General features: G+C 49.8%; 2 protein-coding genes across 2 annotated transcripts; both read right to left on the bottom strand.

Moving 5' to 3' along the window:
* Positions 1 to 14,247: 14,247 nt before the first annotated feature.
* On the bottom strand, positions 14,248 to 27,226 carry LRRC58 (leucine rich repeat containing 58; the record flags this gene model as incomplete). The annotated part of the gene is made up of 4 exons (XM_084263047.1): positions 14,248 to 14,499; positions 15,703 to 15,980; positions 17,276 to 17,404; positions 26,712 to 27,226. The coding sequence occupies 4 exons, from the start codon at positions 27,224 to 27,226 to the stop codon at positions 14,291 to 14,293; spliced, it is 1,131 nt and encodes a 376-aa protein (XP_084119173.1). The 3' UTR covers positions 14,248 to 14,290.
* Positions 27,227 to 36,248: 9,022 nt separating this feature from the next.
* FSTL1 (follistatin like 1) lies at positions 36,249 to 86,451 on the bottom strand (the record flags this gene model as incomplete). The annotated part of the gene is made up of 10 exons (XM_084274248.1): positions 36,249 to 36,650; positions 36,898 to 36,995; positions 37,547 to 37,657; positions 38,843 to 38,955; positions 39,709 to 39,827; positions 42,522 to 42,652; positions 44,284 to 44,316; positions 45,459 to 45,588; positions 46,777 to 46,881; positions 86,287 to 86,451. 10 exons carry the CDS (start codon positions 86,449 to 86,451, stop codon positions 36,606 to 36,608), a joined length of 1,050 nt encoding a protein of 349 aa, XP_084130374.1. The 3' UTR covers positions 36,249 to 36,605.
* Positions 86,452 to 119,145: the final 32,694 nt, after the last annotated feature.

The following is a 119,145-nucleotide window of genomic DNA, read 5'->3' as shown; positions in this document are numbered from 1 at the left end:
TGATCTCCAGAGGTCCCTGCCAAACCCCTTCTGTGATTCTGTGAGGCTGTGACAAGCTTCCTCACAGAGGAGGCACCAAAGTGTCTGTCTGGATCTGGCAAACCAGGATGTTCACACAGATTCAGTCCTGGGACTCAGAGACGAATGATTGCCTCATCTTTGACGAGATCCTCTCTACTCCCATTTTCAGAGCGATATCCTAAGGGAATGAGGCTTATTCAGTGCATGTGTTTGTCCACCATCCCCTCTTCACCGACAATTTCTAAACCACCTGACAAATTGCAACAGAAACTTAACAGCAGGCTAGGAGTCTCAGAGCTATTAAGTTTCTACAAGTCCAGGTGGCTCTTCAGAGGAGAGAAACCTGGTGAATCATTCCCTCTCCTGCTCCCACGCAGGGAAGGAGCCTGTGCCCAGCTTTTATTAGACATCAGCAAATCCCTCTCACAGGAACGGAATGAGGCAGACTTAACACCTTACGGAAAACCAGAAGGCCTGCTGATGGGAAGACAGGGAATCCTCAACTGAGCTCCTCCCCCTAGAAGGAAGTGCTTACCCTAACATAGAAAACGAGGGGGAAACACAAAGAACCCCACAGTTTTCTCCCAGTCACCTTTCTGCTACTCATGTTTTCCAATGGGAAAATGGAAGACACAAGTAGACTGGTTTTGTCGGTCCCTATTTTTGGTGAATGAGTGACTAACATCATCCAAAGTTATTAAAGGGTTATTCTGGGCTTACTAGGAGGAAAAAGAGGAGGCAAGAAGCAGTGGGGGCAGAGGGAAGAAAGGCCACCAGCCCCTTGCATAGTGAAAGACTCATCCTGTCCTTGGGTGTGCTGCACCAAGGCCTCGGCATGGCTACGGAGCCAGGGTTTGCCTGTGCCCAAATGCACACTGACACAGGATACCAGGAGTTCAGAGCCAGGGTTTGCCCGTGCCCAAATGCACGCTGACACAGGATACCAGAGTTCAGAGCCAGGGTTTGCCCGTGCCCAAATGCACACTGACACAGGACACCAGGAGTTCAGCTAATTTTCGGTAAGTGACTGGTCATGCCCAATGCAGCCAATAAGCCTGCCTGCTCTTTCCTTTCATACCAAGCCTCAGTGGAGGGATTTTATTAAAGAATGAGCGTGACCTGGAACCCAGGGGAAGCATTCAGCCTCTTTGATGCTAATCTGAACCACCAAACCTTTTAAGGTTCACTTAGTCCTGCCAGCAACACCCAACCCCAGCAGCGATTAGTGGTCTCCTGGGAGGTATCTCAGCCTCTCAGGATTTGACAGGGAAACAATAAAGTCTCCAGTAGAGCTGAGTTTCAGCTGTGCCTGTCTGCTAAATAACAGGTGGTAAATTATAGTTTCCTTCAATTGTAGCAGTTCATGACTACTTATGAAGTCATATAGTGATCTCACCTCAGTTATTCACCGTGTTCTTTCTTCTACCTGGCACAGTGAAGATGTTTTTCTTTCTAACAATAGAGAATAAAAACAAAAACAAACCCCTTTCTATTAATGCCTATCTAATACACAGCAGAAGCATCCCTTGTTTCTGGCTCTAGCTGCCACAGCCGAAGCATTTTCCTTGCAAGAGTTAGAAAGACAGGCCACCACCTCTTTCTTTTGAGATGGTCTGCTGCCGTGGGTGGGGTCTGAAACGTCTCTCCCTGGCTGCTCTATTGTCAGCCGAGGACTGTGCATCCCTTTTTCCAGATCCTTACAGTCAAGGATGCTCATGGCAGTCCTTAGAGACCCATCTGAACCCAAGGTTGACAACCATGTTGAGCAGGTGTCGGTGGGACATGTTCATCACTCAATGTTTGCTTCTGAGGCTGGTGTATGTCAAGTGAAGAGGCTCCCACATCCATCAAAGCTGGCTTTTGGGTGAACAGGCTGTCCTGGATCAGAGACCAGCTATGGTATGCTGGGGGTCAGCACAGGAAGAAGGTGTTTCTCAGCTTACCAGGAGGAAGAAGAGGAAACGAGAAGTAAGGACAGGGGGAAGAAACACCACCAACCACCTGCACAAGCACTGTGAAAAAGCATGTCCATGTGAGCGGGGATCCCTGGCAGAGAGGATGTTCGTTCATGCCAGTTGCCAAAGAGGGGATGGCAACATGAGGAATGGAAGGGAAAAGGAGTACGATGGGGTCATGAAAGCTGAATCAATCTGCTCCATCAGGTCAGAGCCTCCACTTTCACAAGAACAGAGCTGTTGACTTCAAAGTCACAAGAGACAGGTTCAGGAAATAGAAGTTAACCACCATCCATGTTTTGATATCTGTAATATCAAGAATAATTTAGTAAGATTGAGTTAAATGAAGGAATTGGGGCAGGTGGGAAGGAAAAAAGGAGGACTAGTATGTCTTAAGGAACATTAGTATGTGCCTGGCAGCAAATACCTCTAAGAAATCTGCCCTAAGTCAGGAGGAGACCAGTGTGTCCAAAGAGAAACAAATGTAGAGGTGGTGAGCGGCACAGGGAGGGGAAGGCAGCTGAAGGGAGGGTTGCTGTGGAGCTCCTCCATGCCCAGCCTGAAATTCATTTATGGCAGCCACACACAGTGTTGGATGAGGAATTTACATGGTGGGGAGGACAAGTCCATCCTGCATAAAGAATAGCTTGAGCTTTGTAGCAGTAGGGGAAACAAGATTAAACACTGCTGGCTGTAAGGCGAGTACTTCAGGGTAGGCCACAGCTTTGCTGTAAAGCCTGGTGGTCATCAGCTGAAGGTAACAGAGCAGGAGGAGGGACGGGGGCTGAGACACAGCAAGGCAAGTGCAAGCCTGGCATGTGAGGCACAAGTTGTTTCTCCTTCTCTGTAAAAACTGGCACAAATAAATTTTGAAAGAAGCTGAGCTGTTGTTTCAAGTGTATCTTTGCAGCAGCTCTCCATGGATGCGCATCACCCAGTTTAACAACTACTTAACTACATCTTCGCCTTGATGTGGACGTATTTAGATCAGTCCCCATTTTACTCCCAAAATACAAGTCATATGATAGCCTTTTCCATGGTCTTTAAAGTTATTTTGAGTCAAGGACGTGTACCTCACTAATCGCCGATCTCTAGAACAGAATTTTTAACTAGGCTTTGAGGCGCCTGGGTAAATAAGCTCCCTACTGTAGCCACCAAGAGACTCAACACAGTGGCTGTAGATTGCTTTACCCCAACATTTAGAAACTGAGATGGGAAAATATTTTAGAACCCACAACAGTTTTTGCTTGCTGTCATTTAAAAGCATCATCATCACAGACTTCATAGAGCAACACACACCAGCCCTGCCGTTGTGAACTCCTCGGGCTCTCTGAAGGTTTTGAAAGCCACTCATCCTGGGCTGCTTTAAAAATAAAAGAAGCACGCCTTGCTTTTCTTAAAAAAGAAGAAGAAGAAAAGAAGGTGCCTTTGAAAAACTCTGTGACTAGATGTTTACCAATGAAATTTGCATAGAGAAGAAACTTATTACTGAATCAAAGATTGTGAAGACTTTTTTTTTCCAGTCAGCATTTTTCACCCAGGAGAATCATGAAAAATGTTCATGACAAAAGCAACAGGACTTTCAAGTTTGAAAAGGTTGTTACTGTGTAAGGAAAGGGGAGAGAAGAGAAAAATCATTGTTGAAATGGTTGGGCTGCCGTGTAAAATTCAACAACCGGGTGGAAACCTCTCAGATCTGAGATGTTCAGGCACATTATGCCAAGGAGGAAACATGGGCAATGGAGGATTTTTTCATCAGTCTAAACCAGGAGTGCTGGCATTGATGTCTGCTCATAAAACACCAACTTGGCTTCTGCAACGGTTAGTTAAACCCAAGACTGTAGCAAGTTTCTGGGAAGCAGGCTTGGGAAAATACATTATTCTGGCATCTGGAGCAAAAGAAGACCAGAACAATCTTTTCAAATGCCCTTCCAGCCTTCCTGTCACCAGGATATTACTCTGGACTTCAGGAATTAATGCACTGTGCGAACAAAGTTACCACAGATCCCAGGGTTGCCTGGACCAGGGCTACGAGTGCTACAGTTGTCTGGAGAGCCTTTGGAAGGGTGAAAAGGTTTTTCCATTGGTGAGGAACCAGCTGTCACCTTAAGGATTTGCTTGGTGATGATAACCATGAATATCCTCATTAACCCATGTATTACCAGAGGATTAATCTGTTGGTGCACTGACATGATCAATGTGAAACAACTGTTTGTGAAGCATTGTAGTGGTTTGGCCCTGGTTGGAGGCCAGACACCCACCAAAGCCACTCTATCACTCCCCTTTTCAGCTGGACAGGGGAGAAAATAGATAGAGAGGCTCAGGAGTCGAATAAGGACAAGGAGAGATCATTCTGCAATCAGCATCATGGGCAGAACAGACTCAGCACAGAACAAAGGACAGAAAACTCTCTGAGTGATGACACTGCCCTGCACACCCAGTGACACCAGAGTCAGGTAATGAGAAGTGTGGCCAGAGCTTAAAGCACCTCCCCCCACCCCTCCCTTCTTAGCAGACTGCACTTGAGTCATGATTTCATTCCCCCACATTGTGGCACAGGGAGGGGCAGGGACTGGGGGAATGGGGGTTTCGGTCAGTTCCTCATGAGTTGTTTTCCTTTTTAGCTGGGGCTGCGGGTGGAGGGGGGACATTCCTCACACCCTTCCCCTGCTGCACCGTGGGGTCCCACCCACAGGAGACAGTTCTCCATGAACTTCTCCAATGTGAGTCCTTTCCCACAGGGCTTCAGCTCCTCATCAGCTGCCCCAGCATGGGTCACTGCTATGGGTGCCAACCTTCAGGCCCAAACTGCCCCACCCTGGACCTCTACAGAGTCACAAGTCCCCCAGCAAACCTGCTCCGGCGTGGGTTGGTCTCTCTATGGGATGCTGGTTTTGCTGCCAGGAGTTTACTCCAACACAGGCTTCCCACAGGGTCACAGCGTCCTTCAGGTGTCTCCACCTGCTCCGGTGTGGGGTCTTCCACAGGCTGTAGATGGGATCTGTGTTCCCCATCATCTTCCATGGGCTGCAGGGGGACAGCCCGCTCCACTATGGTCTTCTCCATGGGCTGCAGGGGAATCTTTCTCTGCAGCACCTGGGGCGCCTCCTCCCCCACTTCTTTGCCCTTGGTGCCTGCACAGCTCCTTATATCTTCTCACTTCCATCTCTGGTGGCAAAAAGCAGCTGCCTGTGGTTTTTTCCTCTTAAATGTGATTCCCAGAGGTGCTGGGACTGTCACTGATGGGCTCGGCCTTTGTCAGCAACGACTCCGGCCTTGAGATGGCTGGTGTTTGTGGGGCCTGCAGAGAGCTTCTGGCTGCTGCTTGCAGAAGCCACCCCTGGCAGCCCCCCTTCTCCACCAGAACCCAGCCACACAAAAGCACAGCAAGCATGTTTCCATGTTTCTAATTTGCCACATCCTCATCCATGTTAAAAGCCACATCTTTTTACCTTTGCATGTGATGAAGTATGTTCTGCCTCTATCACACCACTATTGCTATTTAACTAATGTCAACCAGAGCAGATTTACCTCATTTTGTCCTGTCAAGAGTATCCTTAGGCTTCACCTTTGTCCCCAGAAAGCTGGGGGCAACATGATGATGATTCACAGAAAGCATCAGGTGAGACTTACCCTTGCCAGACGCTTGTGATGTATGGGTTGGTACAGAAGGCATACTCCATGCATTTGTCAAAGAGCTACAACTTATCTGAAGAGGGACAAGTTCAGAAAATCCCATTAAGCAGATGTTGGCCCTTCACTCACCTGTTACAGAAGCCGCCTTCAGATGAATGGCACAGATCACCACATCGCGTTGTACTTTTGCCAGGAGACCACCAAGGATGTCGGAAGGTGTTCTCTGTCAGGAGACCTTTGTTCAGAAGCCTCTATTGGGTTTGAGGAACTATCCTGGGGTCTATGTTCCTACAACTATAAGAGGAACCTCCACAAAACTTAGGTAACTGGTAGCATGATGCATCAGTGACGTTTTTGCCACCTGTTTTCAGTATGCTTATCCAAGGCAGTCAGTCACCTTGGAGGGGCAGCTCCATGGCCACCTGACAGCCCAGAGTAGAAGGATGCAGCCACTGGTGAAAAGACCTTTTGGATGCAAAACTGCAACTGCATAATGGCAAAGTCACTGGCCACTTCCTAAGCTTAGGAGGCACCTCACTCAGGAGGCACCTCTCTTGTTTTCACCTACACCTCTCAGCCAGGGCCGTGCTTCCCTCGCCCCACGCAGGGACGTGCGCTTTTAACATCCTCACTAGCTGTCCAGACAGCTCTCAGGAGAGCCTGTTTAGGTGACAGCCACCCACACCACCCGCAGTAATTACAGTAACTCTCCCTCCCCTTGCACTTGCATTTTTCCAGACTGCTGATGGAAGACAAACCCCGCTAATCCCCTGCTGTGCAGACGGCATTGCACAGGGGCATTTACGTGCAACTGGCGCAGGTAAACAAGCACAAGCTCGGGCTCCTCCTTGGTGGGTAAGAAGCTGGCCCTGGGAGACGCCCTGTCTGCCTTTGCCCTCTTTCCTGGGGGGAATTCGCTAGCCACAATCCTCTCCTTGAAGTGGGGACCACAGGAGCAGCAATACACCCCCATCTGGGCTTTGCCAGCCACTATTGACGCAGGTCAAGTTTATAGCAGTAAACCAGAGCAGACACATACTTCTAAACTCCACATGAAGAGGGCAAGATGCCCACAGCCCTTTATCAAGAGATGGAGAAGTGAACAAGGGGTTCCTCAACACGTTTCACCACAGCTTTCTTCCTCATGGCCCCCAGCTGTAGAGACCTCAGAGAGCAGGGATGAAAATCCCTGCTGCTGTGACAAGCCTGGACTACGCCAGCTGGCAGCATTCAATCAAGGAAAGTGGTTTTTTGCCTCCTAAGGCCATGCTTCTCCTCTCCACACACGCACACCAAACAAAATTTGCTTTCCTAAAAGCACTGCAAAGCGTTTTTAGGCAGGATGCTTGGAGGGCTGGGGTTGAGCTGCGGTCAGGTGCCCAAGCTTTTGGGGTGGGCTTTGGCTTTCCCAAGGAACTGTGGCAAAGGGTCACCCCTGAACAGGTTTTCGGAGCGCAGAGCTGCCAGATGGGATTGCAAGTTGTGAAAGACCAGCATGAAGTTTCAGAAATTCTTGGACCATTTCAAAACGTGTTTTGACGAGCCCAGTCACATGGGTTTGGGTTTTTTTTTTTTTGCAAGGCCTTTTATGATTGTATCTCTCAGCAGAAGACTCGCAGCTGCTTTAAAGAAAGAAAAAACAAACAAAAAGATGCAATTTAACTCCAAATATCTGAAGACAGTAACTTGGGAAGGCAGCTTTTGAAAACACGCTGCAGTGTTTGTTTGAAGATAAACCCCACTGCTGCAAGCCACTGGGCTCTGATTTGGAGAATATAAAGGGTGCCTGGCTATACAGATGCAAGGGCATTTCAGAATCTTCCAGCAGGTTCCTTGCAGCAGCGCTGTGCACAACAGAAATAAAGTGCCAGATTCAGCCACCGCTTTCACCAGCCCCCTCTGCCTACTGGGAGGTTTTCATAGCAGGGGGTTGAGTTCCTTGAGTCCCGTGGACGCTCCAATGGAGAGCAGGGAAGTATCTGGGGAAACAAAGTACTGCCCTGAGCGGCTCAGAGGGCTCCTCTGCCAAGGAGGTACCAGAGCTGCAGTGACCTGTTAACGTGATAGAAAGGATGGTCTCTGATGGCCAGGCTTCTCCCACCTCCAAAAAAATACCTGGCGTGTGTGAAGCAGAGGGGTATTTAAGGGAAAGAAAGGGTCCCTTACTTCTTCAGCTCTGCACCCATATTCCTCCCATTCCCATGGCCTGCTGGCTTGGTGAAGATTTGTTCAGTGTCAGCCTGTTCACAAGCAGAACCCGTTAAGTCACCCGCACCAACCACGTGGCGGTTGCTCCTGAAGTGCAACAGGGCTCCCCTCCCCACAGTTGATAAATCCCCACTTCCAAAGCAAGGCTTTGGAGAGCAACCACACAACCTTGTCTGGCACAAAGGGCAACATTCGCTCAATATTACACGTTTCTTATAAAGTCACTTTTAGCATGGATGCCAGGACCCCCAACAATTGAACCCCCCCCATTTTTCCCCAGTGACATTTCCTGTTCCTGTCCATTTCCAAAGCCCTGAAGGCCAAAATGTACCTTTCTGGGACAGGCCCCAAACAAAGCATTCCCACGCCTTTCATACAGGCACTTTCACCAAGAACAGATGCTTGTGTCCTTGCTGATGTAAATGGTGACATGCCAACCTGCTCGGCTTCAGCTTGTGACCCCCCTGCCCCCACCCAAACTATCCTCCAGATGGAGCGTTTGGTTGGCCCTCCCAACATACCAGTTCACCAGCATCCACGTCACAGCACAGCGGGGGCCTGGTACTACTCCTGGTCTGTCACGTTCCCTCACAGAAGCAACAATGCAGCTTGGTGAAATAATTCATTTGCCAGCACAGCAGCAACAATCCCTGGAGATGTGCAAGTGGCAGCTGGCCTCGTGGGCTCTGACACTCTAATTAAAGTGTAGTAATAAGGACAAACATATGCCTTGGTCCCAACTTCAGGCCCTACTTCTTCTACAGAGCCAAGAAGGGTACAGCACTGAAGATATGTTAACCCCCTACCAGTCTGATAGCAAGCTTCAAGCTGCCACCACCAAGTCCCAGGTCAGAACAAAGAGAAGGGTCCTAGATGTTCCCTTGTGACCAGTCCTGGAACTGACATCACACTAAGGGCTGCACCCTCATCTTGTCACAGAAGACCAGTTAGACGCAGGACTCAGGCTCAGCTGTGGGCTCTGTCCTAAAAGGACCTCAGCTGCCATTAAACCTCCTTGTCAAAACGCTCCACTTTACCTGTTCTGGTGCTGCAGCTTGCTGTGCTCTCCCCTCTCAGCAGTCAGCAATCTCAACCTTTCTCCAGTAAGTCACCACAGAGCAGTGGCTATTGGAAAGGCAAGAGATGCTTGGACACAGCCTGCCATCTCCAGACAGCCCTGGTTTTCTGCAGTGCAGCACTAGGACAAACTTTCTTCCAATAAATTTTTCTTTAAATATTTTTTCTTTAAATGGTTGGCAACTGCTACTCCCACAAGCTCAGTGCAGAGGAAAAGGTGTGCACACTCAGCTCTAGCTGCCCTGATTGCCTAAGGCATTCCATCTGAGCAGGAAACATGTAACTCTGTCAAGAGCTCTTCCAAAGCATCAGCCTAACGCTGCCTTTCAGACCTGTGCACCTGTGTGTGACCCTGCAGCACCAACCAGACATTCTGAGCGACCGCTTTGGGCACCTACCTACCTCGTGTTTCATCTACACTCATCGCATCAGTGCTGTCAGCCCAGAAGACAGCTGGAGAGCCAGGAGTTGCTCCTGGAGATTAGAAGATGGACAACTAGTGTCAGGAAGACGCTGGACATTCGGAGACATTTCTGCACTTCCAGAAGCAGAGAGGCCATGGACACTTCATCCTTGGAGGTTTCTAAGACTCAGCGAGAACTAGTGCTGGCAGCAGTCCTGCTTAAAGAGGTTGGACTAGAGACCACCAGAGGCTCCTTTGAACCACGACTTCCCCGGTTCCTACTCTGAATTTAAGAAAGGTATTCAGAAGGCACAGAAAATGTTCTTTAAATTAGTTCACAAAAAGAGGCAAGAATATTCCGAGCTGGTTTATTACAGGCAAGGTCACCGCTTTCCTCGGTATTTTATGTTATTTGAAATGGGGCTGCTGCATAATTTGAGAGGTTTTTCATTATGTATGAAGTTGAACCATCTTTGAAATGGTTCCTGCTGAAGTTAATATCAAGTAATTCTTGTTTCCCACTGTCCCATTTTCCAATACACCACATTTCTGCACTGACAACTGGTAATTGCACGGCAGGATCTGACACATTTTGGCAATAGATCACAAAAACTCTTCAGGATGTAAGAGGAAACATGGGATTACACAAGAAACAGGAACACATTAGCCAGTTAACATGATCAGAAAATTAACATTCAAAAAGTCATTTACAGTCATTTTCAGTGTTAGCATATTAAGAGGGAAACAATTCAAGAAGTTTAGAACTGTTGTTTCATATTGCTGGAGAACTCCACCGTGACGCTGCCTTCTCTGGTTTGTGCATTTACCTCTTTTTTTGCAATACCTGAATGGAGATGCTGGCAAATAATGGACAGACAACTGTAGAAATAACACTTTTGGTTTAGTGTTTGCAGTTTGTTTTACAGCTCATAACAAAATACTGTTAAGAGATATTCTGCATTCATACATTTCTAGCAAAATACACTTTCAAAAACATAAGGCACTTCTTTAAAGGATTTCCTAAAACAATTGCTCATGATAAAAATTCAACGAGAGGCCTGGATGAGAAACCTTTCTAACCTTACTGGTCAGGTCAGTAAAAGATCAATCCTCTAGTCAGGCAGGCAAACGAAATAATCAATGGAAAGGTTTCCAAGACAGAGTTACTGCTGTATTAGCGTGCATTCTGAAGTAGTCTATTTGAAGTATCTTCAGCTGGGGAGGGAGGGCACGGTGTGAATAAGATGCATTAAAATAAGTTCTTTGAACTGAGTAACAAAGACACATTGCAGGGATTAAGTTTCATTACTTTCATTGGATTAAATTCCTTCCATTCATTATTGCCAACAAGAGCAAGGAACAAAAAGAAGCTGGTTCTCCCCTCCCTCCCCCCAACTCCCATTATAATTCAACACAAGATTTCAAAGACTTAAAATGACCAGGACAGAAGCCTGTGAAAAACTGCATCTGGCCACTTCAGAGAATGTTTAAATATTCATTACTGACTTCCTCAAGTCTCACCTCTTATTAAAGAGGGAGAAACATAAAAGAACTGGCAACTGTCTAAGTTGTTTCCAGTCAGATGGGTATTTTGCTGCTTTCAGGCAGGACCCCAGAGCTCACCCGAAATACCTGCGTTCAGGAGCGCTCCAGCAGCTCCCCTTGGCAGCGGTGGCGGGGCAGGGGATGAATGCAGGCAGGGCCTCAGGCCCCGCGGGAAAGCAGGAGGGAGCCACTCGGCTTCACAGGCTTGTGCCTCGCCCTCAGAGCCAGCTTCAAAGGCCGGACGTGCTGCGCTGCTGTAGCAACACGGGGACTGATACCAAAACACTGACTGAGGGCTTCACTCGCAGGAGCATCTGCAGGAACCGAAAGCCACTGTCCAAACCTGACACAGAAGGGCTGTACTGCGGGCAAAACCACCGCCGACTTCTCTGGGCCCCTGAGGAGGGGATGGTCGGGACCCTCCACCCATCAGTGCCTATTCAAGATGCCTCTCACCTATTTCATTTTATTGCCCAGTACATTCCCTGGTCTTTCTTTGTGGGCTAACAATTGTTGATAAACTTGACTCCTGGGGGCTCAGCATGCTAGGCAATACATTACAGACCCTCATCCCATGTCTTCTCAAATCCACCTCCAAAGGGAAACCCAACAACCCACCAACCATTTGTTTTTCATACAAGTCCTTGATCATTTTAAATTCCAACTTACTTGAATTGCACTTTAAAGCCCAGCAGCAAAAAGAAAACTTGTTAGATATATTCAGGAATATATATAAATTTTTAAGAGACATTTTACTAAGTCTCAAAATGCAGAGAGAGAGAGAGATACCAATGCCTAAGATGTCAAGTTTTGACCTGGCTACAATGAAGAAGCTGTGAAAAAACAATTAGCCTATTAGCCCTATTAGACTTGGGACAGAGATAGGATGCCTGTTCAGCTGTTAAATGCAGTTAAGGATGGAGGTAAACTAGAACCAGCCACCACTGGTCTTTGCCTGTCACACACAGAGGTGCTACTCTGCCAACAGGAATCTAACTTTGCAAAGAAATGCATGGCTTCAAGACAGCTGCTGCTAAAGAGAAGAAAAGAAGGTGGTACCTCATGGCCCTGAGCTGAAAAGATCTTGAGATCTCAACTGGCATGGCTCACTTGCACTGGCCTAAGGGCCAAGCTCCGGATCACTCGGTTGCTCGCTGCCGTTATACTAACGGCCGATTTAAAACCGCAGCTCTGCAGGCAGCCAGGTTACTGACCTCCACATGGGTATGATGACACTGACTTGGGACAGGAAGAAGCACCTGAAGGAGGAGCTGAAGAATGAAACACGGACCACTCACTGATCCAAATTTAACTAACAGTATACAGTTGTTTTCCCTCAAAATCTGTAGGTTCTTTCCCAAGCAAACCTCACAGAATTTGCTAAAGTGACAGCCAGTTGCTTTGCACATAGACCTTACTGTGTCTTAAAAATATACTTCAAAATATTATTGGAAAGGCACAGAGCACGTGCAGTTTAGTTCCTTATGGATCTGTGTGTAACCTTCAGACTAAGCTGCAACGATTAATAACAGACAGGGTGCTATTTTACAGCCAGGTTGTTCCTTTCAAACTCCAGTTCTCTCCGAAGGAAACCAGGGAAATGAGCAGTGCTGTCATGGAAATGCAAGGCAAGAAGTTCAACCTGCACACCAAGACAGACTGGAACATAAGAAGTTTCACAGACATTACTCTTCAGGTCACATTAAAGGAAGAACTGTAGTCAACAACAACAACAAAACAAAACAAAAATCACTAAAGCTAGATACAAAGAGTAGAATTATCAAAGTGCTTTAATATATAAAGTGTCAAATATAATTAAACAGGGCCATTAACACAGAACTTCCCTAAGATTTTCAAATAGGTACATGTGTTTTCTGAATGCAGGAGGGCACGGGGCTTTCATTTCCCCTGTAGGACCAAAGCAGACTAAGAAGAGCTTTTCTTGTTCATTTAGCTTCTTGCCACGATGTATTTGCTCTGCTCATGCATTTGAAGGCACAGTTGGATCTGCTCTACCTGAAACTGCATTGAAAGGACTGTGTGCCATTAAATATTAATGAAGGAGCAAGTTATTGCTGAGCAAAACACACAACAGCCCCATAAAGTAGATTTATAGATACCTATCAATTAATAAAATTAATTTTTATAAACTATCTCTTGCTACTTAAAAGTTCTGAGCCATTTTCTGCAGCTTTCCTTTAAACAAAGTTTAAGGTAACCAAATGTGCTATTTGAGCAATCCACCAGACTGCCAAAGCCATTAGAAGAAGAGCAAATGCCAACAAATAAATAAGGAAGAGGTTTCAAAACCAGCTCGTGCAAGATGCTCAGATGATGCACCTTTAGCCTCGCTACCAGCTTCTCCTCGAATGAGAAGAAACCCACATTCTCCACAGCTCTTCTCTTGGTACTTCCAATTCCATAACCTGCTGCCTACTTAGAGCAGATGACGTTAAAGATGGAAGGCAGCTCTGTACGAAGCCCAGCAGAGCTGGCTGCAGCGGGGGGGACACAGTTGTTTAGCAACAAGAAACGTCAATCGAGGCCCTTCCTGCCACTCACAGATACAAAAGCAGATTTGCTCCAGGAAGCTGAGACTCAGAAACACGACACAGAGCATCACTTCTGGTCCCTCTCACAGGCACGTACAGCCACAAGTCTGAAGTGATACCAAGTCTCAACAGAACCACTCGTCTGCTTTCTGAAGGCACCGTAAAGGCAGCAACACTCGAGGTGTAACAGGAAGAGGCAAGAGGGAGGACAAATAACAAATCCAGTTAGGAAGAAATGCTAAGAGCAGCTTGGTGTAACAAGGGAGAAAAAAGGTGGCTCAGTTCAATGATGGCTGCAACATCTGTAACAGCACAGAGACCCTACACCTCTAGGTAAAGGAAGAGTAACGAGTGTGGAAGAATCCACTCCCGAACAAAAGAAACCCAACTCCCGTGTTTAGTGGATGGCTCTAAAATCAGCAACTGAAATCAAAGGAGAGAGCAAAGAATCAGAATGCTATATAAAACATCGGGATCCATACATACTCACATGGCATCATTAGCCTGTTTCTGATTTACCACAGTGTTTAAGGATCTCTGGACAGTCTCCTTTGCTCTGCAGGATGACTGAAATCCAGCAGAGTGTCACCTATTAAAAGCCTTCTTGATCCGCCAGTGAGAACGCATCCCCCTCCTAAGCCCATCTGAGGGAGGAGGGGTATCTCCCAGACACCAGAGGTTTCTAACAACCCCAGGCACCCTACAGGCAGTATGCCACCCAGTTAGTTCTCCTAAGTAGCAGCAGCACTGCAAGAAGCAAGTACAGCCCTGCTGAGATGTTCTGCCCCTTACGTGGCCTTGAGGACAGTTTCTCGTCAGCCCTTTCAGGCCAGAGGCTGATGCTTCGCTGTTCAAACCACGTCTTCCTTCCAGTCCTGGCCTCTTGCTCCCTGTTATCCCAGCAGGACTTTCTGCATCCTGCGCGCAGCGACGCTGGCTTCATCCTCAGAGTCGGACTCGCTCTGGGAAGTGGAGCTCTGGGAGGCAGAGCTGCAGGGAGAGGAGCACTCCGGGGAGCACAGGTAGTGCATCAGCGGGAGGCGGTACTTCCCACAGAAGTCAACGAACTTGATTTGTCTGACGCAGCTGTCAAAGTAGACACCTGTCAGGGCAGAGGGGACAGTTGCAACACGTGAGACCCCCCGTGCAAAGAAGCCTGGAAGCTCTGGAAGGCTGTGGCACCTGGTACAAATGCCTCAAACGTGGATTTAATTGACCCAGTGTTGAACGTGGAAGGACAAGGGATACTGGAGGAAGTGCAGGGACCCCTATGGAAATGTAAAATTTCTTTTCTTAGTAAAACAAAGAAATAATCCTGTAAAACTGCATTTGCTAGGTGATTCAGAACGGCACGCTCTACATGAAAAGAAACTTCCAAAGAATTCAGCCATTTCTTCTCACCATTAACGAGAAATCTCAGGCTGGGAATTTGCAAATTTCTCAAAAGTTAAATTAATTTATTCACTCTATTTTCCAATCTGTAAAACCTCTTGTACCAGCCAGCAAAAAATGCATTTACAAATAGACCTTCATGGCTCTACTTTTCTTCTGCTTGAGTGAAGTCACCATGCTGAGTTTGGATGCTACTTTCCATGGCAACCGTGTTGCTGTAACACACAATTACTTTCCCTTCCTGTCACAGCAAGTGATTTCAGACACTGACATTTTCAGAAGTTTCCAGCAGTGCTTTAAGTCCTAGCTGGTCTGGAGTAAGCTTTTCTCCTGCAGTGCTAGAGCAACGCTGCAGTACTGTGCTAGTTCAGCAGGCAAAGTGGAAAAGCAAAACCAATCCGCTGTTACCCAAGCTGTGCAAAACTCTGAACCAGGAAACATTTCTTTCCCTCCAACACAAGTTCCAGCCCTTCTGTCTTTACTTTTTTTACATGCTTTGATATTGTCCTGTAAGGAGATAAGATAACAGCCTGCATTATGACTGCAGGGTAGATACTAATTAATGATTTCCCACCTCCCTCCCCACCCCCCTCCCCCCATAATCTTCTAAAGGCTAAACACGCAGATCATTTACTCTGGATAAAGATTATGCATTAAGCCAAATTAAGCCCAAGCATTCCAGGCTTTTCTATGAAGTTCTCTCCTTCCAGGAACTACATGCTAGTTGTCCCTTACTTGTTCAGTCCTTGCTTGGGATGACTAGTGTGTAGTTCCTCCTCTTTTCCATCCAGAAATGAAGCTTGCTGTTCAGCAAGTTCTCCTGTCCGTTACGTAGCCTGAGCTATTTTGGGGCAGAGGGATTGAAAGCACAGACAGATACAAGCAAGAAGCAGAGCAGTGAAGGTGAGCTTACCCCCACATTTCGGGTTGGGACAGTTGCTGGCCAAGCTGAGATACCGGACGAGGTTCTCCGGGAGATCACTGGGAGCGTAGGGGACGTTGCGAGCTTTAATTGTGCGCCCAGCCAGCTCCTGAAGGCTTGGGGGGTTGTAGGTCAGGTCACGGACAAACCGAACCACCAGCGGGTTCCCACGCAAGCTCAGCTCTTCCAGGTGCACCAGGTTAAGGATCTCTCGAGGAAGGTAAGTCAGCAGGTTATTGTGCAGGCTAAGGGAACGCAGGGAATGCAGCCTGAGGATGGAGATGGAAACCCAAGTCAAAATGCGTGAGCAAAATCATTCCACGACTGGATCACAGGGTGCTGACCCCTCTTCCCCTCTCCCACCAATTTCTTTCCCTTGGCTTTTCCTCCTTTTAAAGCATAAATCGATATTAAAAGAGCTGCTGCTCCCTCCAGCATGCACAATGCCCTAGAAGACTTGGCTCAGCTCTGGAATGCCTTAGAAGAAAAACATTCCTGAACAGGCCACAATCCCTCTCAGTATTTCCCTTGCACACCCCCCAAAAAAGGTAGCACAGAAGCATATAAACTGAGTGCTTCCAGGGGGGGAGATAAGATTTTCTTGTACCCAGTGTATGCAGCAAGAACAGCTCCATGCAGGACTTTGAAGAAGCCACCTGCTTTCACTCATGCATTACAGATGATTGCTGGTAGGCGGCCAACCCTGGAAACCCCCATGTTTTCACTGCTTGCGGCTGTACCACCTTGTGCTGAGATGCTACCAGACCTCAAAAGCTAAGCAAGGTCAGGCCAGGTGAGCATCGGGACAGGTGACAAGCAGCTCCTCAGCTTTTGGCAGAGGCCTTATCCTCTCTGAGGAAGCACAAAGCAATGCTCCAGCACAGCATCCAGAGCTGCTCTCAAACCAGTACCCGTTACAAGACAAACGGAGTCATTAAATGCTGCATATCAAAAATAATCCCAATGCACCATCAATCTCCAGCTCTGAAAACTCTCTGCTGCCATCCAATTGCTTTTGGGGTCACAGCTGCACACTGAATTCTTCACCTCCCATCTTAGGCTACCCACATGGAGTTTTTGCAGTATCCTCTTCTCCCCCCATCATGAAACAGGTAAAACAGCTCATCGCCCAGAGCTGCGCTGCAGGATTTAACGAATGCTAAAACATGCTGGGGTCTAGAATGAGAAATGCCAAGGGAACAGAGGGGATGGTAAAACACAAACAGGCTCTCAGTGAATGACAGAACAGACCAAGAATGCAGATCATTCTTCCTGAGTTGCTCAGGTGCTTCTCAGGGCTTCCTGTACAAACCTATGAATTTACCTTAAAGCGTACACTTGCTGCCACTTCCCTCCTCCCCCATAACCCTTGGACTGAGATTTCTGTATTATCCCTTCGTGCTCTGCCTGCAGTGCCCCACGCTGAGGATCTTCTTGTTCAAGTTTAGCCACCCAAACAAAGCAAGGGACAAACAGGTCCTCCCAGGGGATGTTATCCACACGTGCAGAAGAAAGAGTTCGAAGAGTTAATTACGGCTGGTGGCTGATGACAGTAAATACTCACTGTGCCAGCTGAGGTGGAATGCTCTGGATCTTGTTGTCACACAGGACTAGATAGCTCAGAGAAGGCAGGTTTGCTAATTCAGGTGGAATTGAAGTAATGAAATTCCCTCCGAGGTACAGAAACTCTAAGCTGAAATAGAGAAAACATTGGTATTACTTCATTAAGGTCATCTCCATTGTCATTTAATAACAGGTTTTCTCATCTCCTGCTTTTATTAAAGAAAACTTACAGATGACAATGTACAAGATAATTTCCTAGAGGAGGAAAAAACCCAAAAGCTAAGCTGCACATCAAATTTACCACAAAGCTGTTGTTTCACCAGAGGTACATTGAGATTTACAGAATCACAAGGTTGGAAAAGACCTTTAATATCATTGAGTCCAACCGTTCCCATCCTGTGCTGAACCAGATCCCCAAGTACCTCATGTACCCTTTTTTTAAACACATCCAGGGAAGATGACTCAACCCCCTCCCTGGGCAGCCTGTTCCAGGCCCTGACAACTCTTTCAGTGAAACATTTTTTCCGAACATCTAACCTGAACCTGAATCTACCTCCGGCAGCCACCATAACCTCTGCAGGTAGGCACCAAACAACTGAGCATCCCTACACCAACCCCACCTGCAAAGCTCCAGCTCGCATTTGTAAGGAAGAGCAGCCTGTGCACACACGGTCTGCAGCGCCAAGGCAGCTCCTGCTGTGTCAGCTCATCCGAGTTCTCAGTGTCAGGGGGGTTGGAGCTCTATGATCCTTGGGGTCCCTTCCAACCCAGACCATTCTATGATTCTATGTCAGCAGCAGCCAAGCAAGAGAACAGTGTCTCTCCTTGAGACTCCCGTGGGGTCTTGGCCCCACAAAAGCGCTGGTTGCACTTTATGGTACCCTGAGTCCTCAGTGACCAACTGCAACCTTCCAGCCAAAGCCAGAGGCTGCTCTGACACAAGCACAGAGCGCATCCAAGTGTGAGACACCTCCAGCTCAGCCCAGCAGCTGAGGAAGGCTATGGATACAGCTGGCAAAGAAACACACAACCAAACCATCAGAGGGACATGGTGCTCAACCCAGAGAAGGTCTAAGCTCTGCAACTGTGCCACAGGGTGCACGGAGCACCAGAAGAACTCCTCCCTGAGGCTTCCTCTGAGACAGAGCAGAACAACAGTAGAAAAGAGAATACTTTCTTCAGTTCTTGCAAGGAACGTGAAACCAAAAGATTCAACAACAGCATCTACTTGGGCTACAGGGGCCACTAACACAGCACACAGGTCCATCTGCCCAATAGGACAGAATGACAGATCTCTGCCACACATGAGGGGATGCTTGTAGAGCTCATGTTCCCCCAGATTTGCTTGCCTCTTTGAAGGATGTCAGAGGCAAGCTAAATACCTGAGATTTGACAAAATGGGCAGAAAATGAAGCCATTCCTAAGCCTTAGATTTAAACTGAGTTTGTCTATGAAAGGAAGTAACTATATTTGCTTCAGCTGAGGGATCAAGTGGGACAGCACATTTGGTTGTTCTCAACATGCAAAACCCCCCTCCACACACACAAAAAAAAGCACAAGACACCCCCCCCCCCCCACTGCTCAAAAGTCACCTCTCTTCAACACAGAGAACCTGTACAATAGACCAGACTATTGCAGTTGTAAGGGACCCACAACGACCATCTAGTCCAACTGCCCAACCACTCCAGGACTGAACAGGACAAACCATGGCTCTAAGGGCACTGTCCAACAGCCTCTTAAACACTGACAGCCCTGGGGCATTGACCACCGCTCCAGGAAGCCTGTTCCAGAGTCTGACTGCCCTCTCTGTAAAGAAATGCTTCCTCATGTCCAGCCTGACCCTCCCCTGGTGCAGCCTTGATCCATTCCCACGTGTCCTGTCACTGGGCCCCAGGGAGAAGAGCTCAGCACCTCCCTCCCCACTGCCCCTCCTCAGGGAGCTGCAGAGAGCCCCGAGGTCACCCCTCAGCCTCCCTCTCTCCAAGCTCAACAAGCCCAAAGTCCTCAGCCGCTCCTCACAGGACAGGCCTGACAGCCCTTCCACTGGCTTTGTTGCCCTCTGGTCACATTCAAGGGCCTTCAAAGTGGTGGGGTCCAGACCTGCACCCAGTAGGTAAGGAGTGGGGGGTAGGAGGAAGGTTGCTGTGCAGGGACCACGTCAAGGGGAGATTAACTTTAATTAAATTTTGATCCCCTAACAAAGCCCAGAGTTTAAACCAAAATTCCTCCTTCAGCCTCCATTGTTTCCCAAGGTGGATTTAGGCTGCTTGGCTCTCATTAGGAACATAATCGCTGACCATACCATTCTTGGGCATATTTTAACTCCATGCCATTGCAGGAGCCCACACTGAAAACTGTTGGGCAAGGGAATTCTAGTAACGTGGATTTCAATGTTTAAACAAGTTTTAGATGTGTACAAGTCTCTGCTTCCTAGGAAAAGTGAATAATTAACTCTTTATCCTCTGCGTTGGAAGACAACAAGGCCTGAAAAGCCACACTGTGCAAAACTACATACTCTACCAGGGAAGGGGAGTGCAAAATGTAAAGGAAATAATGGTTCTGAAATTAATTCCAGGGTGTGAAATGCACAAGTCCCCAGAGCAGCTCACTGCACAAACTAAGCAAGCGAAAACATTGCCTACAAACCTCTTACAGCTTTCAAACCCATTTCTGGGTAAAAACTGTGCAACGAGAGCAGCCATGCTAGCTTGGACCTACAATCCCAACATCAAACCACCTCCAATGAAAAATCCGCTAAATAAGTGAATTCCCTCACTGACAACAAAGGGCTTTTAAAAATGGTTTTATTTTTACCTATCTTCTGAAGCACCTTCTTGAGGTTAGCAAGGTAACCTAGTGACTCACTAGGCCCAGTCCTGTCCAGTCCATTCAGAATTTCCAATGGGAACTTAAGAAATTACTTACATGGAAAACATATCCAAAAAGCCAAACAGGGTGGAAGTTCTGAGAGTACAGAGTATAGTTTAAATGCAGCAAAGACGATCTCAACTTCCAATGAAACATTGCTCAGTGGGCAAAAGACATCTGTAACCCCTGCTCCCCGAAATACAGTTTGCTAGGAAGAAGGATCTAGCCTACCTAGTCTTGGCTGAGTAAGATGGAGGAACTAACATCAGCCATTTCTGCATCAAAGCACTGACAATTGAGCAAAACTACTGATGACACAGGCAAGGATCTCCAAGAGACACAATCCTTCTGTAACAAGTGCTGATCATGCCACTGGGACCACAGATCATTCCTAGCTCATCTGCTCCTGGCCCGATGTTGTCGTTGTACTAAGCCTGCACCTAGAGGCCAAGCCAAGGCTAGCTCTCGAGCTGTCCTACTTGAAGGATGGCTTGCTGCTCAGTGAGATGAGCAAAAGCACTAAGCTCTGCTCTTCTCACAAAACAGCCCCTCTAAAGAGGCAATCCACAGCGTTTACCACAGCTTTTCGCAGGAAGACCGTAACAGAGACAGGACAGAGCTTAGGGAATGCTTCTAACTAACCTTTCACACTAAGGCCCAGTTTGTCTGACAATCATTAATCTGTATAGTCATTTGGACCAGCCAACTAAGGTCTCGTGCATTGCTGTGTACACAGAGGGAGAGCTGGAATTTTTCTATACTTTGAGAAGTCAGCACAGGCACTCAGAAAAACCCGAAAGCAGCCAGCCTCAAGCAGGTGTAAGCTCAGTTCCTATTCTTGAAACTCGAATTCACGACTAGAGGTACTTCCAACCTCCCACGTGGAGCTGGCTGAACGAGTTTCAAGAAGGGCACAAACACTACCCAAACTCACCTCAACGAAAACTGAACATTCCGCGCCCCCCACCCCCAGTTTGATGGAGTAACTAAGAGGGGCTGACACTTTCTCTCCTGTCTTTTAGCAATGTTTACAAATACACTAATAGAAGTCCAGAGTCCCTCCCAGCCTGGTACCCCACGAGCCCCTCGCCCAGCAAATTCAGTACTAACTGCAGGCAAGCAGCAGCTGGCACACCGAGCCCATCATCACGTGTCACTCCTCTCCAGCGCAGGATTTCACGTCACCCAGCGCAGGGTGGCAGTGGAAATCCTTTCACATGTGGGTACAAGGGAGTGGGGAAACGCTCAAGAAACGATGAATCGATTCAGGCAGCTGCTGCAAAGTTTAACAAGCCAAGGGACTGTACGCTCTTGCTTGAGTATGTCATAGAGGCTTCCAGGTCATCATACAGGGAAAATAAAAATAAACAACTAAAAATGCCCCAAAACACTCAGTAAATCAGAGGAGCCCAATCTGAGCACTAGAGGTTATTTTTTTAACACCGTATCAATTACCCCAACCCCTCCATAGTCATGTTTCAGAGGAGAATGTGTTCTGGCATAGAAGATACTCAAATTTTCAACCCGCCCTGTTTCCCTGCAGATGCTTCTTTGGATAAAAGGCAACAGCTGACATCAAAGAGACGCATCTAAATAGGTAATCTAAAAAAGAAACAATAACTCTGAAATAGCTCCAGGTCTTTTTATGATAAAACTTTTCAGCAAGAAATTTCCAGGGCAGATTTGAGGCTCATGCAAGGGAGGAATCCGAAAGCAGCCCACACCGCGCTCCTGTTCACCCTGTTCTACGATTTGCTAATTCCCCAGAGAACTGCATCGCCTTTGCTGACAGGCAAATTTAAGATCAAACGGTCGTCTGGAAACTACTTGCAAAACGTTTGAAGAGGGGGAAGAAAAAGGAGAGGCAAAGCAAGCAGATTTCCTAACGCTGTATCTTTATCAAAGCTTCACCCGCCGTTTTTCCCACACGGCTCGCAGCCGCTCTTAAGCGAATGCTTGTCCAACACGCTCGGTGCTACCCAGGAAGGAAAGCAAACACTCCGGTTTTCGTCGTGCCTGAGCCTTCACACACAACTCGGGTGAATCCAGTTAAGCATTTGGGGCCTTTGATCCCAACCCTTGCACAACTGGGCTTCACCGGAGGAATCCAAGCAAGAAGGAAAGGAGCATGCACGGGGAGATGCCTGGGAAGAGCCTGGCTCTTTTCCAAGCTCTTTCCACCTGCTCCTGGTGGGCTACTGAGCGCTGGAGAACAAACCAGAAGAGCAAGATGAAACCCAAAAGTCACATCAGGAGATCCCAGTTATCCACTGCGTTTCACTAAGATCTTGAGAATTTCTCCCTCTGCGGGACACTTGTGTTTCCCCAGGCGCACACACTGAGGAAGACAATCCATGCATGTGGCTAAAGGCCACAGCTGGGCTGTGAAGATCAGAGCTGCACTTTACCAGACTTGCCAAACACAAATATTGTCCAGAATGGGCACGAGTTCATGACCACTTTTGTAGCTCCCCAGTCATGACACACGATGGTCCTTAGCACATCCCCAGCTGGATCAGCAAGGCAAGGATACCCACAGCCAGTGGGGCGGTGGGATATCTACGCAGATCGCAGCTTGGGAGCTGCTGGGGGCTGTGAATCAAGCCTGGAAGAGAGCGACTAACTGTAACGTGTCACACTGCAAACACAGCAAGGTCGGTGCTGGAAGGAGAGTTACAGAAAAAGATTACACTCATGCCCACCTACGCCAAGCTCATCTTTTACATGGCAACAAAGAGGAAAGCAATGCAAAGAGGGCTGCCCTCATCCATCTGGTGCATCTTCTACTGGGAGATCACAGCAACAGCCACTGCTGCAATTGAGGGCTTGCAGCGGGCTGACACTGCCAGCTAACAGTGACTGGGGGAGATGGGCATACAGATGGAGCCGGCACAGACTCAGCGTGATTAAACGAAGCTCTCAGCAGGGCCCACATTTACCTTTCTCAGAAAGGAACGAGAGAGGCTGTTGCAGGTCACCACAGACACCTGGAGTGGAATTAAATGGAAAGAGCATTGTATTTGCCTAATGGAAAACATGAAACAAAGGCTATTCATCCTTGGTGCCAGCATGCTATGATCAGCATCATCCTGCTGCCATCATCAGAGCAATCATCATCATCCACTTATCAAGCCGTGTGAAGGAAGGTTCAAGCATCAGGACATCTACAGGTGGCCCTTCTACAGCGGCCTGGGAGGTAACTGTTAATCAGGTGAAAGGCACTCACCCTCTGCGCAGGATCTTGTGCTGCACACAAAAGATTTGTGCAGGCAAGGACAGGGCAGATGGCTGAAGCTGGAAGGAGTAAGACAAGACAGCAGCAGGACTAGCTATGGCTCCTACTGCTGTTCATTAGCTTTCCAAATCACTAGGAGCACGTTAGGGCAAAGTTTTTGCACAAAATGCCTGACCCCAGCTTGCTACAAAGCTGTGAATGTTATTATCTCTGTGTGAGTAACAACACACAGCACACATCTCCCATTCCCGGGCCTTTGTGTTTGTAGGTGCCAGCATGTTCCTTCTCCTTCAGCACATTGGACCCCCAACAGCTTTTTAGTCTTTCAACTTCACCACATGGACTCCTCACCTGCTGCATTCACGGCCTTTACTAGAACTGATGTGTGTAGCCCCTTCAAAAGCTACAACAGGAAACTGTATGGGGTGCGGAAGATGAGAGGCTTAGAGTTACCAAGTTTTTTTGGCTTGTTTTGGGTTTGTTTTGGGTTTTTTAAAAGTCTCACCAGAGCCTGGACGTTCCTCAGAAACGTAAAAACTATTTCTAAATCTCTGCAACTCTGCTCAGCTCTATAATCAGTGACTGGAGCAAATGGGAAGCTGCCAGGGTCACGGGAAGAAGAGAACTGCTGGCCTCAGGAACTCGGGGAGGAACGTGTCCGGTCAAAGTGCTGCCTGCATTCCTCCGGCCTCAGTGACCAGGAGGCACGAGAAATAATTATTTTATAGGAAGTTGCATGTGGAAAAAGGCTCCAAGTCCTGCTTGCCAGCAACAGGAAGATGGACACCTGCAGCCTGAGCTGCGAGGTTAACACCTGCCTTACTGCCCTACGACCTGCAGCAGGTCCCACGTCCCATCCCTGAGTTGAGAAACAAACAGATGCCTCCGCGTTGCCCTGCCACAGCAGCTGGCTCTGCTCTATCCTCGCTCAGGCTGGTTCTACCCACTTGAACCCCACGCATGCTCACGTTGCGGACACCTCTCTTGTTGGCAGGTAGGAGGAGGCTCTGGCAGTGGTTTCTCTCCAGCACGTATTTACTATCTTTTTGGCAAGGGTGCCAGGTCATTGGCCAACCGGGTCCCAACATGAAGATTCAGGATTCCCTCCAGAGGGGTATTAGGCCATGAAGTTTTCTCCCAGCTCTGGCAAGCAAGCGTGCTCCCCTGTTTTGTTACCCAAGCACTGCCCGATACCGAAGAGCCAGTGATGGCACAGCGGTGAAGAAGCTGACGATCCCGGCGGAGCGCGGATTCGCTATCTTGAGCTAAAGTTCAATTATACCACGGTGACACATGAGCAGAAGTTCAATGAGTTAGTGGTGATTACGCAGGCAGCAGACACAAGCTGGGCCTAGTTGAGTTCTTCTACCTGACACATCACTTTGTCACGATAAACAGGCGGTTCCACAGCCTTGTCCGCGTTTGCCCTCTTAGAACTGTCATGCTGGGGGGGTTTGAGCATGACCAGCTGAGACAAGACAGAACAAAGGGGAGCCTTGCTTCAGGGCAGACCAGAGGAACAAAGCACAGCAGCTGTGCAGCAACAGTTCAACACCGGTGCAGCACGGAGCACAGCGCACAGCCCACTGGGGCACCACGTGCTGTGCTGCCCAGCCTGGTACCTGCCCAGGGCCTGCAGCGTCACAAAGAGCGGGGCTGAAGTGTCTGTTCTTGGGGTGGGGGAAAAAAACAAGAGGGAAAAAAAAAAAAAAAAAAAAGAGGGAAAGAAACCACAACCACACAAGAGCACATAAGTAGCATCACAGAGACTCTGCCTCAGAGGTAGGTACAACAATCTGGCCCCAGCCACATCCTGGATGGTCCCATGAACAATTTCCCTCCTCCACTGGCCTCCTCTCCCATGAAGCTGGTGCCACTGTCTTCATTTCCTTTGTAATTCCTGAAGCAACTGCCCCTAAGCAGAGAGAAAGCTGAGGTTCCTCCTCTGCACAACAGACCCAACCCAGGGCTCAGCCCAACTCTGCTGGGAAGGGCACAGGCATGCCCTAGCACTCAAAATACCTCATAGCATCTCTCAAACTTAGCTTAACCCAGCATTGCTCCGGATCCTCAACAGGTGCACGCTGCACCATCTGGACAATAGCTGAATACAAAATTCTATTGCACTGCAGTGGACAAAACCCATTTCCCATCAGCACTCATGCAGTTCTGGTACCTCCAGCCTCAGACTGCGGGAGACAGCACTTCACATGTAAAATCCTGTGCTTCCACTTGATGCGGTTCTGCCGAGCCATTGGGGCAAATCCAGCTACTTAGGGACAAGCTTGGAATCTGCTTAAGAGCTGCTTCTGGCAAGTCCCTTGGCAAAGAGCTGGGGTGAAGAACATTAAGACACAAAGTCTTAGCAGAGAGCTACCCAGGTCTGAGGCTTGAGAAACTTACAGAACACATGGAGGTGTCCACATGTAACATGTGAGCCAGAACACGGTCCCCAGCTTGCCCAGGAGGATGCCAGGCTTCAGATATACCTACCCCAGGTCCACGCGGGCAGTCGATAACCACTCCTACCCAAGATCTGTTCACACCCCACCAATATTCCCAGCTACATGATTCAGCCACAGGTTTCTATGTCATCAGCCCATGGCGGTTTTATCCAGCCCCTGAGCCAGACCCTGAGCACAGCCTAAGGGCTCTATGCTTCAGAAGATCCATCAGCTGATCTGTCAGATCTACATGAGCTGGATGGGTGGAGAAATACAACAAAAACCTAACCGTGCCAGCAAGCACCCTGAAGAGATTTGAACTGTGTGAGCAGAAAGGCCCTATTGTTTACATAAGCCACAACCAGATCTTTATTCTCCTGTGCGGTCCGTCCTGCAGCCGTGAGCTGCGTGAGACCAGGGGGGTTTATTTTGCTCTTGCCCCGAGATCTGTATTAGGGCAAAGCCCCGGAGTGCCTTCTGCCTGTCTGTGTGGACACACACACGACGCACTGTCATGAAGGGAGCCTCCCCTACACCAAGCAGCCCCAGGACCAGTAAGTCCTGGAAGAGCCGCCCACGTAGCGAGCGCAGAAGGCCCACAGTCCGCCTGAGGAGTGGGTTTGAGTCCCGGGAACTCAGCCTGAGGAAGGGGAAGAGACACGTTAGCAGCAGCAGTACTTGGAGGCATCTGAGCCCGGACAAAACTCACTCCCTGAGCGGGAGCACACCCCGCTTCGCGGCGAGAAAATCCGGTTGGGTTTGCCTGGCAGCCGCTGGGGCTTTCCCTGTCCCCCCGGGCAAAGGCCCGGCGGCCCTCGGGGACGGAGGGGGGTGGGGGGGTGGGGGTGGGAAGAGGAGGGGGGCCGTCCCGCCCGGCGCCCTGCCCTCACCTGCGGAGCTCCTGGATGTCGGGCGGGATGCTGTGGAGGCGGTTGCCGCCGAGGCTGAGGCTCTGCAGCCCGCGGAGCCCCAGCAGGGCGGGCGGCACCTCGGCGAAGCGGTTCCCGCTGAGGTTGAGGACGCGGAGGGAGCGGCCGAGCGGGGCCTGCCCCAGCCCCTTGGGCAGCGAGCCGGGCCCGCCCAGCCGGTTGTTCTTGGCCAGGAGCGTGTGGAGGCGCGGCAGGGCCAACAGCTCGGCGCCCAGCTCCGCCAGCCCCGTCCCGCTCACGTCCAGCACCTCCAGCGCCGGGAACCACTGCGACAGCCCGGCGGGCAGCGGGCCCGACAGCCGCCGCGGCGACAGCACCAGCCGCCGCGCCTCGGCGCTACGCCGCGCCGCCAGCTCTGCCGCCAGCTCCGCCTCCGCGGCCGCCTCATCCTCGCCCTCCGCCGCCGGCGGCGGCGGGCTGCGCCGGTCGGGCTCCGGCTCCAGCTCCAGCTCCGGGGCCGCGCCGCCCGCCGCCATCCCGCTCCCAGCGACCGACGTCCCCGCGCGGCGCCGCCGCCCTTGCGTCACCCCGGGGGCTCCCACGCATCGCCCCGCCCCGTCCCGCCCCGCCCCGGAATCTGAATAGCCCCGCCGCCCACCCCCCTCCCTCCCTTCAGCCCCACCGCTTCATGCTCGATCCCGGGCTCGCCGCCCGCCGAGACGAGAGCGACCCCCGCGGCCGTAGAGGGGCGAGCGCTCTTATGCAGGTTGCGGGGCGCCCGCGAGCCGGCGGCGGGGAGAGAGGGAGTCTCGCCGAGGCCCCGGAACGAGCATAAGAGGGAGATGGGAGGCTGGGCGGCTGGGGTCAGCCCCCCAGCCGACCGAGGAGGTGACCATTGCTGCCCCCGTGGGGCCGTTACTCACCTCTTGGTTCCCGTTACAGCCCCGCTCCCGGCGGGCCTGGCCAGCCGAGCCGCCGGAGAACCGCCGGGTGCCCGCAGGGGTGGGGGGCTTGAAACGCCACCTGCTCCCTTCATAGTGCTTTACGCCAGGCGTCGGGTGACGCGAATGACCTTCCTCCCACCCTTCTTTCACTCATCCTCACACCCCCAGCCCCGCCGATACCCGAGGCCCCCCGTAGCTGCGGGAGAGCCACGCCTGTGGGGTCCCTGGCCTTGCAGTGGGCTAGCGTTCTTGTTCAGGGCTTCACTGCTTTGGTCCTTGCGGCCCCCGTGTTGGTGGGGCACCAAAAACATAGGTGCCACGACCTATCTCCCTGCCCAGCTGTGGAAAGGCAGCTTTAATCTCCAGCCAGGGCACTGGCAGGAGGTGCCCTGCAGCACCCACGTCTGTCAGGTGAAGACACTGGGATCCAGGTTACGCGTTGATTGTCCTACTTGTACCGTACGTGCACGGGCACCACTGGAGATGTGTGGTTTCAATTCACCGCCCTTTGGACAGCGGTTAAGGGCGGTGTAATCAGTAAGCGCCCGCTGGAAGAAGCAGCAGCATGACAATGAGAAGATTCGCAGCCGGAGGGAACTTCTGCCCTGACAAAGTCCGGGCTTACGGAACAGACTGGTCTCCTTGTGATGCGTAGAGGAACCAACAAGCAGGAGCTTGGCCACTTCCCACATGCTTAAAAACCCTCATTGTCGTAGAGTGTAAGAAACGCAGACAGACTGTGGTTGGGTTGTACCAGCCGCGAGTTTAACAACATTGCACCAAGCAGCAAAGGTGCCGAGTTTGGAGGTGTCCAGAATACTGTGGATGAAACCCATGGTCCGCTTCTTCCTCTGACTCTCCAGTGAACTCTGGATTTTACCACTACAAATATTTAGAAGGGGCAGCTCCTGTTCCTGTTGTCAGCGCTGCGCTCAGCCTTCGAGAAAGGGTGTGCTGTATGTAGCAGGCGGGGATGCACAGATCACCTTCCGTGGGACTTGTTTCATTTGTTCTGTAAGTGTCTCTGGATTCACAGATGCAACCCTTGAGGGGAACCTGGAGATTGCTGCATAAGAGCAGACGCTGTACCAGTGTGGTCATCTCTTTTCAGTAGAGTTTTGCCCACTCCATCCATAAAGGTTGTGATATATCAGCTGGCTCATGATAGTTTGTGGGAGGTTTTATGTAAGCACATGAGTTAGGTCACCTGGGTTTTGTTCTTGTCTCTTGTAGTGCTTTAAGCCTGTTTTCTCCCAAAGTTGTGTCCTGTGAACTGATCCATTGCTGTCAGGAACTGGCTCTTAGGATAGGTTAGGTTGTTCCCATTTTCAGCACTGAAGTTAATAAATACTTTTCAAATGCAGTTCAGAGTCTTGATCAACCACTTCAGTAGAGTATTTCTCAGTCTGAAGCTGGAGAATTTTGATGTAGCTACACAGTGGCGCGACTCAGTGATACTCAGGTCTGCTTAACTCCATAAACAGCCAGGCCAGAGTTTTTGCCAGTCCTCTGCCTGAGGTGAGTGACCGCTTTCCTGCTCCTCCTCTCTCCCACCCCAAAATCATTTCACTTTGGTAAGTATGCATGATGCCCAAGGCACAACATTTATAGTGCCATCTAGCTAAATTGGTAGCCAACACTTCCTTTCATTCCCCCTTAAAATCCTGGGAAATTTTAGCAGTAGAAATTAAAGTAATAAAGCAGAGACACTTCACAGTTGACCAGTGAATGTTGTGGTTTTGCGTGGCTGGGTTCTGGTGGAGGAGGAGAGGCTGCAGGGATGACTTCTGCAAGAAGCAGCCAGAAGCTCTCTGCAGGCCCCACAGAGCAAACACCAGCCAGGCTCAGGGATGGACCCTCTGCTGTTTAGGACCAAGGCTGAGCCCATCAGTGACGATCACAGAGCCTCTGGGAATCACATTTAAGAGGAAAAAACTTTAGCAGCTGCTTTTTGCCACCAGAGATGGGAGTGAGAAGATGTAAGGAGCTGTGTGGGCACCAAGGGCAGAGAAGAAGTGGGGGAGCAGGCACCCCAGGTGCTGGAGAGAAAGATGCCCCAGCAGCCCATGGAGAAAAACATGGTGGAGCGGGCTGTCCCATCTACAGCCTGTGGAGAGGCCCCACCCTGGAGCAGGTGGAAACATACAGAAGACGCTGTGACCCACATTTGAGCAAGCTTCTGGCAGGACCAGCAGCCCATGGAGAGAGTGTCCCACACCAGAGCAGGTTTGCTGGGGTGGGGGGGCTTGTGACCCCGTGGAGGACTAGGCTGAAGCAGTCTGGGCCTGAGAGACATTCTGTGATTTATGACTGCACCCCATAGCACTGACCCACACTGGGGCAGCTGGTGAAGAGCTGAAGGGAAAGGACTCATGTTGGAGAAGTTCATGAAGGAACGGTTTCCCGTGGGTGGGACCCCATGCTGGAGCAGGGGAAGGGTGTGAGGAATGTCCCCCCCAGCTAAGAAGGAAACAACTCATGAGGAACTGACTGAAACCCCCATTCCCCCAGTCCCTGCCTCTCCCCATGCCACAATGTTGGGGAAGAAGGGAGTGAAATCATGACTAAAGTGAAGTCTGCTAAGAAAGGAGGGGTGGGGGGCAGTGTTTTAAGATCATTACCTGACTCTGGTGTCACTGGGTGTGCAGGGCAGTGTCATCAATTAGAGAGTTTTCTGTCCTTTGTTCTGTGCTGAGTCTGTTCTGCCCGTGATGCTGATTGCAAAATGATCTCTCCTTGTTCTTATTCGACTCCTGAGCCTCTCAATATCTATTTTCTCCCCTGTCCAGCTGAAAAGGGGAGTGATAGAGCAGCTGTGGTGGGTGTCTGGCCTCCAGCCAGGGCCAAACCACCACAGTAGGGACTGCCACATTTCAGACTGCTCAAGCAGCAGCTGGTGCATGGGAAAGAGGCCCTTTGGTGTGAAAACTAACATTTAAGAAGCAACTTTTGGTTGGCTTTTTTTAAACAGCTTTGGAAGAAGCATACCAAGTAATAGTAAGTAACCCAAGCTTTCTCTTTTGTGGGAATGTCCTTTGCACAGAAGCACTCACAGTAGAGACTCCATTGCAGTTTTGTGGGAAATGAATGGCAAGGCATTATCCTCCTGTTATATGACACCATTAAAGGCATCATTCAGTTCAGCAAAGGTGACATTAGCTATTCAGCTGTGTCTTCATAAGGTCACATCAGAAGCAAAAGGGACCTCAGGGGGGTCACCAGCCTGTTCTCCCATCTTCGGGTAGGATCAGCTACACTTGGTCTATTCCTGAGAGCTGCTACTTGAGTCTGTTCTTAAAATTATACAGGGGGAACTCTGAGGTATCAAGGAAGTGTCTTCTAGTTCTTCGCTAACCTTGGCATTAAAAAGCATTCCCTCATGTCTCAATGCATTGGGTTTGTGTGGCAAGGCTTTGGTAATGTGGGGGCACAGGGGTGGCTTCTGCAAGAAGCTTCTAGTAGCTTCCCACACGTCTGACAGAGCCAATACCATCTGGCTCCAGGATGGACCCACTGCTGGCCAAGGCTGAGCCCTCCAGTGACGGTGGTAGTGCCTCTGGGACAAGATAGTCAAAAAAGGTGAAAAAAACCCATCAAACAAACTAGTGACAATTTTTGCAGCAGAGAGAGGCATGAGAAGATGTGAGAGGAACAACCCTGCAGCCACCCAGGTCAGGAGGAGTCAGCAGTGTGGCCCGGAAGGCCAACAGCATCCTGGCTTGTATCAGAAACAGTGTGGCCAGTAGGTCTGGGGAGGTGACTGTGCATTGGTGAGGCTGCACCTCGAGTGCTGAGTGCAGTTCTGGGCTCCTCACCATTAGAAGGACATTGAGGTCCTTGAGCCAGTCCAGAGAAGGGCAGCCAGGCTGGTGAAGGGGCTGGAGGGCAAATCATATGAGAAGTGGCTGAGGGAGCTGGGGATCTTTAACCTGGAGAAGAGGGTGCTGAGGGGAGACCTTATTATCACCTACAACTACCTGAAGGGAGGTTGTAGAGGGGTGGGTGATGGTCTCTTCAGCCAAGTGACAGGTGGTAGGACAAGGGGAAATGGCACTAAGCTGTGCCAGGGCAGGTTCAGATTAGATGTTAGGAGAAAGTTCTTCACTGAAAGAGTTGTCAGGGCCTGGAACAGGCTTCCCAGGGAGGGGGCTGAGTCACCTTCCCTGGATGTGTTTAAAATAAGGGTAGATGAGGTACTTAGGGATATGGTTTAGCTTAGGATGGGAATGGTTGGACTCAATGGTCTTAAAGGTCTTTTCCAACCTTGTGATTCTGGGAGGGGGAGGAGGTGCTCTAGGTACCACAGCAGAGACCCCCCTGCAACCCATGGAGAATGATGGTGAAGCAGACACCTACATGCAGCATGTAGAGGACCCCATGCCAGAGACAGCTGAAGGGGGCTGTGACCCCAAGAGAAGCCCCCACTGGAAGAGACCTGCAGCCCATGGAGAGAGGAGCTCAGGCTGGAGCAGGCTTGCTGGCAGGACTTGTGACCCCTTGGGGGACCCACATTGGAACAGCCTGTTCCTGAAGCATTGCACCCCATGGAAGGGACTGGGGCAGTTTGTCAAGATCTCCAGCCTGTGGAAAGGACCCCACTCTGGAGAAGTTGGTGGAGAACTACAGCCTGGGGGAAGGGCCCTACACTGGAACAGAGGAGAGCTAGGACTCCTCTTCCTGAAGAGGGAGCAGAGGAGAAGTGTGATGAACTAACCGTGACACCAGTTCCCCATCCCCTTGCAGTGCTCAGGGGGAGGAGGCAGAGAATTAAGGAATAAAGCTAAGCCAACAAAGGGAGAGGTGGGGGGAGGCGTTTTAAGACTTGGGTTTTATTTCTCGTTACTCTGATTATGACTGACATTTATTTTCTCGAGTCAGTTTTGCTGGTGATGGTGACTGGTGAGTGATCTCTCCCTGTCCTTATCTCAACCCATGAGCCTTTTGTTACATTTCCTCTGCCCGCTGCAGCTGAGGGGGGACAAGACAGCTTTGGTGGGCACCTGGCCTCCTGCCTCGGTCAACCCTCCGCCCTCACCTAGATCCGTCCTGACTGCTGCAAGAGAAGCCTGTCCCATCCACCAGAGAGAGATGGGAACGCTCACCTTGGTAGCAGTCTCCACCTGAAGACAAGTATTTAGGGCTTTCCTTCTTAACTATACCTAAGGCTTCTGATCAGTCCCGGTTTCCAGTACATTTTCAAGGCATTTAGTTATTATTTTTCCCTGTCTCTGTGTCCTTTCCACCTGCTCCACCCATCTCCTGCCCAAACCAGAAGGTGCTGTAGCTGCAGCGCCCCCAGTGCCATGCAAGACAGAGCGATCACCCTGCGTCCCCCTACGTTCCCCCCAGGCTGCAGCTCTTTGCCTTCCTACGTACAGCACAAACCGTGTGTTCATTCCCCATCACACCGCACACAGGCAGCTGCAAAGATTTCTCTTTCCCAAGGGCACAGGTGGGGCGAATGGGGAACACCAAACGGGTTGTGGAGCAACCTCATTGTTGAGAGAGTGTGTGGCTGGGAGGCTGGAGCTGTGGCTGGGAGGCAGGAGCCATGGCTGCAGGCAGCATCTCTGCTGCTGCTGGCTCGCCCCGTGACTGCAGCTTCCCACCTCTCCCTGCCCTACCTCAGCTGCCCCAGCTGCAGGGCAGAGCGCTGCGTCTCACGCCCCCCAAACGCGCAGAGAGCTGCCTATAAACGCCACCGTGGGGGGTGCACAGACAGGTGGTGGTTGGGTTTTTCCTAAAAACGAGGTAAGTGGCTTGTGAGGAATAAAACAAAACACTTGTTAGTTATGTTTTTAAATTTAGTTTCATTTATTTGGCAGTAATATCCAACCCCCCCGGCTTCAAAAAAATTACAAAATCAAGTAAAATAAGTGCACTAAGGAAACCTACAGAATACTGATAAATTTCACACAAGTACAGGAGGGAATATTGAGGGAGGAGTGGGACTTGTTTGTTTGTTGCTTGCTTAAATTTGGCTTTTTAGGGAAAAAAAAAAAAGCTTTCCCTGCCCCTTGCAGCCTGTACAGCAACTGTCCCAGAGGGCCACAGCTGGAATTCGGCACTCCCTTCCCAGCAGCCAAGCCACCCTGCTGCAGGGTACGGTCTGGGCATCGCTCACCTACCAGTTGCCCTTCCCCTCCGCATGGGGAGGCGAGATGTGTGGGTCCCCTCTGGGTACCACAGCCCTGAGAACCGGCATCATGCTCCAGAGTTGCATTTTCCCTTTGCAGGCACAAGGAGGAAAAGGCTCTGCGGGCAGCAGCCCTTTTTTCGGTGGGGGCACAGTCATTGCACTCCCGCTCCGCTGCCCCAGGATACCCTGGGATACCCTGTATGGCTTGTCAGGGAGCTCGGCTTGCCTTGCTCGAGACAGCAGCCCACTCCTCTGCCTCCAGCATGAGCTCCATAAACCTCAACTGCAAGCACCACCTTCCCAGCTGTCCCCAGCAGCCATCCTTGTAGACCCCACATCTGCTGGAGGCAGGAAAGGGACTAGAGAAGAACATGTATGTGTAATGCAGCCTACAGAAGCCCTTCGCCCATGGATTAGCCTCCCCCTCCCTGCTCACACTTTGCTTCTCCCAGTTGAAGGCGTTCCTGACTGGACAGTAAGATGTTATCCCCATCCAGGGAAAGCCTTTAAGGTGAGGGGTTGGGATTTCTCTAAGGCACTTGAATGAGGCAAGCTGGAAGGAAGTGAGCCAGGAGGCACAAACTCGTTTTCAGAGCAAGGCTGGAATAAAGCAAAACATGTACTGACAGCGTTCCTGTGGCTCCAGCTCCAACGCACGCGGCTGCTTCGCTCATACTGTTGGGGAGGAGTGAGGGTACGTCTACCGCGTGCTCCCAATTCCACCAACCCCTTCCTCCAGTGCCACCAGAACACAATGACTCTGGCCTGGTGTAGAAACGTTACCCTTAGCTCCTCTGGACTTACTCTGCTCACCCCCACAGGTGACAGCCTCTCAAACCGAAGCAGCACCTCTCTTCTGTGCGTGTTATGCCGAGACCTCCGAGCGTGGCAGGGCAGAGTACGTTTCTCACTGAAAGTGTGGGGCTGTGTCAGTCCTCTTGGTTCATGTGAGGAAAGTGGCTTGAAGACCACGCAGCCCCTAATAAATCTGGCCCGTGGACCAGACCACAGGAGGGACCAAGCTTTCTTCTTTGCCTACACTTGCCAGGTACCAGCTCATTCCTCCCCTCCAAGGAAAGCACCATGCAAAACCAGGGAGGTCGGGACAGATGTCCCGCTGAGCTTCACTCAAGCAGAACATGCTTTTGCAGATGCAAGTGGGGTTTCGCTTCAGCAAATGCCAGGGACTGCAAGACATCTGGCCACAACCACTGAAGTTGCTCACAAACAGGAAGATGGAAGCCACAAGCAGTTGTATCTGCTCAGGGAATGTGCAACTCCTTGGGATGCACAGCGGGGCACAAAGGGAATGGGCAAGCAGGATGTTCAGGGGTGTATGACACATGCTTGACAATGGCGTGAGGAAAGCAGCTGTGCTCAAGGCTACAGTGGTGACTGTCAACAGAACAGCATTTCATTTATACCTATGACCAGTGCTCTGAGAAACAGGTCAGACAAAAATGACCCACCCATCCCAGGGGATGAGAGGAGACTCAGAGACAGTCTGATCAGAGACACCATGGAACGCGCCAGTAACGGGGCGTCCAGCCCTGACCCAAACTCAGACCTGGAATCAGAGTAATGCTGCTACCTCACCCGAGAGGAGGATGGAGAGCCCAAGATGATGGCCAACAGCCCAGACTTTGTGGCAGTTAAGCCTTTTAAAGTACCCCACTACTGGGACTGCCTGGTCCCTCTGTCAAGGGACAACTTAGCGCTTCCCTCTGGGCAATCTCAGAGAGGTGCTACCATGGACTTGGAGCACACAGGCAATGCTAGCTGAGGGAGTGAGAGCTTGAGAACTGCAGTGTCAACCTGTGCCTGGTGGAACTAACTACATCCAGCCCTGTCTCTTCTTCCCACGGGGAATGTTGCTGTCCCCAGCTGAGAACTACCCTGTAGCGCAGGGCTCACGAGTTGCTTGTGGCGTTTGTGGTGGCTGAGTGCAGTGCGATACAAGCTGTGCATGGGCATTACAGCACTGTCAATACCAAAAACCCAGAGGCTGGGTTTTCTGGAAAGATCTAGAGCTACGAAACATACAAAAGCTGAATTACTACAATAGGAAAGAAAGTAATTAAAAAAAAAAAAAAAAAAGACAACCCAAGAGGGGGAGTCAGCATGTGGATGTGATAAGGAAACAATATGATAGCACCTCTAAGGAGGGGGCAGGGAGGGTAAGAGATGAGGTCAAAGGAACTATGTTGTGTTGGAGCCCACAATGAACTGGAGGAGCTGCTGGGGATGGTCCAGTGGAAAGCAAGGAGGGACGTGCTGGACTCATGCCAGCAGCATGGCACCGTGACTTCCAGGTGTCACACCAGGCTGATCAGCTTTGAGGAGCTCAAACCAAAGGGGAGGGTAAGCAGGGCAAGGTCCTTGGCTAAAGAAGCCCTGCAGCACACATGCTCTGCCACAGAACTGCCAGGCCTGTATTTCTGCAGCCAAGGCTGGTGCTGACAATTGTATCGATTGAAGACCCCCTTTTCTATCCAGCACTGACCTCCGTCCTTTCCCCAGATCCAGGGGAACAAGAAATCCCTGTTAGCTCATGGAGGGAGCAGCTGTCTGCCCTGGGAAAGGGTCCCAGAGACTGCTGTATGTCCCTCCCAGCCTTCCAAGGCCCCAGCAATGAAGCTCCCTGAACAGGTGGGCTCTGCTCCCCTTCCCTGGCCCCATTCCGTGTATTACAAAACAAATAACCCATCGCTATACAATGTAAATATCTGACTGGGCAACTGTAGCAGACACTTGTGCATACTGAGATCAGCACTGGAGGACAGGGCGGCAGGTTTGGCCCATCCTCCTGGGCTCCTCTGGTGTGGAGGCCCCTTACATCTCCTTGGTGCTCATTCTCTTGGTCTTCTCAGCCGTCTCCTAGAGCAAGAGAGCGCAAAAGTGAAGTTTACACTAACACGGGAACTGGCAGCGCCCCAAAGCCTTTGGCCCATCCACACACAGTGCCAACACTGGCTTAGATATTAAAGCCCCATGATTGTACCTCCCTCCCCCAGGCAACAGTGAACCCCCTTCCACCACAAGTCCCCAAGTGCCATCAGCAGAAGGAACTCCTCTAGTGAGGAGAGACTTAGTGCTAGCAGACCCTTCCCAGCCTCATGCTCACCTGATGCTTCTGCAGCTCCTGAACGTATCTAGCCAGCTCCTCTTCAGTCAGGTCTTGGTCAGGTCGCTGTCTCTGAGCAGGCATTCTCTCATTCTTCCCTGCAAGCAGAAAAGGGGTTCAGTGCTGTCCCCAGTGGGGTATGCAAATTCTAGAGGCTGAACCAGAGGACAAAAAGAGGCAGGTTGGCTGCAGCATGGCTCACACTTCAGAAAGCTTCACTGGAGGAAGGCATGGGCTGACTTCTGAGAACCAGAATGGGCATCGTGGCTACCTGGGACTTCAGAACCTGGGTTTCCAGTCTGTCCCTGTCCCTCCCTCACACATGATAAATAATAACCTGAAGGAGGGCACTGCAAGTTATTTTAAAAAGCTCTTATTAGTTCAAACATCTTGGCCTCTTGGAAGGAACAAATGGCAGCTCGGTGCTATCCAAGTACAAGAACTGATCCTTAATGAAGAGGCAGTGGAGATGCCACTTGCTGATGACATCTGATCTGATTCTTTGGCTTCGTTATCCCTCTAACCCCTCTGCTGTTCTGACATGCCACCCACGGAGAAGCTGGAGAGAGAAGAAACCTGGATAGCCAGTGCCAACAGGAAGCCAGCCCCCCCTTCTGCACAGACCCCAGTGCCTGTAGCGCATACGGACCCTCGCAGGTCATGGCGGTGCACACCCAGTTCCCACAGGCGCAGACGCAGCGGTTGCACTCCACCTGGGTCTCTGCTCCATCCTCATAGCTTTCATCTTCTAGGGCACACTCTGGAGAGGCACAAAGCAAGGGCAGTGGTTCTGAGATCACCAGCAGGCTAAAGACAACACACTTTGGAGATGCTTTGAGAGAGGAGAGGCACATGGGTGTTTGGAGGAGGCCTCCCTTCCCCTAACCACCAAAAGTTTCATGACAACTGAAACAATCAGGCTGAATTTGGTGTGTGAACTCAGCCAAAAAACAATTTGGGTGAGTCAAGGGCTTCAGTTGGCTTCCTCAAAGGAATACATTTCAATTTCTCAATTCCAAATGAAATCTCAATACTGGGTTTGTATGGATTTCCTAATTTGTTATATATAGAAGAGAACCCTCCAAGTGAAAGTTTTGGTTATTCTGAAACAATTTTGTTCCAGGTGGGAAGAAGCTGGGGAAATGATTTGTGTATTTCATGTTGCCCTGAGAAAGAAATGGGGAGGGGGCAAGCCTTCTCATTACTTCTCAGAGTTTAAGACCTGTAACATGTTTAAGACCCTTGAAGAACTCAAAGGCCTGCATGGTGTTAAGTGAAAACCAGCTGGTCATGTTTCCCAGGGGAGATGCAGCCTCCCTAGCTTCCCAATGAAAAAGGCAACAGAGAATTCAACTTAGTATTCCCTAAGCAGCCTCTCTCTGCTGCTGGCTGCCCCTGCAGTGGGATGTAAATGCAGCACCTTTGGACCAGAGGCCCTGGAGGAGACCATAAGCTGAACATCTAGGCAGGCCTGGTCAGAAGAACACTAGGCTGCTTCCATGTGAACTGTAGCACTAAGCAGGATTTGGAAGGATAGTGAACTTTGAGATGTTCATAAGGGAGGCTCTCTGTGTGAAAGGCAGAGCACAGCAGGACTTTGGTCTGGTTCCTAAGTTATCCAGACATCAACTCCTCACATGATTTATCTCCACACTGTTGAACACGTCTTGACCTTCCAAGCCTACCATGTCCATTTGACCTATGCCCTTGCTTCTAAAACCCAAACCTTTTTCATCACAAGAGCTGTGGGAGCTCTAGGACAGAAAAAGCAGCACCTTTGACACTGTAGGGACAAGGGGTGCTGCTGGACGGGAGGTAGGTGTGTATCAATGTTATCCCTGGGAGTGGACTTAGCAGCATCTGGTGTTTGGCCCCAAGTTGGTCTCCCTTCTTTCCACCCTTCCCAAGACCGCTCTGGTTCCTGGTCTAAACAGGGAGTTCTTACTTTTCTCTGGTGGGTTGAAGGATGGGCTGAGGCACTTGAGAAATTCATTGAAGCTGAGCTTCCAGTCAGCGTTTTCATCCGACAGCTCGATGAGGGCATCGACACAGAGTCCCCTGGAAGGAAACAGAGGCATGTTCTGCACAGGGCTGCCTGCACCAGACAGGCCCCTGCTCCGCTGGCTTCACAGCACAGATGAGTAAACCCACAAGTAAGTAGGAAGACTGAGATGCTGGCAGAAGCGGCTTCTTTAAGGAAGCCTCACTGCACGCAGGCAAAAGGAAAACACACGGAACACCCCCTTGGCTGGGGAAGGGCTGGGAAGTGAGGAGATATTCAGAACAAGCAGGAACAGGACCCCGGTGGCATCCAGACGCTGTCACACAGGTACAGATGTACGGACAGCCCAACCACAAGCTGCCCACGCAGAGTGATGCACACACACGACTGGAGACTTCGCAAGCGACGTCTTCAAGCGATGCTCGCACCAGGTCTACCAGCAGGCTGCCTGTGAGCTGTGTTTTCCCACCACCTGCCTTGTTCTGGACCTGGCTACCAGGCAAAAGGTGGGTAAAATCTGCTGGAGAGCTAATATATTAGGAAATAAAAGGCATCAAATTTTGTGTCACCCAACGCACCTACTTGATTTAGGGCAGAAGAGGGTTGGAATACATGCCAAATGTGAAGGGGAGGGGTGGACTGCTCCTTTTGGTGGTATTCACAACTCACTAAGTGAGAAACCACTTGGCATACAGTTATCCTTTGTTAGTGCAGGCTCTAACCAGTATCTTCCATGAATGGACATCCATGGTCCCTTCTACCACATCTGGCACCCTGGCCCCCCTCTCGGCATCTTATCTACTGCCCACCTGAGCAGCTTGTTGGTCTCCTGGTCCATGTAAGTGGTGATGTTGACAGCAGTCTCATTCTGCTCCACAAACTTCAGGAATTCACTGGAGTCCAAGCGAGAATCACCATCGTCAAAGCTCTGAGGGGAAAGATGGGGAGACGTGAGAGGGTCTGATTCATCAGCTCAGGGTGCCCCTTTTCTGCTTCCTCTTCCACGTGTACTTAATGTTTTGAAGGTTTAGTGAAACAGGTTACATCATCCCTGTTTTGCTCAAGGAACAGAGGCTCAGAGAAAAGCAGCAACATATCCACAACAGCATCAGACATGATGCTAGTCTTGTCCTCAGCGATAAGCTACACTGCCTCTCATTCACCTCCTGCTGCTTGATTTATGGCTCCAACCCCATTTCTCCTCTTTGTTCCAACCAGCTCTTAGCTGTCTTACACACCTCCTGCCTTAAAGCAGACTAGTTGCATTCAGGGTGGTGTCAGCTTTCCAATATGTGTAACTCCAAAGCTGGGCCTGGACTCTGACAGTGAAAAAAGGGGGGGAAAAAACCCCCACAAGAAGAAGTTTTCTGCTGATCCCAGAGAAGGAACAATTCAATGCAGCAGCACAATGCCTCACCACCAAATTCTTAAGGTTTCTAACAGGACTCCTGGCACTGAAGAGCAGGACTTTTAGCCCCAAAATTCTGGCTGTACACCCAGAGAGGTAATTGCATTTTTGCCTTCCTGTTTGGAGATGTCATGTTACAGTGCTGGGCACTCAGCAGGAACCACTGGCCACCTCAGGGACAGCTGCATTGCAGGGAGGGGAAAACAAATTCTGCACACAGACTGCTGCCAGCTAAAATTGGCTGTGTGACTTGGGGCAGGTCACTGTGTCTCCTTGTGCAGTGCTTCCAGGAATGCTGGAAGAGGCACTGCCTGTTGTTACCTCCATGAGGTTCAGGAGAAGACTGCAGGGCTAGGAAAATTACTCTGCTTGCTGTAGCCTACACAACTTCTCCTCTAACACATCAAATTCTACGAGACTTTCAAATCTCTTACTGAAGCCTCACTAGTTCTTGTGAAAGTGGCTGTGGTTCCCCAAATGACCCAGACTCAGTTAAGGGAGCTCTCCTGCCTTTCAATGCGATGCTCTGCATTTACATGTTCCCCCAGAGACCCTCCAAAACGCAGCAGCCTCCCACGACTGACCTCACTCCTCTTGAAATCACCTCTTCCAAGGCCAGAGCCTGCCTGACAAACAACCCACATCCCTGTGATCTACTTTCAAGAGGGGAACAGCTTAATGCCAGATCTGTTACCCTCCCCATCGAGGAGAAAAGGGAAAAGCTTTGTGATATCTTTGTCTCCAGTGTTTATTACCTGCAGGGCAGTGCTGTGGAGCCCCACGGGCTGGGCATGGCTGGGTTCCTCCATTAAGAGCAGACCCTCACTGGAGACACAACTAGTGTGTGTTCATACCCATTTAGTTTCCTTTGCTTGGATTTATCCCAAGTCTTCCCATGCTCTGAATCTTTCTTTAAGTGTTTCAGAGCTTGAAGAGTTGGTATGGTGGATTGCCACCTGACAGAGAAAGAAATTCCCTCTCTGGTCCAAGAAAAGGTATGGCTTTGTCATGGAAACTTTCACCCACTTGTGCCTGGGATCAGCGCTCCAGAAAAAGGGGGATATTAAGGAGAACGCAAGGCTTCCTGCCTCGGAGCTGAGGCCACAGGATTTCACCAGGGCACAGACAGGAGTGGGGCTGGTGGGCATGACTGGGCTGCATGGAGCATTTCCCCAGAGCCCTGGGGAGACAGCACCTGGGCAGGGGGGAGCCCGAGAAGCTCCCCTCTGCAGGACGCTGCAGCTTCTGGGTGCTGGCAGGCACGGTCAGGGGCACAGGACCACAAGTGGGTTTCCACAGGCGGAGCAGCATTAATGGCTACAAAAGCAGGGATGCTCTCTGAAGCTCGGGGACCAGCCCCTCTGTCTCACCAGGGGGTGCCATTGCCATGGCAAATTTGCTTGCAGCGCTCACTCCTGTCAGGCACCATTAATCTCTTGCTGTCAACAGCTCATGATTTAAACACTCTCCCCCTTTCCCCACCTGCTCCTCCAGCTCCATCCTGAATGCTTTGAAGTCTTCATCAGGAGCCGGGCGTGAGGGGGAGGGACCAAGCGGTGCATGTGGCAGGAGCATGGGAGCAGCGTGTGAGCTGCTGGTCACAAAAGGGCGTGGGGATGGGCTGAGAGGCTGACTGATAGGGAACAGGGAAGAGGACCGGGATTACTGCAGGGCCTGAGACTCGCAGATGGCTCCTCTTTCTCTGCACTAGGGAACTACTAGCTCTCAGCCACAGCTGGGCCATACTCCTTGCAAACTAATAACCCCCTGGAAGACCCCAAGCATCCCCTAACCCCATCTCAAAACAGCCCTGGGACTGTCTGGAACAAAGTATGGGCAGCCCCTGCCCCAGCTTCCTGTATTTCCAGCACTTTCAGCCACCTCTTCTCCTCTGGCTCTCTCTGCTCTCCCGAGATCAGTTCTCTATGCTGCCACAGGCACATCTGGCCTGCCTTCCTCCTCCTCCTCCCCAGGGCAGGTCAGACACCAGGAGCCAGCGATACCCCAGGTCTGGGTTGTCACATAGCTGTGTCAGTGGCTCCATCAGCAGCTGCTGCAGGCAGCCTGTAACACGTAGGACATACCAGACCTCTCTGGCCCCCAGCTCACCAGGTACATCACACTAGAACCTCTCAGGTGGGGAAAGGCAGCTGTTTGGCAATGACAGGGCAAGAAATGTTCTCTGGCCACTGAGGCAGGTGCTGCTCTACTTGCCTTGAAATACTTGTCCAGGACTTCACTGTAGTTGCTGCCCTTGGAAAACCAGCCATCTGGGATAATCTCAGCTTCCAGCCACTGGATGACACGGCGACGAAGCTCATCCCTGTCCGACTGGTAGCAGACAACTGTAATGGGAGAAGGTGTAGCAGAAGAAAAGGCAAGAATGAGACAAATGAAGTTGGCAGGGAGACCAGAGAGACACGAATGGGGGAAAAAAAAAAAACCCTAGCCAGCCCTGACGGCAGTTTGCAGGCCTCTCAGTCCTTGGAAACATGCCACTGCCAGATCAAAGCAAAGGTGCCATGGGCTGAACGGAGGATGGGCTGTGGGTGACACCATGTGGCAAGACCAGAAAATGACACTTCTGCCAAAGCTCTTCTGCCTTCCCATCCCTGAAGCCTGGGAAAAACAGCACAGAGCTGACTCATCTTGGTGTGAAGAGTCCCCAGATCGAGGGATGAAGGCCTCTAAGCGTGTCTTCAGACTTCTGGATGCCGTGCAGAACAGGCCTTTGGCCATCAACCCTCAAGTACCAAAACCTCTATCATCTGCAAGGGCGAAGACTGGGCTGAGCAAGCCCTTCCACCACACTGTCCCCAAGACTTGAGTTTTAGGGCCTGCTGTCTCAGGAGATCTAATTCCTTCAAATCCCTGACTTGTCCACTCTGACTGAAACTGGCATGGGGTCAAGTTGGGCTTGTTCACGGCGTCTCCACAGTCACAGGTTTCTCTAGGCGGGTATGGCTTTGTGTGCTAGCACCAAACCACGTGTTTAGAAGCAAAACCGAACCTCAGATCTTCTGGCTTCTGAGAGCTGTCACACCCGCCCATAGGTCAATGGAGCCAGAAGGGGAATCAGTGTGCATTCGTGTCATTCACACACACTAAGGATCTCCTTCTGAATCCAGTGACTACAGTCGCAACCAGATGGACAGATGAAGAAAACAAAAAAGCAGCCACCCGCAGAGATTCTGCATGTTTAACTCTGAGCTTCCATAAAATTCTTTTAAGGGCGTTGCCAGGCTCTGATCTGGTCCTTTCCCTTAAGCTTGTACAAAGGTTTGCTCTCATCTGTCCCAGGAATTTGAAGATGATACAGCTCCAGCACGTAAGAGGCCACAGGTGGGAAAAGGATCCCCAGTGAAACACAGCATCCAACCCCAAAATCCATAGTCTAAGTATGCACAGCAATGTTTAAGGGGAGAAACCAGGCACAGGGCATCAAAGTGACATCATACAATCATTTAGGTTGGAAAAGACCTTGAACATCATCTTCTTGACTGATGGGAGCGGCAGTTCATCTGTACCTCCTGACTACCCTGACAATGCCCCATTCATTCCGTAGTGCTGGGCCTCTGCGCCCAGCAGTTAATCCCTCCTAAAGCAGAGTGCTCTTGCAGCTGGGGACAACAGCTCCACAGTTATTGTGTCTCAGATCCCCAGTGAACTAGGTAAAAGACTGCTGCTTCCCTCAGTCTGGGTGAATAGCTTGTGTCCTTAGGGGCAAACTGGGTTTCATGGCTCCTTGTTCATGCAGAGTCCCCGAGACATCCCGGCGCGCTGAAGAGCCCAAGAGATGTGTGAGCCCTGGAGGGTTACCTAAGAGTAAAGAGCTGATTTATCAGCTCAGACTCTGCTACAGCCAGTGCAGAGGTAGGACTTTTACAGAGCTGTAGAAGTCCAGCAGATCTCTCCTCCCTGTCTCTTTTCCTAAATGCATAATGAGGCCCCAGGCAGAAAGGAGATGGTTCCTTACCTGGACTTGCAGCTGGATTCTCAGACTTCTTCTCTGTTAATGAAAAGACAGAAGAGGACATTTCTGATGCAACATGAAGCAATATGAACCTCTTCCCACCCTGGGTAGCACTTGAGCAAGAGCAGAGGAACCTGGGAGTCTTTGGAAACCTGAGGGCCACATACATGATTATGGGACTGGAACACCTGTCACCCTGAGAGGAACCTTGAGGACCTTTGAAGGCTCAGGAGCAATTTTATCACTGTTTATGTATCTGATGAAAGGGAATAAAGATGACTGAGCCAGGATCTTCTCTGTGGTGCTCAGTGACAGGGCAAGATGCAGAGGGCACATACTTAAACACACAAAATTCCATCTGAAGGTAAGGAACACTTTCTTACTGTGAGGCTGGCGTGGCAATGAGTTAAACAGCCCCACCACTGTGGCAACACCCTTGCTTCTAAAATTCTTGAGGTCCCTTATGAACATGGATGGTAGTATGGGCTTTGGGGGATTACCCTGAGCCTGAACTTTCCTCACCAGGCAGACTGACACACTTGCCTGGCTGAATCCACGAGCTCAGCAAGAAGTAGGCAGGAACAAGATGTTGCCCTGCTCTCCTCAATGCTCCCCTCCCAGCTACCCAGGGAGACAATAGTTCCAAGATCCCACCACAGCCAAAGCATCAGGGTTCTGAGTGCACTAATAAGGGCCTTAACAGTCCTTACAACCTCAGTCTCCATCTATACTCTTTAACCGCAAGCCCAGGGGCTCCATTTCAGCTGTTGTCTCAGCCCCTAGACTTGCCTGGAAGGCCTGTTTCCAGCTCGGCTGCCATCATTCCCAAACCTCCCACAGACTCCCTGATCAAGGCCCTGACCTGATGACTGTCTTCCTACCTTGATCTCAGACCTGGTAAAGCATCACTATGGACTTGTCTGGCAATTACTGGCCTGTGCCTGATTCTAGTTACCATTGCTAGACTTGGTGACTTGACTTCAGAACTGCTTCATCACCACAACCTTGCCTGGTGACCTGGACTGTTGGAAGAACCTGGCCATCATGACCTGTTTGCCCTGCTCAGCAACTGTGGGACAAGGTCCTGGCTGGTGAGGCTGCTGTCTTGCCTTGTTATCATACTTGGCTTCCATCTCTCCGTCCCTTAGAGGGTAGCCGGCCTTCATTGCCCGTGTTACCTTTACAGTGGCCATCGTAATCCACCTGGATCTTGGAGCCCGTGAGGCAGGCATCACGGTGCAGCTCGCAGTGGTTCAGGTACGTCTTGCCATTGCTACCACACACAGGCCTCTTGTGAGGTTTGCATTGCTGGGAGAGAGACAGAGAAGACAACATTTTACCCCCACCTCTTCAGGACAGACAGAAGGAGGCAAGTGAGTCCCAGCATCACCCCAACTCAGGAGAAGCCCTTGACACAGCTCCCCTTAGCCCAGAAAGTGTTTGGAAAAAGCTGAGCCCACCCATCATCACTGCAGAAAAACATGGACAGAGAAGACTGTGGGTATGGGTTCAAAGGCTTCACTTTATCCCAGCCCCTGTGTCCACCACCATGGGAAGCATTCCTGAAAGCAAGAGGGACCAGCACCTGGCACAAACTCTGAGCACAACCCTGCAACTGCTGCTCTGTCAGCCTGCCTGGAGGACCTCCCATAGATCTGTTCTGTGCTCCCCTGCTCGCTCAGCTCTTGTCACATCTCTTTTAGACTCTGCTCCACCTTTCCACAGCCAAATGCAGCGTAAGCCATCAGCAAACAGCACGGCCTGCAGCAGAGGGAGAGTTCGGTGCCACCCTTCAGGCTGTAGGCTTCTTTCTCCTGTCCTTTTCACTCTGGCCAAGCCTATCCAGAGTGGCAGACTCCCTTCCTGCCAACGGGCGCATTTCACTCTCCATTGCCCAGGCTGGCTGCCTCAGAGCTGCAGGCTCCAAGGGAAGGGGAACAAAGAGCCACATGCCCATTCCCAGGAGCCAGGCAGAGATGGTTTGAAAGCGTGGGGCAGAGTGGCATGGGGAGGCTCTGTGTCTCTACAGCTGGGAAAGACTCTTCTAATCATCTCTGGCTCCCTGCTGCACGAAGCTATTCATCCTCACAGCGCTCCACCACAATTATTTCCATTTTACAAAAGCTGATTTTTAGTAGGGTGCTTGTAGCCTCCTTAAACTAGCTGCCAGTGAGGACAGACTGTCTTGGAGCTCACAGACCACCTCCTAGAGTGCCCTCCAAAGCCAGCTGCGTATCAATACCACACTGGGCTCTCCCAACAAAAGACCTCCAGTCAAGCCAGCTGCAAGCCCCAGACAATATCTACCCTACGGGGCTCTTCTCCCACACCACACTGGGAAAGATCCTGCTGCTTGAAGAGCCACTGTGAATTTCCAGTTGCTCCGAAACAGCTGTAGCCTCATCCCACCACAGGATCCTTCCAGCAACTGAAACCCAGCCAAAGGGTGATGGCAGTGAACCTGTCCCAGACGCAGAGCCTGCTCTGCCCCCGTACCTCAATGCAGAGACAGGTGGGCTCTCCCTTCTCAGTCATAGCGCATTCCCGCCCCGCTCCGCAGAAAACATTGGCACAGATCTTGGATTTGCTCCTTGGCTCTTCCTGCAAGACACAAAGAGGCACAAAATACATCAGCAACACAGCTTAACCACCCTCCCCACACACATTTAACTTATAGATTGTCCAAAGAGCACCAAGGGGGTAAGGCACAGATTACAGAACAAGAGAGACGTGACTGCAACAGATGGACAGCTCAGACAGTAACAGGAGCAGACACAAGCGCTAGGGCTCCATCCCCTGCAACAGAGGGTTCCCTTGAAGTCAGTCCTGGAAAATCACCTAGGAGAACTGGAGCAAACACAGGCAAGAGAAGGCCTAGCACAAATGGTGAGAATAATTCACTCACATCAGGGACTGCTGTCTTCAAATTTTTACTTTTTTCTTTTTCACGGAAGGTAGGAGCAGAAATGCCTTTGCTTGAGCTATTTAAGAAGGTGGTGGACATAACCCCAGAGAAAGGTGATATACCAAATAGATGGAAGAAATTGCCATCAAGTACCAGATGATGCTCCCATCACGACAAAAAAAAAAACCCAACCCACTTCACAGAACTAGATGACACATTATCTTGCCTCCACTGGTCAAGATTAAACACTTCAAAGGAAGAAACGCTGTCATAGATAATTATACAGTAACCTTCTCACAGAGAGAATGTCTTCCTGGTCCCTGACAGCTAAAAGTTGACTTATGCCCTGCAGCACAATTTACATGCTTCACAGTTTTCTCCTAGTCAAAGTCATCACAAGTATTCTTGTTGTTCACGTAACTGTCAAATCTTGTTTTGTTTTTTGTTGGGGTCCTGCTGCATTCCCAAACTACTGACAACTATCAAGGAAGATATCTGTGATTAATTATAGTTTCCATAAAAACACCATTTACTTTTATCAGATTAATGCCTTTTTTTCTTAGACTTTTAAAAGAGATGTCAGTTCCAGGGGTTCAGACTTCGGAGGCCCTGATTTAATTCTCTGCTTTGCCATTAATTTTCCTTTGTGACTTTCATTTAATCTAATATTTTCCACTTGCACGTTAAATATCTGGTTCAGGCAGCCAACTGACTTCCTCAACTCTCCTCTAATACACAAAGGATTTTGTTACCTTCTCATCAGAGTATTATTCTTAACCTCTGCTTACTAGCAGCATCTTTGTACCTCCATCATATACTTTGGAAAGTAGGTGATCAAAAAGGAGCAGAATTTGCCTGAAGCATTATTGATACATATAACAACAAATGCTGAGCACATTTTTTATCCTGTTGCTTCTTTTTACTAAGCTTTTCCTTTTTTGTTGCTTTGTTTTTTGTCATTGTTTTGCCTTTAAACCACATTTTCACAGTGAGCTGCTGCCTTTATTGAACAGCCCACAGTGACAGCCAGAACATCTCCTGAATAACCTTGCCCTGGTCTTCAGAGCATTGCTTGCTGGCCTTCTGTATGGTCATCGAGACCAATGAGGTCTCTCTGCAGATGTTCCCATCTTGCTGCCTATTCTGTAAAATAAAAATAGAGTATACAGACACATCGGTCTTCGCTCAGAAATGAGTAATGTGTCTCTGGTCTGCTCAACCTACGGAGATGGACTGTTACCCTCCCTCTGACCCCCTTGTCCTCCTTTCACATACCGTTTCAGAGCTACAACAGACACTCTGCCCGCTCTGCTGTATCCACCTCTCTAGTTAGTTGCCTTCTGGTGGTGGGCCAGGGTAAATGACCTAGGTGCTTCTGGGTGGGACAGAGCAACATGGGTGCTTCATTGCACAAAGCAACCTCACACAACTTCAGGTAGGACAAGAAAAATAACTCCCTTTGCAAAAAGCACAAAGAAAAAAAGAAATTCTCCCAGGCTGGAGCCTGACTAGGGCGCTCACACACCCAAAGTGCACCACAGACACCCAAGTGCTGATCCATTTACAGGGTTTCTAACAGCGTGCAGGTCCCTTCACCCAGCCAAAGACCAAGAAGAGAAAAGACTGAGACATGGCTCTGAATTGCCACCCACTGAGGTCTGTAATCCAGGTGTCCGGCAATAGATGGCAGTGCTCTGCCTCTCCTCCTCCATGGCCAGCCAGGGCTGCCAGCAAGCTCCCAGCCGTGCTGTGCCCACCCATGCCAGGCCCGGCTCTTGCCTCCTGGCCAGAGACGTACAGCATTGCTACAACTGCAGCTGGCCTCAGTAGGCGTCCATTGGGACTGAGCTTGGGTTGCAAAACTCCTCTCCCTGGACAGCCTGCTGGAAACCAGCCCTGTGATGCATTTGTCCTGACCACAGCTCTGTCCCCATACCACCGGAGCCCAGGAGCTGTCCCATGGGTCTCCCACTGGGACCCTGGGTGGGGATGCTAGCAGAGCCACCCCACCAGAACAGCCTCCTACCAGGTTAGAGCACCACATTATTCTGATCTTTCTTATTCATCACAGCAATTGCCAGTTGCTGCTTCTTCTTGTTTTAAGTTGTCACAGGCTGGCAGTAGGTTGGAGCTGGTTGCCACGTCCTGACATGGCTGTCTATAGGGGTTTGCCAGATAAAGGAAGGAATTGAGCTGCTCTGCCTGCTCACCCTCTCACTCTGGCACAGGATTTCCCAGACTCAGCTTGCTCCTCCTCCCTCCCAGCAACAGCCCTCCGTGTCCCCCATCCTTGCAATGCTCACCCCACAAACCATACTTTCTGCAATTACAGTCAACAAACCATAGTCCCTTCTACACATATACCGCCCCCCCCCCCCCCCCAAATCCCCCAGGACCCTCATCATCTTCCTTCTGCTACCCTACACCTACTCCACACTGCACCTGTGAAGCGACCCACTGCGGCTGCTTTGCAGGTCAAGCTGCATTCCTCTGCAGGTGCTGCCATGGGTCCCGCCTTGGCCTCCCGCAAGAGCAAGAGGCAGAAACACCTTCCTCTGCCAGAGTCCTTCCTCCATCTGCACGCAGATGGAGGTTCGCAGCTGCCACAGCCACCCCTCTGCACGGCCGTGCAGCTCTAAGGTGTTTCATGGCATGCCACAGGGTCAGAGCTCTCTCCAGCTGCCTCCCCGGCAAACGCTTGAGTCTCCTGCACGTAACTGGGAGTCTAAGGGAGACGGCAGAGGGTGAATGGATGAGTACAGCAGGGGTCTCTGAACAAGGCTTTATAATCCTTACTCCTGATTCTCAGGTGACCTCTCAGACGCTACTGGCCAAGCTGGTTTCTCATGACGTATACTGATGCTACTTTGGACCTTGCCAAGTTTGTTCTTTATAACGCTCTATGTGCTGGGCTCGTGTGAGTAAGCGGGGATGGCAGCTGCCACTGCCGTATTAAATAGCTCGTCCTCGCGTCTACCGTGTAGAAGTTTGAAAATGTGAACTGCAGAGGTTTACGTGCAAGGTCACATGCAAAAAAAGACTCCACAGTGTTTAAATGTCATTGCCCTTAACTTCAGGACTTGGGGGCTGGAATTGTTCATCCCTGTGAGCTGCCATTGCCTTTTCCATCACTGCGAGCTGAGGAAGCGTCACTCATCCCTGTGCACAGTGTGCTCAAGCAGGTGGAAGGGAAAGGGCAGGGAGTCGTTACTAACTGCTGTAGGGCGGCATTTATACTACTAACTGTGACAAGGCAGCTCCCGTTTTCTGCCTTGTGTGAGATGCCCAAGGTCTCTCCATTGGGGCAATTACTCCTCCATTGCCTAGGGAACAAGTGGGAAGGCATAAAAGCTTCAGGCATGAAGCTGGGGCAGGAAAGCCTAGACTCTGAGCATCCACCATAGCACAGAGGTACTCCTGACACTTCAACCTGTGGCCTCTGCAGGGGCACAACCTCCTCAAACATCTTCTTGGTCAAAGGGTGTGAAGAAAGCTCTTTGCCATGAGCTCATGGGCCAGGAACCCAGGGTAGCATCATGTTCACATAGCCCTGGCTGTCTGCTGAATGGGAACAGGGACGCGCACTGCTTTCAGACACTTGGGAAGCATGACCTCATAGATGAAAGGCTCTTGCATGTGAATGGGAAAACGCTAAGAAGAGCACCTGAAGTGACAGTGCAGCAAGCCACAAGCCCTGCTTCTGCCTCAGCTATTGCTTCCTGGGGAGAAGGGAGTAAAACAAAGAGACACTTCCAAGGCACCCTCGGGCGAGAAAGCCAGCAGCAGGGCCTGCGGTGAGGAATCGCCATGGCAACCAGCAATGCAGGGCCTCAAGGTAGAGCTAAAATTAGGCAACAGGAAGGGCTGTTTCTCATCCCTATCAGCAACTGGCACAGAGGAGTTGGAACCCCAGTGCAGCACAAGCACCGGTGTCATGAGCATTTCCAAAACCCCGCCTTTGCCTGGATGCCTGGGACTGAGCACAGCTCCATGTGCCGACACACAGTGCCATGGGCACAGTCTGGGCCTGCGCAGGCTCTGCACTGGTGAGACCACCCAAAAACACAGTTCAGCCCATCCGTGCTTACAGCAAGATAAAGGAGTGGCCACAAGCATGAAGGGAAAGAGGCATCGTGGCTCTGTGGCTTGGCAAGGGAGCTGCAACTCTCCTTTGGCCGCTCCCTCCCTTGGCCCACGCTGAGCCACAACTGCCCAGTGTCACTTGTGGGAACAGGGCTTTTCCAACCAGCCTGTGAAAGCCAAAACCACTAATAGTTTAGTGACAAAACACCTCTGTAAGGGAGAATGAGCTTCCACTCTTTGAGAAGAGCTGCCCAAGCCTCCATGGTGCCCTGCTGTTCAAAGGCAACAGCAGGGATTTCTGCTCTGGGGAAGGAGCAAGGAGACCACTCTGCTATGAGGTGCGGCGTTACCTCTTAGGCGGCTTTTTGCTTTCCACACATCTTTCCATAAGAATAAATAAATAAATATCCTCCTGAAGATCTCAAAAGTCTTTTTCTCAGCAGCCCACGCTGCGCTGGAGAAACAATACCTGCCGCCCTGCTCCTACTGACGGGAGTAAAAAGCTCTTCTGCTATCACCAGCGACTGCAGGCAGGTCTTTTTGCTCTTTTGGAATCAGTTTGTGGGAAGCTATAGAATGACCTGACCCCTCCTACGATGCTCTGTGCAGTTCTTTGTACAATCAGGGCTCTGCAGTTCTGCCCTGCCTGACGTGCAAGGAAATCAAAGTGCTCCAAAGCTGCAGCAACAAAAGCTCTGCTGGGAGGCAATCCTGTGTATTACACAGACTGGAGTGCCACACCAGTAAGGCAAAACTAAAGGGCACCAGAACAATGCCTGGGGTGCAGGACTCGCTCAGATTCTCACAGCACAGCAACAAAAGCTGTCAGGAAGTTTTCAGGTATAAGCAGCACAATTTGCAAGAGTGCCTCCACAGAGGTGGGGAGAAATGAGCTTCACAGCTACACATTTTCAGCCAGTCCTCCCTACATCTTCCCATCCATGTTGCTTTTTCCTGTTCCCCACCATGACTGATGCTGGAGTATGGATATAAGGGGTCTCCAAAAGTGCCAAGGTGCTGTCTGTACACTGCACTGCTTGCACAGTTTCTAAACCAACTCAACATCCAGCAATGAAACCTTATAGCTTTGTTCAGCCATTGTCAGTGTTTTATTCTCAAGGCAGAAAGATTTGGAGATACAAAGCGCTAGATCAGTGATGCAGAAAGCAAAGATGAGAAGCTAGGTCTCCTGACTCCCAGCCTCCCCCCTTCTCCCCTGTTGTGGGGCTGGGAGAGAGAAATGCTGTGTAGTGCTGCAATACGGAAAATGAGAGAGCTTGGCTGCAGAGCAGCTCAAGGGGCAAGTCAGGAAAACTTAGCAACTACAGTGCAGTGATAGCACTGAGAAAGCATTCGGCTCAGGCACTTCATCCCATTAAGCAAATGTGCCTCTGGGCACAACAGCTCTTTCGGCAGCCCTGTTGGTGCCCTCCTGCAGAGGTCTGGGGAGAGCAGATCCCTTGTTTGCTGGAGGGCACGCATGAACAGGCAAGCCTGTCACCCCCTCACCCCCCGGCCATTTGTGTCACCCACCCCAGTAGAAGGTAAGCCCATCGTTCTGATCTGTTGTGACCAGCAAGCAAAGCGCTCGTCCCTCCCCACAAACCTGACCTAATTCCTGTGGCAGCTCTCTGGATCCCCTAACATGCTGATGTGTCAGGGTGGAAATTTGGCAGCAGCGTAAACCGAGCAGATTAGCGTGAAACAAGCAGGCCCCCCCAACGCTGGGTTTGCCATAAATAGCTATGTAAGGCGAACACTGCGCTTTCTCTTCCTGAGGGCTATCGCCTCGGGATACCTGCAGGCCCTGGAAGGAACCCCACACAAAGTGCCTTTAAGCCTGACTTGGAGGGTTTGATTTTCAGTTGTCAAAGATAAGATTGTGATAAACCCAGTCAGTGTGTGGGGATTGAACCATGTCTGATTCCCAGTTCAGGCCTCAGATAAAACCTACCTCCCAGGACATCATCACTGTTAGGATGGGTACAGTAGGCCATGGAGGTGATCCAAACTCTCTTCTCTGGAATGAAAGCTGCTACCAGAGGTTGCTGAACACACTGGTGTAGGATTATCAAATGTACCCTTCCTCAGGTCTGGTATTATCTGGTCCCAAAAAGGCACCCTCTGGACCTATTCCCCCACCCTGTGCCTCTGAGAGACACATGGTATGTGTCCTGAGGCTCACACCAGCAAAGATATCAATGGGCAGCTCAGAAGGCTCAAAAATAAGGCTGGCTATCCGCAGTCTAATTAGTTAAAAAGGAAAAGATGTTTGTCTGGAGAAGTCTGGACTAGCGCTGGATTCCCAAGGACTATGATCAGACGCATTTGATAATGTTCCCAATGCTAACAATATCCTATTTGAAGGGTGTCAGCATGAGTTCTGCACTGGATGCAAATAGGTCCAACGTCATTAAAACATAAGGATTCCTCCTCCTATGAATCCTAAAGCCACCCTGCAAGCATAACTAATGAAGCCCAGTTTCCAACAGCTCTCTCTGCACAGCCTGTCTGTCAGCTAGTTACAGAGCAGCATATGGACTCCTTCCTCAGGAGGGGTCTTTGCAGGCCCCTCTCATTAAGCCAGTCACCTCGAGTCACAAAACCAGCTGGATCCCATTATCGCGGAGGCCTCCACTGCTCCATCGGCTGTGGCGGAAACAGGCCGATGGATTCAACTCACTGGAGGCCAGAGACAGGCAGCCTGCTGACACAGCTTCGCCTCCTTAGGGAACCAGGCTGCGATTCCTTTGCAGAGCCCCACAAAATTCCTCTCTGTCTCAGCATCTCATCTCAGCAGACTCAACACCACCGCTGCTTGCGGTCCTGGGGGCAGGGTCCTCATTCCTGCCTCCCTTCACCCTCCCCCATGCTGACCCCTGTGCTCACTCCCCAATGTTTTCCTTGTGTTGGAGGACAGACCACATCTCTCTTCTGCTTTCCCCCATTCCTTTCCACCACTGAAGTATTTCAGCCAGCTGCAACCCAGGGATGTAAACACAGTGCTGGGAGCCACTGCATTCCCAGTGGGACATGTGCCCCAGTCCATCAATCCACACACCCAAACCCCAATCACCACTCCACCACATCCTGTCCCTGCTTCCCAAATCTTTCCTTTTATCTCTTCCTATTCTCAGCTGACACCTCAGACTAGCTCACTAAACACATCACACAACAAAACAAGACCCCTTAAAGGTTTTTGAATGCTTAATATATGAATATTTAATGTCAGCTGTCTTTTGCTAATGGGAAACAAGAAGCCAGAGCATACATACTCTGTCCATGCTGGAAATCAGAGCATGTTACCAGAAAACCTGGTTCTAGAGACAGGCAAGAGAGGATGGGACCTGCAACTCCCAGAGCTCGGAGAAGGTTCCCTCTTTGCAAAACCTGTACCTCACCCATTTGTGTGTGTACCTTCCTGCCTTACTGGCTGCTCATTCTGTGATGCAGGAACCAGCCCTGCCCATAATACTGGAGCACTGAGCAGGAGAGCAGCTGAGGCTCTACCTGCCTCTGTGATAAAGGAAGCCCATCAGGTTGGTGACCTCTGCATTGGGCTGTGGAAAAACAACACTGCTATCAGAAGCCTGCTTGTAGAAATTTGTATGTGGCTTTAACAGGGAGATGGAGATTAAGCTGTCTGATGCTACTACTGTTACAAAACCAGACTGCCTGGGCAGCACTGCCTTGGAGAAATTGGTGGGGTGGAGAGAGTGCTCTACCTTCCCACTGGCCCCAGTGGGTATATAGCCTGGCCTCCTGGCAGGGACTTCAGCCCTAACACAACTGCCACGGCTTTTTCATGTCCCACAGCGAGCAGGCAGGACCTGGTGCCTGGAAGGAAAGGGAAGCAACAATGAGGAGGAAGGAGGCTTTTCTCCCCACAACCTAATCAAGAGGAGAGAGACATCCGCCGAACGCTTGATTTCTCCTACAGCGCGACGCTGCTAACAGTTAGGGAGCCGGGCACACCTCTCCCGGGGACGCCACCGTACGAGGACTCCGTTTTCCCTTTTAACCTAGAAGGAATGTCTGCGCTCTGGCCCACACCACCTCATAGTTTCCATCGCAAGGCAACGACTGGTGAGGCCCCAGAAGGGGAACAATGACATGAGAGTCTGGGGAAGAGGAAATCTCTACCGCAAACAAGTCTGGAAAATGGCTGCTAGGAGGAAGGGCACTTGCATCTGGCAGTGCCCTCCTTGCCACAGCCTTGTTCTTCCACTCACCCCAAAACTCCCCTTGCACCGCACTGTCTCTTAGTGCTCTTCCCTCCACAAATCCCCGCAGCGCTTCTGGAAGAAAGGCCTGGATTCCCTCCTGCTGTATCATGCAGTGAAACTGCCAGCTCCTCCTAAGCCACCAGGAACTTTCCTGCTAGTGCTGGCTCCCGGCAAGGCACAGAGGCAGGAGATCAGAGACCGATTCCTGCATCCCAAGCCAGCTGGAGAGGCTTCCTATGTGAGCAGGGCAGAGTCAGTCCCCCAGGAGGAGAGGAGACGCTGCTGCTGCAACACATCCTCAGGGGGAGGAATCTGGTAAATCACTTAGTATTTGGATAATAAAATAACCCTCGTGCACAGGGAAGGATCTCGGTGCACGTGGAATGTCATAAATGAAATAAGTCCTACAGGACCTGTGGGATGAGATAGCTATCGCACTCCTCATGTGACGGACTGGAGAAGAAAGGCACAAGGGAGGGGACTTGCTCAAGAATGACCAGAAGGCAGCAGCTCAGCTCCCTCAATCCAAGATGTTTTTTGTGCCATATACAACATCAAACGTTCCTTTTCAACCACCAAATCTCTGGTGATCTTTCTGTGTTATGGCAGTCCCTCTTTTTCCCCATCCTTTGTCTCCCTACTTTCTCACACTCAGAAGTCCTGCAGATTTTACTGGTCCTGCCAATAAGCCTTTCTGGCCAGCTGGGATGATTTATTTCTAAATGGGATCCAAATCTGGCACATTTCTCGGCCATTACCTGGCTCCAAAGGAGGGAAAAGTGAGCTGAGCAGTTGGAGGCAAGTGAGGATTTACAGCCCTATGGCATCTCCTCACCTCTTCCAGTAACTGGATACAAAAGAAGAACATGGAGTGCAGGAAATGATGAGGTTTACCAGCAGACTCCAGCTTCTTGTGCAAGAGACCTCAGTAGCTTTGTTCCCATTGCTAATGCAATGGATCTGATGATCCTGCTTCCCAGCTCTTTGCCTTGGTCCTTCTTTACCCATTTTCTACCACAACGCATTGCAAAAAAGCAATGGAAATATTTGTGTGATTGGAGTCAGCCTCAGTGTGGGAGGGAGGGTGAGAACAGAATTGGAGATAAGCCAGTTTTGCACTTCCCATCTTCCAGTCTTGGTCAAGGACTTGCTCAGCTCCTTAATGCAGAGCAGCTTCAGGGTTGCTCCACTCAAAGGGTCTGCAAGAGCAAGTCCTCAGGGGACATTGCTCTCTGCCACAGTCATTTCTCTCCTCTGAAGCTTCTTTACCATATGAGAAGTCATGAGAACCCTTTCATTTGGTGGGAACAGTGAAGAAGGGTCAGAATAAATCCCATTATTAGGCATTACTTTGTCTAGACAATTTTTCTTGGCCAGAAAAACCATACAATCAGGAACAGTTGTCAGACTAATGGGAAAATGTAAAAATACAAGCCGGGTAAAACAAGCCTGCAAGAGGGGAGAAGTTTGGGAAGGCTGAGAACCTGGAGTCTACTTATCAGTGGTAAATCTGCCAAAAAGGCACAGCTCCATCACATTACAACCTTCAAAATGCAAACTAGGGTTTCAGGAGGTGGGCAGATGCAAGGAACACTCTCTCTAGGTTCTGGTAACCTCAGCTTCTACTGCTGCAGACCTGGCCACTAGCAGAAGGGTGTGTGCACCTACTCATTTGTATTGCAAAGGGAAGAGGAAAAATGCTGCTGTGAAAACTAAGTGAGAGTCCTTGTTGTGAGAGGAACTTGGGAAGGGCTGCACAAGCACACAAGCTATCTACAGGTATTGGGACGGATACGTATTTTTCCTTGCGCTCAGAGACGTGACAGCAGCAACAAGCAAATCCCATTACACTGCAAAGGCAGTTGCCTCACAGCCCCACACTGGGACCCCAGAGTAGTGGTGTTGGGCCATCGGGGACCCACTGCGAGGGGAACTGTGACCCCTGAGTTATGAGCCAACTCCTACTGCCCATCTTATCCCCCAGAAATCCCGCCGCGCAGGCACCAGCACCTGAAACCATCCCTCTGCAGAACTAACACCATTTCACACCTGTCTGAAGAGGCTTCCCTCTGTGACAGGGAACAAGCCTGGCCTGGGGTGAATGGCTGACCCTTTTACCCAGCCAGCCATGAGGAAGCTCTGGTAAGGTGAGAAGGCCATGAGAAAACTGCTGGCATCACTGCGAAACGCACTACAAAATCCAGTCGCTATAGTAACTGCCACAGCTGGAAAGAAAGAAGAAAACTTTCAGAGTCAGTGTGTTTCCAGCCTTCCCATGGATGCCCCAAGGATGGGCATCGCACTGTGCTACCGGCACCACAGCTGCCTACAGCCCCTCTGCCCCTGCACTGCTCCCTCAGCTCATGCTGAACCTGCTCTTGCTCAAGAAGCTTTGCCAAACACGGGGGCTGCTCTTCAGCAAGCTGCCTGCCCTTCCACTGGCATGGGGACCTCATGGGTCCCCCGTCTCACTGCTGAACTAACCCACCATAAACAGAAGGGGAGCAGGAGATAAATTATGCTGTGTGGGCTATCAGTGAAGATGGTATTTCCCCAGTCCTCCTCCCTGCCCCCAGCCTTAGTTTACAATCTGTTGCTCTCACAACATACCTGTTGCAGCTACGCTCCCTCTCACAGCAGCAAAGCAGTACAGACAATGAAGGGTAAAATGTAATTGAGCAGCAAGTAACCTCTGCTGTGCCCGCTGGAAGCAGCACACCCCATACCCACACGTGCAGTCCCAGGGGTGCAGCCTCAGTCACCCTTACTTCTCCCAGAGCACAGCTCCCTTCATCACCCCAGAGCCCGTGCACCAAGCTGGCAGCAGAGACTTGCCAGCATTTGCAGCATGAAGCCAATTCTGTGATTAAGAAACAAGATCATCGATTTCCTATAATTCCTAAATAAGGCTGGGTAACATTTTTCAGACAGAGTTAATTCACTGGAAAATGCAATCTGAGGTTGATCAAAACTATTTGGAAATTTGTGCCCAGCTTGGGAAGCAGTTTTGATTCCAAAATGATTTCTAAGATGAAGTGAACTGTTCTCCCTTTTTTATTTTGAAATATAAATAAAATCCTGTATGTAAACTTAAAGGTTAAAGAGAACAAAATAAAAACTGCTTTGATTAGCTTAGCAACTTTTTGTTTGGTCAGGTCTTATTTTTCTGTTGAGAATAAAAAATGAATTTCAGCTGACCTGAAATGAAGTTTCTGGGTTGACTCTGATTCAGCTGGGCAATAAAAAAAAAAGAATTATTCCCATGGCTTTATTTCTAAAACGTTGTTTGGTGTCTAAAGCAACCTATTCTTCTCATTCTTTCATCTCCTTCCATCTGGCTCTTCGTGACTGCGTCTGGAAATAACGAAGAACTGTTGCAGACATCTCTCTCCACCCCTCTTCTCTGCAATCATGGAATTTTTTTCTGTCTAGCTGGGAAGACTGCTGATGCTGACTCCCATGGCTTGACTTTATAAAACAAACAAAACATAACCATTTGGTGGTTATGATAACCCAGATAGATGTTGCTTCAGGGAAAGCATCCTCTCCTCTGGGTCACTCCAGAAAAGCAAACAGTAGTGATTTAATGAGGCAGCTCCCAGCCCAAATTGTACTAGGGCTGCAAACACCCTTCTGCATTCCCTACTCTCCTCCGGTCCCCTCTCAAACACTCAGCCCTTGTCTCATTGCTTCCCATCCCTCAGACAACAAAGAGCCTGTGCCCGTCTCCCTGCTGAGATGCACAGCTCTCGTCTGAGGAGAGTATCATTCCCTGTCCTGGTACCAGCCAAACCCAGATGGGGAGTTAATGGGGAGCAGGGACTTGTGTGCAGAACCTCAAATGGGAGGCGGATACACACACTACAGAGCGGTACAGAGATACTCAGGCCCACCTTGAGAAGCAGAGTGCCCAGGACTCATGCAGAGACAACACAGCACTGCCTGCAACTAGGGAGCAGGGTGCCTGGGTCCTCTTCCTAGCTCTCTCATTCCCTGATGGGACATTTCAAGAGACCTGCTGTCATACAGGCACCCAGGAGTGGCTCAGCTTGCAGAGATGTTAAGGGCCTGAGCATATCACCGCAGCCCCAAACCAGTAAGGTTCAGCAACTACTGCCAGGCAGGTGCAGTAACAATGACCCAGGTGCTTGACTGCCTCTTACCTCACTGCTCTGCAGACAGCACCAAAGCATTACACACTTGCTATGAACTTTGGTGCTGTCCTGGGCTAAAGGAAGAGGGCTCCAAGCCCTCCAAGCTGGTGACCCAAAGGCTTTCCACACCTCCCACAGCCCGAGCTCCTAGAGAAGGGATGACAGCTCGAATCACCTCCAAAAGCACAAACTATTCTCCGGTACTTCTCGAGGTCTCCCCAGGATGTTTTGCTTTCTGCCCTGTGGCCTGGCCAGGCTGCACTTCAGGGACGCATCCTGACGCATTCCTGGCTCGCAGGCTTTCCTCGAAGCGGCTGTGGGCACATTGCCGTGGAGGAGGAGCTGCCTTACAGCCCAGAGAGGGGGGGGGGATACCACTGCTGGCTCGCAAACACGTGCTCACCAGGTATGATACAAGGTCCCAGCACAAACCCCTCTGCTCTGTGGCCAGTAGTGACCCACCTGGGATCCCCAACCACCCCAGCAGAATACAAGGTAGGTCCCCTGCTTCTCCGAAGAGCTATGGCGGCCTTGAGGAGATGCTGTGCAAAATGTAGAGGGCACGATGCCACCAGTGTACAAACCGGGTTGTTAACAAAGTGTTTCTTATCTCTTTTCTTCCCATGGCTCCCAGAGCACGTCACAGACTGAGCCCATGAAGCCTCACTGCCCACCTCTGTGAGCTGTAGGGAGGAAACCCAAAGAGTGCTTGAAGTCTTGGGCAGAAACTTCAGGATTTGTGCAACACCGGAGCAGATGGCAGGAGCTTGGCAGCTGCAGTGCAGACTCCTGCATGCACCCCACCTCCCCTGCCCAGCTCTGCCATAGGCCAAACCAGACTCCCAAACCCTAAGTACTGGAGGGAAGCTCACTCACAGTCTTGGAATACAGCTCGGCCCCACTGTGGTGTTAAAAGGAGAGTCTGCCAGTGGTCTGGCAGGACTTCAGCCCAACATACTCTCCCCACCACTGGTTCCCACTTAAATTCTGGCACCGGTGCAGGAGCTCAGCCTCAGCCCTCATAACCAGCAAGAAAAGGGGCCTCCCTGCGTGCCTCCAAACCCATCCCTTCCTTCTGGCTGGGCAAAGCTAGCATACCTCAGGAGAGCCAAAGGCAGCTCTCGAGGATCACACCAGCCCATGGCACAGGCTACTGGCAGAGATCAGCTCAGAGCCTCGCTGGGGGCTGTAGCCCTCACTCCCTCACACACCAAGACAAGGAATTATAAACGCTCTCCCGTTACAAAACAGAACAAAACACAACCCAACAAAACCACTGGAGAGTGTAAAAAAGAACCACCAAATCAAATGGATCCAAAGGGGAAAAAATAAATCTTGGCCTCATTGAAATGAGAGGTGGAGCTCTCCCTGTCTGGGGGGATCTCGAAGCCCCCACTGCTCTGTGCCAGAAAGCCAGATGCATGCCAACACACTCGGCATGGGGACCACTGAGAAAACCATGGGACACCCCCAGCCAGCCACTATGGCTGTTTCTTTGTGTGAGGGAGCTGCTGCTGCTGCTGGGGCTGGCCTGTTCCTCTTGTGAATGCTCTGAAAAGCAGTATCCTTGTGGCTTGTGTGTATCATACAGTTTGAGGCACGCGCTCCCCTGTCTCCCTCCACTCAGGGTGGGCTGAGTTGGCACACACGCTCTCTCCGTAAGCACGTAAGCCGTACCACGGCCGTATGCACACGAGACAGATTACAGCCAGCAAAGGAAGATGGAGTAAAGCAGCGGCTCTTTTTGGGTATCCTGTCTAGAAGGGTCCTTTCCCCCATGCCTCCCTGAGACAATTCTCATTCTCATTTCACACCACGCAGGACCACCGGCCCCCTTCCACTCCACCTCAGAGAAACCTCGCAGCACAAGAGCAGGTGGCTTTGTGTCACCCACCTGATCGCCAAACACAACTCACAGCTGCTGTAGGAGCTGTGGCAGGCACAGCTCTGTCCCACTGCTGAGCCCGGGGTCCCCTCAGAAGGCATCCCTCCTTCCCACTGCCAGCCATGGCCTGAATGAGGGAGCCCCAAGCAGAAGCAGCAAAGGCAGCAGCTTAGAGAAGAAATTTGTTGCAATTCCCTTCCACCATCGCTGCAGGTGGTGTTTTCAGCAAAGACGCTCCTGGGTAATAAACTCAGCCTGCTGGAGTGTCTCTCTGGTACACTACCTTCCCCACTGCCCCCTGGCATTTACAGATTCAGATTACTTAGTAGAGAGGGGAAAGGACCTCTGGAGATCATCTAAGTCCAACCCCCCTGCCAGAGCAGGAGTACCTAGAGCAGGTTGCACAGGACAACACCCAGGTGGGTCTTAAATAGCTCCAGAGGAGACTCCACAACCTCTCTAGGCAGCCTGTACCAGTGCTCAGTCAACCTCATAGTAAAAAAAGTATTTTGTCATACAGAGATGGAACTTCCCATGTTCTAGCCCACTGCTCCTTGTCCTGTCACTGAGCACCACTGAGAAGAGTCTGTCCCCTTCCTCTAGACACCCACCCTTGGGGTATTTATAAGCACTGATGAGACCCCCTCTCAGTCTTCTCTAGGCTAAACAGACCCAGCTCTCTCAGCCTTTCCTTATATGGAAGATGTTCCAAGTCCTCTAATCATCCTGGTAGCTCTCCACGGACTTTCTCCAGTAGTTCCCAGTCTTTCTTGATCCGGGGAGCTCAGAACTGGACACAGCACTCCAGATGTGGCCTCACCAGGGCAGAGTAGAGGGGGTGGATAACCTCCGTCAACCTGCTGGCCAAGTTTTTCTTGATACACCCCAGCATATCTGAAGGGGCCTACAAGAAAGCTGGGGAGGGACTTTTTAGAAGGGCATGGAGTGATAGGACAAGGAGGAATGGTTTTAAATTGGAAGGGGGTAGATTTAGATTGGAGAGTAGGAAAAAAATTCTTCACTACAAGAGCGGTGAAGCATCGGAACAGGTTGCCAGGGGAGGTGGTGTATGGCCCCTCTCTGGCAGTGTTCAAGGCCAAGCTGGATGGGGCCTTGAGCAGCCTGGTCTAGTGAGAGATGTCCTTGCCTGTGGCAGGGGGGGTTGGAACCTGATGATCTTTAAGGTCCCTTCCAATGCTAACCATTCTATGTTTCTATGGTACAGTTAGCCTTCTCAGCTACAAGGGCACACTGCTGACTCATGGAGATCTTGTCAATCCACCCGAACTCCCAGGTCCTTCTCTGCAGTGCTGCTTTCTAGCAGGTCAACCCCTAACCTGTACTGGTGCTTGGGGTTTTTCTCCCCTAGGTGAAGGGCACTTCTCCTTGTTAAATTTCATACGGTTACCCTTTGCCCAACTCTCCAGCCTGTCCAGGTCTCGCTGAATGGCAACGCAGCATCATCCAGGTCACTGAAGAATGTGTTTCATTTCTCTCTTGAGTGTCAGACTGTCTGTTCACCAGCACACAACTTTGTCCAGCTGCCAGCAGCTCTTTTTGCTCTGTGTTGTCAAACTGGAGACTTCCCCCCGCCACCCTCCTGATTGATTTTCACTCCTATAACTTTGTACTGGTGGAATCTTCAGTTTTCTCAAGGACATTTGGTCAGCCATGGTCTTTGAATCCTTTCTAATGCTTTGGAGTAAGAATTCAGGTTTTGGCTCTTTAGGTCAAAAGGGAATTTAAACCGGATCTCCTCCCCCAACAATCACTTCATCAAAGCCCAAGTGGCAGGACTCACTGGTGAAACACAAGCCACAGAGACAGGTCTCAGTGTCCTGCCTCCCTGCCAAGTTCTAGCTCCCCACTCCCTGACTGTTGGGGTGACTTCTCTTGTCCCTTTTCCCTACTGCTCTCCAGCAGGACTCTCCACCACAAATACCTGCAGTGAGTCTGTCACTCAGTGGCAAAGTTCTCCATGGGGTCAGGCACCTGTAGAAAGCACAGAGGGCCTGAAGGCACCTCTTGAGTCACCAAGTCCTTCCCCACAGCACCAGTGTACCATTTGTACCCCCTCTGGGTACAAATCCATGTTATTTCTGCCTGTCTCACCCATTGAAGGCCAGGTCTCAAACCCTCCTACCCTCACGACTCTTCCCTAATGCCATAAGGCTGACTGTATTCGCAGACAGTTTATACCTATTTGTTCACATTGCCATATGAATTCTACGCTTTAACTTAATTTAAAGCATATGAATTCTATACTTTAACTTAAACAGTACATTTCCCTCCCTGGCATTTCATACCCTCATCCTACCCAGGATAAAGAGAAGAAAATAGATAACAATAACAGATGCCTGTCTTAATAAATGCCCTTTTATAAAATGAATCTTTTATTGTGATGAATTTCATTCTTAAAGAAGCTTCTCTGGGCAGACAGCGCCTCACCACCCTCATGGGAAAGAATTCCTTCCTACTATCTAATCTAGATCTACCCTATGCCGTTCAACACTGGTTTATGACCAGAAGAGGGCAAAGAAAGTTTCAAATCTGAATTTAATATTTTTGCTACAGTGCAAGCTTAGCCAAGGTTATAATCAGGACAATAAGTCATGACGTCCAAATTCCTGTTCCTTCCAGGGAAAACAAATCCTCCATACAACAAGACGTGACGTGCAAGATTAGGGATGGAGACAGAAAGTAGAAGGGATTTACTCTTTATTGCATTAGCCTAGGAACAAACTGAACAACAGCTCCTAACATGAGACAGCTTTAGTTGTGCTTCAGAGAGGGAGCGGCCCCCTCCAGAACTAAGAACTAACTAGAACTACTGTTTTGGAGCTGATATCCATTATAAACCTGCCCTTATCTCCACGGGCAGCTGTAAGACAAAAGGCAGCATTTTCCCCCCATTGTAAACCCTCTCCAAGGAACCAAGCCTACTTATCTGGTAATTAAAAAACCGTGCTACAGGCAACAATTGCTGCAGGGGCTTGGGATCCCTTTAGGTATCTAAGTGCCTGTGTCCCCGTGGATGGAGACTGTGGAGGGCTCAAGAACAATTCCCGAGAGAGGGAGGAGGGGTAGGGATGCAGCTACAGACCAGCTGGCATCTGGCTCTCCCACTTTGTTCCCCTACTTTGAACTCCCATGGAAAGAAACAATTATTTTTGTGAAGCTTTTAACTAAAGTCTCTACAGTGGGACCAAGTGTTCATCTATCTATCTATCTATCCATCCATCTGTCTGTCTGTCCGTCCATCAACCCACCCAGTTCCTTGCACAGACTTGTGTCCCAGCTTCCCAGAAGGCTGGTTAAGCACAGACAAGTTCAGGCACCCACGCCAGCCCTTTGCCTCCTGCAGCTGGGGCAGGCATTTCACGCTCCTCCCCAGCACAGGGACCTGACCTTGAGGAACTGGAGGCCTCTGGCAAATCCTCTGCCTCTGCTGGCACCTCAAACAGAAGGCAGCAGACCACACAGGGACCACACAGGCTTAGCTGTCCTCTCTCGACAAAGAATGACCCCTTCAGGACAAATTTGAGGCTCGTTTTGGGAATGTGGGAATGATGCAGAGGATGGAGTAGAGAGAAAGGGAGGGAGGCAGGCTACATTGTTGTCTCTCCATCTTGGCTGCTCTTTGGGCAAATAATGGACTTCTGTCTCCAGGGCTGCTAACCAGCTGTAAATGCCTTCAGAGAAAGCAAACAACAGCACAATACGAAAGCCCAGAAATAAATCCATTTCATTATAAATTCATTTTGTTTTCATTCCATTTTTCTTGCTAGTAAAAAATTTAGGTTAAGCTAAGCACTTTCTTTTCCCAGCATGCTCTGCTGCTTGTCAGCTAACGCAACAAAGTTAAGCTTTTGACAGTGTAATGGCTTTGTTATGAAAAAAACACAATTATATTATTTCCCAAGACAAATTCTACAGTATTAAATGTCTGAGCAACGCAGCATTGTCCTTGAAGCTGTTGGTGAAGGAATTTTACATGGGTAGATAGGACAGGAGCAGCTTTCACAGGAGATGTGTTTTGGTGCGTAGGTCTCAGGAATACAGAAGAGATTTTGGAGCAGGGACCCAACCCTGGATAGCCGAGTTTCTCAAGCTTCTGCCACTTGTGGTTGCGTCACCCACAACTGGAAATGGCGGCTGCCTGAAGACGCTTCTGCAGCACACATCAAACTCTGCCAGCTCATCAGCACCAGTCCATCTCTTCCAATTAACCCATGAGCTACAGCCAAGAGCACCAACCCAGGAGTACGCAGAAAGACTGAACACTAAAGGAGTGACTTCCTAACGGGTATCGCAGGTATTTCCGCAACCCTCCAGGGCCAGGCTAATCCCAGCAAAGTTGCCCAAAGATCAGCTGCTGACAGGCATACCCCCCAAGCAGCAGCAGAAGCCAGGAACCCTGACCAGGAGCAATTCTCCTGAACACTGTGCAGAAAGGGAAACAGTCAAGGGAACTGGGTAGTTCTGGGATGGGCACCAAGCACTGAGGCTCTGAGCCTGCACTTACCCTCAAAATTCAAGAGGGCCAGGCACCAGCAGGGAAACCCCAGGCATCCAAGCTCCAGTGTCCGTTCATCAAAGCAGATGAACAGTGTCTGCACTGATCCTGCATCAAACAGGGTCACTGGTGTGGTCTGCAAGTTCTCAGACACAGTTTACGAGTTAGCACAGACCACCTGTAACCAAGAAGTAATTTGCATGCAGCCATGCTAATTAGGAGGCAGGAGTTTAACAGCATAAACATGGACCACTCTGCCTCACAATCAGCAAACCAACCTGTGTGTTTGATTAATTAATGCAGACATTGCCAAAGCCACAGCAGAAACTCAGCCACAACCTGTGAGGAGTCAAGCACCATGACAGGAAACCTAGCAGCAGCCAAGACAAAGGCATAGTTTTCCACATGTCTGGTGTTTGCAAAGCATCTCTGGAAAAGACCAAGGCACACCGAGCTGTGTATCTGAAACAGCAGCCCTGATACACCTCCATCTTCACTCTGGTTTGCACTTGACCTCCTTTGAAGGTCCTCAAAGCCATAGAGAGCAGCCAAGCCAAGGGATACACAGAAAACACCTCAAGTGACTTCAGAACACAAAGCATCCCAACACTTAAGAGCAGTCTAACACTGCCTCTTATGAAAGCATCTTTTGTTGCTGAGAACTTTGCCACCACCGAACCACTCAGGTTGAAATTTTCCTCACCAGGTGTTTGCCTCAGGCTGACACTTCCTTTTAAAGTGTCAACAGAAAAAGGTCAGTGGTTTCTGAGAACAAGATTAGGTTGGTCTGTGTGTGTTAGAGGAACTGTTAAAGTTGGTGTGCTCAGAAGATGAAAAAGTCTTCAGCATCTCTACAAGAGCCTGAATTTGGTGAGTCACACTGGTGCTATCCAGATCTCTCAAAGACTACAGCAAGCACGTTTGCAGAAATCAGCAGTTCACACGCAGTCAGTGACCCTTGTAGCATCTGATTACTTCTGCAACTCCTGCCCCTGCTAAGAACAATCCTTCCCCTTATGACTCAAGGGATCCTGATTATGTTGCCCAAGTACTAGCTTAACAAGATGCCTTCTGGGACTGCAGGACTTCACGAGCAGCTGCTGCTTAAGAGTACAGCACAGAGTGATGAAAACAAAAAGCAGGGGACTCCATCGCCTGTCAGGTCAGGTCATCAGTCATTAGAGCCAGCAGGGCTGATGCCAGAAGGAAACAGTAATTTAGGACAAACAGTACAAGGGTGGAGAACTGAATCCACAGATGTTCTGAATGGAAGATGCAGGCTCAGGACATGACAGACTAGAGAGAAAAGGGTAGGGCAGGTAGGACACGACCATCCCCTGGAGCCAGTGCCCTGTGTGGGACCTGAACCCTGTGGCAGCAGGTCCCAGTGTGTGTTCTGTGTTCCTTAAATCCAGCCGTGCAGTGGGATCCAGCTTGGAGTCTGAATGAGAACCAGCACTGGTCTGAACGCACAGACGCTACAACCCCTTTGCCCGTGAAGGAGGCTGAGCTACTGCTGCCCCACTGATGAAACACCTCAATCAGCTGGTAAGCAAGCACTGTTGATCCAAGAGCCAAACACACGGGCAGCTCACACTTCATCTCTGACCTTCAACTGGTTTATTTTTCTTGAAACCAAAGCATTTACTGGTGCTCTTAACAGAACAGTGTGAGTGGTTGCTGCCACATCTCTAGACAGAGCTTGAAGACCACCTAAGGTGATTACTGCATTTGTTTGTTCCTGTCTGCAGTAAGGGAGATGTAGTAACAGCCTAACTTACAGAGGTTTGATGGCAGCTTCAGTAATCAACCCGCAAACGTTCTAATGGGCTGAGATAGATGATGCAGCAGACGGCAAAACATAATTACAGATGCTCTGTACCAGCAGGACAAACGACGTCGAGGAATGACAAACCAACTGCAGCTGGAGCTCAGCACTACAGGCCTCAGGACCTTTCCTTGCCCACAGGAGAACAGCACCTCCCTACGGCACCCACTCCTAGAAGGGCCTGGGTCCTTCTGGGCAGCTGGGTCTTGCCAACGCAAGGCGTTGCCTTCGAGTGCCATTTGCCCTGATCGCCCCAGCAGCAGCCACCCAAGCAGCACCTCTCTCCCAATGGAAATGAGTTTTTCATGGCAGCTGGAGCTGCAGTTCAGCAGAGTTACGCCCTGGAGCTCAGGAAAGGGAATGGGAGATATCCAAGGCAAAACAAAGGTGGCGGAGCAAGGTAAGCGGCAATGCAGCGGCTCACAGAGAAGTAAGCCTGCCCAGCAGCTGTTCCTCCCTGAGCAGTGAAGGTGCCAGACCTTGGGAAACGTCCCAGAGACCTGAAAGTTTATAGCAGCAGCGGAAGCCAAGATCTCTGCAGAGACAACAGATCTCCAATTACCAAAGCCAGCTCAGTTGGCTTAAGGACAGGTTATTTCCATGGGTTTTTTTTTTCTTGCTCATTTAACGATTACATTTTTTGTGTCTATCTGGTTTCCCCTATAACAGCAAGCAGCCAGACTCTAGGAAATTTTCATAGGCCTCCTGAAGCAGAGGGAGTGTCTGTGATGCAACCTGCAAATGACACCCTACCAATGCTTTCAACTACTGCGGTATCCATCTGCCTCGAAGTGGAGGTGATCCCACTGATCACCTGAGCCTGGCTTCCCAGCCTCCTAGGAACCATGCTACAAAAGACATGTTCTCCTATTTACCTTCTGCATCCACCCCTGTGTGGCTCCCTCTAACCTTCTCCTTTGAAGAGAAAATAAGACTATCTGCTTCAGTTCTTCTGGCAGGCCAGAACATTCCCTAAACAGCGTGACATTCACAGATGCTGGAAACACTTAAGTGATGCAGAAGGGAAACAAAAGCCTTCAGCCTCTGCTAGAAACTCAACCCACACCACCAGCTCCAGCTTAACACTGCCTGAATATTATCCTCTCTGATGTGGGGCACTCAGATCTGCAAAGAGAGGGCAGTTGCCATGCTCTCCCTTTGCTAGCAATGACGAAGAAATGGCCGAGTTAATGTTTCTCTACAAACCTCCTTGTTTGTGGAACTGCAGAGACACCCCAGAGACATCTGTGGCAGGCTGAAACTTGGTGGTTTACATGCTTTATATCAAAAATCAAATCAAAGGCAGGGGGAGCACACTGAGCTTGGATCTATTTTAAGTTAAACAAGCCTGAAATATTTGGCAAGTTTCCCTCATTTAATGCAGTATAAACAATATTGGTATTTGACAGAGAAAGTTTTCAGTTTAATGAAGGTGGTAAGTAACTGAAGAGCAGGTCACACTATTTTTGTGGTTTCAATTGTGCCCAGGACAGCCCAAGCTTCTGCTGCACCATTGGCAAAGTGGCTCTTTTGCAGCCAGGGCTGCCCTGGGGTGGTGACAGGAGATGGTCCAGTGGGACAGTAGGTTCTCCTGCAGCCCCCACTGAAGATGAGGGGATTTTTGCCATTACTTTCAGAGGGGAAAGAAAAAAAATAAAGTAAAAATGAACTCCAACAGACATAAACCCAAGGCAGATTTAAGTGTTTCAGAAGGCAGCCTCTGGCAAATCCAACTGCAGCAGTTTAAGACATTAGCTTGCACAGCTGTCTGCCAGCCTTGGCTGTCCACCTCAGAATTTACTGCTCCTCTAATAAAGTCAGCAGAAAGAAATACACGCCCGTGCCTCAGCCACTACAGTTGGCAGCCCAGAGCATCAGACTGAACTGCTGACGATCATCGGTTTTCAGTAAGATTGCAGACTCGTGGCTGTATATCCAAGGAGGGTAAGAACAGACAAGAACAGAACAAAACGTCTACTTCTCTGTGAAAGGCTTAAAGACTTGAAAGAAAACGGGCAAATAAATGGGCTAACGAACAAGAGAACTGTGTTTATTCTACAGAAATTGCTGCAAGTGCTTCTCTTCAGCATCCTCTGCTGTTGGAACGACTGGTCTGGCTGTCTACTGGGTGCCTGCCTCGGGGGAAGGGAGTTGTACGTGCACAAGAAAGGCACGTCTGTATGAGCTACACCACCACTCATGTCCCCCCACCAGCCCAGAGCCCCCTGTGAGAGCAGGAGCATCCTCCATCTCCTCCAGTTAGAACTACACCAACAGCTCTCCTGACCTGAGGCTTGCACTTCTGACACCATCCTCCAGGGCTTGGCTCCAGGAATGACATCATCTGAATGTATAAGCAGTCTATGTTTACAGTTCCTAATGTTTCCAGCCCTTCTTCTCTTGTGCAGAGGAGAGATTTCAGTGATAACATGCCATGTGCCTATAGAAATTCAGATAGGAAACTCAGAGGGGACCGTGTGTTTTCTTTTTCAATGAAGTTTTAAGAAACCCCAGGAAACTCCCACACCCAAACCGTGTTCCCAGAGCTGGCTTGGACTCAAGCACACCAGGAAACCAGTGGCTGCTCTTTGAATACTGAGAACAGATTGATCAAGTACGTATCATTGTGTATGTGTAGACATTAGTCTCCTGTATTGGATGTCACATTTGCCTTGCTGAACAAAGCTATGCTAGATACTCCCTATACATACGTGCAGGCTGCAGGAAATCAATACAGCAGGATGTTTCACCCCTCATGATTTTACAAGCAGCTTGTGTTATTTTAACAATGTACTGAGCCACAATAAGCAGACCTAAGGTGCTGCAGGTCATCCTGAGGTTCTGCAATGATTGAAAGTTAGTACCATACAATGGAAGGTTTGTTAACACCGCACAGAATTTCTGGGTTTGAGTAAAAAAAAAACCTCTTGGTTTGTTTTTCAAAGAAAACCACCCTTACCTTTTCAGCTTCCCAATAATTTGGCTTAGCTGAGTTTGAAAGTTTTTAAAAGCAAACACCTCCCCACCCCCTCAAAAAACCCCTCCAAAATGAAAATAACCCACTATACAGAGAAGCCCCAAAAGCTCCTTGGAGGTCTACTAGCTCTCCTAGGATAAACTCACAAAGCTTGCCCCAGCCCTTCCCCTGTGTGGCTGTTGAGACCTCAGGTTGGATGCACATGTAAGATACCAGCTCTAAAAAGTTATCTCACCAAGCTGAAGGATGGGATGCACGCGCTCCTTTAGCCTGTGGCAAAAGCAAGACACGGTAAGTAATCCTAGCCTGCAAGAAGGGATTTACTGGAATCACGAGATCTAACAACTTTATCACAGCCTACACAAATCCAGCTGCTGGCTGTACGTCCCTCCTTGCATTCCAAGCGCTCTGGCACTTGCAAGACCCGAGCCACTTCGGCATGCTAACTCAAAAGCAAACAGCCCTGACCAAAGAGAGACTGAGCATCTTACAGTGAACATGACTGTCTGTCACATCTGTGCTGATCTACAAGAGCTTGTCACTCACAGGGTCCTGACACCAACCTTCACCTTACCGTGTGAACCACAAAGCCCTTGCCCGTGCAAGTATCATCTGCTCTTGTGCTTGGTACCCCTGACTCTGTGAAACCCGTACACAAACCCAGCCCCAGCAGTGGTCATTTATACAAGAAGCCTTTCATGCTTCAGGTCAGCAGCACCAAGTCCAAGGTGCAGATGAAAAATCAAGTGTCTACAAAGGACGTGGCTAGGAACAAATCCTCCCTCACAGCAAACGTATCCAAACTGGTTGTGAATCAGTTCCTGACGTGTTGCAGCTTACTGCTTCATCCACCACAGTAAAGCTGGCTCAAGTTCAGTTCCCAATGCACGGCACATGTTAGGCAATTCAGGGGACACTCTGTGTGTCCAGTCACCCCAACTGCATGATGGCCGTTTGAGCCAAAGGGTGGAGATGTCCAAGCTTAAAACTCCAAGTCCTCTGTTACAGCAAAACACAATTGATTTTCACAAGCCTCACCCTCCAGAGCACCACAGCAGCACAGCGCTACCATAGGGATCCGACCCTTCTCCTTCAGTCACTTCAATGTCCCATTAAATCTTGTTTCTTCCCCTTCTCATATGTCAACACACACACATGCACTAAGCTACCATCCTTGACACACATGCTTTACTTCTATGTGCTCCATGCATGGATTCCACTGTGCTTCTTCACCTTACCTGAGTTTTCCATCTTTATCTGAGCCAATATATTGTAATTTCCCCCCTCCCCCATTCCCTGTTGGAAACCATGCAACTGCAGAGAGATCAGACTACACTAACGCTGGGACAGCAGCCAGCAGTACGTGGTGTGCCTGGCTTTTAGCAGCTAAATCCCATCAGAAATAATGATGCAAATACAGGCACTCCTCCCCAAGACATCCTTATACATTCAGCACTTCCTAGAAACACATAGTGCTGCTGGATGGGGCAGAGGCCAAAAGGAACAACTTTGGGACACCTGGTACCTGCTGGCTAAAGGAACAGCCCTAGGTCAGAAAGCTGAAATAGCTGTATGCACATTCTCCTCCACTGTAGGAGACAGCTCCTTCCTGAGGGCAGGCATGAACTGCACCACATTACCAACTACACGCATGGAAAGCTCACCTTTAGGAACCTCATGCACTGATGCATAACCAGAAGGATCCTTGGGTTCCACCAAGCACCTAAGTACTTGGGTGCAGACTCCTATCACCATTCTGGAGAGTAACTCCCCTGTTTACCATCAACCTTAGATATATTCTCCATCTTCAGTGCCCTGGGTTTCAGCAGCTTATCTAGTACCACAGAAGAGGTCTGTGGGAAGCAAAACCTGGCCTTCCAAGCCCTGCCAGGTAAGCCCATCCCCACCCCTCTGCCAACAGCTTCAGCAGGTCCATGACGCTACCTTGAGCGGGAGTAAGGACACAAAGACCCCTCATGCAGAATTAATCTGACAGATGCAAAAAGCATCCATCACTGAGTCGTGGTACCGCGTGCCCTTGAGTACATCACCCACTGCCCTCTGGAGTCAGTGTCTGCAGTAAGCAAGCGCTTGACAACTGCCCCGTCCCAGCAGGGGAGGGGGAAACAGCCCCTCCGCAGCTGCAGGCTGCTGGAGGCTGTGAAGGGAGAGGCCTCGCCGGGCCCGCCACAGCCCCAGCTCTGGCAGCCTCTCGCTCTGCTGACTGCGGGAAGCGCAGCAGGGATGGGTGAGCAATCCCTGGACCACGGCCAGCACAAGCTGCGCCACAGCTCCAGGCCACACTCCTTACCTCCCCTTCTGGACTGCAGCACCCATTGGCCAGGCTCTGTCTTTGGAGCTGCCAAAGCTGCTGGAACCTTCCTAAGCCCACCTCTGAGTTTCCCCTAGAAGGGTGGGCACTGGAGGAGAAGTCCACCTGGCCACGGTCTTACATCCCAGCAACACACAGTGACTCCTTTTGCACAAGAGCAATGATGGGGACAGACCACAGCTTCTCTGCGAGAGTGTTAACACTCTCATCTCCGAAAACCACAGCAGCCTGCAAAGGGACCTCCCTCGTGGGGGCTGTGGTCAGTAGCAGCAGGTGGGACAGGGCAGATGCATGGCAACAGAGAGTTTGTAATTAACTTCCCTTCCCCACTCTCTGCTGTCCCACGTTTTCTCTTACACCTCTGCAAAGGCAAAAAGTGAAAAGCCATGTACCCCCTCCTCTCCATCAACTGGAGTTGTTTTAGGTCTGAGTTCAGTTTTCAGCTACACAGGGGCAGGGGAGGGAGAAGATGGAGCAGGCAGGGAAAGTGGCAATGAAGGCATTCGCCTTTCTCTATGGCTACTCACAGGCAGAGCAGCTCGCTTCCACTGCGACACGCTCCTTTAGACACAGGCTGTGAGGAAGTTTGGCTCTGAGTTTGAAAAATAAAATCACAGCCCTGAGGAACACAGGGCTTCGTTGCCTACTGCCAGACCTTTATTAAAAAATGGGGTTTGAGCTCACAGCAGAACACAGGGCAAAAACATCACCTCAGGAGATTGAGCTACCCCCCTCTCACCTCTCAGTGACAAAAAAAGACAAATCAAGGGACTTCCAACTAGCTTGCCCAGAGAAAAAGTGTGCAAGCTGTCTTTGCTTGGATGCCTCTGCTACCTTGTTAAGTCTGCCTTGCAGGAAGAAGATGCCTTAAAGCTGTGAGAGCACAGACCTTCAGGCTAGCCCTCCTGGTCTTCCCAAAGCATGAACTGGAAGGGACCAGAGAACAAGAAACGCAGAGAGCTGCCTTCTTTCTCTGAGAGGAAGGAAAACCCCCAGCCACTCAAAGACAAAGTTGGAAATGGCACAAAAAAGGGGGTATTTTAGAAACCCGTGAATCTTTATTATGCATTTTTAGTATAGAAGTTTCCCATGATCCAAGATCCAGCCTAGCCCATGCCAAGCTCTGTACAAACACATGTCAGAAGAGAGCCTGTGCCCCTGGGACAGCAAACAAGCAAGATTTGCTCTTGGAAGAAATTCCTATATTGTTATTTGGTTAGAAATGGATCATTTTAAAAAGGGTGGAGTGAAGAGCAAGAAATCTGGCTCTGCCTGCACTTCTCTATCTGTATCCAATGTAGATCAGACTCACGCACGGGTGGTGACTTGTCTAGAGGGGTGGAAGCCAATTCGCTCTACGTGGCCCCCCTCAGTCCCAGGAGTGATGCCTGCATGTAAAACAAAGTCATGCCTAGAGACAGCCTCCAACACAAGAGAGAGCTGTCCCTCCCAGCAAAGCCTAGTTTTCATCCACCAGTCTCCACAGTGAGAAAAGGAATACAAATCAGAGCAACAGCAGTAGATGTGTGCTGGTGTTTACATGGGACCTCACAGTGTACAGAGACACACTCACCCGTATCAGGGGTGCAACATCCAACAGCTCTCTGGCCCCAGTCCTGCCAACCGTAAGTTTAGGTGCCCAAGTGCAGGACCTGCAAGAGACCACGTGCTTCCTGGCTACCCTGAGGCATCAGCAGACTGCATTAGCTGCTCTCCCCTGCCCTGGGAGCCCATGCTCTAACACTGTCCCACAAGCCTGGCAGCTGACTGGTCTGGTGAAAAGGGCCCTGTGACAGCAGAGGCACCACACTTAGGTGCTGGGTGGGGAGCGTAGGAGCTCTGTCAGGGCTGAACTGAAGCTGCCTGCCAGAGGACAGGCTCCAGCTGGCTGCAGCGCTACTGCATGCATGCCTGCCTACTACAGGGCATGAACTGCACTGAGCATGCACTCCCTCCAGCCCCCAGCCCTGTCAAGTTGCACTTGTGTGGAGAAGAGAGTGGAGAAGCCTCTAAACATCAGGCTTTAACTTGAGCATGTTATCATAGGAGGCTCAAGACCAAGGCTTTAGTTGTAAGACCCCTATTATGAAAACCTTACCAGCTATGCCTCCGGGTGGCTTAAGGGTTAACATATATAACCCCCTAGTATTAAATGATGGCTCATATTACTTCTGTCTCTCTCCTCCTTACCACCTACACTGCCTAAGGCTGCCCAGATTCCTAGTAACAGCAGATGGAGATGCCCTGTCATCACGTGCCAAGGGAGCGCTAAGAGACCAGGGAAGGGGATGCAGTGGTGGAGAACCAGTACTGAGTAAGTGATGAGGAGCCATACCTTACCAGGGGATGGCTGGAGGATCTTGGGCTGTTTTGTTTGCCAAGACAAGACTGGGAAAGGTCCTTCTCACACGCCAGAATGAGTGAGGAATGGCTGAGCGGTACTAAAGGCCTCCTCTGTTCAATGGATTAAACATGAAATTCAGCATCTGGAGATCAAAACTAGACAAATGCAAGACCAAAGTGAGGTGTTAACAGCATGTGGGTAATTAACCAGTGCAGCAACATACCAAATGCAATGGTTATCTTCCATTTGTGGTAATTACTTAATCAAGACTAGCTGATTTTTAAGGCACACTTTGGAGTCCAGAGCAAATGGAATTAATCAGAGATGGATACATGGGCTGTATGATGCAAGAGGGCAGAAGCAGTAATGCACAATAGCTCCTCCAGCCTCACCAGCTACTAAGCTATGGGGAAAATTGCCCCTTCTAGCCTCAGTGGAGTTGGCAGACATATTTGTACATCAGCATGCTGATGTTTACATGAAATAGTAATAATAATAAAAATAATAATAAGTTGCATTTCACCCACGTCTTTATTCTGAAATTCTCCGAGCTCTTTACCGTCACTATGTCAGTAAGCCTGACAACTCACTGACTGATAAATCAGCACTAACACCCCCCTTTCATCCAGCTTGAACTTTTTCAGAGTAAGTAATCATCTGCTTAACCATTTACATGGGAAACAGGCTACTGATGTTGGGCACCTGCTTTTACGCCTCTTGGATGGAAAACAATCATGTAGGGACCCAGCTGAAGGTCTCAGGGTGGGAAGCAGCTTATCACACAAAACTGCCTGGCAGCTTGCTGCCTGCTCCAGACATTCATGCCCAGTACATACTTTACAGCACTCAAAACCACTTTATAACCTCCCTAGAAAGACATCTGGTAGAAATGTACTTAAGACCAGAAGTCAGCAGTCAAAATAGTTGGGGGGGGGGAGGGGGAGGGAGGGAGAGAGAGAATGTTTCCTAGCTGTTTTAACAAACATCTTCATATATGACAGACAGACCAAAAGAAAGTAATTTCCATTAGTTGCCATGACAACCAATGGAAATCTCTAACCCATCTTCTCTCCCTTGTCAACCTTTGACAGACCTGTCAGTGAAAGCAAGCGACTATGCCCTGTGTAGGATTCTCTACTTAACTACAACATACAGCTCACTGGGAAATCTGCATGGCCACCATGTCAAGTGCTCCCCTTACAGCACATACAGGTTGTCTCCTCAGAGATACAGACAGCTGGAAAGATGCTTGCTGTTCCTCTTTGAAATTAAACACACTCCAGAAATGCAATGTCCCCTGCAAGATGCTCCAGCTCTCCCACCTTATGCCCTTCCTGTCTATCCTTCTGGCTCCATAAAAACATTTGACAATCTCTTCCTTCTCATCAGTGGCCCATCTGAAATGTGGCCCATACAAGCCATTTCTGTACATGTTTACTGCCAGGCAAGAAACTGCCGTATCACACAGCAATTCTGGTCCACATTTTATCTCCATTTTCCTCACTATTGTTGTCATTCCTGATAAGAAGCAGCAGCCTACGCAGTGCTTGCTGCACCTTCTATATGAAAGCTTTTAAACTTTTCCTTACAGGAACGCAGCCAGCTTCATAAACCCTTCTGAGAGGCACAGCACCATCATCAGCCTTATTTTACAGATGCAAACACCACAACTTAGAGGAATGAGGTGCCTTGCCTAAAGGCTAGATATATGTCATAGCCTCATGCTAAGAACGAGAACAAATAGGTCTGGGGAGAAGGGTCTGTTTGCATTTTATTGATGCCTACAGCATCTCAAGTTGTTTGAGCCACAGATGCTCAGAGTGCCCTTTAGTCCCTCCGCCTTGCCAAAACCACACAGCAAATAAATATAGACCTGAGCAAGGGAAAAAAAAAAACCCCAACCAACAACACAAAAACCACACCCCAACCTCAACAGTTGTCTGTGTTTAATTCTGGTTTACCCATGACCTTGCATCTGCAGCCAGGACAGGCTAACTCGCCCCAGTGTCGGGATGCATGCTGCTGTACTGCAGAAGAGCTTGGCAGTGATTTGTGAGGAGGCATTAACACCCAGCTGTTCTCCCCTCTCTCTCAGTTTTCATGTGCACGAAGTTAGGAGCAGCCCAGGCACTGCACTGATACCCCATGGGTTCAGGCTACCCGTACGCCACAGAGAGACTCAGCACCCACCCATCAGGATCCAACATCCCCAAATAATCTGCATCCACTTCAAGTTTTGCTGCATTCTCCTCCACTTTCCCTACCCCTGTTGCTGGAGTTACCAGCAAGTTACTTCCTAATGGCCGAGTCAGGCGGCTCTGCGTACGCGTGTCTGTATGTAAACACGAGGTGTAACAAGCCACCTCTTCTGCTGTGTGATTAACACGATTAACTTGAGCTCAGTCTCCTCCACAACACCCTCCCAGGGGACTGCACGCAGCTCTGAGCGCTAAGGAGGGAAAGGGCAAACCATAAAGTGCGAAGGCGAGCAACGACAAGCTGTTCCACAAGCTGTCTTCCCAGAGATTCCCATCTCGAGGCCGATGCATTCGGTGGCTACGCAGGTACGATCAAAGGGGAACACTTACAAAATGCTTCTCTGCTCTGTAGGAAAAAGCTGGTCTCAGGCTGGAGCTTTTCCTTCAGGAAGGGGAATAAAAAGCGTCTTTCTACTGTGCCACAGTACAGAACCGTGGAACACGGTATCTTGTAGGGAATTACTACACTTCATTAAACGTGGCTGAAACTGACCGGTGTGTTTAAAATTTATTTGAGGATGTTCAAAGGTACCAACAAACACGGAATAACATCACATGAAGCTCTGTTCCTTTAAGCAGCCAAGGAAAAAAGTTCTGCTTTGACAGGAGGAAGGGAGCTAGGAGGAGATTAAAGGAGGTGAGCTAAGCACAGAGCTGAGGGGCCCCATAAACTGTCTACGTGTACGAAGCAGAGATAACTGCACGGGAGAGGCACTGATTATCACTGAGCACAGAGGCCTAATTAGGACTGTTGGGACAGAATAAAAAGATTAATGGCCTACTTGCTCATAGAAGAGGACCATGAAGATAAACTAACTTACTTTGAGATATTCCAGAGCGCGGTATCATTTTTCACAGAACAGGAAAGGGGCATCACTTACCGGGGATGCACAAAAGCGAATTTGACAAGACACTAATGGCTACAGCTTGTACAAGCAGCTACTAATCCCAGGACACGCAGCAATACCTTGTAGAAGAAACACTGTTTTACTAAAGGGGGGATGCTCTGACTGATCTTGAAAAGAGTGCCCCAAAAGCATCATCATGTTTGTCACCAGGCCCTCTGAAAAACTCTGCACATGGGCTGCAGGAAAACATCTTTCTGTATGCACTTCTCAGGTGAACAAAGGCTTGAGAACATGCCTCTCGCCCTCCTAAAGTTCTCCTTTCAGCTAGGCAGGGCTGGTCACACCTGATGTGTGCCACCGGCCATACCATGGCCCCAGTCCCACAGTGGGTCAAATGTGGGAACACTCCATGTCAGGAACATCACAGGCCACCTGCCCAGCTCCAGTCACGGGAAGGGCGATGAGCCAGTTGCTGAGCAAAGCTCAGCACATGTGAAAGCCCAGGCACCAAGGCTGGTTCTTTCACTGTGGACCAGGTATAAACCAGGCTGTTGAAATATAAAGTACTCCCTCCTTACCCTTACACATCTTCTACCAACAGGTCCTGGCCCCAGCTCTGAGATCCATGTGAAATGGAGCCTCTGTTGCAACCTGACTTCTGCCCATATTGCAACTGGCAAAGGGGAGCACTCCCCTGAAGAAGATTAGGCCAATACTAATTGTATGGCATTGGTCATCTAGGGGTTGGAATACCCCAGGGCTTTCATCACATGGAGCAAACACGCTGTGAGGCAGGAATACGGTGGCTTTTCTGCCAAGTTCAAGGCGATGTGAATGCTTGGTCCCCTGCCATCTTAATCTTCCAGAGCCTTGGGTTTGAATGTGTGAGCTGCAGACCAGAGCTGGGTCACAACCTTTTCGGTTATCCCTGAGGAATTTTACTCACCCAGACAACTAAACGATCCAGACATAGCAAAAATTCCCCGAGGAGATCTCTTCCTCCTCCATATAGGAAACGAGACAACAATTCCAATCCCTCATGCTTAGGCTTCCTCGAACATAAACATAAAAAAGTGGCCAAAATGCAGGAGGGGAAAGCAAGCCCCAGAGCAGCAAGGAGTACATACGCCGAGAGTTACATCATGCAGAAGGAAAGCTCTTGGCTTCAGGCTACAATTACTAGCACTTAAAAGGCAGGGGCCACTCTAGCACGGCCAGCACCCCTCCCTGCCTCCCCCAACACCATCCTCCAGATCAATTTATCACTGGGAAAACAGTAAGAGACTCTGCCATCAAAGCCTTCCCTGGACAACATGGCACTGGAGTTCAGCACCTACAGAACTCTTCCGTCTGGCCCAGTGGATGGATGAAAACTCCTCATTCTGCCCCTCAGATGCTCAAGCCCTGGAATGCCTCGCCCTGGCAGCAGCATGACAAGAAAAGAGCAGCCAAGGACAGTTATCTTACAGCAGGAGCCCAGCCCACAGGCTCTTGTGGTAGGACACAGCTCACCAGTAATCTCTCCATCAGAGGCAGGTACCTTTACCAGCCCACCCTGTAACCCCACCCTTGCATTCCTCTTCAAGATTTTAACATCCTCTTCGCCCCTTCCCTGACTTTTGGCTACTGTGGGGTCCATTACATAGCAGTACAGTATTCAGAGAGCTGTTAGAGGTTCATCTCTGGGACAGCAGTTGACAGGGTACAGCCAAGGGAAATGTTGTAGTGAGAGCCATCCTGCAGTGCCCATACAAAGATGAACAAGATGGGTGATGGGTCTTTCGGGCTCCTGGTTTTCCTGGTGCATTGGGTATTTTCCTCGAAGGACACGAGACCTGGCACCCTCTTCCCAGTGAGACAAAAAACAGATTCCAGCCTTAAAGCACTGCTTAGTTTCTTCTGCCAAAATATTTGCTTAGCTCTCAAACAGTGGAAATGTGGGATCCACCTACAGCTGAGCTAATGAGATACAAAATCCCTCCCCACAACCACCCACCCCAAACCCCTTTTTCTTTTCAAATATTTTGGCCCAAGAGGGGCCTCCAAATTGTTTCCAGATTATGGATGCCCTTGATGGGCTCCAAACAAGGTGCAGGTGCCTCACAAATTCCACAAATGCAGACTGGAGCACGAGCCTGCTTGTCTTCATCATCTCTCACAGGCAGCCTACATCTAAACCACTGCCCCAGGCAACCACAGGCCTGATGTCAAAACCCAAAAGGTAGATAGCAGTAAGTGGGAGAGCTAAGGCATAGAGCAGGGACTGAGATTTCACAAGAACTTCTACAAACTTCACTTCTGGCTTGCATGGCAGGGGTGGTACAGTCACTCATGACTGGTGGCTGGTGTCTTCAGCCCAGATCAGAACTGGGACACTCTTTAGTGCAAGTAGTAAGAAAGTGCCATGCAGTCACTGCTCGTGCTACAGCTCCGTGCTTTAATACAGCACCAAAGCCTCCAAACCTGCTCCTCTGCCATGTATTTACTCCTGCAATGTCTGGAAATCGCAGTCGGAGCCCCACAGCAGAGAGAGAACAAGCAGGCCCCTGCTCTAACCATCTTATGTCTAACTTAGTGCACTAGCTGTGGCAACGCATAGGAAAGCTGAGACTTCTACAGCCCCACGCCTGCCACCCAGACATGGCTCTGGGAGGAAGCACACATCACAGCCCCACAGGAGCCCGCTCTTTTCTACTGCTAAACTCAGTGACGAGGCCGTGAGGGATAAGTGCCTTCAAAGAGGGGCTGGTTATTCACAGATTAGCTTAGATGTCACAGCACAGCAGAAGCCGGCCCCCGCGCACAGACAGATGCGGCCTGACTGCGTTCAGGCATTTCTGGGAACTAATCTCAGCCAGCTCACGGGGCATGCAGCAAAAACACGGCCTAGTCAATAGGAGTCTCATGGGCCCGAAAAGACACATCTGGCTGAGATTTGCGACAAACTCTCTTCTGTACTGAAAGAGACATTCCCCAGCTCAAGTAACACCACGCAAGAAAGATCAAAGGTGCCCCATGCCTCCTGATGGGTAAGCAGCTGTACCAATAACAGCAGCTGGAAAATGCAAGAGGAGACTGTCTGTCCCTCCTTTGCTGGGAGCTGAGAGGCCTCCCAGGCAGCCCCCAGCAGCAGCCCCCTGTTAATTACCGGCAAGGAATTTGCACTCTGGCAGATAAAGTCATTCACTCAGCTACAGTGCACTCACACAAAGCAGCTCAGACCTGAGACAGCAGCTCCACCCGAGAAGCAACATCAGGGTGCTACGCACACCCGTGTGCTACACAAGGTCGCCTCTGCTTCAGAGCCTGCACCACGCACACCGCTGCTTGGAGGCTGTGGACCCTTCAAAACAGCCAGGGAGGTCATTTAAACACTCAAACACAGGTCAGCAACTTCAGCAGGAGGTGCCTCAGACAGAACCGCTTGGTTGTCTCCCAGACTCTGATCCCTGTGACCATCTGTGGCCCCGTGGCTGCTCAACAGCACATCCCTCACCTTACAGACCAGACTTTGCACAGATCAGCCTTCGCTGTCTGTCCAGCATCAAATCACTCTTTCCCTGCCTCCCCATTTAAAATATGCTTGTTGCCTTGAGGAGCAACTCCAGCAACGCCTGGTCTGGCACTCAAGGGCAGGATTTAATGGAAGATGCCGCCTATCAGTCCAAACCAGCTCAAGAAAAAAAATGGAAGCAATTTTTCCTTCCGCTGAGGAGTGAAGATGTGCCTGCTAGACCAGACCTGGGAAACTAGTTTTATTGCATTAGTGAGCTCCATTCGTTTGCTGGGTTTTATTGCACAAAGCCAGTGCATATTAAAACAGCTCGAGTTGCCCACATGATTGGCACCACTGTGTCTTTTCTTTCCCCCACCATGGGTAAAACAGCAGTGAGGGAGGACTGAGCCATTCACAAAGCTTCTACGGCCACATTTCAAAGGCAAATGGACCCTACTTAAAATGATGGCTTCAGGCCCAAATACAGATATGCAATTAGATCAGGATCTCACCTCTAACTTATTCAGTTTCATTTATTAAGACAGCAGTTTTTAGTTTTCACCACTGCAATAACACAGGAGAAGTTTAACCAAAGCACACGGCCAATGCTGGCCAGACTGCATGAACAGCCCGACGGGAGGAAGCCTTCCCAAAGCCCCGTGTACCAGCTGAACCCCCAGCTCAATTTCCCACTTCCCCCCACCCCGGGCACACCAGCATACTATGGGCAAAAGGGGTACAAGACTTAGAAGGGGTCAAGTATCACCCCCCTACATGCAAAAGTGGCCAAGTCTGACTGGAAGTGCTCAGGTGAGTTAAGCAAACAACTTGGCTGAAGCCTCTGTGTTTTCTTCCCCCTTGACATCCCTTTTCAGCCTGTCATACAGCAAAAGTACACTAAAAGAAACGGAGGTGGGATGAAAAAAAAATAAAATTAATCCCAGGGTTACAACAGATGCAGACACTGCAAACAGTGTGCTAGTAGAGAAGGTTATAAATCTGCCTCCAGATGCCTGTCAGCACTGTGCTGCTCAGGGGTATAGCCCCTCTGATCTGTCAGTAAGTCTCCTCACAGGAGGACACTCTCTAGCCCTCCTCCTCTAGCCCTTTTTAGCCAAGACAAGTCAGATTAAACTGCTTACATAATTCTTGAAAAGACTAACTTGTCTGGCAAGAAATGGGTTAAGGCAAGTTCAAGAAAACAGCTACAGGTCCCAGGGACTAAGCTGAACAGCCAGAAAACTGGTAAGAAGCAGAGGGCAGGCTAGGGCAGTGACCTATTCCCTCAGCAAGGCTGGATTCAGGAAAGGACTTCCATCTCCAGCCTGCACTCATGTCGTCAAACCGGCATAGACCTCGTTGCCAACATCAAAAATTCATGCTGAAAGTAACTTTCTTCATGATTCCACATCCGCTTTAAGCCAAAAAGGAAAAAGGGAAAAAAAGAAAAAGACAACCCACCCCCCCTCTTACTTTGAAGCAAGCATCCTGGTGGGACATGCAACATTTCTGGTATAGTCACAGTGGTGCCACCAGCAGAAGCACTCCTGCACAGCACCCGTCAGACCTCATGGGCACAGACTTCTCCCCAGCATTAATTAGGTGGCTTACTCCAGCAGGATATGAACAACTGATGAACTTTTAATACATTCATGCAGCCATTTCAGCCTCTCCCTTTTCCTCTGTCGTGATGGATGCTTCCCAAAAAATCCCTCCATCTGCTTCAGAAAACTCCAGTAACCTCACCTCTGTAGCATCCCTGTTAATACTAGTGAACGGTCGCCTCATTGAGACTCTGACCCAGGAAGAAAGAGATAAAAAGGTCTGTCTGAGGCTGGTGGCTGGCTTCCATCCGAGGAGTACAGTTCACCGTCTATTGCTCTTGTTACTATTACTGAACCGGGCCAAGAAAAGCTCCTGAGTTTTGGCACGTCTCAGATTTTCCAGTCTGCACAAAATCATGCCAGGAACATTTACTGAAGCAATTTCTTTCTTTCTTTAAAGTCTCTAATTACCAACCTAACAATGTTGAAGAAATGAGTCTTGCACAAAAACCCCAGTACAGTTCAGATATAGTTTTGCCGACAATAGGATTAGAAGCTTAAGGCTCACTGTTAATATTCCAAACATATTGACAGGCACAAAGTGCAAGCTACAGCAGAAACAGAAGAAAGAGAGGTTATCACTTCCAAAAATCTGGAAGGAGAACCACACAGGACCAGTGATGCAGGAGAGTATTCGTAAGAAACATTCTGGAGGGAGCAACCGTGTCCAAAATGCAAGCTGCTCACCTGCAAGCACAGCCCACTCCCTAGAAAAAGAGCAGGTCTAGCTATCCCAGAGGATGAAATACTACCTGTGAGCAAACTGATGGTCGCCACTCAGCAGCCACAAAGAACAAAACTGAACCCCACAAAAACAAGTTGTCCGAGGTGTCAATTTTCCTTGAGGACTCAAACCTCACTCATCACTCCCACGTTCTGCTGAACTTAGACCGAATTGCACCAAAATGTTCACTGGTTTGACACCTGGACCACCACCCCTGGTAGCAGTCAAATCATTCATTTATTCATTCAAGCATGGACTGACCTTTAAAACCAAGTTTTGAACATGATGGCTGTACGTTTTTCTTACTTTCAATTTGCAGGTAAGGAATGGAGACATGAGGGTACTTACACTTGGGAAGCCATCCATGTACCCCAAATTAGAGTACATTACGCAAAACTTGGGATTTAGCACTTTGACCACATCAACATAACGTCAGCAGGTACCCCTGAAATGAGAAATCAAGGGCCAAACACATCCTGGCTACGTTTCTCCTGGCTCCTGACACCAAGAGGCTTCACTCCGACCACTGCCATTCCTAGTTAGCTGCTACTATCATTCATCTTACAGATGCAGCGCCACGCGCTTCCTTCCTGAAGGGGTTTCACCGTACCACTGACCAGAACTGGTCACAGCTTACTCAGGGTTCCCAAGAAAAACAAGTAAAAGGGATCTGGCTTTTTTCAGGGCAGGGCTGGAGAGGATGCGTGGAAACGCCGGCTACGTAAGCGTGTCGCGCCTTGGGAAGAAAAGTGCATTACAGTGTTATCATGTGCAGGCAGATGCGAAGCGCCAGCTCTCTCCTCCTGCTCCTTTGGTTTACACCAAGGCGCCCCAGCATTCGCATTGTTCGTCCCTTCGGCGAGCGGCTGGCGCAGTTGCGGGGAGTTCACGGAAGAGCTTGGCTTACAGGGACGGAGCAACAGCGACCGGCTTCACCCTGGACCCCCCCCGCCCCCCCTCCCGCCCCCCTTCAGCGGAACCCGGGCTGCACAGAGCACGGGTGAGAGGCAGAGCGAGAGGGAACCATTTGCAGGGAATCGGACGTGGTTTTTTTTTTTTTAAATTCTGTTCCGAATTTCATTTTATTTTCTCCGTGCGGAGCCAAACTGCGATGCTCTAGGGCGGGGCTCGCCATCTGGGAGAAATATGTAGGGAGAAAAAATGCGGGCGGGGAGGACGAGCCGCCCACCCCCCACAGCCCCCCCACCTCCGAGCGGGACCGCTTCCCTCCGAAAGCAGACTCAGCCTCCCTCCCCAGCCCAGCTTGAGTTCATTTTCCTCAAATCACTTCCACATTTCCCCTGCCGTAATTACCGAATATTTTGTTTCTGACCTCACTTTTACGGAGGCCGCCACAACCGGGAATTCAGGCACCGTTTGTTTTCTGTCAGCAGAGCCGGGGAGGGGGGCAGGAGGGGGGCGGCGAGCCGGGGGCTCTCCGTGGGGTTCGATGGCATTGCAGCAAGAGACGGGGAGGGAAAAAAAAAAGAAGGAAAAAAGAAAGAAACCCCACCAAAAAAAAGAAAAAAAAAGGAAAGGAGAAAGAGCGGGAGAGGAAGGGGGGTGCCCAGGGGAGGACAGCCCGGCGGCAGGCTCGGGGGGAGGACGCAGCCCCCCTCAGCCCCACGGAGGGATCTGGCGGCCCCGCAACTTCCCTCCCGCCCCGGCGGCTACTTTCCCCCGTCCCGACAGCTCCCCCTCCTCGGTCCGGGTGCCAGCTGCCACCCGCCGGGGAAGGGGAAGCGGTGGAAAACGCCAGAAAGGGACTCCCGGTCCCCCTCCCATGCCGGCCCTTCCCCGGCCCGCCGCCGGGGCCCCGCACCTACCTCGGCTCGCAGGCGGGCCACGGCCAGCAGGGCGTAGAGCAGCGGGAGAGTTTTCCAGATCTGCAAGAAAGGGAGGAGGGGGAAGCGGTGAGCGCGGGCCGGGACCAGGGGCGCCGGGGCCAGCGCCGCCGCCAAACTTCCCACCGGGGCGGCCCCGCTCACCATGCTGCTGGCGGCACCGGCGGGGCAGGAGGAGTTGCAAAGGCGCCTTCCCCGACTCCGGGCTCGTTCGGAAGGGAAGGGGAGGGCTCCCCCTCACCCCGACCCGCCAGCCCGCGGCTCCACCCCCGGCCCGACCCCCGCCGCCTACCCCCGCCCCGGGGCCGGCTCCTCCCCGACCCGCCGTGAGGGGGCGGCCCCCTCCCGGAGCCCACCGCCCCTCAGCGGTGCCCCCGGCCCTGCAGCCGCCCAGCCCCTCTGCGCCCCACGGGGGAACCTCGGCAGTCTTTGAAGGCCGCTGAGGGGCTCCCAGGGGACTTGGCCCGTCGCGGGGATGGCGGGGAGGAGCGAGTGTCCAAGGAAGGGGTCGACGCCCCACACGGCCCAGCTTCACGTCCCTCCCCGGGCAGACGATGAGGCCTGGGAAGACCCCCGAGCTGGTGAGGGGCAAGGAAGAGCAGCGGGTGCTGCCATGGCTGGGTGCAGCTGCCCAGCAGCCTGCCCGAGAGCAGCCCTCCAAGGGGGTTCGAGCCACCCTATCAGTGTTGCAGAAGGGGGAAACTGAGGCACAAGGTAGCTTCTCTGCAGGCGAGGGACTGTAGAAGGCCACTGTCACCGTGCCCCAGCCCGAAGGCTACACTGAAATCCTGGCCGTGGCTACGGGTGCCACTGGTGTCAGGATGCCAGGAGCCTTATCCTCTGTTGGGATCCCAGTGGAAGTGGCTGAGCAGAGCTGGCAGGCCCAGGGCTGTGCCACAGGGGGCAGAAATCCCACCTGAAATGCTCCAAGGTGCTCATTTACATATAAATACCTGTGATCCTCTTATTTAATCTCCTCATCTCTGACTTTCAGAAGCCTCTGGTAGCTAGAAGGCAGGATCAGACAACTCAAAGAGACTGATTGTCTTGGGTGCACACAGAAATCTCTGTTACAGCAAGCAAGGCAGTGACGCTAGTTGTCAAGGGCTTTTCCTCAAGTTTTGTGGTTGGTTGTAACCAACAATGGCACCTCTGGCTTTGAAATCCTGTCTCGCTCCGTAACCAAGTGTTCCCTGTAAGCCATCATCTATCTTCCTGTCCTGCTTTACTCTGTGCCCTCAATACAAGCAGGCAGTGCAGGAGATGCTGGTGTGTGTCCCCTCGCTGTTCACCAAGATGGAAGGTTATTCCAGCGTCCTGCTGGGAGGAGCAAAATCTGGGAAAGAGTTATCCAGGATCAGCCGACATCTGGTCGGTTCAACGGCAGCTGTGCCATTTTTCTGTGCTTCCTTGGGCTCTGCTTCCTCACTCTGTTTTGGTTTTAAGACTACTGTTACTAATTTTGCACTTACAAAGCATCCTCCCCAGCAACTTGTGCTTCTGTCTGTGAGCAGTACTAGCCTATAAATCTATCCTGAAGAGACGTCTAATTATGTCATTGCTGATGCTGAGCGATGTGGTTTTCATTGTCGGGTTTTGGGGTTGTTTGGGTTTCTTTTTAAAACTCAACCTTTCACAGTGCACTTCTTTGGTTTGGAGTCACTGATTGCCTTGCCTCACGACACAGCGCAGGTAGAGTTATGGCTGTACTCAGCTAGCCTCTAGTTTGCAGAAGCATCATAGGATCAGGCTCACCCTGAGTCACCCCGATGCGAGTGCCATAATGGGAGAAAAACAAGTGGCAAATGATAAATACATTTTAAAAGATTCATGGCTTTCTGGCCTCTTGACGCCTGGCACTGCGCAATTGGTGCTACACGAGGAAGCTTTCTATGTCCAGAGAGGGTAATAGCAACTCATACCACTCCTGGAACAGAGTGCTAGCAGGGGTCTCCCAGGCCCTGCGCTCCCTCCCGGATACCACGGGCCATCACCTCACATAAGCGTGGTAACATAGGTCACTGTGAACACGTGGTTGTTTTGGGGGTTTTTTTCTGTGTAGTCGAAGGACTGAATATGAAACACAAGGTAAAGGATTAATCCTCCATTCCACGCCGGCATTCAGGCATGTGACAGTGTATTTCTTCAAGTTAGTTTTTATCGCATGGGAATGGGCAGAGGTGACGTCATGCTACCACGGAAGGCCAGGGGCCTGTGAGCGGAGAGGGGTGCTTGTACAGCCACCCCTCTAAATCAGATACAATTTCTATGTGCAGAGGAGGCCTCAGTGTCTCTGGGAGGCTGGCGGGAACCATCCTTACCCCTTTGCTGGGAAGACAAGAGCGGTGATAGAGCCGGAGTTGTTTGTGGGAGCGCGAGTGTGTGTTCTGTCAGGTCACGTACCAAGGCAGGGAAAAGGTGTCTTATCTCTTTGGTCTCAGTCAACCATCTCAGCGCAGACAGCAGAGCCTTACCACTCTGTATAAAGGCACGCATTCTACAGCCAAACTCACAGCATCTGACAAACTGCTCACTTTTATTCCAGGCTTTGGCAATTTGAAACTGTAAACTGCAGAGGAGCAGCATGTACTACCTGAGCGCACAGGAAATAAATCTGCCAGGAATCTTCGCTCTTTTGTGATGGGCCCATAACGGGCAGCTTGCATCAGAAGCAGCGGAGTAAGGGGAAAGCAAACGCGTTTACAGTTGTGGTTTCAAGCTGTGGCCATAATGGATATGGTAATTCTTCATTGCTGGCTACACAACCAAAGTAGTATCATAAAAACGCTTTCAGCTAAAAGCTTCATTATAGGAGTGAACGAGGCTTGCCTGAAATTTTGAAGGTTGCAATGCTCTGGTGGGCCAAAGAAATTGGGAATCATTGCTCTGCAGGGAAGATGTTACTCTCTTACGTACATCAATATTTCATTTCTGCTGGCGCTTACTTTACAGTCACTGGTACTTCAAAACCAAACATTTTTTTATACCTATGGGATCGCAAATTTTGAGATCCATGCACATGTATGCCCAGAGGTCCGTGCCATCGAAAAGTTCAGCTGCTGGCTGAGAAGCAGAGCGAATGAAGCCTGGGCTCATGCAAGCATACATCTCATGGGTGGATACATTCTCCTGTGTTTAATAAAGTGCAGGCTCCATCCGAAGCTTTCTCCATTCTTGGGGCACTGTCAGCATCACTCCCCTGAACTCCCTGGTGTCTCACAGGGGTTACTCTGCAGCCGCAGCCTCTCCCTTATTACAGCATCTGCACGCATATACACCCAAAGTGATTGTGTGAGCCTCATTTCCTAGGGAACCGAGGCTAAACACATGCCAATAAATTACTTCTTAAGCCCTCACCCAGCCCCTGTGGCTACACCATGATATCACCCTCTCCACATTACCTCACTCCCGTCCACCACCCCTGTCCTTTGCATCTCCTCCTTTCCCTCCTGCTGTTTGAAACACCAGCCCTGAGGGATGGGGTTGTGCTTGCAGCGCTGAGGTGAAGTCAGTGACTGCCTCAACTGCCCTGCATTTTAGGTGGTCATTCAAGAAGCCCAGATTTTTGGCAAGTGGCCTTTGTGACAGGGCAGTAACCTATCCTGCTGAAGAGAAGAAAATCTGCAGCCGTGTTATCTGGTGGAATTAGGAAGCAGGGTATTATTTTTGAATAGCAGGTCCCTGAGTTTGCAGCCAAGAAGGCTCAGCTTGCGTGGGACCGGAGGCGCCGGTGTCATCTTGAGCTATATGAGCAGTGCTTCTCCACAGACCAGACTGCAGCCCTGCGCTGGCACCTGAGGCGTGGCCGAGGGACAGAAAGGTGCCAGGACTGTGAGGCCTGAGCAGGAGGCCTGGAGCGGAGCTACACGTGCAGGCATCAGAGCCAAACAAATGCTGGGATGACCGTGGGGTTGGTGTGAGCCCCCAGGGCCATCATGCCTGGATTGTGCAGATGCCTCAGGTAAGAACTCAGTCCTGCAGCACCCTTCTCTGGGAGTCCCCTCCTGAGCCCCTAAGGAGCTTAACCAAGACCTTGCTCTTAGTCTGTGAGCGGGGAGTAGAGGGTTGGTAGGAGGGAACCCCCAAATGCACGTTCATCAGTAGATGAATGGAGTGTGAGTGATGAGGCAACTTCTCATCCTCAATTTTGGGAAGATGCTGGATGACTCTCGTTATCCCAGCTTCTAAACTGCCATGCACCACCCAAACTCTTAGGTTGAGGCAGGATGGGCCTCTAGGGAATGTATGCAGCCAGGCCAACTAACTTGGCTCAAAGGCTTCAGGGACAGTAACTGGAGGAGATACTTTTCTAACCAAAATTCAAACTCAGGTAAGTGTGGTTAAGCATGATGTGAGGATGCACACAACACACTGATAAGTTAAATCTCTTTTCTCTTTACAGTGCAGTTATTTCTTGTATCACTTCCCTGTACTTTAGTCACCTTCCTGTTTTTTCTCCTAGTCTTCCAGCTTTGTTTTTTGCTTCATTTCCTTGCTCTTGTAATTTTCTTTCTCACTGTGGTTTCCCCATTCCTTGCCACTGCTCCAGCTGCAGCATTTGTACTACCCATGCTTTCTTAAAGCTCTATTTCAGATCTGATGTAGCAAAGTGCTGTACCTTCCCCCTTCTGCGCTGCTAGCAGATGTCTTTATTTTGCAGGTTTTACTGGGGACATTGCTAACCAAAGGCACACAAGTCTGGCACTAGCAGACTTGTATAAAATGCACGTGGCTTGTATAAAATGCATTCTTTAATGGTTAGTGCATTTGATGGGCTTTGGGTATTCTATTAGCTAAGGCACTAAAATGCCTAAACACCTCTGACAACCTGGCCCTTGAGCTCTTCCCTTGGTATCCTTTAATCAAGGTGAGGTTTTCTAGCCTAAGACAAGCTCCCAAGGCATCATTTACCCACTGACTTCATCTAACACCCAGGTGTGATCACCCAGGTAAGCCATGCCCACCGGGACTGGGCACAGAACTACGCCCATATCCAGCCTGCGTAACCATGTCCACTTTGCAATTGCCACAGCCTGGCCAAGGGGAGCTTGATGTTCACAGTACCTCATAGATTCAAACTCCTCTCAGATCCAAGTCATGGTGCTCCACCTAGAGCAATAGCTGGCATGGAGGTAACCAGGTTCCCAGGCAGTCCGGTAGCACCTGCAAGGCCACCCTCCACCCAGATGTGGGATAAGAGTTATCCCAGCTGCCAGATGTGCGTCTACGCCATTGGGTAGATGCTGCTTGGTCACAGCAACTGGCTTGTAGATGCTGCCCAGCACATCTACTCTGGTGCACAAGAGGTGCAACTCATCTGCTTAGACAAGCAAGCACCTTATTGCATCCTAAATGAGACAGTAGCTAGAAAGATGTCTGTACCCACAGTTATTTTGTGGGGTCCTAGGTGCTGCTGCCACAACTTGTTTGATTTGAGTCTGACCCCAGAAAGTCCCTCAGAGGTCAGTAACGCAATGGGCAACTGCAGAGCCCGGCAAAATAGCCTTGGGACTGGCATCAAGGTAAGGTGAGGCAGCTGAATGGGCCCATACAGTTCATAAGGTGTATTTCCTAGTGTGTAGCACTACACTGCAAACCAGCATGTGGGTACAGACTGCCACAGAAATACGCCCCAAGGCAGAGTCCCGACCTGCCTCCGTGCCTGCTAACCCTGCCACAGGCACTTCTCAGTGCATACTGTTAAACATGACATTGTTCTCCACACGTGAGGAGACATTCACTGCTGCTGCCCACTTCCTTCCCCATTACCTCCCTCCTTTTGCAAACGGATTCACCGAGAAGTTGCGACGGTCACTTCTGGCAGAGTCACACCCAGGACTCTTCTGCAGCAGGATGAAGTATTTCAGCTACTTTGTCCTTCTGCATCACTGAGCTACAGAAGATGTACTTGGCTCTGCAGCAATCCCAGGCACCCCATCCCCAAGATGATATTGCTGCAGAGTGGGCAGTTGTCTGCCACAGGCAAATCCCGATTCCCACAATTAAGAGCACTTCCTCCATTAGCTGAAACAGTAAGGGATTGTGCTCCTGAATGCAGCAGGAAATCAACCCAGGATGTCTTGAGCCCAGGCACAGGCCATTACAATCCATCAATTATATCGCAACAAAAGACAAATGTTCCACCTGCCTCCCACTTGCCTCACCTCCCAGTCGCTGCTGTCACGCAGGGGCAGGCCTAGCCTTGCAACCAAACATCCAACAAAATTTCTCAGAGGCCTGCAAGCTCCTGCCACCCTGCTGTAAAGAAGCAGGCGCTCGCTCTTCGCCAGCCAAAGGTCATCACTTGTGGCTTGGCTGTTGGGACCCCACAGCTCTCAACTACCAAGTCAGGGCACCAAGTGCCAGAAGCGCCAGAGGGCATTTCAAGGGGCTGTGTTGATTAGTGCCCTTCCCATGCTCTCTCAGCCATGCCCTTCTCCCCTGCCTGCCACTTTTGAACCCCCCTCAAGCACTGCTTGCAGACAAAGCTGAAGAGTTGTTCCAGCATGGGGCAGAGGAGGTGCTGTGGAAGAACCTCTGGAGGAAGATGTTTCAGAGCAAGTTGAAAAAGTGTCTATTGGTGGGAGCAGATTGGTGGGGGAAGTCAACTTCTTGAAGCTAAGGGAGCTGATGAGAAAGGTCCACAAGACTCCCACAGCTGAGGCTGTGTTGCAATCAGGACGAATATGAACATTGCAGGAGTTGCTGGGGTATGTGGAGCCAGCCTTTTTTTGGGAAGGACATGGACATAGAGTCAATGAGCCTGATAAGATGGGGGGGGGGGGGGTTTGTGGGGGGGCTTTTGTGTGCCTTAGCACCATGCAATACACCTGTGACAGGTGGAAGCTCAGAGACCTCTGCAGTGACCCTCTGCAGGGCAGCTCTGTCTGGGGATGTCTCCTAACCTGCCTAATCTCTCTGCAGCTGTGTGATGATGGAAACGGGGCTCACCTCAGGATGCCACCAATCCATTCAAACAACTGCCACAGCAGATCCTGACTCTCAACACCGTTACAGGACTGTCAGAGTGCATCTCGAACTCATGTCCCCAGCTCCCTGCTCCTTACCCTCCCAGTACACATATGCAGAAACCTCTCATGGGCTGTGCTGGTCAGGCACACAGTTCAGAGGACAGAAATTCCCAGCTTTTCCTGCCCATGCTCTGAATAATTTTGCTGGCTATTTCCCATCCTCCAAGGACTGGCAACCCGCTAGCACAGAACATGCTCACACACACTTAGCTATTTGTCCCAGCCCTTGGCAGAGCCTGGGATGCTTGCTAGAAGGCGTTCGGGAATTTTGCTGCCCAAAATGTGTTTGAGTTGTGTGAGTCGTGCCTGGGTCAGTGGGGGCTGGGTGTGGAACAGCAGCTTTGTGAGTCACTGGGTGTCTGTGAGACCAGGAGGAGGGGTCCACACAGCCTCATTTAACCGACTGTTGCAGTGTTCAGTACACAAATTCAGGATGGCTGTCCTGGTGGTCTACAAGAAGGCTTGGAAGTTGGCAGTGTTAAGTTTGGGCAGCTGATCTAGGACACAAACATCAGCTCAGGGACTCTTATAAAATGAGAGACCCTGCTGTTAAGCAAGAAAACGAGCCAATGTGCTAGTAAACACAGCTCACCCTAGAGACTGGCTCTTGTCATTGCTTAGCAATGCTATGAAATCACAAGTTCCCCTCCCAGCCCCAGACTAAGTGGTGGAAACCAAGGGTTTTTAGTTTTCCTCTGTATGGAGGTTCAATGCCTGTCTTCAGCCACAGCTCTCATGCCCCAGGAGATACTAAGTACCCTCAGGTCCACCACAGGGACTGGCAGGTGCAGTTGCTGAGCACCTGGAAATCAGGCTGCTGCATTAGGTTCCAAGTATGGAGAAAGCACTTTACCTTACACATCCCTGCTTGAATGTGTTGGCCTTTAATTGCTGGAGCCAAGCTGCCCCAGTGGGCCAGGATTCATGCCAGACCTTTTACATGTGAGAAGAGGATAAACAGCTGTAAACAACACCAATCCAAAGGAAAAGGTCACTGCTTTCAACCTGTGTGAGAGAAAGAAAGCTTTTGGATTGGAAATCTTAGTGACAGGAGGCAAAGTGGGTAAGATGTGGTTGCAGGGTGGGTAAGATGAGTTGCTCCAAGAGAATGGAAACTGGAAGAGCAGGGCAGGAGAGCTCAGATATCATATTTACTCCCCTGGGCCAGTGCAGTGTGGCAGAGACCAATGAACTACCTTAGACAGCAAGGGGAGGGGAGGAGAGAGACACCTTTCTGGCAGCACGACAGACTGGAAGAGATGAGCAAAGCATGCTGTGAGCAAAAGGAAAGGATGAAAGCACTGTCAGAGGGCTTGGAAAGGGCGACAGGCAGGTCCCAGCTGAATGGCAGAGATTTGAAGGGGTCTGCCTGGCACTGGGAGGCTGAGGGAGGGGACAGATTCGCGGTGGAAATCTGGCATCTCCTTCTCAAATCGCAGAGCAGTCCCACCTTTAGAAACTTCAGTTTGTTCAATGAATCAGAATCTCTGACTCCATTTAAATGTCAATGCCCAAGAGTTCCCACAGCAAGAGCTGCAGCCGTTTAGCAATAGCTCTGTTAGAGCCCAAAATGATGAGAAAAACCTCTTCGCTGAACCCAGACATCCAGTATCTTTCACAAGCGTCTGTCTCCATGTAGCCAGGTACAATGTCATCTGCTCCAGACAAAGCACTTGTCTTGGCAGTTTTGGCTCCTGTTGGTACCTGTTGTGGTTCTGAGTCCCCTTTTGGTGGGAGATGCTTAGAGGCAGGTGACACAGGAGGTCTGGATGGAGGCACGATTTGAAACTCTGCCTCCATGCAAAGCTGTACATGGTGTACACAAGTTTTGGCCAGAAGCTCTGGGACAACCGTGTTAGAGGCCTCTCCCACCATCCCACTCCCCAGGAAATGCAAACCTGACAATGAACTGGCTCTGAGTTAGTGTCAAGCCTAGAAAGGACAAATTAACATAAACTGTCAATTTACATACTTTTCAGCCATTTATGGCCTTTGTCTGAGCCTAAGAAAAAGCCATGGTCCCTGGAAAATTTGGGCCTGATGGTCAGCAGGGTGTTCCAGAGAAAACATCACGTGTTCATTTCATGAAGTGAAATAAGATCTTTGTTCTGCATGCTTCCCCCCCCCTCCTTTTTCTGAATGAGGCAGTTTTGTCCAGGGATTACAAGCCAATGTTCCAATCCCTCACAGACGTTTCCCATTATCAGAGCTGCCTCTTGTCCTCCAAATCATTTTCCACAGGACTCCTGTAACTTAGGCTGGGAAACGAAGCCAAGAGCTCAGAAGAAAGGACCCTATTGCGGGCTGCTGACAAGACTGAAAAATGCTGCAGGGTGTTGCTGGGACCACCCAGCCCGAAGCATCCTCAGCAGGGGAGCAGCTGAAAAAGATGGTTGTGGTGGGATGACTCTACTGTACAGCCATTCAAACGACTTGGTAAATTAACTTTGATGAGGTATAATCACACTGTGTGGAACTGGCTGCAGAGACTGGTGGGAGACAACTGCGACCGAGGATTAACTCTGCAGAGTACAGCACAAAAGGCCTCCGTGTTGTACCCATGAGATCTGCTCATATTTTGTGAGATCCCCCTGTCTGGGGATGAAATAGCCCCTGCTGTAGTAAACTGCCAAAGGGGGTTGGAGGAAGGGGAGAAAAACTCAAGTGAGGCTTTCTGTTTGGATTCTTCTTTGCTCCCCTCAAAGCAACATTCTCTGCTCCAGGAGGAACCACATCGATGGGGCTTGGAAATAGACCACCTAGTTACTGCACAGACCAAAGCAACTCCCTTCCTGCAAACAGAAGCCAGTTACTAGAACGGCATCAGGCTCTGATCTATAGACTCCCCATCTTGTTAAGCTCAGATGAAGAGATCACCAAGCTGGGAGGGCCCATCTGAAGAACCCATGAAACCCCTTCGTGTATCCTCACATCCTTTGCCACTCTGGTCCTTGGAATCTTCTGCTGAAGTTTTTCCAAGCATCACGATCTCATCTGCCTCGAGAAGGGAAGTCTGCAATGCCGTGTTTGCAAGAAAGTTAGGGAGCCACTAGATGAGAACCACGCTTAAATGAAACTAGCTTCCCAACAACACATAATCAGGACCCCATCCAGCTGACTCAGCTCAAGGAACTGAAATAAAGCTACAGCAGAGATGTAAAACAGATACTCACAAACACATCTTATATTGCTGCAGGAAGATTTGTTAGGACTCCTCTGTCAGCATCCTACTCAGGAAGGAGTGTGGCTCTGTCGTTCTATGGGCAAGGGATGGTTCCCTGGGACGAGTGAGGTCTGGGAAGAGGTATAATGTTCCCAGTGCTGTACTTTGCATTTTATCAGGTTATTCTGGGAAGCAAAAGGTGCAGGCAGGCCTGGTTTCCAGCATGAGAGCTCATGGCCCCTACCTTCTGGACCAGGCCTCATTTCAACTGGCTCAATGAGTTTGACTTATTCTCACTTGCAAGCTCCATGATGTCAACAGAAGTGCTGGACAATTCCTCTTCTCTCCCTTTTTGCCACCCTAAGCCCAAACAGCATGTCTCACTAACTCTGAGTAAGCGCTCCCAGCACCTGGTCAGATATAGCAAAAGATGGAGAGCAACTACTTCCTTGAAAGCTGTTTGCAGAGCTGAACTATCAAAGCGAAGAGGATGTGATGCAAGCACCTCTGCCAGGCTGGACCTTCATGGGTATTAGGGTGGTCCTGCAGAATCACAGAAATGCTGGCTTGGAAGGGACCTCCGTGGCCATGTAGTTCAGGGTCCTACCTAAAGCCTGATTATTGCCAACATGCATTTGGTTGGCCACACCCCTGTCTAGCCAAATCTTGAAAAACTCTGCAGATGGGGACGGTGCCACCTCCCTGGTCACCTGTTCCAGTGCCTCGTCACTGTTCCAGTGAGGCCTTTAGTGTTTTCCCGTCCTCCCTAAACTTGCCCTCACCCACTCCTATGACCCCAGATGTGGGGGTTCCTCAGCATCTGTAGGGGTTTCCATATGTAGAAAACCAGTGATCTGAAACAGAGCTGTCAGTTTATCTGAGAAACCTCCTAGACCTGGATGGATCTTTGGCCACAGGTGACCTGAATCACTGCCACAGGCTCTGACACTGCAGTCTACTCAACTTTGGGAATGAACCTACAGCTCCGAATTGAGAGTTATGGTCATTATATGGTTTTGTATTCAGGCATTAATAATGTAACTTGCTACAAATCTAAAAATAACCTAAAATGCTCACTGGAAATACATTGATTCTCTTCTGCGAATTCCTGCTCTTGCATTTCACAGAATCACAGATTCACAGAATCATAGGGGTTGGAAAGGACCTCCAGAGATCATCGGGTCCAACCCCCCTGACAGAGCAGGTTCCCTAGGACAGGTCACACAGCCTGTCCCAGGGCTCTGTCACCCTCACTGTGAAAAAGCTCTTCCATGTGTTGGTGTGGAACTTCCTGTGCTCCATCTTGAAGCCATTGCCCCTTGTCCTGTCCTTTCATTAATAGTGGGTAAATATACATTTGACTGCACTGAGCCCCTCTCCTCCTTCTTCTGTTTGTCTGGTCTGATCAGGCATAAAATGTCTTTTTTTTCCCTTTTCTTCCCCTTTTGTTTTTTTTGGTTTTTTTTTTTTTTTTTTTTTGAGCACAGATACAGCAACAGTGGGAGAACCTGGCAGGTCTGGCTAAGAGTAATGGCACCCTGCTTCACCTAGCTGAATCGCTCTCCCTTTGAGGTTCATATCTTGCTCTTCCTTTTCTTGCAAGCACAGTACTGTAATGGTAAGGTAAACAAAATTTAAACCAACTTAGTTACATTGTTCAGTCAGAGCAAAGATCAGACATTTTCCCCAAAGCAATGGGGATTTTTTCCTGGGCTGCCAAGAAATGCTGTCTGAGTGAAATCTGTTCTGAACAGATGAGACACTCTGGTAAGAAGGCGATAGATCATTTGTCAGTTCACACATGGTTAAGGAGAGATACGGGATGCCCAAGGAGAGAGATCAGCTTTTGAAACGGAGAAGTAAGAACAGGCAACAGGGAAAAAAGGGGAAAACCAAAAGGAAATACTGATGTTTGAAAAAAACAACAATAAACCCCCCACCCTGACCTCAGATGTGAGACACATAAAACAGGAGAATTCAGATCTGGAGGGATACATAAGAGAGTGTGAAGACAGGACAAGTAGTAAAACCCACAGAAAGGAAAGAATTTAAAAAAAAATAAATCTGTCCTTCAGTGGCAGGGTGATACCTAGTGAAGTAGGAGAGTAGTTAACAGAACTAGATTACATGACCCACCTGCATGGGGTGATTTCCTTTTTAAAAAATACTTTTCTTTACATTTCACCGTCTTTTAATCACTGGTCTGTTTATGTCGGTTTGGGGCTGGGGTCTTGCTGTCCTTTCAGGTTGCACAGAGCACGTGCAGGAGAGCCACACTGATAAGGATTGAGCTCCTGTGGTAGTTTGGCCCTGGTTGGAGGCCAGCTGCTCACCAAAGCTGCTCTATCACTCCCCTTTTCAGCTGGACAGGGGAGAAAATAGATAGAGAGGCTCAGGAGTTGAGATGAGGACAGGGAGAGATCATTCTGCAATCAGTGCCACGGGCAGAACAGACTCAGCACAGAACAAAGGACAGAAAACTCTCTGATTGATGACACTGCCCTGCACACCCAGTGGCACCAGAGTCAGGTAATGAGAAGTGTGGCCAGAGCTTAAAGCACCATCCCTCTCCATTCTTAGCAGAATGCACTTTAGTCATGATTTCGCTCCCTTCTTTCCCCCCGTTGTGGCATGGGGAGGGGCAGGGACTGAGGAAATGGGGGGTTTGGTCAGTTCCTCACACCCTTCCATAGTTCACCATGGGGTCCCACCCACGGGAGACAGTCCTTCACTAACTTCTCCAACGTGAGTCCTTTCCCTTCAGCTCTTCACCAGCTGCCCCAGCGTGGGTCACTGCTATGGGGTGCAGTCATAAATCACAGAATGTCTCTCAGTCTCTCAGGCCCAGACTGCTCCAGCCTGGTCCCTGACACAGTTACAAGCCTCCTCCCCACCCCAGCAAACCTACTCCGGTGTGGGTCTCTTTCATCTCTGTGTCTCTGTCTCTCTCCACAGGCTGCAAGTGCTGGCAGAGGCTTGCTCCAACACGGGTCATGGTGTCTTCAGTATGTCTCCACCTGCTCCAGCCTGGGGCCTCTACATGGGCTGCAGGTGGGGTGTCTGCCTTTTCCATGGGCTGCAGGGGGACACCCCCTCCACCGTGGGTTTCTCCATGGGCTGCTGGGGCATCTTTCTCTCCGGCGCCTGGGGCACCTCCTCCTGCTCCCTTCCCTGGCCTTGGTGCCTGCACAGCTCCTTACATCTTCTCTCTCCCATCTCTGGTGGCAAAGAGTGGATGCTTGTGGGGTTTTTTCTCCTAAATGCGATTCCCAGAGGTGCTGTTACCAGTCGCTGATGGTCTTGGCCTTGGTCAGCAATGACCCCGGCCTTGAGCCAGCTGGTGTTTGCTCTGTGGGGCCTGCAGAGAGCTTCTGGCTGCTTCTTGCAGAAGCCACCCCTGCAGCCCTCACTTCTTCACCAGACCCGGCTGTGCAAAACTGCCACAGCTCCGTAAGGCACAGCCTGCAGATACAGCCCTTGCAAAGCCATTTGCAGACCACCTTACGTGGCAGCTCTGAACTAGGAACTGCCTCCCTCGTTTCAGGCAGACACCTCTGGTAACACCGTGCTGCAGCAGCACAAGGGCAGTGGCTCGGTTTCTGTAAATCTCAGAAAGACAGCAAGCTACACGGACAGCAAGACAGCAGAGGGCACACTGCAATAGCTGCAGGTACAGGTTGGCTCCTGAGCAGCCATGGTTAGACCATACCGTAAGCACACACAGATGTCTCCTGACGTACCTGTCCGGAGAAGATAGTGAGTGTGTCACCCAGAGGAGATGGACATCAGCCCATAAAAAAGGGGAGGGAATAGAAAGGGAAGTGAGGAACAGGAGTGTTCTACCTAAGGTGACAGCACATGAGCAAGAAGAGGCCATGTATGGAGCTCCTGAAAAGCAACTGGTGTGAGGAGGTCACTTGAGGTTTCACTGTAGTGCGAGGCACAATGTGAAATAACCTTCCATAGCCAAACAGTTCAAAGCATTTCAACTTGGCAAGACTCATCTATCCCAACTTCCAAAACTATAGAGTAAAAAAACTCCGTAACCAACAGCAGCTTCAAAACCCGATGCTGTGGTATCAGATGGACACCCACCAAGTACAATTAGTGCGGCTGGAGTGGGCAGTGATGGCCTTTTTAAGTGGACCTGCAGGAAGAGAGGATGCTGCCCATACACTGCCGGTGAGTTCCACCGAGGCCAGTGGGCAGTGGATGGTTGGCTGCTGCCCAGCCTCTCCTGGTGACAGTGTGAGCCAGCCCTAGCTTCCTAGACTGATTCCTTCATTCCTACCTTGCATGGGTGCTTCCTATACTCAGGGCTGGTTTCTCATTCCAGTCCCCTTTTCTCCTCTGGTCACTGTCTCCGCAATTTAGAATTGCTTCCCACTTGTTTCCTCTACTTGACCCCCAAAACACCTTCTACCTTCAGCTTTGGTGCTCAGTCTCCTTCCTTGTCACCCTGGCATGCCCCCAAACATCCATCTCCCTCTCATAGGCTCCCTTCTCCAGCTTCTTGTCCAGTCACCCACCTTGCCAGTCACTTTCCTCAGGCTGTCTACATTCCCTCCACCTCAACTGGATCTATCTCCCCACTTCCACTCTGATCTCTCTTGGTAGTCCAGATCCTACTGTTCCTGTCCTACCTCCTTCCTCTGGTCACCCTTTGCCACCCACAGTCATTCCCTGTTTCAGGCCCAGGAGGCTTTTCCCAATACAACCCATTGGGGTTTTTTTCCCCATCTGGTCCTTGCCTCTCTGTTCTGCATTGCAGGTAAATGCCTTTCCTTCTCCAAGCTGCTTGGGCAACTTGGAGAGGCATCAGAAGAGTGCAGAAATAACAGGCTCCCTGCCTCCAGCTGGGAACCAAACGGCCAAACTCATCCTTCACCCTGCGAAGAAACTCACGCTGCCGCCCTCACCCAACACGACGACGATGAGAGCTGGTACCCATGCACCACCCAGCCTGCAGGACAGCGTGCAGGACATCTCAGTGGCCTTCAGCTGGTGTGATGACACAGAGAGAATGGACACTAAAATCCTCCTGGGAAAGGCTGTGAAACCCAACGGCTGCAGTCTTGGGTTCCTCATAAAGGTGCTTATCAACAACTGGCCTTCCTGACAGGCAGGTAAGGTTGCACCAAAAGCTTCCTGTCATTTCACCCCCCTGTGGGGTGCAGTAAACACAAACTACAGCCATTTGCTTCCCTTTCCACACTGCTGGCAAGGCTGATCTCAGTAAAACAGAGGCAGAAGGAAGTGGGCTGGAGCTGGGAAGGCTGAGTACAGCAGGAGGAAGAAAAAAACTGTGGCTAAAGAGTTCGGCCAAGGCTGGGACAAGGGAAAGAAAGAGAAGGAGGGGACAGAAATTTTTGGGAATGTGCTGGGTTCCATCTGACATAGTAACTGCTTCTCTCTGCTGTAACAGCCTGTTGGAGCATTTTCTGAAGAAGTAAAAAACATTCCAACAGGCACATTTTTTTCTTTCCTTAGAAATCTGACTGTTGGTAGAGCCAAGGAGACAACCCCTCTCTTACAGCGTATTACAAAACCCTGTCAGCTCCCAGCTGCCAAACATTCACCGTTTGTTTGTACTGAAATTTTCCACTCTTGCTCTCCGTCTCAGACATGTATTTCCTTTTAAGTTCTTACAGAAATAGCATCCTTGCTTTCTGAAAAGGAGCTTGGAAAAAGAATAGTTTTAACAGTGCAGGCTTGTTTTTCCAGCCATTCCTGAAAGGAGCAGAACTTCAGGAAGCTGAAGCAAGGATTTGAGATGTAAGAGAGGAGCCAACCCTTTCATTTTTCCTCTCAGATTCTCAGCTGAGCATATCGAACCCCTCAGGAAACTATGCTTGGTCTTATCAGCACAAATACCAGTCTTTCTAGGCTACAGCTAACTGGTTGCTGTGGCAAACTGGTAGAAATAACTGGTGGACCCTGGCTGAAAACTGGATCCTGATTCCTTTGATTTTACAGAGGAGTTCACACTCCTAAATCTTGGCAGCCTGGCACATTCCTGAAGATGAAACAAAAAAGCCCCTCCCCAACACTCTTGTGCCTCTCCCTTTTTCTTGCCATGCTTGCATGGTGGCAGCAAGAGCATGAAATTTGGCAGGGTGCAGAAGTCAGGGAGAGAAAGATAACTTCTTCTTTTTTTAATGAAAAAAAAATGTGTTTTCATGCAAATCTGCTCAGATTTTGGGTTGAAGTACAAAATGTCACAAATTTCCATTTCCCATCTGTGACTGGCACAGCACAGCTTGTGGTTCTGGCCACTCGCCATAACTCCCTGACAGTTTCGCTGCCATGTGCAAGTTCTGGCCCTGTGTCCCGCTCTACCACTTTCCAGGGAGCTCTGGTCCAGCTGATCTGTTGCCAGCAGAGGAGATGTGGCCAACTGTGATACAGGAAAAGTCTTTGATGGCTGATGTCTAGGTTCACATGTGTTCTTCTACCAAAATGAAGTGCCGGATTACTAGAACATTGGCCCATAGTATCCTTGTAGCCAACACAGGGTGGGACAGACTAGATGAGGGGACTACAAGCGAGCAAAAACCAGGCAGAACAGGCCCTCTCAAGGTGCAGAGGTCAACATCCCAGAGTCTACTGGGAAGCCAGTTATGAGTAACATTCCTCAGGGGGTTGATACTGGGGCCAATACTATTTAACATACCTGCAGGAGGAAAAGGAGGCAGAGAACACCTTAAAGAGTTTACAGATGACATCAAACTTGGAGAAGTGGTGGGTATGGTGGAGGGCAGTGCTGCCATTCAGAAGGACCTAAATAAGCTGGAGAAGTGGGCTGGCAGAAACCTTATCAAGTTCTACAATGTCATACAAAGTTTTTGCACTGCTTACAAAGCCACATTCCCAGTGCAGGCTGGTTGCTGACTGTCTAGAAAACATCTCTGCAGGAAAAGGCCTTAGGTTCCCAGAAGATTACTAGTTAAACGAGACTGAGAAGTGCACCTCAGCAGCCATGTAGGCCAAAGGCATACTGGACTATAGAAGTAAGAGTGTAAGCCAAGGAAAGGGATTATTTCCCTTTATTCAGTACTTATAAGGCATCTGGATGCACTCTTTCCAGCTCTGGTCTTTCCAGGGTGTGAGTGACGTCAATATACTGAATGGGGTCCACCAAGAAGATCAAAGATCCGGAGTACATAATGTATAAAGGGGAGCTAGGATATCTGGGATTGTTCATCCTGGAGAAGATTAAGAGGGGCCTACTTGCTGTGTTTGACTAAAGGGAGGGTTATAAGAGAATCAGACTCTTCACAGAGGTCCAAGTAGAAAGGCTGGGAGGCAATAGATGTAGGTTGCAGCAATGGAAATTCCAGCTAGATTTAACAACAAAAATACCCCACCAAACAATGGGATTTCTTGACAGGGCAGAGTGGTTCAGCACTGGAATAGGTGGCTAGAGAGACTGGGGAATCTTCTCCCTTGGAGATTTTAGGACTCATCTGGCCCTGAGTAACCTTATCTAACTTTAGAAATATCCCTGCTGGGAGTGGGGCAGTGGGAGGATTAGAGACCTCTGGAGTTCTTCTTCCACCTCTGTTGTTTTCTGACTTTGAATACATGCAACTGTAGGACCTCACACACAACAGGACTGAATAGCTGAGGTTTCACCAGGGTGAGAGACCGGCACGTGGCTACAGTTGGGTAACCCGTAACTTAAAGCCACAAAACTTCACTCATCTTCTGCTGTCCTAAATTTAACTTGTACTTGATTAAAGCACCTTGATGTGTTGCAGTTTGTTGTAGTTTGTGCTACATCCTGGAGCAGTGCTGCTCTGCATGGTCACCTGTCTGCTGTGAGCAGATCTGGTCACTGCGCCTGACAACTATTCTTGCTGGACGGAGCTGATCAAAGTCACCTCATGGTTTATGATTTGGAGGGGTAAGTGCATATTTCCAGACTAATCCTCCCCGTGTGAGACCCATTATGGTGGTCTGGACCCTCTTGCCCAACTCACTCACCTAAAACTAGTACCTGAGACATCTGAGCGCTCTCAGTTAAGTTACCCCACGCTAAACCCTTCAAAGACAGTGCAGCAGGACTGACTGCAACACAAGTTTCACAAAGGAATTCCTTAATCTCATTAAACAGTTTACATTCTCCAGCGTCCTAAACAGCCAAATTACAGACCTCTGAAAACAACAAAACACCCATGAGACAAGGATATTTTTGGTGAGGTGCTTTGGGATGGGCCAGGACAGACGTGTCTTTTGCAAATGCAGATTGGGTGTGATGTTGGTTAGCCCACATTTAAAATAAACTCTCTTTTCTCCTCCCTGCATGCTCAGGTTGCAGACTGAGATTGCACAGTCCTGCTGGCCACATCCTTCTCTTTGCAAAATTGTTGCATTTCTGTTGAGACGGGCCAAAAATGGGACCAATGCAAAATATCATTTGGTGTTCAAAGGCAAGAAAACCCTTCCCTCTTTTTTTCTGATGCCTGTTGCAGATGAAGAGCCATTCTTGCTTCAGTGCTTATTTGTTCCCTCATGGAGGTGTGAGAAGTATGGTGGCTTCACAATGGGCTTTCAGAGAAACAGAAAAGTTGACTAAGTTTTTTTTTTTTTTTGGTCTTGGGTTCTAGCTGGGTCCCCTTTCCTCTTTTTGTTTTTTTTTTTTTGGCCTGAAACCACAGGTCTCTTCTTTGAATTAATGAATCTCAAAATTCATAGAATCACTGAATCATTTAGGTTGGAAAAGTTCTTTAAGATCATTGAGTCCAAGTGTAAACCCTACACTGCCAAGTCCTCTACTAAACCACGTCCCTAAACTGCAGGAGTCAGCCTCTGACACTTTTGATACTCCAAAACACCCAAAGACTTGCACTGCATTAGCTGCAATGGAGTAAAGTCAATGTTTCGAGCCCCCCTCCCACCCCCAGCTCAGATCATCTCCACACACAGGCATCTACATGAATGAGAGGGAATAGGACCCAGAATCACTTGCTGAGTCTCTCTTAAAATTCACCTCCCTATCTTTACATCCCATCTACACATGGAAAAAAAAAGCTCAGAGCATGACATATGCTGCCATTTGATTGAAATATGGGGCAGCTGGCAGAGGCAGTGGACAGAAGAGGAAGAGCTTGCCATTGCCTTGAACTCTACTGTGTCATTCAGTGAGCACATCCCTTGGGGTGCAAATGGCCTCTCTGCTGGCAGTGGTGTTTCCAAGGCCAGCTCAGAAACTGCAGAGGATAATGATTATTAACAGCACAACAACTCTGTGCATGCCTGAGTCAGTGGCAGGCCCCCAGCTCCTCACAGCCCCCGTGCACGACACATTAATCACACAGACAGCACTCCGACGTCCCAGGGTCTTCTCCTGACCCCTCTGTCTTTACCTGGAGAACTGCAGGTGTCACTGTACACTGAGTGAATACTGCCTCTGTGGGATGCAACAGCGACTGAAGGTTTGGCAGCTAATGGCGTAACTAAACAAAACCTGTTGTCTAACAGCAATTCACAATAAACAGGTTGTGGTATCTCTTCTACCAAGCACATCGATTGGCAGTGGCTGCCAGTAACACAAACTATGATTTATCTTTGCAGTGCTGTTTCTGTTTGAGCAACAATGTCCCACATCTCCTCCTACCTGTGCTTTCACGGGTCAAAAAATCATCCTTTCTTTTACTTTATTTTTCTAAAACACTACAGCAAAATGCCCTTTACCTACCTTATTTTTCAGGTCCCCAGTATCCATTCTGCTAGGAATCACTGTCTCTCCTCACCTTTCAGACTTGGTGTTTTCTCTGCAGACAATGTTTTTCTCACTCCAGAAGTCTGCAATAGCCAAGGGAGCTTGTTATTCTTGTGCAGGTCACTCTGCTCTCTTTGCTTCTTTTTTAAAACCCAGCACATCCCACATGCTGCACCTCTTGCTATTTATGATAACTTCTTTGTAGACACTGTTAAGTGTTGGACTATCACTGTGGGTTCCCTCCCTGAACACTTCCTCCTCTTTTTTCCCTATTCTGTAAGAAATGTCGAGAAAGAAGATGCACTAGAAGGACTTGTCTTCCCTTGGTTATATTTTCCCTTTGAATTTGAATCTTTCTAGTTTTAGAAGTGCATGCTAATGATTTGGTGGTACAGGAGCATGAGGCTTGTGAAGAACATCTCCTAGGGGATTGCGAATCGCTTGCAAAGTTAACCTGTGGTCCAGCATGTGCCAGAAAAAAACTCTGTCACCCAGACAATGGCAAACAAGTGCTTTTCTAGGAATGTATTTCTGCAGCATGGGCTTCAGTTCATCTATACACTACCAGCGCTCCTTCCTACTACTTTAACTGTCTGATGTGGTATTTCCCTTGCTTTTGCTTGATTTAGCCTGATTTCAAACCAGCTGCTTTGGAGGTCTTGTTCAAGGTTTCCTTGCCACTACTTCTTCTCAGCCTCCCTCATTCATACCCTTCCCCAGTTTATAAGCTGTGCATTTATGCTGCTCATGGTGTAAATCTTGATGGGTATGTCAATATTCCTTGAGCAGTTGCTGGCTTCTAGAGGGAAGTTGCTGTTCATTAGCTGCCTTCTTTACTTTGAATCAAATCTGATGCCTCCGCTTTCTGCGGCGTGGACAAAATAATTCAGTTCCTCTGCGTGGATTTGCATTTTGCTGTGACTGGGTTTTAGGCTGCACTCTCTCTGCTGCTTGTAGGTAATCCTATTAGGGTTCTTTGTCATGCTTTTCTCTGGGTCTGTCATGCATAAGGATGTCACCAGGAGTGACTCCAGCTCTTCACCGGCTTTTGTGTTATTTCCTGAATCTTTTGGGGCATATCTTCAGGACAGGCAGACACTTGAAATGCTGTAGCCCTAAAGGCATTAAACATCCTGCTCTCTTGACCCGGCCTGGAATGTTAGTGCCCAGCTGGAGCAGTTAGTACATGGAGTGTATTTGCTGTAGAGAGCAGCTAGGTGATGTCATCTTGGGTGTATAAAGAAAAACGTTTTCTCCCATTGCTTTCTCTGTGTCTCAGTAGCATACACAGCAACAGATTTCAATGACATTTCTTCCTTTCTCTGTGCCTGTTGAGCAAAATCATTCTGAGGCTTCCTCCACTGGCTCAGTTGGCTCTAGCTGCCACACAGGCTCTGCTCCCCAGGCCTTCCTGACTCCTGCCAGGGGGGGATGCCACAGTGCACGTGCTATTGGCCCCATAATTCTAGGCAGCCACTCCTCTCTTGCAGGGAGGGGTTGTGCAGGCAAGGGAAACCAAAAGGAGATTGGGACGTCATCCTCAACAATTGCTGCTGATTCAAGTCCCCTGCGGCAGAGGAGACATCATCCATCACCTGCCATGCCACAGCACAGCTCTTTTGCTGGACAAGTGACCTTGCCCCTGCCCCACTCTGGCAGCCACAGAAGAAACAGCAGGGAGCAGCCAAGTCCAAAGGCACAAGGTAAGCCTGAGGTTCAGCTGGGAAGTTGAGACCCCAAGGCAGAGCCAGGGGTCCCATCAGCAGGGTACCAGCCTGGTGTGAACATGGCTGTGATGCAACTCAGGTGGGCACCAAGTGTGAAGAGAGCAGTGACTTAAAAGCAGTCCCCAGGCTGAGGAGGTATGGAGGGACCCTCAAAAAAAGCATCGCAGCAGACCTATGCAGAGGATCCTCCACAAAAGCTGCTTCCAACTCTTTTTGTCCCACCAGCCCTGATCAGCCACCTGGTCTGGAGCTGCCAGCCAAAATCCTAGAAGGGGCAGAGTGCACTCAGGGCCCCGACAAACAGTGCGTGAGGTGTGTGTCTGCCACTCCATCCCAAGCCTTCAAAATCTAGGAAAGCATTTGGTTTTCTCTACTGTGAGACAGGCTTGAAGGTTTTTTAATCAGATTTCAGTGACTGAAGGCTTTGCTGGCGTTTCCATAGCACAGAACTGGAGACGATTGATACTGATGTGTATCTGCATCCAACACCGCATTTCCCAGCTGTGCCAAACACGGGTCTCTGCATCCTGCCTGTCTCATGGTGGTGGTCATGGGATGGCTTGGGCTCTACTTCTCCTTCATGCCAGGGTGGCAGCTGGCCTGTGACCCTGTGAAAAGATCCAGTGTCTCCAGTGTGTCTCCAAGGGCCCATTGCCAGATCTAGAGATGCCTCACTGCTTTTTCCCTCCTGCTCTGTGCCATGTCAGAAGAGTGCAATGTCATTGCTCCTGGACTGCTGCCCTTGAGGGTGCTCTTGGAGGTGCTCTGCAGTCACTTGTGTGAGGAGGGATGGGTACCTTTCCATTTGTTTGAATGACAGGCTCTCACCTGGACTCCTGAGAGCCAGGTCTGCAGTGCTTCCTGCTGATGTACATCTGCTCTTTGATTGCTGGATATAGCTCAGGCCCTCCACTACCTTCCTCCTCCTTCAGCAATGTCTATGGCTGTCTGCTGACCTTGGCTCTCCATTTTGTTAGGTACCACCATGCCACATTCTACTTATAGGTGTCTGTACACTCTGAGTCCTCTCTGTTCAAGTGCTAAATGGCTCTTCATCACTAGTTTTCTTTGTGGCCCCTTTTTGGTTTGACCATGTCAAGACCCTCTCCTTCAGCACACCACCCCGGCCTGTCAAGGTCAAGGCAGGGTTTTCCTTACAGCCCCAGCTGTTTTGTTTTGGGGTTTTTTCCTTGAAAATTTCTGTTCATGCAGAAACGTTTTCCTTCAGAGAACTTCCATATGTGTGTTGTACACCTCCAGATCCCTGGTCACACTCTGCTCCCCCAGGACCGTGCTGTCACCCCTGCAGACACCCCATCATTTGTAGTCCCCTCTTCTCAGGAGGGCCCACCCAATCTCCCCTCCTCTCCAGCCCTGCTCACCCCATGGCAGGAAGCGGTGAGGGCAGCCAGGAAGCAGAGCCATCACGTCAGGGTAAGGGTCAGGCCTGGAGGCAGTAGTGTCCATCACCCTCTGCATCCCTCTGTTCCTACTTTGTTGGGTTCTGGGTGCCTTCTTTTATTCTCTCCCCCCACCAGACCCCTCCATTTGTGCTTTGTCCCCTTCCAGTTCTTTCCCCTGTGCTTGCTTTGTCTCCAACCCATATGCTCTTAGCTCCTCCCCAGTCCTCACTGCCCACTGAACATTCCATCTCCATCCCACCTCTTTTTCTGTCTTTCCAGAAACTCCCTGTGCCCCTGCTCTTCTCCCCTCTGCTCCTTCCCCTCACCTCCTGCTCCCCTCTCCCACAATGCCAGCATTTCTGCCCATGTCAAGGAGGGAGACAACATCTTACTAACTAACACTTCAAAGTGTGGGTCACCGGTGACCGGAGCCATCCTGCTCCTGCACCTCTCCTCAGCGTTGCAGAGCTGGGCAGCCACTCAGACCAGCACATTCATGCCATGGACCTTTCCATGGGTTAACTTCCAGCTGGATTAGTGAGCTGATCTGAATCATCCCACTGCCTCTTGTGCCGGATACACATGACTGGGAAAAAGGAGTAGCCAGAAACCCCCAGGGGAGCAGGAGAAGAGAAGGGGGAGAGCCCCTTTTGCCAGTACTGCGGCATCAGGGTAGCTAAGCAGGACCACACACCACACCCTGGGACAAATCTGAGACAAGGGGATGCTATTTGGCTGCAGGGAGAGGTTCAGATATCTTTCTTTCTGAGTAATACAATCAGGGGACCAGCAAATGATGCAGTTTAGAGGTAATTATGCTCAAAAGCACAATCAGAAGAAAAAAATGTGCCCTCTGGCTCCTTAGGCACGAAGTCCAGTGTCAGCAACAGTAAATACAGGCCCTGAGCCACAATACAAATAATAATAAATTATAGCACCAATGAGGTTCGTTTTTCTTTTGTTAATCTAGGAAAACTCTGCTGAGACATGGCCTTGGTAGGGGTACAAAATGGGTGTAAAGTGAGAGCAGAAGGAACCCCTAAGAGCCCCCCTTTTGTGTGGGAAATGCTGTTCAAGAAGAACTCTCTGAAATCAGAGGAAAGTTATTGTATTGCTTGGCACCTGCCCGAAGTGATTTCATTTTCTATTGAGGATTAAGATGCATTAATAGCCTGAGGGCAGCAGTTTCCTTGCCAAAAAGTGCCTTTCTTTCCCTACCACCCCCCAGCTTGTTTTAAATACGAGGCCTTGCAGGTCAGGAGTGAACACCCAGCGAGTATTACTTGAATTATCAAATGGAAGTGTGGCAATATAATTTTCTTCAGAGCAAACACTGAGTTAATTAAAATGTGCACTCTGAACTTGGCAACTTCCACATTATTCATGAGAAAGGTACAGGTCTGCCTGTTGCAAAGGGAAACTAAAAATAACCTGAGATACAGCACCAGAACAGCAGCTGTTAAGACTAAGCCACACTAAAAGTTTTTCTGGCAAAGCTCTATCTCAAAGAGTGTCATTTACCCCTGGCCCGCTCTCTACTCACAACCAATATAGCAAAGCTGGCAGAAACCTTCATGTAGATGTGATTATGCTGGCCAGAAAATCCTTTTGGCTGGAGAGCTGTGCTCTCTTTGGGGAAACAGCATAACCTGCACCAGCCAAAGCACTCCTGCTGGCCCAGTCATGCCCCGGGAGGGAGCGAAGCCGGTACACTTAGATGGAGTTGGCCTTAAAAGGCTCTGTATCACCCCAGGTACCTGTGAGGATCTATCTCCCTTTGGGTCTTGACAGGGAATCAAGGACCCAGGCAGCCAGTATGTGCAGTGGGACTGGACAGACCTAAGGCAAGAAGCCTGGAGTGCCACCAGAGCAAAAACTGAGGAAGAGTAGCAGAAATTTCCAGAGCCAAAGCAATTTTTCCTAAGGTTCTGTGCAAAGGACACGGCAAAGGGAGGGGGAGAACAGCAGTTCTCTTGAACACCACATTAATAAAATTTTGTACACAGACCAAAGAGATAACTTACCCTTTCTCCCCCTTCCAAAACTTCTTTATATTGCTTTGCTCTTCTAATCTTAGTTCAGTTGATTTGTGTAGTGACATCCCAGCATGAAATTTGCCTTCTCTCCACTGAACCTGTCACTCTCCAGGAGTCTGAACTGAAAACACAAAGTCACTTCAGTCACCTGAAAATCCCAGGCAAAATGTTTTCATTCCTACCTGTGTAAATCTGGAACAATCTCATCTGCTTCAATACTCTCATTTGAAAGCTGATGGAAGCCAAAGAACTACCTGAAAAGTACGTGCTGTGAAGGTTGGCCAGCTCACTGTGCACCCAAACCAGAGCAAAAGCAATGGTGCTTTTTGTGAGATTATACAGTCTGCTTGTTTAAATTGAGACCCCATCCCTAGCTTGGAGGAACTGGAGGAATACTTGTAAAAGATGCTTAGAGAGGACCTAGTAGGTGGAGCTTGGGTGTTCCTGCAGTAGGTTGTGGCAGAGGCATAGACAATCTTTTATAAACCATTTGTTTAACAAAAGCAACAAACCCCATGTTTATGTTAAAGAATAAAATCTCTGCCCACCAGTAACTCTGGGAATGGTAGGTATTTATTCCTAAGTAGGAAAACTGCCTGACATACCAACAGGTACATTTCCTAGTCCTCCACGCAGGTAGAGCAGAAGGTTAGAAATCTCCTGGCAGTACATGAAAACTGTCTGTGTGGAGGCAGGATGGCCAGTGGCACACCGCGTCCATCCCAGAGGCACTGCCAAAAGGCACTGGGGCTGAGCATCCTTGGGGGGACAGGGGAACCGTTGCTGCACAGATACTACGCTGCAGAGACTGGATGGGCCTGCAGAAGGTATCTCTGGCCTAAGGCTTAGTGTAAGAGTGTGGACAGGGGTTGACAGAAGGTCTATGCCAGGAGATAGGCAGGGATCTCTTCTTCATCTTTCAAAGTAGGAGCTCCAGGAGATGTCTGGATACCATACAGGTACTCACAGCCCTAACTACGCCATCCTGATCTGCTGGAAAGCATCTGCTCATCCCCAAAGAGTTGTACTCTTGCATCTGCCCTTGTCTCCATGAAGGAAACAGGAGTGTGTGGGGAATTTGGTGCATCTGTTCTGTGCTGAGTGAGTAACAGAGGAGTGTTTGTCTGCCATTCGAAGGCATCAGCTGCCACAAATGTCACTCTCATGGGAACTGTAAGACTTTAGGAAGTGTTCTGGAAGAAGTGTGGGCATTAAGCAGAATAAAGCCATTTTCATTGTAAGGGAGATTTCAACAAAAAGGAAGGTAAAAAACCATCCAGCTGCAAAATAAAAACAAGGCAAAATGTGAAGAAACGAGATGGTTTTTTTATGTCTAAAGACATCTGGAAGGAGAGAAATCCAGGTTGTGCATGGAAATTCCCACAGGCTCATACCAGCAGCAGATTGGTAGAGGTACCCTTGTAAAATGGAAACAAAATATCTCTCCAAGAGCTTGCTGAAACAACAGGCAGATAATAGCCGTCTTGGAGCACCCAGGTTTTAAGAGGAAGCTTAGCTTGATTGGAGGTGTCCTATGGAGGACACCACATCTGATCCTGACAGCCTGGAGCAGCTGAAGGCAAGAGAGATAACAGTGTGGTTGTAGCTACAATCTTGAAACCTGTGGCAAAGCTGTGTGTATCTGTGTTTCTATTGCACAGGAGGAGATCAGACCACGGGCCACGCCATGGGCACGGTGTGAGAGAAGAAGCATGTAATAACTATTCTAGGTGGAAAGGAGTCTTTCATTTCATAGAAGACAGAGATAAAGGAAGCTCTGGTTGCATGTCACCAGTATCCCAGTTGAGAATCAGGATCCTGTTGGGCTGGATGCTGCCCAGAGAACATAACACCTGCTACAGATTTCTGCAGGGAGCAGAGAGCTGACTGCATGCACCCTGTGTCAAGGAAGCCTATGGCCAGTGGATCCATTTGTCGTGGATTTGTAGCAAACCCATGCTGTTTCTTGGCAGCTTTGTACCACTCTTTGAGGTGAGACTCTCCCTTCAGGAGCTGTTGCAGAGCATTTTGAGGGCTAATTCTGTGAAGCAATTATCAGGCTGCCATAGCCAGGTATGCTCCTGAAAGCTCTGCAAAGAGCAGATGGGACCAGAACAAACATCAGCTGGGCTCAAACAAAGACCAGTCTGAAGAAGACAGCAGCAAGAGAGAGCAAGCTGTCTTACAGCAGCAGTTCACCCTTGTCTTTGGCTCCTCTCCTGCAGCCAGAGACACCCAGCTTCAGCGCTGGAGCTGGCACCCTACTCACTATGGCACCTGCCTCTTCTCCAGATGTAGGACAGCTGGGGTCAGTTGATAGCAAGAACACTTGCTACCTTTGAACCCTCTGCAATCTTCACTGGCTTGCCCAGCTTTATTTTTTCTAGCTGGGTGAAGCAGAGATGGTTTTCTTAACCCCATCCTCTGAATTTTCTCTTTTTTTTTCTTTTTTCTCACCGAGAGGCTCAGCAGCCTCTGCTGCCTTCAGGGTGGATGCTAATCATAGAACCTCCTGCAGATCTTGTTTGTGTTAAAAACTCACCTGTGTAAACTTATTTCCATCCAGGCCTTGCAGAGTCTGGTTCACAGAGACTTTCATCTGCACTGAGGAGTCCATATGGGAACTGAAAAAGAAGCATATTCCAAAAAACAACATCAGAAAAGCGTCCAGCCTGGCACTGCAGAGTGAAATGAGACTTGCTGACAGCTGCTGCCAGCAGGCAAATGAGTCCCTGGCATTGGCCGCAGTGCAGTGGTGACCAAAGGCCAATGCTGTCCTGCTGTGCATCAGAGGGTTGTACCTGTGGCAGCAGCAGGACTACCTGAGACACCTTGTCTCCACCATTGCTCTAGGCAAGCGATGGCCTTCTCCATGTCTGACTGCATCTGTTATTAAATAAAACAGGATGAGAGGCCCAAGGCCTGAGGGGCATGGCATGAGTCATGTTGTGCCACCTAAATTCTCCACCAAAACAAGACAGTTATGTCCAAACCCCTCCTTGCCTGCTGATATGACTGTAACTCTGGAGATGCTGCCAAACACCCAGAAAAAGTGCTGTCTGTAGTCATGCAATATGTTCTTCACAGCCTGAAAAGTGAATCCTGGGCTTTGTCCCAGGCCCATCCAGGGATGTAAACAGAAACAGAAACCAGACTCATGGTTAATCGGTTCATGAAGAAATAAAGTGACGAGTCTTTAACTCAAACTTGCCTGGGCCTTTTCTGGACTGGAGCTGGTTGGCACACATCAAAATGTGGCCAGGGAGCATGCTCATCATTAAGCTGTACAGATGTTTAGATTTACTAGGCTAGACCATGCCTCTGCTGGCACAGCTGGCCAAAGCGGCGCGCTTCTGCGGGGGCTCTGACTGAATGGTAGCCCAGTGCAATCAGCCAAGGACAAACCATGCCCCTGACAGCAGGACATAACAATCAACAGAATTTCTATTTTTAACTTGCAACATATTTAAAAGAAAACTAGATTGTCTTAAAAGCTAAAACACAGGGCTGTGTGTGTGCCAACCAGGACCGCTTAGCACAGGGAAGGCATAATAAATATCCCTGGCTGCAATGCCATCAGGTCTCCTGGAAGCCCAAAGCTCATTTTATTCATTCTTTCACATGCAACAGCAAAACCATACGACAAGTGTTAGTTGCAAATTGAAGTCTCTCAGCTCCTTACTGGCCAAGGAAACTGTCCCAGTCTTGTGCTCAAAGGGATTGTTTAAGACTGGAAGCAGGCTGGCATGTCCAAAGTAAGGAACAGCTCCAAAAACATTTCCTTCTCCTTCAAATATTATCTTTTCCCTCCCAGTCAGTGCAGGCTGAGAAACAAAAGAAGTGCTTCTGCCATCCTGGGGAACAGTGCTCCTCTCAGGGAGGTGAAGAGCTGCTCCTCATGGAGAGGCATAGCAGAGGCAGACCTATTGCAGGCTCCTTCACCAAGCTCTGTTGATGCACATTATTCCTTGCCTCCGCTAGGTCCATCCCTCCATCACAGAAGCAGATGCAAGGTGGGAGCACACCGGCACTGCTGAGACTCACAGCAGCAGAGCAGCTCCATCTGTTGTATTTCCTCCAGGCAAGCAGCCTGGGAAATGGAGGCACCTCTCTGCATCATCCTGTTACACTGCAAAAGGGACATACCCTTGGAAGAAGAGTCGCTTTACCCTCAGAGAGATGCCTGTCTGCCTCTGTGGATATGACGGCTGCCGCATCCCACGAGGTCTCTGTGCCAGAGCTGGCACGAGGTAGAGAAGGGGTCGGGATGGTTTGGGATGCAAGTGGCAGAAGAGCCAAGACAGTTCCCCTCACTGGGGTGGTAATGCTGAACTCATATTCCAGCCTGGTGGGGACTTTCTGCTGCCAGCCTCGCATGCAGAAACCTGAGGGCATCCCCACTGCAGCACAGTGTGCAATAGGAATCAACACATGGATGTGTGGGGTGGCCTAGCTTTGCTTAAAAAATAAACATTTCTCTCTTACCTTCTTGTCCTTAGACTTCCTCCTGTTCTCTTTATAGTTTTTTTACTAAAAATACCCACGATAAACTGAGAAAGCCCTGCTTTTTCTTGCACAGAACAAAGTAATTCCCTGCCATCTCCTCCACCCTTTCCCATGCTGTTCTGCATGTGCTGGGCAGCAAGGCCTTGGCTGGACCCAGGCTACCTTGCCCTTGCAGGACATTTTGTGCTTCAAATGCAGCTGGATGCACTGCACACACATCTGCTGAGAGAGGGGGTTGAATTAAGGCCAAGGGGGATGCGAAAGGCAGCAGCAGAGGCTGTGCAGGACTTTGCAGACCACCAAGGGCTGCTCTGGATGTTTACCACCATGCCCATGAAAAAACATGCCAGAACCCATGGTCTCATTGCTACAGTAACTAAGCCACAGTAGTTTAGCCCCCCACATGCCAGAAGACTGGTTACTAATATGTTGTTTCTTTATTACAGATCAGCAACCAAGTCACAGCAAGAGCAAACAATTTGCCAAGGACCACAAAGTGAATTTACAGCAGGGAACGGGACTGAACTTGATGTTTCCAGTCTAATCTTTCCCTTTTCACAGCTAAAGGAGGTGAAAATGGGTAGAAAGAAGTGTGAAGTTTCTTTCAAAAATTGAGGGTGTTCTTTGAGGGTGAGAATATGACATAACATGGCAACATTGGCTAAATAACATGGATTTAAACCTGCCTGGGATGAGGACATTTGCATTTTGTTCTTGCCATCTGGGCATAATGTGGACACAGTGAAATATAGGAGCCTGTAGGAGACCACAGGAGCCTGTAGGATTCTGTAGGAAATAGAGGAGCCTTCCCCAGAGGACTGATATTGCTTATTAAGCCACCTCCTAATCATAGAATCATCGAATGGGTTGGAAGGGACCTCAAATCCATCTAGCTCCAACCCCTGCCATGGGCAGGGACACCCTCCACTAGACCAGGCTGCCCAAAGCCCCATCCAGTCTGGCCTTGAACACTGCCAGGGAGGGGGCAGCCACAGCTTCTCTGGGCAACCTGTTTCTTCCTTATATTTAACCAAAATCCACCTTCTTTTGGTGGATTTTGGTTAAATATAAGGAAGAAACAGGTTGCCCATTACCCCTTGTCCTACCACTACAGTCCCTGGCAAACAGTCCCCCTCCAGCTGTCCTGTAGGCCCCTAGACTGCAATGAGGTCTCTGCAGAGCCTCCTCTTCTCCAGGCTGAACATCCCCAAAGGCCTCATGTACAACTGACTTCCCAGTAGCGACTGACCTGGCGCTGTAAGGGGTGTTTTTGTGTGCCTGAAGCAGGCAGTAAAAGATACCAGAACCAACACCTCTTAGATAGAAAAAAGCCTCCCAGCAGCAGGATGCTGCCTGCTGCGGTCTTCCACTGCAGGAAAAAAGGGGCTGCTTCTACAAAACCCTGTTTCCCCATCGGCTGCAAGGAGACACGGACATTCCATATGTTTTGCTACTGCATCCTTGCTACGATTCTACAGGGACCACTGAGCTGAGACAGTATTTTAATATCTAGTTATAAAAAAAAATCCCTCTGCAAGTTGAAACTGCATAGGCCAGATGTGTGTTTGCGTGGAAAAGACTGGCTCAAAATCTGTAGTGAAATATATAAATAACTGAAGGTATCAACATGCTGAGTGCACATGACAAGAATAAAGCCCCAAACAAGAAAAAGACTGATGCAAAACTGAAGAGTAGAATGGAAAGGGAAAGTGCTCCTTCCTAGCATTTCAGAATCCTTAAATATTGCTTCCAAATGGCAAGGATAACTTCTGCTTCATGTGCAAAAAGAGAAGCTGAAAGTCCTCTTCCAAACAACGGGGTTCTTTTGTCCTGCTGGCTGCTTATGTTATGAATTCTGAATATCCTACAGTTTGTTTTCTTCAACTTTTTGTGGGCAACAGAAAAATTGGCAGTATTATCACAAAGATAATATACTGGTGAGCACAGATTTTGACTGAGAAGTAATCTCTATTGCTATTAATCTATTAACATTGGTTTTGCCTGCATTATGCTAAAAACATTTTGTACAAGTGGCAAACAATTAAGGAAATATATAGGCTTCCTAGCCTTTCAGTTCAGATTTGACAGCATCCCTAATTCACTACTGAAGCTTCAGTAAAACCTCAACAAAGTTAATGAAATTTCAGGCTTTGCATTCCCACTTGAAAGCAAAAATTAAGCAGAAAAAATGTTAAAACAACAATCCAGCAGTTCCAGGCTCTTAACACATTTTGTGAAGGAATAAAAAGCACACAGTTGTGCACTATGTTCCTGTTTGTGGGGTACCTTTAAAAACAAATCCCAATTTACTATTTTATAATTTGAAACCAATCTTCCCAGTCCCTTTAGGGAACTGAGCAGCCCCGCTATACATGGAGCTAGAGATATAATTTCTCAGCTAACAGACCACTGCACCAGCCTTCCCTGGCAATTAATTTGAGGTGCAACTGACCATATAGTCTTCTCACATGAGCTGTTTTAATTATTTCAGAGATTGCTATGCACATACCTAAGCTCTCCTGAGCTCTCCACAACAGAACATCCTAATAATCACTGAAATATAATATCCAAGCACAGACAGCTCCACTTGACGAGATATCTTCATAGGTGAAGTAATGAGCAGATTCTTTCTATGTCCTTCCTCCATAAGTAACAAGATGCCAAGCACCAAGCCCTGGGCTTCCTTGAGTACAAAATCGACACCAAGGTACAGAGGACCCCTGTGATGAAAGCTGTCCTTGCTCTATTACTCCATACTGCTGATAAGCTGAGGGTGAGGCAGAAAGGGGGAGACTGGGTGGAATTTTCACTTGGAAAGTCCTTTCAGTAGGTCTAGTGTACCACTCTACTGGTGGGGAAAAAAATCCGAGGACCTGATGCTCAGGAATTACTTTCCCCCCTCTATCCCTTCCTAACTCCTCATATCACCCTCCCTAATCTCAAAGGCTCCTGACATGACCCGTGTGTGGTCTGCACCCAACTGTCCTGAGAAAGAAAGATGCTGGAGAGAAGTGTTCAACAGCCACGGCTTTGCAGCAGGAAGGGTGCTGCTCACCTTTCCTAGAAGCAAAGCTAAGAGGAATGAGGAGTCTTTTTGGAGGCCCTGTATGACTAGGGTCAACAATGTTACTTCATTCAGACACAAGCAGTCTGCAAAACGAGGATCTCCAAACCTAGGCTGCGAGGTCACGTCAGGAGCACATGCAATGGTGGTGGCTCCTGCCTGTACTGTACTGTGCAGCACCTGGAGC

This window comes from Gallinula chloropus (assembly GCF_964237585.1).
Source record: "Gallinula chloropus genome assembly, chromosome: 1".
NCBI lineage: Eukaryota > Metazoa > Chordata > Aves > Gruiformes > Rallidae > Gallinula > Gallinula chloropus.
Note: the sequence above shows the minus strand (reverse complement) of the source record. Positions and strands in the feature narration are given on the sequence as shown.